General features: G+C 34.4%; 15 protein-coding genes and 1 long non-coding RNA gene across 20 annotated transcripts; 11 read left to right on the forward strand and 5 right to left on the reverse strand.

Moving 5' to 3' along the window:
* Window positions 1–3,250: 3,250 nt before the first annotated feature.
* Window positions 3,251–5,615, forward strand: LOC140752497 (uncharacterized). Its single transcript, XM_073086830.1, has 3 exons — window positions 3,251–3,283; window positions 3,801–3,988; window positions 5,298–5,615. Exons 2-3 carry the CDS (start codon window positions 3,808–3,810, stop codon window positions 5,513–5,515), a joined length of 399 nt encoding a protein of 132 aa, XP_072942931.1. The 5' UTR covers window positions 3,251–3,283; window positions 3,801–3,807; the 3' UTR covers window positions 5,516–5,615.
* A 3,850-nt stretch (window positions 5,616–9,465) lies between these two features.
* On the forward strand, window positions 9,466–11,879 carry LOC140752495 (uncharacterized). The gene is made up of 3 exons (XM_073086827.1): window positions 9,466–9,501; window positions 10,322–10,541; window positions 11,474–11,879. The coding sequence occupies exons 2-3, from the start codon at window positions 10,349–10,351 to the stop codon at window positions 11,707–11,709; spliced, it is 429 nt and encodes a 142-aa protein (XP_072942928.1). The 5' UTR covers window positions 9,466–9,501; window positions 10,322–10,348; the 3' UTR covers window positions 11,710–11,879.
* A 3,397-nt stretch (window positions 11,880–15,276) lies between these two features.
* On the forward strand, window positions 15,277–16,232 carry LOC140752499 (ejaculatory bulb-specific protein 3-like). Its single transcript, XM_073086832.1, has 2 exons — window positions 15,277–15,470; window positions 15,936–16,232. Exons 1-2 carry the CDS (start codon window positions 15,296–15,298, stop codon window positions 16,154–16,156), a joined length of 396 nt encoding a protein of 131 aa, XP_072942933.1. The 5' UTR covers window positions 15,277–15,295; the 3' UTR covers window positions 16,157–16,232.
* Window positions 16,233–21,355: 5,123 nt separating this feature from the next.
* LOC140752496 (ejaculatory bulb-specific protein 3-like) lies at window positions 21,356–23,842 on the forward strand. Of its 2 annotated transcripts, none has more exons than XM_073086828.1 (3): window positions 21,356–21,437; window positions 22,073–22,261; window positions 23,599–23,842. In XM_073086828.1, exons 1-3 carry the CDS (start codon window positions 21,383–21,385, stop codon window positions 23,781–23,783), a joined length of 429 nt encoding a protein of 142 aa, XP_072942929.1. In that variant the 5' UTR covers window positions 21,356–21,382; the 3' UTR covers window positions 23,784–23,842. The 2 variants fall into 2 exon arrangements, with proteins under 2 accessions (XP_072942929.1, XP_072942930.1); XM_073086829.1 differs by lacking the exon at window positions 21,356–21,437 and adding an exon at window positions 21,446–21,575.
* An 852-nt stretch (window positions 23,843–24,694) lies between these two features.
* LOC140752503 (ejaculatory bulb-specific protein 3-like) lies at window positions 24,695–27,939 on the forward strand. Of its 2 annotated transcripts, none has more exons than XM_073086835.1 (4): window positions 24,695–24,847; window positions 25,615–25,680; window positions 26,236–26,423; window positions 27,563–27,939. In XM_073086835.1, the coding sequence occupies exons 3-4, from the start codon at window positions 26,246–26,248 to the stop codon at window positions 27,745–27,747; spliced, it is 363 nt and encodes a 120-aa protein (XP_072942936.1). In that variant the 5' UTR covers window positions 24,695–24,847; window positions 25,615–25,680; window positions 26,236–26,245; the 3' UTR covers window positions 27,748–27,939. The 2 variants fall into 2 exon arrangements, with proteins under 2 accessions (XP_072942936.1, XP_072942937.1); XM_073086836.1 differs by having other exon boundaries at window positions 24,718–24,847; window positions 25,619–25,680.
* A 3,373-nt stretch (window positions 27,940–31,312) lies between these two features.
* LOC140752492 (ejaculatory bulb-specific protein 3-like) lies at window positions 31,313–43,350 on the forward strand. Its single transcript, XM_073086825.1, has 4 exons — window positions 31,313–31,426; window positions 34,758–34,948; window positions 40,344–40,544; window positions 42,959–43,350. Exons 2-4 carry the CDS (start codon window positions 34,795–34,797, stop codon window positions 43,141–43,143), a joined length of 540 nt encoding a protein of 179 aa, XP_072942926.1. The 5' UTR covers window positions 31,313–31,426; window positions 34,758–34,794; the 3' UTR covers window positions 43,144–43,350.
* A 3,489-nt stretch (window positions 43,351–46,839) lies between these two features.
* LOC140752373 (ejaculatory bulb-specific protein 3-like) lies at window positions 46,840–50,921 on the reverse strand. The gene is made up of 3 exons (XM_073086646.1): window positions 50,770–50,921; window positions 47,525–47,727; window positions 46,840–47,172 (listed from the first exon to the last, which is right to left on the reverse strand). The coding sequence occupies exons 2-3, from the start codon at window positions 47,703–47,705 to the stop codon at window positions 46,982–46,984; spliced, it is 372 nt and encodes a 123-aa protein (XP_072942747.1). The 5' UTR covers window positions 47,706–47,727; window positions 50,770–50,921; the 3' UTR covers window positions 46,840–46,981.
* A 5,938-nt stretch (window positions 50,922–56,859) lies between these two features.
* Window positions 56,860–60,570, reverse strand: LOC140752150 (ejaculatory bulb-specific protein 3-like). 3 transcript variants are annotated; one of them, XM_073086337.1, is made up of 3 exons: window positions 60,527–60,570; window positions 57,444–57,644; window positions 56,860–57,097 (listed from the first exon to the last, which is right to left on the reverse strand). In XM_073086337.1, exons 2-3 carry the CDS (start codon window positions 57,622–57,624, stop codon window positions 56,907–56,909), a joined length of 372 nt encoding a protein of 123 aa, XP_072942438.1. In that variant the 5' UTR covers window positions 57,625–57,644; window positions 60,527–60,570; the 3' UTR covers window positions 56,860–56,906. The 3 variants fall into 3 exon arrangements, with proteins under 3 accessions (XP_072942438.1, XP_072942436.1, XP_072942437.1); XM_073086335.1 differs by lacking the exon at window positions 60,527–60,570 and adding an exon at window positions 60,077–60,305; XM_073086336.1 differs by lacking the exon at window positions 60,527–60,570 and adding an exon at window positions 59,931–60,106.
* LOC140752153 (ejaculatory bulb-specific protein 3-like) lies at window positions 59,994–63,359 on the forward strand. Its single transcript, XM_073086340.1, has 3 exons — window positions 59,994–60,127; window positions 62,020–62,212; window positions 62,640–63,359. The coding sequence occupies exons 2-3, from the start codon at window positions 62,026–62,028 to the stop codon at window positions 62,825–62,827; spliced, it is 375 nt and encodes a 124-aa protein (XP_072942441.1). The 5' UTR covers window positions 59,994–60,127; window positions 62,020–62,025; the 3' UTR covers window positions 62,828–63,359.
* A 205-nt stretch (window positions 63,360–63,564) lies between these two features.
* LOC140752545 (uncharacterized) lies at window positions 63,565–72,847 on the forward strand. The gene is made up of 4 exons (XM_073086883.1): window positions 63,565–63,816; window positions 66,596–66,776; window positions 71,162–71,358; window positions 72,566–72,847. The coding sequence occupies exons 1-4, from the start codon at window positions 63,636–63,638 to the stop codon at window positions 72,751–72,753; spliced, it is 747 nt and encodes a 248-aa protein (XP_072942984.1). The 5' UTR covers window positions 63,565–63,635; the 3' UTR covers window positions 72,754–72,847.
* LOC140752515 (uncharacterized) lies at window positions 63,934–65,646 on the reverse strand. The gene is made up of 2 exons (XM_073086852.1): window positions 65,288–65,646; window positions 63,934–64,441 (listed from the first exon to the last, which is right to left on the reverse strand). Exons 1-2 carry the CDS (start codon window positions 65,644–65,646, stop codon window positions 64,060–64,062), a joined length of 741 nt encoding a protein of 246 aa, XP_072942953.1. The 3' UTR covers window positions 63,934–64,059.
* Window positions 72,848–73,574: 727 nt separating the features above from the next.
* LOC140752154 (allergen Tha p 1) lies at window positions 73,575–77,848 on the reverse strand. The gene is made up of 2 exons (XM_073086341.1): window positions 77,720–77,848; window positions 73,575–74,130 (listed from the first exon to the last, which is right to left on the reverse strand). The coding sequence occupies exon 2, from the start codon at window positions 74,121–74,123 to the stop codon at window positions 73,749–73,751; it is 375 nt and encodes a 124-aa protein (XP_072942442.1). The 5' UTR covers window positions 74,124–74,130; window positions 77,720–77,848; the 3' UTR covers window positions 73,575–73,748.
* Window positions 76,046–76,932, forward strand: LOC140752157 (uncharacterized). Its single transcript, XR_012103415.1, has 2 exons — window positions 76,046–76,585; window positions 76,671–76,932. It is a non-coding gene; the product is annotated as an uncharacterized LOC140752157 (long non-coding RNA).
* A 19,464-nt stretch (window positions 77,849–97,312) lies between the features above and the next one.
* On the forward strand, window positions 97,313–99,309 carry LOC140752151 (allergen Tha p 1-like). Its single transcript, XM_073086338.1, has 3 exons — window positions 97,313–97,404; window positions 97,525–97,708; window positions 98,856–99,309. Exons 1-3 carry the CDS (start codon window positions 97,402–97,404, stop codon window positions 99,050–99,052), a joined length of 384 nt encoding a protein of 127 aa, XP_072942439.1. The 5' UTR covers window positions 97,313–97,401; the 3' UTR covers window positions 99,053–99,309.
* A 2,123-nt stretch (window positions 99,310–101,432) lies between these two features.
* On the forward strand, window positions 101,433–102,405 carry LOC140752155 (ejaculatory bulb-specific protein 3-like). The gene is made up of 2 exons (XM_073086342.1): window positions 101,433–101,634; window positions 102,144–102,405. The coding sequence occupies exons 1-2, from the start codon at window positions 101,451–101,453 to the stop codon at window positions 102,329–102,331; spliced, it is 372 nt and encodes a 123-aa protein (XP_072942443.1). The 5' UTR covers window positions 101,433–101,450; the 3' UTR covers window positions 102,332–102,405.
* An 897-nt stretch (window positions 102,406–103,302) lies between these two features.
* Window positions 103,303–116,143, reverse strand: LOC140752546 (uncharacterized). The gene is made up of 7 exons (XM_073086884.1): window positions 115,987–116,143; window positions 114,288–114,496; window positions 111,607–111,795; window positions 110,976–111,092; window positions 109,378–109,561; window positions 105,775–105,965; window positions 103,303–103,493 (listed from the first exon to the last, which is right to left on the reverse strand). Exons 1-7 carry the CDS (start codon window positions 116,070–116,072, stop codon window positions 103,303–103,305), a joined length of 1,167 nt encoding a protein of 388 aa, XP_072942985.1. The 5' UTR covers window positions 116,073–116,143.
* Between the last annotated feature and the right edge of the window lie 2,017 nt (window positions 116,144–118,160).

A 118,160-nucleotide genomic window follows, 5' to 3' on the forward strand; every position in this document is an offset into this window, starting at 1 on the left:
GTTAATGTAGCTTCCGAATGGTAAAAGAATTTAAAATCGGTCCAGTAGTTTTTAAGCCTATTCATTACAACCAAACAAACAAAGTTTTCCTCTTTATAATATTAGTGTAGAAAAGTAATTTTCACTGACTCTACGTTATTTAACTTCTAGTTCACCATTACCACTATCGAAGCTTTATTGGTAACCACTGTCTAATTTGGAGTTACAATTAATTATTGTGGGTGGTTGTGCCCACTTAATGTAAAATACTTAATCATTTCCTATTATTTAAAAAAGTAGGTATTCTACGAAAGCGTTTAACTAAGTACTGAACTTTAAATTGAAAATCAGATCAAGTTATTAAAAATATTTTATTACTTAACTTCCTCGTAAGTAACTCTTAACATTTAGCAAAAGTTGTTTGTCGATCAGAATATTTGTTTTGAACAGAGGATTCCATTTAAGACAAAATAAGACGAAATGTTGTTTGTTGTTCTTAAAAATTAAAATGACGGTATTTTATATATACTCGGAATTCAATAAGATCTTTTAGTGTTGTGACTAAGCAAATAATATCATTACAATCGATAATCGTTTTATAAAGTGAAAATTGGATGGCAAAGCGTTTTGGCGTTTGAGAGCAATGCCGTTTTATTTTTATTTAGTTCGTGTGTGTTTGTCAATACTTGTACTACTTTTTGTGGTTATATATGTATTGACTGTAGTCATAGATTAGTAAAGATACCTCGCCGACTTGAAATTGAATGAAGCCACAAACGGCTTATTTTAGTAAGTTCTTTTTTTGAATTCTTGACAAATAAAAACATTTTGAAGAAGATTTACGAATAAATAACTAATACTGCGAAATTTAAGTAATAAATAAATAATTATTTCAAATATTTTAGGGACATTTCAGCACGGAGACGTGGCAAAACTTTTTTACGCAATTTAGGTTTTTTTACCTACTACCTTTAAAAGTAAATGGAATATGTTAATCGAACTACATTCTAGGTACTATCGTCGGATATTTTCGATTTTGAGGTTATGTTACAATTCGGTAAATAACTTCAGAACCCGGGTGCTGATCTAAAAAATAATTATTGGTGGTAGTAATTGGTTAATTATACATCGTCCACAGAAAGTTTCAATTTGATGCAACTCTGGACGGCGGTCCATAGTTTCATGGGCATTGTCCTTTATTAATATTCGAAATATGGAAATGTTATGTTACACATTAGTCCATAATATGGATTAAATATTCAGAAATAACAGCAGTTATTTCTGAATATTTAATCCATATTATGATAGCCTAGTGGTTAAGAAACTCGGCCTCTCGATCGAGGGGTCCGAGGTTCAAATCCCAGGCACCTCTGATTTTTCTAAGTTATGTGCATATTAGAAATTAATTATCACTTGCTAAACGGTGACGGAAAAACATCGTGAGGAAACCTGCTTACATGAGAGATTTATAAAAAAAATCTCAGATGTATGTGAAGTCTACCAATACGCACTTGACCAGCGCAGTGGACGATGGCCTAATCTTTCTCATTCTGAGAGGAGACCCGTGCCCAGCAGTGGGACAGTATAGGTTGATGATGATGATGATGATGATTCAGAAATACTTTCTACCAACATTTAACGCGGAGAAATCCTTATGAATGCCCTTCCACCCAGGGGAGCGAAAGAGGGTATGTATAAATACATTTTTTTAAAGTAACAGGAATAAATCGTTACCACTCGTAAAGAATTAAATTAACAAAAGCAGTCATTTTATCACAGAACAGTAGTTTCTGCAAAAATAAATATTTTTTTACATTAAACTAAAAGATAGATAAAGCTTTACGAAATTTTGCAATTTGCATACATACAAAAATACATATTACGAGTATTATTATACGATTTTGAATTCTATGGTAGATTTCGTCATGTTAGTGAATACGAACTACATGTCTAATGATAATTTACTTTAATACGGTATGTGAGCACACGATAATTATTTTGAATATTTTTCCAGATAATAATATCGTCCTATACAATTACAACTTATCCGAAAGTTATTTTATTGTGTGGACTATGTGCGTCACCAAAAGGAAAGCTTATTTTTTCTTCCAGAGGCTCTATCTATTTTTTTTGGTTGAAAGTGTATGATATCGTCTTACTTTTGTAATTAATCCAGCCCTACCTATTATATACGACGATTACGTGACAATGCAACTCTCAAAAACCGGGTTCAAAAATAAATAAAGCGATCTGGGTTTATTTTATTCGAAAATGCGTATTTTACCGCATAGTACCCATCCAAATATGGCATTGTAATAATATTTTTTACAAACATGCCTTTATGAAAACTTATGAAATGGAAGATGCTTTGTTATGTCCATTATTCGGATTATTATATTCGCTGAATAAGTATCATAATAATTTGTAGGTAAGTATGTACTCGTATCTATGTAGTTAAACATTTAGTTACAAGATTAATCGGATAGATTTGAAGAGCCAATTTCTTTGAAGATTGAAAAATATTCACGGTATAACAATAAAATTATCGGTGGTTGGGAGGTAGAGTATTTCGATATTTATTGATCTCATCCTTATTAATATTCGCTAATTTTTAGCGATTCCAAGATTTGATTTATGTGTTTTTCTACATCCGATTTTTGGCTAAATTTAATAAATTTATAATGACTAGATGGATTTTAACATAAACATTTTTGTAGCAGAAATTTTAGTATCTAATACTTGACAGTAATTTACAGTTACTTTTCCGCCCTTGAGGACTAAATTAGTACGTTTTAGTAAATTTACCTTATATGACAGTTAAAAACATGAACTGTAGGAAAAATCTATCATATGATTTTGCCGCTACAAGCGGAAATAATAAGGGACGTTTTTGGCCTGCAATAGCATTCGGAATTGACTATGTTGTGACTATAGCCGCGCAAAAACGGGAATACCTTATCATTTATTTCTATTTTTCGTCTCAATCTCACAGTCATTTGAATTCCTTGATTGGTTATCGAACCTGGATCTCTGTGTCAACCGTATAGTGACAATACAAGTCGGTTACGATCTAATTCTGCAAATCGTTTTCAGTTCCGGTTTCTTAATTACCTTTTATATTTGTTTACATAATTACTTGAAAACACTTTATGAAAATAATTAAAAATAATTACATAAATCGTAAACAAATAATAAGGTAAAAGTGATATTTTTTTGATTTAAGCCTTGAAGTTAGTATAAAAAGGCTTACTTATTTTAGTTTAGTAGTCACACTACATCTCAACTCAGTCAGTTCAGCTGCACTGTAAGTTCAAATTGTCTATAATTATCAAATTACTTGTTTAGTCTAATTAAATTATAAGTATATCTGCTTTTATCGAAATCATTTTCCTTTAATTGTATAATTAATAATTGTATATTTTATAATTTAGTACAAAATAACATACTTTTATTTATTAAACTGAAATATGTTTTTTTTTAAATTTAATACAATTTTAACAATTGTTAGGAAAAGGTATAAATAAAGTAAAGGGATCGTATCCTGACTGTGGCCAATATAAAAACATAGTCCTCCAAATATTTTTAGGATCCCGTACTCAAAGGGTAAAAACGGAATTGTTACTAAGCCTCCACTGTCTGTCCGTCTGTCACAGGGCTCTATCTCTGGAACCGACATAGATAGACAGTGTGATAGACAGAGTGACGGACTCACAGCAGACTTAATGATCCTATTTCTATCCTTTGGGTACGGAACCCTAAAAAAAAATATCACCTCTAACTTTTTAAGAATCAGAAACTTCTTAACATAAATCCTTTTGCAGATTCAAAATGAAGTTTGCCGTATTTGTCGCCTTAGTGGGATGCGCAGTGGCTAGTTCCTACTACTACCAGACTGAAAATGACTATATAGACATCGATGCGGTCATAGCTGACCTGCCAACTCTTCAGAGCTTCGCCGACTGCTTCCTGGAGAAGGGTCATTGTACCTCGCTAACAGAGAGTTACAGACGTAAGTAAAACTCATATAGATACAGTTAAAATCTATACATTTATCTAAATTACTATAAAAAAAATCAGAAACCTTATTATTAACTAACCTGATGTCACTCCCACAATTCAGTACCCTTATTAAGTAAGTTATTCCCAATCACTTCTGATACAGTCCGCTAGGGGCGCTGATTGGAATTATATGGGCGAATACGTAAACAAATATAGAAACAGTCATTTTTGTAAAAACTCATACTAAAGGTACATATGATCCAACGACACCTCATATGTGCATATTTATAACGCCGTTTGAGCGTTGATACCAACGGTCGAAAACATACATACCTACTTTTCCGAAGCGTATAGTCCTTAGGGATAATTATGCATATGTGACCGATCCCAGATAGGAATATCTAATCCTATCTGGGGTTAATGACAGATGTCCATGGGCGGTAGTAGCTACTTACCATCAGGTGGATAACATGCTCGCTGCTACTCCTATATTATAAAAAAAAATCCTCCGCAGTCAGTAAAATACTTGTCACAACTCACTAATGCTAGAAACATGACATTTAGTAAGTTCTTATGAGATATATAAAGGAACGAAAATTTTGTTTGGATCTTCAAACAAAACTTTTGATGCAAGCACTATGAATATTAGTAATTGGCTCTCTGGTTAGCGACATGTGTTTAATAGTATGAAAATGATTCTTAATTATTTTAAATTTAATCGGTCTTAATTATTCTTTATTTTAGCTTCATTAAAATGCGATAATTTAAAAGACCACGTTATAAAATTGTAATATCATACTGTCATTATGTCGTGTGGATTTTCGATTTCGACTTGATTTCCGCTCGTTGTAGCTGTCAACTGTCAAAAAAGTAATTTTAATACGCTCTGTGTTCTTTGTTTTGTAACGTCACTAAAATACAGTCAGCAACTAAAGTAAATGATACCTCCTTCCTTTTAACTAGTGTTCAAGCAATTTTAACATTAACCTAAAATGTTAATTCTTGTGCTATTTTTGTTAAGCGACATATATAATACGTTTCGGTCACAGGACTTTTAAAAATCTGGATATGTTACCTTCTTTTGATGCTGACTGTACCTATGAATGTTTACTTGAATATACAAACCTATGAATTTATTTAATTATTTATTTTTGTTTTTAACACGCTTTTATTAAAACAATATTTTATAGTCACGCAATACAGATACTAGATGATTATTTTTAGGTTACAAACAGACCTTTATATTACTTATTTTTGAAATATTTTAATATTATTTTTTTATATACCTTTATCATGTTATTGATTTGTATATTTCCCAGGAAATATCCAAGATTCCGTAATACGAGCATGTGACAGATGCAACTTGCCGCAGAAGGAGCGTTACGCTAAGTTCCTGAAGGGGCTACAGGCGAGGTTACCCCACGAGTACTTGGCCTTCAGGCAGAAGTACGACCCCCACGGCATTTACTTCCACGCCTTAGAAGCTGAACTTGCGAAGTTTTTGCCCCATGGAACCCCATACTATTATCATTACTAGAAAATAATTGTAAAATTTGTGTTTAAAAAAATTATTATTTTTGATACTACCTACAATTTACTATTCTGAAAATAAATCATAAACCCTTATATTAAACCAACTGACTTTTTTATTTATTCGTGATAACTAAACGTTATGTTCAATTATAAAAAAATAATACTAAACAAGAAAACATTATAATCACGTTCTCACTTACAATCTCTGTGTTGTGAGTACAATGACACACGAAAAGACAAGTATACGTATAGCTATATCATAAAATCATTATAAGGGTCCCACCCATACACTTGCATTCTATTATTTTATACGCATACTTGTCACGAAGCTACTGGATAGAGTTAATTAAACTCAAACTAAAGTTAAGTCAAAACACATATAGATATACAGTTAAAAGATATACAGTTAAAATATATAAGTTAAGTTAGTTTAAGTTAAGTTAAAACACATGTGACAGCTCGCGCTAACGACCATTCCCGACGGTGGCAAACTGTCGCCGACTGTTTGGCGACTAGCCGATACTTTTGGGCGTAATAGCTCGCAACTGGGATCGCTTAATTTAGTTCGCGACTCCCAAACGAACTAGTTCACTCTTTTAGTTCGTCTGCTACCAGTTGTATACCGAACAGTTGGGAACTGAAAAACAGATGAACTAAAAGAGCGAAAGATCTGCCGTTTTTTAATCAATTTGTAGATTTTAATTTTGTAGTATATGTGACAAGATTAAGGAATACATTGATTAAAATGTTTGAACACTAAAAACAGGATAAACTTATTGATTTATATAAAATATTCAAAAAAATTTTTCACTACTTCAGTTAAGGGCTAACGAGCCATGGAGCTGGAAATCTTGAATCTAGTTCGCGTAGGTCTTCGGAAGTAGTCAGTTTGCGAACTACACAAGACTAGCCGACCGTTGTGCGTCAGTAATGGTAGCCGCCACTCAGAAAGGTATACAAACATCTGTAATTTAAGAATACAAACAATTACTGAATATTGAAAGGCTTTCATTAATTATCCATATAATTGTGGTTGTAAAATTAATGGATGAAATGTTTATTGAACGTACTAATTGAAAATAAAATTAAATAAATACATTTTATGTTACCTTTAATTATTACCTGCTGTTTAATTTTAAGAAGTACCATTTCTTAAGTACACACTGTCATTATTGTAGAGAAATGGGTAGGTACCTTACACATACATTATACTAAATGACCCGGCAAACGTTATGTTGCCATGGTGAACAACCCTTATCACTTAGGTGTATGAAAAGTAGATAGTAGCCGATGCTCAGACCTACTGAATATGCATATAAAATTTGCTGAAAATCGGTAAAGCCGTTTCGGAGGAGTACGGTAACTAACATTGTGACATTGTGTAAAATGTTACATTACATGGACTTTTAAAATAATGATGTTACTTTAATGGTAAATAAAGTGTTTTTGTCGTTTTCGTTTTGGTTTTCGAAAATACTTGAATAATATGTGCATTTGGTTCTTAACCCTTGCAATTCTAGTATCAAGAGTTTTACTGATCGGCACTTAAATTACGGTAAAACTACAGCTCAAGATTAATGAAATTTATATTTTTACTTTGTTTAACTTCAGGAGGACAAACACTAACGAATTTTAGTCACTTACGTACCGGCACTTAAAGGGCAAGTAGGTACTTAAAGGAAACTATACAATTTAAAGAATACTTTCCTACTATGGTATAAATAGTACCAAGGAATATTCCACGAAAATTCATTTGACATTGAGCAAAACTGAACTCATTCATATTTTCCTTCAAGCGATATAACTGTTACATTTTCGACTTCATTGTGCGTATTACATATATAGCAATAAACATATTATAAAAAAAAACTAGTCTTTGTAACCTCTTTTACACATTTAGGCTTTAGGCTGAGACCGCACTGCGATTAAACGCGCGCGGTTAACCGCAAGACTGAAACCGCAAAAATATAAAACATATTGCTTTCTATACAAGTGCACGCACTAGTGACTCTTTCAGGCGACTGATTTATTGTTACATTTTGACCGCGGCTTGTTTAAAGCGCGTTTTTTTTGTCTCCCATAGTAATTGTATGGTGGCGCGTAGAACTACGAGTAGTTCGGTAGTAATTGAAATTATTGTCGCTTTCTGTCGAGCATTTGATATGAAATTTAGTACACACCCTTAATTTTCATTACAATATATAATTGCATTGAAAATTCAAGTAACCGCCGTAATAAATTGGCGGATTATTACATATTTTTTATAACTGCCTCACCATAAATATCAAATGAAAGGGCTTGTAACTAGTACAATATGATATAAACTCATGACTAGCACAACATAATTGCCGATTATATATTGATGTGAAACATCTATAGCCGCACGTAAAACCGATTTCTGGCGTGGCGCGTCGCCACGCTATACGATGGTATATATATACAGTCTATATGCAGTAGTGTGTACGGTGTGGCGACGCGTCGCCATGCGCAATCGAATTCAATAAATAGTCATCGTTATCTGGAAAAAAAACGTAATATTTTATTTTATCATTATGACATATTTAGTTCCTATCACAATATGTTCTTTTCTGCATATTACTTTTACAAAATAATGTTGATGTTTCACATCTGCCAGGCGTCCCGTGACGGCTCACATTTTTTTTTTAACACATCTATATGCATATGAAATAAAGGACTTTTCTAGTAAAATACAGCACACCATACCACCATTCTATATTAAGAATCAAAAAATTTGAAAATGCACTTTAATAAGAAATTTTAATGGTAAAAAATAACATATAACCTACTTATTAATAATCCAAATTACGTAGGTACTAAAAGTAAAAATAAATAGTTAGGTTGCGGGTGCCAGAATTCATTCATTAATCTAGCGAATTTATCAGATCAAAATAATATCGTGGGGCGATACATCCAAAGCATATGAGCGATTGACAGTATGTTTTTATGTACTCGTATGTACCTATGTGTGTCTCATACTTTTGCACGCTCTACACATATGTCATTGGCTCTACATTGCCTTTTTTTAGTTGGGAAACCCTTCATGGGTTCCTCTCAGCGGGGCAGCGGAGAGGATATGCCGAACTCCCACCTGCTAAAACCCCACGGTGTTCCACTGGACGCTTTTTATCGGGACCATGGGTACGCTAATAGCACTCGTCTGCGGTCTGACAGCAACGCCCTACAGCCTGAACGGCTAAACCATCTTAATATATTTATATTTATTTATAATATAAGAGTAGCAGACGAGCATGCAGTCCACCTGATGGTAAGTGGCTACTGCCGCCCATGGACATCTGTAATCAACCCCAGATAGGATTAGATATTCCTACCTGAGGTCGGCCACAGATGCGCCGCTACCCCTGAGAACTAAGCTGGAACGCCTCGGAAAAGTCTGTCTCCCTTACCACACCCTTCAAACCGGAGCACAGCAGCGCCTAACACTGCTGTTATTAGGTAGAAATAGGTGTGGCGGTGGTGCCGCCGGAGTCGAACCACAAAGGGTTCTACCACCTTCATCTAAATCATTTTATTTATTATTCATCTAAATCGTCGTAATGACCATATGTAAAATTTTGAATTCGGACTTTTGTTTCATAAAATTGGCAATAAACTTTTACTCCGCCCTAGCAGAGCCACGGGATTAATTACTTTATTGATATTAAAGTTATAATTGACACACTAATAAATTTCCGTTGATAAGCCATTAGGTCCTGTAATGCAATTAGCACTTAACACAAGACATTTTTTATGTTTAGCATAATTTAACATAATTAATAATAAATCAGAGAGCTTAGTATAATTAGTAATTCATGTTTACAATACTAAAATAAAGAAACAAATGAATCAGATCATTTGTAAAAAATAAGTAAAAGTAATACGATGTTTCTTATAACAAGAGCCTTGAAGTGGGTATATATACCCATTCTTATGGATATCATTTATCAGTCAATCTTAAGCCAGCTTCCCTGTGTAAGTTCATACATTAATCCAATTATTGTTTATCAAACATTAATTGAATATAATTATACTAAAAGTTTCTGAACGTTTTTCGGTATATAATATTGTGGGGTGCTTTTTCTTTAAATAAATAATTTAATAATTTACGATACTTCCTTTGTGGATTGTTTAATCCAGTCTAAACTCTACATAGAGATACTTACGGAATATAATAGAAACAATATAGGTCATTGAGGACATTTTAGTTATATGTTATGTATAGGGTACGCCTTATGTAGTTTGTAGAGTTTATGTATAGTAAAGTATATGTGGTCTATGGGAATAATGGAAACGAACTAGAGTTTATTCATTACGTTTCCGGAAGTTGCTTATTGAATAGGTGGGAGATTATTAAGTTGAGTTGAACCTGGGCTTCCAGGTGGAGTTTGTAACAGATGTTTATGGTCAGCAGTGATAACTTATCATCAAGTGGAGTGCTCATTTGTAACCTTAATCAAATACAATAACGAGCTTTTGCCCGCGACTTCGCTCGCGTTACGAAGTAATATTTTCATCCCCTATTTTATCCCCTTGGGGGTATAATTGATCAAAATCCTTTCTTAGCGGATGCCTACGTCATAGCATCTACCTGCATGCCAAATTTCAGCCCGATCCGTCCAGTGGTTTGGGCTGTGCGTTGATAGATCACTATGTCAGTCAGTCACCTTTGAGTTATATATATACACAATAATAGTATCCAATAACCTAAAAGTGTATAGTAGTAGTGAGAAAAGATCTTCTTGGCCCGAAAATGTAAGTAAAATACAAATTTCCTTAATAAATTTCTTCACAGGAGTCAAGTGTTGAAAATTTGGCAAAGATGAAGTTCCTGCTCTTATTGGTAGCTGTTGTTGGCTTGGCTTACGGCTTGGCAGACCCGGGCTTCTACTACAAGACAGAAAACGACTACGTGGACGTCGATGCGGTGATCGCTGATCTGCCCACGTTGCAGAGCTACGCTGACTGCTTCCTGGAGAGAGGACACTGCACTTCCCTTACCGAGAGTATTAGAGGTGAGTAAATAGTAATAACGACAGAAAAGACAGATAGTGATTGACGCTCGGACTCCCAATAGGGGGTCCTAGGGTCAAAATCCACGCATTACTATTTTTTAAATACGCACTTAATTAAAAAAAGTGCGTTTTCGTGTTTTGATAAGTATTAACGTAAGAAGACACCTAAGCCTGGACGATCTTTAAAAAAGTTCTCAAGGGCGGCTGAAATCTCTGAATATTCAAAGTGCTACGAAATATTACGGTAATATTTTTAAATAAAAAAGTTATTAGCTAAAAACAAATATTCAGAACATCAGTAATTTTTGGATTCACAAACTGCACTAGAGTCTTGCTGTTCCGCACAGGTAAAGCACATTATCTTAGTTAACATTTTAAACAGTGTTAACTAAGATAAAAGTTTTATACCATTTTGGATAGCTAGTGAAATAGGGCTATTATTTTAATATTTTGTACGATACATTCCATACATCCTTTTTATGCAAATTCTCTCTGAAGTGGAAATAAAAAGGGTTTTTTTATTGAACTCTAGCAAATTGACCTCCATAACGTTAAGTTTAAGAGTACTACTACAGCGTATTGTCATTTTAAGGAAGTGTTGCGATGTTAGGTATAAGATTATGCACAAAAATAGGATCAAAATAGGACATTCACTTAGGAGCATTTTATTTTTTGCCTGAAATCGGTATTTAGAGAAATAAAAACACAAAAACTTGAATACCTCAAAACAAATCACTATCGGCTAGGGTACTTAATGACAAAACCTATTGCAAATGAGCTCTACTTTTATCCCTCCAAGGGAATATATCGAATTTTCAGTAACCCTGTATATAATGAATCTTTAGAAAATGTGTGACCGTCGTTACTAAAAGGACTAAAAGAACGAAAATAAACACGTTACAATTGTGGATTTATCATAATCTTTGTTTCAGCCATCCTCCAAGATTCTGTTATAAGGGCGTGTGACAGATGCAACTTGCCGCAAAGGGAGCGCTACGCCAAGTTCCTGAAGGGCCTGCAGGCGCGCCTACCCCACGAGTACATTGCCTTCAGGCAGAAGTACGACCCCCACGGCATCTACTTCGACGCCCTAGAAGCTGTACTGCAGAACTATTTACCCCACGCTACTCCTAACTATGTGCCGTATTCAGCGCTGTATTACTTCTAATCACGTCATTTCTGAAAGTTAATTAAAATGTTACAATATTCTTCTGAAGTCCATCTCCTGTTAAATTGTGGTTATGATTGTACTTAACCATGTTACTATATTTCATTATGTAATACTACTTCAAAGCAGACAAACGGGTTTTTATTTTAAATAAAAGTCCTGTATATTTATTCCTGTTCTTTTAAAATACACACCTAAACTTGAAAAGCTCAAAGCTTTCAGCTTTCAAAAAACTGGAAGAACCAAATAGCTACTCGTATATCTATTTCTGACATCAGTAAGGCAGTGATAGCCTATTGTTACGAAACTCGACCGCTCGATCGAGGGGTCTGAAATTCAAATCTCAGACACGCAACTTGATTTTTCAAAGTTATGTGCGTATTAGAAATTAATTATTACTTGATAAATGGTGAAGAAAAACATCATGAGGAAACCTGCATATCTGTAAGATGTATAAAAAAAGTCTCAAAGGTTTGTGAAGTCTACCAATACACACATACTTGGCCAGCGCCGTGGACTATGACCTAATCCTTCTCATTATGAGAGGAGACTTGTGACCAGCAGTGGGACAGTAATGGGTTGATGATGATGATGATGATGATTTCTGACGTCTCCTACTAAATTGTCGTTACTTATGCGTGTAATTGTGGTTTATCATTAAATAAATATTATTTTAAGCAGACAAAAGAGTTGTTGTTGTGAATAAAAGATAATTAAGTATATTTCCTTCGCTGTTTTCTACTTAAACTTTATGAGGTTTGAAAGGTGTTTGAATCATATAGTTTTCAGCTGCTGAAAGTGACCATTGTCCTCAGGGAATAGACGTGGCTGTGATCGACTTCAGCTAGAAACCTTGTTATGTATGAATTAATTTACTTTATCTGATCTATACATATAAATAAAATAGGAGTGTCTGTTTTTAATATTGAAATAACCTTTTTACTATATGTATATGGATATACATACGGTACATACACTAAAATAACTCTTTTTTTATTTTTGTCTGTATGTCTGTTTGTTCTGGCTTATCTCTGAAATGGCTGGACCGATTTGGCAGGACTTTTATTGGCAGGTAGCTGATGTTATAAGGAGTAACTTAGGCTACTTACATTTTAGAACTAGCTGTGCCCCCGTTTCTTTTTAACGCGGGTGAAACCGCAGCTAGTAAAATAATAATAATACTGTCACTATAGCGTGACAGTTGATAATAACGGATTAAAAAAGAAAGCAAAAAAATAAGTATGTTCTGTTTTGGATGCGGAAGTTTGTTAATAAAATTTAAATACAATAGTAATATTTCAAGTATTGTTATACATATTTCAAGTATTGAAATATTTAATACGTTGGAAGATATTTTTTACTCGATGTGCAAATTTCAGACAGACTTAAAATCATGTGAACCAATGCAAATAAAACATTATTATGTATTAATTAATTACGAATATGTTAAGTGGAGAAGTCAAATAGTTTGCTAATTTCTTTTTTATTTTTAATTTTAATAACTACACTAGAAGATAAAATAGTACGTACAGAGCACGTTTTCAGATAATTAAAATAATACAAACAAATACCGCCCGTCTAAAAACAAATAATAAAATAGATCCCTATTTTTTGGTCCGGTTTTAGTTTGAAGCAATTTTATTGATATACGAATCATGGATATGCATAATAGAAACTTTACGATTGCGTTTTGTAGAAAGAGAGAATCTAGAAAGAGTCGTTACTTTGTGCTACTATAAGGTGGTGCAAAATTAATCATCCCATTTTGTTTTTTGAATAACTTTTGTTCTGGATAAAAAAGTGATTTTGAGTTATAAAAATCGTTACCTGGACCTGTAATTTTTTTTAACACGCTTTTATTAGTAGGTAAAGTCTATCAACCCGCACTTGGCAAGCGCAGTATACTATGGCCTAAGCCCCAAGATTCTGAGAGGAGATTCGTGCCCAGCAATGGTACAGTAGGTAAAAGTTTAACGACTCCATAAACCAACACTGACATAAACATCTGAAAGAAATTTAACTAAATACCGAACTAGAGACTATTTAGAGATCGTCACATCCTTAAAGCAAAATCTATACCAACCGTTATACTTGATATCTTACAAACCATTATAATTTTTTTAACAGACTTCAAAAAAGAAGGAGGTTTCTCAATTCGACCGCATGTGTTTTTTATGTTTGTTCGCGGATAACATCGTCGTTTATGAACCCGATTTTGATGATTTTTTTGATGGAAGGATTTCATTGTAAAGAAATCAGAGTTTGATGATGGCAGACAGATAAATCGAGGGGAAGTTTCAAAAATCGTAGAGGCGACTAGTGCGTTTGTAAGTTTTGTCATTAAGTATTTTAATTATATAAAAAGGGTGAAAAAACATTTTAAACAAAAAATACAACCAACTTCTATGTCACTACAAAGTAAAAAATAATTGAAAAATTAATGTTGGGTTAGTACATAGTTCTGAAGTCCTTTACATTTTATTTTTATTTTTCTTACAAAAAGAATAATTTTGTTTTTTGGTTCGTGTATTTGTGAGGGTCAAATCCGCAACTAAATTTGAAAATAGTTAACCGCAACTGTTTGTGCTAAAATCATAGATTAGTAAAGATTACACACTCCTAACAAGAAAATGTACCCAGTTTTGAGAATTGAAATAGTTGCGTAAAAATGTTTTGCCACGTCTCCGTGCTAAAATGTCCCTAAAATATTTGAAGTAATTATTTATTTCTTACACATTATTAGTTATTTATTCGTAAATTTTCTCTAAAAATGTTTTTATTTGTCAAGAATTCAAAAAAATAACTTACTAAAATAAGCCGTTTGTGGCTTCATTCAATTTCAAGGCGGCGAAGTATCTTTACTAATCTATGGCTAAAATATTGTAAACGCGTCTGACATGACAATGTATGATTAGCTTATAGTGACGTCATTCCTAATGCAATATGATGGACGCCCCAAGATGGAGGATCAATTAATTTTATGCACCCCCTTGATTTGGGTGTCAAATTAAATGGGCTCTGAAAATTTGAGAAAAATTCTACAAACAAATCTTGTTTCCTTTTTTTTAACATTTTCATAGCACAACAATTTCCCTCATTATTGCATATGAACGGCGTAACAGTTACATATTCTTAACATGAAATAATTGGACATTAATTACATATAATGCTATATCAGATCAATAAGAATTTTATCTAAATGGTGATAAACAATTTTTGGTCTAATTAACCTCGAAATTTTATATAAATAATGAAATAAATCTTGAGCACATATTATATTGACTTGGTACAACCGCACAGTTATTTTACAAGTAGTAAGTTTTTTATTTCAATATTTTATTTGTATTTTATTACGAATTGTTATTTAAAATCAATATTTTTTTCCATAAATATAAAAAAATAAATTTAATAAATTAAATTGTTAAAATAATCAGTAAAATATTTTATTTATTTATGATATTTTATTCATTGTTCTGTAAATTTTCTTTATTTTGCTACATTATATTTTTTGAATTCAATAATGATAGTATTATGTAACAAGGTTTTAATTTGGTTTCATAGGCTTTCTAGTTTCTGAAGTTGAAAAATGAAGTTCGTGATCTTATTCGCCATGGTGAGTCTGGCGGCCGCCCAGTTCTACGTGACGGAGGACGACTACGTGGACATCGACGCGGTGATAGCGGACCTGCCCAGCCTGCAGAGCTACTCCGACTGCTTCCTCGACAGGGGACCCTGCACCTCGCTGACACAGAGTTTTAAGGGTAATTTAACCTTTTATGTAACTTGACATGTTTTTTTATGTTAGTAAGACATGTTTTAAATCTTGCAAACCATTCTTTAACCAATTTCTGATATTCGGTTCAGCTGAAATTTTGTCTGACAATGTAGAGTTGCTATTTCTACTTCAAAAATATCGTTTGCTATATCTAACTACTTAACAAGAGATCAACAAATTCTAAGTTGTATTTACAAAACAAGAGTATTTAATTGAAAAGTTGATAAGTAATGTAGTAAAAAAGGGGTGTTTTAAGCACAGACTAATACATACATGCAAATTAATTTTTAACTATGTGTTACATCGCGCAACTCCGTGCTACTAAAAAAATAAATATAATTGTGTTCCCAAATGCCCCAAAAGAAGAACTACTTAAAAATTTGAAAATAACTTAAACGTGTCATGATTTTTGATGTTTGTTTTAAACGTATCATATTTTTTTATGTTTCAGATGTAATTCCAGACGCAGTAAGGCGAGCTTGTGACAGATGCAATGTGCCGCAGAAGCAGCGCTTCGGCAGGTTCCTGCAGGGGTTGCAGGCCAGGCTGCGCGAAGACTACGAGCTCTTCAGGCAGAAGTACGACCCCATGAACATTTACTTCGACGCCTTAGAAGCTGAACTGTCACAGTTTTGGGACTACGTAGTACCCGAGCAACGCCCCGAAGCCTGATTTCAAACAATATTGACAACAATGTGTATCATTTTGAAATAAAAAATATATTATGTTCTGACTACTTACCTTTATAATGCAGTAATAACTGGAGTTTTTTTTTTTTTTTTTTATAATATAGGAGTAGCAGACGAGCATGCAGTCCACCTGATGGTAAGTGGCTACTGCCGCCCAAGGACATTTGTAATCAACCCCAGATAGGATTAGATATTCCTATCTGAGGTCGGCCACAGATGCGCCGCTACCCCTGAGGACTAAGCTGGAACGCCTCCGAAAAGTCTGTCTCCCTTACCACACCCTTTAAACCGGAACACAGCAGCGCCTAACACTGCTGTTATTAGGTAGAAATAGGTGTGGCGGTGGTGCCGCCGGAGTCGAACCGTAAAGGGTTCTACCACCTTTACAACTTGGAGTTGTGGTGACTTCAGACTAGCTATTATTAGAGGTCTAACCTAATCATACTCTAACTACATTCTTCATACAATTGACTTTATTAATTTGTCTAATTTTCTTCATAAATTTTTAGGAGAAAGTTTAATAGACTCTTAAAAGATTAAAACTTAAAAACGCAACTAATTAGGTAAAATAAATAGTACTACAAAACACTAAGTAAATAGTATAAGTTTTGAAAACTTATCTACATCATGGAATCAACTCGATCTTTCTTTTAGGAATCTAAATATATATATATATATAACTCAAAGGACTGACTGACATAGTGATCTATCAACGCACAGCCCAAACCACTGGACGGATCGGGCTGAAATTTGGCATGCAGGTAGATGTTATGACGTAGGAATGCGCTAAGCAAGGATTTTGATCAATTCTACCTCCAAGGGGATAAAATAGGGGATAAAAATATTACTTCGTAACGCGAGCGAAGCCGCGGGCAAAAGCTGGTTTTAATATATAACGGGTACTCACGATACGCAGTTTTAATTCCTTTATTGTCGATATTTAGACCCTGTTGAAACTAGGTTTTATCAGATTTTCTATTTAAAGATGAGCAATAAGCTAAAATAAAACATGAATATTTCATATATAAATTAAGATTCTGCACGCTCGATCCCATAAATATGGAAATTGACGTATTTACTGCTTACTTGTGCAGAGAGTTAATTGTTTTTAGATGTGACTTTTGGAAAATTACCAAGTATCATACGAATTTCAATTATGTAGGTGAGTAAAGTGCCTGAGTAGGTCAAAATCAATCATTGTAAATAAAAAATGTGAGCCTTCACGGGACGCCTGGCAGATGTGAAACATCGACATTATTTTGTAAAAGTAATATGCAGAAAAGAACATATTGTGATAGGAACTAAATATGTCATAATGATAAAATAAAATATTACGTTTTTTTTCCAGATAACGATGACTATTTATTGAATAAACATTTATTTTCATTAAATACAAAAATTTACGAATTTATTTCATATCGTGACTACTTCATTCGTTTAATCAGTGACTTCGGTAATAGTTATTGCGCATGGCGACGCGTCGCCACACCGTACACACTACTGCATATAGACTGTATATATATACCATCGTATAGCGTGGCGACACGTCGCCACGGCATGCGTCGCCACGCCAGAAATCGGTTTTACGTGCAGCTATAGATGTTTCACATCAATAAGAAGTGAAATATCATACAGACATAGCAAGAGTTCCCACATTTTTTTAACAGTTGAAATAGTGTTGAATCCACTTGATGGTAAGTATTCACTTCCACCCATGAACAACTCTAGCCAATTCCTTAAAGACCACTCCTGATGATTTAGATTATCTTTTCATACGTAAGCCTGTCCTTCCAAGTATACGCAGAACTGCTTCACACTACAAAATTTATAGATGTGTATAAAGTAATAGTACCATTTGTGGTTCGACACCAGAGACACCACCGCCACACCTAACTCTGCCTAGTAACAGCAGTGTTACGCAGCTGTGTTTTGGGTTAAAAGGTATGGGAAGCGAGACATTCTAGCTTAGACCTCAGGGGTAGCGCACATCTGTGGCTGACCTCAGGTAGAAATCTAATCTTATCTGGGGTTGATTGCAGATGCCTATAGGCGGCGATAGCCATTTACCATTGATGCACTGCATGTTCATCTGACACTCCCATCTTTATATATATAAATTTCTTATGTGCGTGTGTATGTCACTGAACTCCTCCTAAACGACTGGACTGATTTTGATGATATTTGTTGTGTGTGTTCAAGGGGACTTGAGAATTTAGATTCACAATTTAGTCCGTGGGAAAAGGTTTTTTTAATTAATTTTTAATTCGTAAGTAGTTATAGAATCGGAAACTATGCATTTGATCAAGTGATGATCTTTAGCAAAGTTGTTGTCCAAGAGCCCACGAGGGTTTGGGAGTTGGTAAGACCAATTTTCGACAGATGGCGCCACTGTCATTCCAATGCAGGTACAAATTTTCTGTTTTATGTATGTCATATTATTTTTTTTAAATGCGGGTGAAACCGCGGGCACCACTAGTATTATATAAACATACAATATTACATTTTTTCCCAATAGACGAGATAATATTTTAACCTGATAGAAATTAAAATACAAAGCGCTGAATATTGTTGTGGTGTGAATTTTAATCAGGCGCTGACAGGTGGCGTGATGTGAAAATAATTCGTATTTATTCATGTACACACATCCGTGCGCAGGCGCAACTTAACCCGTGTGAATATGTTCCAAATTACGCAGAATTAAGTATAATTAAAATAAAAATAATATAATGATTAAAGTGGTAGAACCCTCTGAGGTTTCCGGCAGTACTACAGCCATGCCTATTTCTGTCTAATAACAGTAATGTTAAGCGCTGCTGTGTTCTGGTTCTAGAAGGGTGTGGTAAGGGAGATATATTTTTCCGAGGTATTCCAGCTTAGTTCTCAGGAGTGGTGCATCTGTAGCCGACCTCAGGTAGGAATCTCGGCAACACAGTCGTTGCTGCCTATGACGGGTTATAATAACCGGGTAATAATAAGGTTATAATAATCTATACAATGTTTTGTTTCATATCAATCGTTTTCAAAATTTAAATTTGTCAAAATTCGATCTCTGGTAGCAAAAATGGATAGATTGATTATTAATAACGGGCGTATAAGAGTATTGGTCCTAGATACATCTTGGTACATCCTAGATACATCCTAGATCCTAGATACAGATTGGTCTTACAATATATAATAATTTTAAAACAGTGATAATTATATGAAAAAGTACATTAAGTCCGGGTATATATTTATTTTGTTCTCATAAACGGAACGAAATAATTACATATTAGTATGAACCTACTTAGGTGCGTAAGTAAATTGTTGCTAAGTTACCTAAATTGTTCTAAATCATTCAAATTGATACAGTTGGCCACCATGGCCTCAATGCATTAAATGTAGCTATTACGATCAAATGTACCAACAAAGTATTCACCGCTTATTATTTAATATTTGATGTAATTTTTGATGTGAAACATTTATAGCCGCACGTAAAACCGATTTCTGGCGTGGCGACGCATGCCGTGGCGTCGCCACGCTATACGATGGTATATATATACAGTCTATATGCAGTAGTGTGTACGGTGTGGCGACGCGTCGCCATGCGCAATGCCAGGATTTGAAATAAATTCGTAAATTTTTCTATTTAATGAAAATAAATGTTTATTCAATAAATAGTCATCGTTATCTGGAAAAAAATCGTAATATTTTATTTTATCATTATGACATATTTAGTTCCTATCACAATATATTCTTTTCTGCATATTACTTTTACAAAATAATGTCGATGTTTCACATCTGCCAGGCGTCCCGTGACGGCTCACATTTTTTTTTTCACATAGGTATTTAACGTATATCTAACCCTTTTGTCATTCGAAGAGAAGATCTGCACGATAGATTTCATTGTTTAATACAGTAGAGAATATTGAGAATAATAATATAAACGATAAGATAAGTAAACGTCTGAACTGTTGATAAGAATATTGATAGTTTTTCTTATTTTTTTAATTTAGTTACTTATGAAAATCTTATAAATAAAATGAATTTAATTACATTTTCATTAATGATGCTTATAAATCATTTCATTAATTAATCTATTAATATCTTTAAAGAAATTAAAATTTGAAAATGAAAATGAAATTAATGAAATATATTTATAGTTACCATAGTAAAGAAAGAATACTTAGTTTGTACTTTGATTATTTATTTTTATTTAGGATTTATTTACTTTGTTCGGAACTCTTGCTAGAGTGACAGCGAGAATTTGTTGTTATCTTTGGTTTTATTAAATAGTAATTATTGAAAGAAGTATCTGGTTCCATGGCGGTGGCATCACCATCATACCTATTTTTTATACTGGCTGTGTTAAGCCCTCCTCTGTTCTAGTTTTAAGGGTGCAAGCAGTCCATCTGATGGTTAGTCGCGAGTGCGTTCCATGGAGCTCTATAATCAAAACGAAATAAGACTAGGGTCATGAGCTTGGACACAGATGCCTTGGCATCCCTGAGAACTAAGTTGAAACGCCCCGGATAAATATGTATAATTGATCTTACAATTTTTCTGTGCAATACAGCTGATAGAGCATGAAAATCAATTGCCCCTTTTTTAGGATGGCGGCCGAAGGATCAGAGTTACGATCCCACAAATTTGGATTCAGGCTATCAAGCCTAGTGGTTGAAACTTGGCCTCTCGACCGAGGTTCGAATTTTAGGCACGCACCTTTGATTTTTCAAAGTTTTGTGCATATTTCAAAATTAATTATCACTTCTTTAACGTTGTAAGAAAATATCATGAGGAAACCTGCATACTGATATAAAATAATCAATATGTATCCAAAGTCTACCAATACGCACTTGTTCAGCGTGGACTCTCATGCACTAATTCCTCTCATACTGAGAGGAGACCGTGCGCAGCAGTGGGACAGTAATGAGTTGTTGACGAACCTTGGATTTAGACCTCCTTGTCAATCAAAAAGTAAAATCCTCTGACTTTTGGAACTTTTGGAACTTTGGACTTCTGACGCTAAGGAACATAATCGTAATATTTCAAGGACTATCTATGTTATGCACCTATTCAACATGTTACATAATACACAAACTTAGCTATATTTAGTCTGCTCACTGACAGGATCTTATTAAAAACTTAGTCACGCTCGAAAATAAAAAGACTAGAGTTGTCTACGTAGGTAAGTTTTTTCCACAATATTATAAACAACCTTGTCTGTCCGGGAATGAGTATAAAAGGCAAAGTTCTGAACAGATTAAAACTTGTTTCTTCAAACTTATGTAAGTGAGCACATTGCATATTTTTCTCGTATAGGTATAGCGCAATCTTATATATAAAATTCTCGTGTCACAATGTTAGTTACCGTACTCCTCCGAAACGGCTTTACCGGTTTTCACCAAATTTTATATGCATATTCAGTAAGTCTGAGAATCGGCTACTATTTATTTTTCATACCCCTAAGTGATAAGGGTTGTTCAGCCTTAACATTTTTTTATTAATATGGCAAAACAACGTGTGCCTGGTCAGCTAGTAGTAAAATATGTAGTATTCTTGAATTACAAAGCTCTTTGCATAATTAAAAATTGTTAACCTAAGTGCAACACACATTTCTATACCGGTTTGCCGCGTTTGGTGATTTTAGATATATTAAGAGAGCTTATTGTCTTTCCACAAAAACAAGGACTTCAAATTTGGCAGTTAAATACATTTCTGTTGATAAATAACTTGCGTGCCGGGGTAGGGTTTGAATCTGCGACCTTCTGTTATTTATTGCTGCATTGTGTTGCTTACAGATGTCCATAAAATTTAATGGAAATAATATGCATGCGTTATTATTGGTATTTAACGCTGTCAAAATACATATTTTTAGATCAAAATGTTATAGATTTCTCTATACCTATCATATTTATTGCAGATAAATTCACAATGAAGAGTATCGTAGTACTTTTTGCGTTAGTGGCGTTTGCCGCAGCCGAAACCTACAGCACGAAGAACGATCATTTGGACGTGGAGAAGATAGTTTCAAACACGGAAACTTTGCAGAGCTTCCTCGACTGTTTTAATGATAAAAAGGACTGCAGTGACGTGCAAGCGGACTTTAAGAGTAAGTTTTATATAGAAACCTAACAGAACAATAAGCAGTGATAGCCTAGTGGTTAAGAAACTCGGCCTCTCGATCGAGGGGTCCGAGGTTCAAATCCCAGGCACGCACCTCTGATTTTTCAACGTTATGTGCGTATTAGAAATTAATTATCACTTGCTAAACGGTGAAAAAAAAAAAACATCGTGAGGCAACCTGCATACCAGAGAGATTTATAAAAAAAAAATTCTCAAAGGTATGTGAAGTCTACCAATACGCTCTTGGCCAGCGCGGTGGACTATGGCCTAATCCTTCTCATTATGAGAGGAGACCCGTGCCCAGCAGTGGGGCAGTAATGGGTTGTTAATGATGATGATGATGACCTAACAGTGGATAGTATAAATAACAGTAACAACAGTGATAATCGTAACAGTAGTCGTTCGATTTTTGTATAATATAAGTAGCAATGGAGCATGCAATCCACCCAGTAAGTGGCTAATGCCGCCCATCATCAACCCCAGATAAGATTAGTAGACCTAAGGTCGGTCCATCGGATGTTCAGTGGCTACTGCCGCCCATTTACATGTGTAATTAACCCCGGGTAAGATTAGTTGTCCTACCTGAAGTCGGCCACAGATGTGCCACTACCTCTAAGGACTAAGCTGGAATGCCTCGAAAAAGTATGTCTATCTTCATACCAGAACACAACAGTGCTTAACACTACTGTTATTAGGCAAAATAGGGTGTGACGGTGGTGCCGCTGGAGTCGAAACACAGAGGGTTCTGCTACTTTCAACAGCTATAGATACCTAACAGCGGATAGCATAATTATGTGTAATAGTGGTAGCGTATTGAGAGGCAGTGATAGCCTTATAAGCTTTCAGTCCATCTGGTTGCAAGTGGTTACTGCCGCCCATTTAGACATCTGTAACACACAAAACACATAGAACAGGCGATTTTCTGAAACCGATCACTCCTGCTGAAGACTGAGCTGAACACCTTATATGTTAATAGGCAGCATCCACACTCTTCCATCGTAACTCAAGAACTGTTTCACGCTAGATATAATATGTGTGTAATGACATGACTATGACATATGTGTAAGCTGATTATTTCTGAAGGACTATTTTATATAATAGAAGATTCAATAACAGCTCCATTCTTTATTTTCTCTGACAAACCACTCTACGAATATGATATTTTATTCTTTAATATATAATATTCGTCTTTCTATTTATATAGTTTTCCGATAGATTGCTACTCACCAGTAATTAAATAGACTTTTATTAACATAAAATAATTTAAAAACTATTGTAATGAAAATATACCCTTACATATTTTACTTTTTTTTTCATTTTCAGAGGACCTACCTGAGGTCTATGAACAGGCATGTGACAAATGCACCGACGCCCAAAAGCATTTGCTAAGAAGATTCCAAGAAGCAAGTAAAGAGAAGCTACCTGACGGTTACACAGAATTCAAGAAGAAATATGACCCTGAGGGAAAATATTCCGCGCTCCTCGAAAAAGTTATCGCTAATGCCTGAATATGCAAAAATCACTTTGATACATAGTTACTTTTGGTTGATAAAAATTTTAAGATGAATTTGTGTTTGTTTTTTCAATCTTATAGATGGGGTTATGTTTCTCGAGTGTATACATGTTTCAATTTTTGGCCCTGCAGCCTAAACGATTGTAACGTATTAAGTGTCATTAATTGATCAAAATTTTGGGAGAAAAAAGGTTTTTTAAGCAGTCTGATTTTTGTTTTAACTTTAATTAAAATCTAAATTAATCATCAAAAATATTGTATGAAAATTGATTGACAAAATTGACGATTCACTGATTATGTAATGAGTTTTTGACTTGCTTCTATATCGAAACGATAGTTTAGTTAAGGTTTTAAAACTTTGTTTTAATTATTTTACATCATACATTTATTTTAGTAGTAAATTTTTTACAATATTAACCTAATAGAAATACAAAAATTATTAATAAAACAGGATTTAAAATAGTTATGTATGAAAAATAAATTAAATATAATAAGCTTCATCCAAATTAATTGTTTTAATTATTTCGATATTGTATTCATGAAATCGTATGTTAATCGTATGTTCCTTAACCGAAATTATAAGATTTCCAGAAAACTTATTTGTTTTAACAATGTTTAGGCAAAAAGTTTTTAGAAGATTAGCAAAATTTAAAAAGTCAGAATTACTCAGCTACAAAACTTTAGCCCTATTATTTAATGTTGTTACCAATAACATATTTTATTAAATAAAAATATACCAGAAGAACGAAATGATTATACTCTTTACGTACTTTATACTCTAATTAATATTATGAGACATTGAGCAACCGAATATACAAAATATATTTTGATACCTCGCGTCCGAGTCCAATGACATCCACAGAGCCTGTTTTACATCTCGAAAAAGTACTTGTTTTTTCGACCGTTTTCTAGACATGCATACATATAAAGGTTGAGAATATAAGGTCGGCCTCCGACGAATTAAATTCATTTGTTTCTTAAATGTAAGTGAGTTCAGTGCAAAATCATAAACCGTGTCATTATATACAATAGTGTTAATTAGACTGAATTACATCATCGGTAATTATAATCTGTATTTACTGAGTATACAATAAGCAGTGGTAATTTTAAATTTGTGGTCTCAATTGAGGGGTCTGACGTTCGTATCCCAGACACACATCTCTGATTTTTCAAAGTTATGCATATCTCCTTCACCATTATATTATAATTATTTGTAATAAGTAACTATACTTATTACAAATTAGCGCCGGCTGACGTTGTCGGGTCGCGAATGTAATGCTAACGCTTCTCGCGACCCGGCATCGAGCGTTCAGAGGAACGCCGTGGAGTTTTACATATGTCAGTCGGTAAGAGTCCGACATATCCCTTTCGCTCCCCCGGGCGGAAGGGAATCCATGAGGATTTCTCCGCGTAAAAAAATAACTTATTACAATTTATCACTTGCTTAGTGGTGAAGGAAAATATCGTGAAATACCTGCAGCTTATATATATATATTTTCATATGTATGTGAAGTTTATCAATCCGCACTTGGGGTTGCGGATTGTTACGTAAACCCTTCTCACACTAGAGGTTTGTGCCCAGCAGTGGGACTAATGGCTTGACGGCAACGACCTCTGTACTGTTATCTGTGCTAAGTACAAACATATAAATAAATTATGTGATAAAAGTGAATGTATCTTGCATTTTGTAAACAATTTGATTAAAGGTTAAGTAAACGACCACGCTTTGTATAAACATTGTATATTGTTATTACAAAGTTATTATCAGTTTAAAAGTATTGTCGTTAAACAGCTCAGGTCTTGTTGACGTGTCTAACTTGTTCCAGAAAGGCAGTGCTGAGTTAAGGAGCCATCCAAACAATTGTTAGAGAAAGAGCCGTGACTATCCTTAGGTAAGGTTTTTAAATGATTAATTAAGTCAAGATCATCGGCATCATAGAACTTTACAACAATTGAATAGAACAATAATTCTGCCTCAAATCACGTATGCATCTACTTTTATACATACTTTAATATTGAAGTTTCATCTTAAAATTATGCCCATCTTACAATTGTGCCTAATTGCATAACATTTTTATTATTATTGACAAGCCACTCACATTAGTATGAGTATATTTGAGTCAAGATAACACAATTTGTTTATAAAATAAGTTTCTTTATATAATTAAATCAGTTACCAGATTAATAATTGGCGCTCATGGAAATCTACAACCGTCTTGCCTAAAGTTATTGAAGATTTATCTTATATTTTCACTTTACGTGGGCGAGGTTTGGGGTCTCAAAATCGGTAATAATTATAGTCATGTTCAGGGGTGGAGTTTCATATATTAAAACTCTTTTTGAATTAATTAAGATTTTTTGGAAGTCTGTTTGCTTCTTTCTTAGTCATTTTGCACTTAACTAGCTTGTAAGGGTAGATGCATTATAAAGTGTTTGTCACATTGCAGCAATCAAAACATGAAGTGTGTGGTCCTTCTTTGCGGGTTCCTGGCGCTGGTGGCAGCGGACACTTACACCACTGAGAACGATGACCTGGATATAGAAGCAGTGTTGGCTGACAAGGCGAAACACCAAGCCTTCTTGGACTGCTTTTTGGACAAACAACCTTGTGACGAAGTACAAGCTGACTTTAAAAGTAAGTAATGTTTACTTGAACTTGTTTTAATGCTTGAACAAGGTAACTTTTGGTAGCTATATAAGTAACAGTTGTCTTTAGATGTTTGGTTTAAAAGTTGGATAGATTGATTTTGAATAACGAGCGTTAGTAGCATTTATAATATGTACAGACGCGTGATAGAGATAGATTTTTTCAAACATTATTATGTGTTGCTTATAAAAATAAAAGTATACATATAAATAATATTGTAATTGCGTAAACATTTAATATCTAAGTACGATGAGTGTAAACGTAATTATGATAATTTAAATGGTTTCACAGACCTCGGATAAAGACAAAAGATCAACTTTATTTTTATAATTAATACTTGCTTTATTGCTTTGCCAAACATGTTTGGATTAAAAATAGAATGTTGCAGATTAAAAAAGTGAAATGTGATTTTATATTAAAAGTTGTTTTGAAAATAAAAAAGATCCTTTTTAATCCCAAAGGGTAAAAACGGAACACTATTACTAAAAAATCGCTGTCTGTCCGTCCGGAACCGTAATAGATAGACACATGAAATTTTTACAGAGGATGCATAACGGTGGCCGCTAAAACTACAAATACTAAAAATAAAATAAAGTTGAATATTAAAATGGTACTTCATACGACAAACGGTTATTTAAATTTTATTATACGTTGTTTACGTATCATTCATCATCACCCCAACGCCATCTATTTTTGTATCATATAACTAAGTATTGTTGAAAATTTACATATCATTCATCATCATCCCGACGCTATCTATTGTTGTCCGATATAATTAAATATTGTTGAAAAAAAATGAATAAAAATAAGTAAAAAATAATTAACATTTGGTGGTAGGGAAGCCTCCATGTGCGAGTTCGACTCGTACTTGCCGAATTATTCAATTTAAATTAATCATAGCCTAGTCCGGATTTTCATCCATTGAATAGTTTTCATCCATTGAATGGGCCATCCCCAATTTGAATTTTAGATCATAAATAAACTAATATTTATAAAGTTTCGAATTTATAATTTTAATGAAAGACGTCAAGTTTATAAAAAGACAACTATTTGTAGACGTTTATTTTCCTCTTCCTTCATACTATTCTAGTCTTTTTATGCTCACAAAAATCTTAATTTGATTTCAGAGGACCTCCCCGAGGCAGTTGCACAAGCTTGCGCCAAATGCACAGATGCGCAGATGCATATATTCAACAGGTTCCTTACAGTGAGTAAGCAGAACCTTCTTGAGGGATACAACGCCTTGAAGGCCAAGTACGATGCCGATGGAAAACACTTCGGCCCACTCGAAGCAGCTATTGCAAAGGCCTAATAAATACTGAGATATTACGTCACGTCATTCACACAGATATAAAAGGAAGTACTGAATATAACTAGCACTGCAGAACACTGTCGAATAGTATAGTTTGTAAGAAATAACGTAAAAATATCATGATGAAGATTATGATGAATGTTTGAGATAAGTAATGATTTTTTTGTATAAAAAAAGATTTTATAAATAAAATGTTTTCGTATTCTTTTTAAAAATCCTTTAATTTCATACTTAGTTAGTTCACCTTATGCTGAGTGGTTACTGGCGCCCATGGACATTAATCCCGGATAGGATTAAAAGTATTCTTACCTGAGGTCGGCCACAAATGCGCCGCTACCCCTGAGAACTACGAGTGCTGCTCGGAAAAGTATATCTCTCTCACCACATCCTTCCAAACACAACACGGAACACGGAACACGGCGGCGCTAAACACGGCAGTTATTCTTATTAGGTGCCGCGGGAGCTGAACCACAAAGGTGGTTGACACTTTCATTCTGTTCAAAATCCATAGCACGCGTTGAATTACTGCGAATTTAATTGTTATTTTACTTTAATAGCACCTAAGACATCAACTTTGACTTTTTATGTACTGTTTTTTGAGTTAGATACATACAGAATATATACGAGTAATTATATCGCACAAAAAACAAATGCACGTGGAAAATATCTCGTCTCGTCTTTGTAAGGCGATTGCCCGTAACTTTATACCGTTCTTATTATTACTAGCTGACCCGGCAAACTTTGGGTTGCCATATAAATAAAAAAATGTTAAGGGTGAACAAACCTTATCACTTAGGGGTATGAAAAATAGATAGTAGCCGATTCTCAGACCTACTAAATATGCATATTTGGTGAAAATCGGTAAAGCCGTTTCGGAGGAGTACGGTAACTAACATTGTGACACGAGAATTTTATATATAAGATATTTTATAGATAAGATTCGACACTAATATGTCTCTTTCGTATCCACAAAAACAAGGGCTTTTGTATAAGGTACCTAAGCAAGTAATAAACCTTTTGTAAGGCATTGATACAAAAACTTATAAACATACATTATCGTTATTTTTAATGTCGCGATGAATATAATTGGCGTGTTATTTTATGGCATATGTCTTACATTTTGCCAACGTATTTTTTTTAATAAACAGGAGTAAAAAGAAAATGTTGTAACCACTTACCAATAGGCAGGCTATATTATTATTTGTGACCGGCTACCGCCTATGAATATCTGTACTACATATTACATAGGATTCATTTTCTACAGAAATCCTTAAAATATCAACGATAGCCCCACTAGTGTCCCTGAATCACGCTATCGAAGTTTCTTCAATATCTTCCATCTATAATAACATACAGAAGCACTGAAATGACAGTATCAGAGCACAGCCGTTCCCCGGGCATATTCACCTGCTTTGGACTCTTTGGCAAACTCCTCATAAATACGTTAGAACACCGTACGTTTTCACAGTTGTTAAACAAGAACACAGCAGTAGTTACTGCTATTATAGGACAGGAATAGGTAAGGAGGCCTTCGAATCGAATTATTATAATTGTAATATATCAATTATCAATATTAGTTTTATTTTTATGTTTCGTGAGAGTCTACAATTAGGATATGTTACACTTATATGAAAAGATGCACATAATGAACAACTTGCTATTTATAGCCATATTCATTCTCGATTTTACGAGCGTGTCAAGGTAAAAACGACTTGAGTTATTCATCAAAAGATTGAACAATAAATTATCAAGATGCATTAAAGTAAACAACTGAAGCTCCCTTGACTTTTAAGACGATAAATTAAAATTAAATAACACAACGTATAGTAATTTTGTAATTTCAACGACAAGTTACTAAGCTCTGCTTCGCTCGCATGCTGAAAAATTATAAGGTTTAGATTTTCGGCATAAATTGTAGCTATTTAAGCACAGCAGACTTCATGAAAAATTTTCTATTTTTCACAGTATTTCTTTTTTTTATATAATATAGCAGTAGCAGACGAGCATGCAGTCCACCTGATGGTAAGTGGCTACTGCCGCCCATGCACATCAACCCCAGATAGGATTAGATATTCCTACCTGAGGTCGGCCACAGATGCGCCGCTATCGAACGCCTCGAAAAAGCATATCTCCCTTACCACACCCTTCAAAGCGGAACACAGCAGCGCCTAACACTGCTGTTATTAGGGAGAAATAGGTGTGGCGGTGGTGCCGCCGGAGTCGAACCACAAAGGTTTCTACCATCTTCAAAACTCAAACTCAACTCCACTCTACACTATTTATATTTCTAGAGGCACGGCTGTGCGTCCACCAAATTCAGAAAATGCACGTAAATCCAGCAATACATTCTACTGCACAGTCTCAACGGTCAGGATAAAATGTAGCTTGATTCCATGTTTACAATTTTTTCATTTTCAGATAAGTTTTGTTCAAAATGTTCTCGTTCATCTTAATAGGTTCGAATACTTTGTTTTATTAGCCACAACAGACAGACAAATAGTAAAAATTCCGTTATTAAGTCAGCTTGGAATTGCCCAAGTAAGCATTGAACTTTTCAAAATGGAAGCTATTTTTAAATCACAAACATTCTAGCTTTATTATTGTGTAAATAATAAATAATGATATGTAAAATAGTATAGTGAGATCCTCACTATACTATTTTACATATGCAAGCCTATTTAGCGCTGTTTATTAAATATTAGAATCAGTTCCATCATTTCCGCGATAACCTCTTATGATCAGTGTACACGGCATTGTACTGCACGTTTTTTTGCAGGACAAACATTGGGGACAAAATAATCATATCGAATAAACAGTGGCACCGTTCATGCGATGTTTGGTACTGCAAAAAAAGCATGCACTGCTAAATGATAAAAAACGTGCAGTGCAAAACCGTGTTCATCCAGTCTAATCTCAAACTAATAGCAGATTTTAAATCGAAGACGACAAAAAACCGAGCAATACAATTCCTTATTTCCCCAATCTAACCTAAACCTAGGAGCAAATTTGAAAATCGTTTATGACAAAAAAATATGCCATGTGTACCATGTGTCACTGCACGTTTTAAATCGGATACGTCAAAAACGTGCAAAAAAAAGTGTATAGTCTGACATAACAGTACAAACAAAGGACCTGTTGTCGATTAGTGTGATGATTACATTTTTTAATTGCACGGATATGTACACAGTGACTAAATGAAGATTGAGGTTCTCGAATAAACAGGCTTCGCAGTTTTAAAGTTTTTGTGAGCCTCCTTCCTCCGTTTTTGTTTGAAGGTTAAGAGTAAACCGTTCTACGTTTTAAATAGGAGGAATTTATAATCCTTAAGTCATTTGAGTGGTTCATCTTAGATAAAATCGGTCCTATAAAATAAATAATACGTGACAAGACTTTAGATTCACTTAATTCGCGTAAATTTTAAATACTGCCTTATAAAAAACTGATCTTTAACCTTAGCACTGACAGGAAAATTATTAAGCATTAAATAATATTACAATGAAACATATTGTTTTTATACTTGCGTATGTTATAGTTGTGGTGTCCCAGGAGAAGTATTATGATCGTAAATACGACTATTACGACGTTGACTACTTTCTCACGAACCCTAGGCTGTTGAAGAAGTACTTGGAATGTTTTCTAGACAAGGGTCCGTGCCCGCCAATAGGAAGAGTTTTTAAAGGTAAGTACCTTTTTTAAGTAAAAGAGAAGCAGACGAGCATGCGGTCCAACTGATGGTAAGTGGCTACTGCCGCCCATAAACATCTGTAAACAACCCCAGATAGAATTAGATATTCCTACCTGAGGTCGGTCATAGATGCGCCGCTACCCCTGTGGACTAAGCTGGAACGCTTCAGGAATGTGTGTCTCCCTAACCACACCACCACCTTTAACAAGTTCTAAAATTAATTTATTATTATAACCTATTTCTAATGAGAAACAGATACTACCATTCTACCACCCACTCACAGGTCTGCTGGAAGATTTTTTTTACATAATTAAGCAGCATCTTTGTACATACTATTTTTTATGTTTGTAATATAATAACATAATAAAATAAATAATAAAGCAGTTATTTGTGTTCTGTTCTGGATTTTACATGTCAATGTTAGTTCTCATAAGTAGCAACGCATGTGTGATCGGCTTTTACCACTTTAGCCTATTGGTAAAGCCTATAATCATAGATATTAGATGTGCGCAAAATATATCATTAAAGTGAAAAGAGAGAGATATATCTTTTGAACTCAGTGATATATGTCACTCTTTTAGCTCAGTAGCTCACTTTAGCTCAGTAGCTCTGTAACGATATAAGCAACATTTCATATCAGTATTTCAGAGAATCAGATCAAAATGTTTTGACAACATTTTTGATTCCTATAATTAATACAATTACACTGGCAAGAAATTATATATGAATTTCACAGCCAACACTATTTGTATATCCCTGTTTTCATGTTCTTAGCAAAGAAAAGAGATTTTAATTTAGTGTTTAACTGTTGAGTTGAAGGAGATCTTATATCCGAAATCGTATGGATCTATGAACTCAATCATGTGACGCGGATATAAAAATATAATTCAAAATCGTCGGAGTTGATGAGTGATTAGCTCTTTGGTGAAGATATCACTTATATCACTCACTCGCGAGCTACTCAATTCTAATAGATATACTACGTCTTTATTAGTGGTATATCTATGCCTATAATATAGAAAGTATTTGGAGTTGGATATACAGACATTAATATTTACAATTCTTGCTTACCATCAAATGCTACAGCTTTTTATTTACCACAAAAAACTCAAAAGTTTAGGTGAATAGGTCTTTACTTCTATGGTCGTAGATGAAAGCATAATCAAAATATAGTGAATGCTTAAACTTTGACGACCCGCGTGGCGGAGCGGCGACCATACCGGTCTGACGCGCAAAGGGTCCCGGGTTCGATCCCCGGCCAGACTGATATCTAAATGATGAATTTAGATTTCTGTTTCTGGGTCTGGGTGTTTGTGTATTTGTCTATGTGTGTGTCCATGGCACCCACGACACAGGGAATCCTAGTGTGGGGCTGTGAGTGTTGTAGAAAGCGTTTATTTATTTATTTTTTAAACTTGATATAATAATTCCTTTGACTTTTATATCAAGAGTAAGTTATATCGATATAGTTACGCTGACATCACCGATAATAGAATCCTAGATAATTACGACGTATTCAATCTTTATTGCGGTACACGTCAGTATTGTTGTGGTTTTCGCTACGATTGACATTTGATTACTACGATTACTCCTATTATGTATTACGATTTACTTAAATGCAACACAGAAGGTGGTAGAGCCCCTTTATTTTGACTCCAGCGCCACCACAGCCACACTTATTTCTGCCTAAAAACAGCAGCAGCAGCGCTGTGTTCTGGTTTGAAGGGCCACACCCTTCAAGGGAGACATACTTTTCTAAGACATTCCAGCTTAGTCTTCAGGGGTGGCAGGGCATCTGTGGCCGACCTCAGGTAGGAATCTACTCTTATCTTTGATTGATTACAGATACCCATGGGCGGCAGTATCCACTTACCATTAGGGAGTCTGCATACTTGTCTGCTGTTCGTATATTATAAAAAACAATACTCCTAGGCATCGGTAGAGACTAATAGTTTGGGTATTGGCGGACTATTAAGTTTAGCAATATTTTCCTTGTAATCAAGATAATGTGATTTTTGCTCCTTCAAATCTCGATTATATACCTACTTTGACTGTAGTCTACCCAGTTTTTTATAACCCGTAAAAATTAAAATGTAAACAATGATTACACCGCATGTTTATGTGCAAAAAATTAATAATTATGCAATCAAAGGCGCAAAAACTTCTTATCTCTAACACTTCAGAAATTTAAATATTAAAAGGGATAATATTTTTCTTTTTAATACTCGTTCGAAAGCCTTATTACCTACCTTAAATTGAATATTCAGGTACCTTATATTAAGTAACCTTATAAGGACCGTCCTTAGCTTAATTAGGATTAGGTTGGGCCCTTTGGTCGTCACTAAAGGCCACGTGATACTCACACCTGAGAGAAATCTAAGATATATTGATACGAGTACAAACAAACATACGTAGAGCCTGACTCGAATGTCTTGAAACTGCCCTTAAAGCGACCGACAAGGTTCGGTGAGTGTCATCCAATGATACCCACTGAAACACGAACTGCTTAAATAATGATTTTTAAAGCTCATCTTTGTTACACAATTTTATACATTCGAGGATGGTATCCGTTATGTATATCAAGCTCATCAAATAACATTATGGTTTATTGTATGATTTTAGACTAATATTATCGAGCAATTGAGATGTTTTTAATATATCACGACATATTCACATTCTCTCAAAGGGTCCTTTATATTGAGTTATTAATTGGTCCTATGTCTCCACGCAGCAAGAAAGTCTTCCAAAGTATAATGTTCTCTAACATTAAAGTACCATTTAACCTAAGGAATTGCCTTAGCTTAATGAGGATTAGGTTGGGCACTTTAGTAGTCCCTAAAGGGCACATGACACTCACAACTGAGGGAAACCTAAGACATATAGATACAAACAAACATACATACAGGCTGACTCCAATGTCTTGAAACTGCCCTTAAAGCGACCGACAAGGTTGGATGAGTGTTATCCAATGATACCCACTGAAACATGAACTGCTTTAAATAATAATTTTCGGAGCTCTTCTTCGGTTACACAATTTTATACATTCGAGGATGGTATCCGTCATGTATATCAAGCCCATCAAATAACATAATGGTTCATTCTATGATTTTAGACTAATATTATCGAGCAATTGAGATGTTTTTAATATATCACGACATATATTCACATTCTCCTTTATATGAAGTAATTAATTGTACCTGTGTCTCCACGCAAATCTTCAAAAATATCATGTTCTCTAAAATTTAAAAGTTAGGATCATAATAATAATTTTATTAAAAATCTTAGAGTTTCCAGTTAATAACATCTTTAATTAAATGTTTTCCAGTGATTCTACCAGAAGTGGTGATAACGGCGTGCGCGAAATGCTCACCATCTCAGAAGAGATTTGCTCGCAGAATATTCGCAGCCTTCCAGAGGTACCACCCAGAAGATTATGTCCAGTTGATGAAGAAACTCGATCCGCAGAACAAATATTTCAGCGCATTAGAAAGAGTTATATCCAGAGCTTAGGAATTGGTAAGTGTATGTTTAAAAAAAACCTCAAAGGTATGTGAAGTCTACCAATACGCACTTGTCTAGCCCGGTGAACTATGGTATAATCTTCCTCAATAATGAGTTGATGATGATGATGATGAACGATGAAGTGTATGCTCGTCAACCCATCCCACTATCCATCCATACTATCGCACTGCTTGGAAGGACCTCCTCTCAGACTGAGAAGGGTTTAAGCCATTTTCCGCCATGCTGCCCGATTGCCAATTGGTAGACACAGCTTTGAAAACATTTTTAAAGAATATTCACGTGTGTAGTTTTCATCATTTGAAAGAATCAACTTGTATCCACAAATTAATTCATTCTCGAAAAGTTATTTATACCTTCAAAGTTATTTTTGATGCTGTCGGATTTTCGGTTTCAAATTAAGTATGTTTTCTTAGCAGTAATTATATGATAATATCTAATTATTCATTTTTTGGCCAATTTTTAAAGTCATATCTGCCTTTGAGTCAACCTAGGTACAGTTTTTATGTATCTATGTAGAATAACTAATTGCTGGAGCATCGTCAACAATATCTATCTACGTTGTTTATTACAAGTAACAATTTATAAAAACAAACTATAAAAATAAAAATGTAAAGACCGCATTCTGAATATGTAGCGGTAATTTGATTTAAAGTGACTACTTCTACCACTACCACCCATTACAAATATTTATCGAATTATATCAATCTTTTGTAGTAGACAAATTTCGACATTACCTTTCTTAAATATTCAAATTATAATACTGGTCCTGGTATGCAGCAGAAATATTTCTGCAATTAAGTATACTAATTTGTTTATACGTTTATAACGCCATTGCTCCAATCTTTCTTACGAGTATCAAAGCAACGTACTTAATACAGCGGCGAATTAAGCGAAGATCTTATGAAAAACTTTCGGCAACATCATATGACTCTAAGAAACTCATAATGAATTGCACGACCAGACCAATCCAAAGGGCTCTTCTTTATTGGGACGACATAATAATAAGCGCCGACAGCACAACACCGAGAGCAATTTTGTTACTTTTGATCCGCAATAACTCAAAACCCTTCATTATTTAACATAATTATTGAGTGAAGGATGTTATTTATATCCTCATGCATTGTTCTTACATATGTACACAATACATATGTAAGAACTATGCATGAGAACCATGCATCTGAAGGTGGTAGAACCCTTTGTGGTTCGACTCCGGCGGCACCACCGCCACACCTATTTCTGCCTAATAACCGCAGTGTTAGGCATTGCTGTGTTCCGTTTTGAAGGGTGTGGTAAGGGAGACATACTTTTCCGAGGCGTTCCAGCTTAGTCCTCAGGGGTAGCGGCGCATCTGTGGCCGACCTCAGGTAGGAATATCTAATCCTATTTGGGGTTGATTACAGATGTCCATAGGCGGCAGTAGCCACTTACCATCAGGTGGACTGCATGCTCGTCTGCTACTTCTATGTTATATGAAAAAAAAACATATATGAAAATTCCAATACGACACCGACTTGGCGTTCTGCCGTCGATGATAGTAGGCGTCCGTAGAGGACCGTGTCGTTGTCGTCTTAATGAAAAAAAGCCCAATGAGTAGAAATACGACAGATCTACAATTTACAGTGCGCAGTGGCTCCAATTGCGTTATGAATCTATTGCCAAAACAACTTCATCGTCATCATCGACCCATTACAGTCCCACTGCTGGGTGCTTCCTCTCAGAATGAGAAGCCATAGTCCACCGCGCTGGCCAAATGCAATTTGCTAGACTTCATATACGTTTGAAAGCGTTTTTTTAAGATTTCTCAGATATGCAGGTTTCCTCATGATGTTTTCCTTCACCGTTTAAGCAAGTCATCATTAACTTCTAACACATAACATAACATAACACGCACATAACTTTGAAAAATCAGAAGTGCGTACCTAGGATTTGAATCTCGGACCAAGAGGCCGAGTTTAACCACTAGGCTATCAGGTCCAAAACAACTTAATGATACCAAAATATTTAGTAACTTTATTTGTGGATAATTTTAGCACTAAAGGACTATAGATTTCTAGGAAACCATACAAATACCTATGAACACAAATATTGTTCGTTCAATACGTGATAATTCTTCTACGACTTCGCACATACGTATAGGGATTTTTAGCCTTGATAGTACTATCTAATTTGTATACGATCAAAGCGTAGTTCTTAGTTACATAATTATACATATAAATAAAATTGGTCCAAGGCTTATGGTATCGGTATGGTACTCACTAATAGAGGTCAGTCTTATCTAAATATATATAACTCAAAAGTAACTGACTGACATACGAGTAGTGATCTATCAACGCACAGCCCAAACCACTGGACGGATCGGGCTGAAATTTGGCATGCAGGTAGATGTTATGACGTAGGCATCCGCTAAGAAAGGATTTTGATCAATTCTACCCCCAAGGGGATAAAATAGGGGATGAAAATACTACTTCGTAACGCGAGCGAAGCCGCGGGCAAAAGCTCGTAGTTTATATAAGTAGTTCGCCTAGTGGTCTCAACTTGACCATACTCGTTACCATAAAAATTACTTGACGAACAAAAGAGGACACTGTACATAGAACGGTTTTTCTGTGCCTATTTTTTACATAAAAGTTGGAGAGAATGACACACATAATACAAACGCACAGCCGAAATGGAGTTGTTCGAGGTAAAACATGAAATTTTGTACATAGGAAAGAAGATTAAATAAGCAATGCGAGCACTAAGCAAAATGTTTTGGAAATTTCACCTCCGATAGGATAAAATAGGGATTAAAACTTTGTAATCAAATCCCTCAGCAATAAGCAACATACAATTTTAGATCTAGGCTTTTGATTACAAATAAAAATTAACATGTTTAATTTTTTGGCAATTCCACAGTTGAAATAAAGTTAGAATAAATTATGTTATAGTTTACAGGTACGAAGCCACGGACAAGACCTAGTTCTGCATATGATTGAATATTTTGAAATAATGTTATTACAGAAATCCGTGACGTCAATATACCGGTTCCCCGTTTCTCGGTGGTCCGCTAACCTGAATAATTGAAATCTGAAAATCCGTGTCGATTACAAACTAGTGTATCGTGATTAACAAAACGCATGTTCTTGTTTTGATAATTTTTGTAACGTTTTTATGCAATAGAAGCGGCAAATGAACAGTATCCTTAGTATGGGTTTTTACGTTTTTACAAATATGACTGTTTTGGTATTTGTTTACGTATTTTCCCATACATTTCCAATCAGCGCCCCTAGCGGATTGTATCAGAACTGATTGGAAATATATAAGGGTACAGTTAACTTGACACGTACAGAAAATATGACATAACATTTTACCTAATTTTTATGAACTGGAAGTAGAAAATGAAAAGTAGTCAATCTTTATTTTCAATTATAGTAAAGAGTTCTGATGGCGGTAGAACCTTTGGTGGTTCGACTCCGATGGCATCACCGCCACCTATTTTTGGCAAATAATTGCAGTACTGACAGGTATGGTGCTACCACCAGAGTTGAACCACTAAATATTCTACTAACTACTTATAAATAATTACTGTCTTGGATAGACAGTCGTGGCTAACTGAAAATGCAATTTAGATGAAGGTGCTCAATCTCCAATCGATCGATCATTCAACGTTGGTCATTAATTGTTACCACACAATCCTCATTTAAATACTTTTGAATAGACTACGACGAAATTTAATTATCGATCGCACCTGGATCCGTAGGCAACGATCGATCAAAGCATCGATCAACGAACGTTCGATTTGTGTGCACTCTTACAGATGCAAAACTGCAAAACTTGAAACGCCTGATATAAGTAAATCTACATATCTTTCCGGACACTTTGAACATAATACAATCATTATGATTATCAACCCATTACTGTTCCACTGCTGGGCACGGGTCTCCTCTCAGAATGAGAAGGATAAGGCCATAGTCCACCGCGCTGGCCAAGTACGTATTGGTAGACTTCACATACCTTTGAGATTCTTTTTTTTTTATAAATCTCTCAGGTATGCAGGTTTCCTCATGATGTTTTCCATCACCGTTTAGCAAGTGATAATTAATTTCGAATACACACATAACTTGGAAAAATCAGAGGTGCGTGCCTGGGATTTGAACCTCGGACCCCTCGGGCTAGAGGCTGAGTTTCTTAACCACTAGGCTATCACTGGTTGAACATAATACAAAACTATGATTAAATCTTGAATCTCTTGCAAGATACGTAATTGCTCATATTTTGATATATATCGTTAATGCCAAAGTAATTCTAGATAGACCTACTAAACTACTACATAAAAGTAATAAAAACAAGAAGAAAGGTATGTTTTACCAATAAGTATAATTTATTTATCCTCCTACTGTCCTAACAATTGTCACTTATAACGTTCATAACTTTGGTAACAATTTTTGTTTTGTGTAATCGTTACATAAGCGTGTCATATCACTATCTAGGTTAATTAAATAAAGATAAAGCTTCAAGTCTTAAATCCTAACCTTCCTCGTGTACAGCTGTCGGGGATTTCATATTGCCCAATGGGTTTCCTGGTAATTCAGTGGTAATATCGTATATGCAAGATAGATTTACTGTTTCTTACAAGAGTGCAAAGGTCTGAACAATTTCTAAGATTCGCTTCCATCACTCATAAGTGTGTTGGCGAAAGGTTTATATTTGATCGTCTCTTTGTTATTGTTTGGACTGCGAGGCGTCGAAGGTAGTGGGTTTATCGACGTTGATATAAAAGCACTGTCGCTTTCGGCAGCAGCTAGTTCTTTAGGACCTCTATAGAGAGTAAAAGGTGGGTGAATGAACCGCAACCGCAATCAGTGTCAACCGTTGTGATTTGTGCTACGTAACAGTGGACCAGATATAACTTAATCCAGTGACATATTTTTGTTAGGAAATAGGTATTTCCTAAGAAAAATAGATAGATATTTTCCACAAATTCCTCCAGTGAAAGATTTTTAAATTCAAAACATTTGAACGACTTATTTTTCTTCATTTTGTATTTTACTTCTGTCTCTTTCAAAACAAGGATTTTCGTCTCTGTTTATATTTTCAAGATCTTAAAAGTCTGATATTTAAAAGATAATCTCTAGATTCAAGCACGACTTTGATTGTAGAGTTTCATTGATATTTCACCCATATAACGACAGTAATAATTATTCAAATGAATAAATGAATGAAGGAATAAATCGCCGTGTCCTTTGATTTCCATCTCAGCCTAATCTTAATTCATAACATGATCGCTTGCCAGTGGAGGTAGCTACCTACTATGTTTCAACGTTTTAATTCGGGACAAGGCATACTTCTTATTCACTTCTCATTATTCACCTCTATTTGATCGCAACTAACAATCTAATCTTGTTTCCAGAACTGTCTAAACCAATCAAAATGAAGGCGTTTCTGGTTCTTGCTTGCCTGGTCTTGTCGGTGTACGCCGCGGATAAGTACAATGCGAAGTATGATAACTTCGACGTGGAAACCCTGGTCACCAACGACAGGCTCCTGAAGTCGTACATCAACTGCTTCCTCGATAAAGGACGCTGCACCGCCGAGGGGACGGATTTCAAAAGTAAGTTCTTTTTATTATCTAAGAAGTATGTTGTCTATTTTTTTCTTTCGTTAAATGTAATGTTAAGTGTTAAGAGTTTTACCGGAAAGTTCAGAATATGATGTACTTACTATCAAATTGATTCAGTAGTTTTTTAAAATATCGCGGTCATAGGTACAAACTTACATACATAGCGGTCGAATACAGAACCTTCTTTTTGTAGTCGGTTAAAGATATTAATCTTTAGAAATAAGGCAATCTTTGAAAATAGTCGTCAACCACACGATTGTGATAACTGGTTTCCTTTTTAGTTCACAAATTTCACCTGATTATGTTAGTTTTGAGGATAGAAAAATCCCTAACATAAATGGATGAAATAATTTGTATAAATTTTCAATACTTAAAACTTAAAATGAAAACCTTTGGAAAGGAATGGACTACACAGACATAATGTCCATAAAGATTCCACTAGAATATATTATATCATTTGTATAAATGTGTGTACAAATATGATATCCAATAACAGATATCCTTCTAGGATATCAATATTTGGACACGACAAACGTTGAACAATGTGGCAAGCAAAGATTAATCATCATTGACAAAGAGAATTGATATTCAAACATTCTCACTTTATGGTCATCGGACTAACCACAACGTTATTTCGCTAACATACTTGTCTCACTATAAGGAATAAAACGACATTATCCATCGTCATAAAATAAACCCTGTATATTTCAAATTTAACTGATATATTCTCTATAGCTACCTACCTACCACACAATTTCGACAAGTAAGTGAGAATTGATACGAATCCTGATGATACGAGCCTGATAATGCTAGTTGTAATCCATAATGATCCCTAAATGGTATAGTTCACTCATAACTTATTATAGTCTTCTAACCTCTTGTAGTTGTGTATGCTATAATTATAAAATTTAGTAGATGTTTGATTTTCCATCCTTTAGTTGTAGTTATTTCTCAATCTATTGGCCGTCGAAAAAAGGACGCTTGGGAGCTTAAAGACCCTTTAGCAAATCCCAAAATTGTAAATTTGTAACATTTGTTACGATTCGATTATAACGAACGAGTTGATGAGTCTATTTATTATGACAATTAAATAGGATACATTTTTCACTGATAAAATTGTCTTGCTGGCATTGTATTAGTGGTACAACCCGTATGCTTCAACCAGGGAGGTACCAGATGGATCCCATATTAAGTTAGTTAATGTCCATGGGCAGCATTGACCGCTTGCCACCAATCTTCAATCTTATGAAAAATATCGTTGGTTCTGAGACAGTCAGACAGAGGCTTACTCACTTGTATGCAAAGTGCATAAACGTTAAGTGCATATTTATTCTGCCTTTAGCAGTCTCAGGATAATTGACTTCATTTATAGGATTGGAGGCCAAGGCTCAGAGGATACTTTTACATGATTTAGCTCTGGGTTTTACCCATTTACCCATATGTGATTCGAATAGATGATTAACTTTGATAAAATCTAAATAATTCGGTACCAATTACACTTTATTGCATTATGTCATGGAATTATTTATGTTCAGGTTACATCAACATCATAATAATATGTAATCTACATAATATCATAAGAATGTAAGCTTCGCGTGTCTGTACATCGAATATATTTGTAATAAAAGTAGTTACGAAAACTGAGAATTAGTAATATTACCAATTTCTATCATTTAGATTTTTTTGCCTGTCTGTTGGTTTGTGTGATTGAAAACTACTGAATTTAATTAAGTGGATTAATTATTAATAATATATGCACAGTATATACTGTGAATTAACATTTAGGTTTTATTTCAATCATGAAATCAAATGACAGTTATTAGAAGTTATAATGAATACATTTTTCTAGCACTGTATGCATATACGGAGCAGGGAATTTCAGTTTACCGATATGCTCTGTGAGCTTGATAGATGGCGCTATGTTATTGAAGTTATATTCTAAATTCACACGAACAAAGTCGCGGTCTCAGCTTGTGTATTAAATAATATACGTTTCAAAAACGACCCTGAACTTAGCACAGTCAATGTTTGTCACGTTACATAATTAATATAATTACGAGTACGTATGTGAGTTCGCAATGATGTTAAACTGACTAGACTAGTAATTAATGTTCGTGGAATCGTAGGAAATAAGTTTATTTATAAAAAAGTATTGTATTCTTAAGTATTGCTAGCTTTATGTTTAGCCTTCCGCAGCTTTCCGTCAAATTCTCACATAGTGTGATTTTGGGAACAAAATACTTCGAAAACATTCAAGTCCAAGTTTTTAAAATGTTCAATTTTATAGAGTTTCTATTTTGGAAATCAATGATGAAACAAACGAAATTATATGCTCAAGTAAAGCTTTAAATGTAACCGTAGCAATGAAACTTGAAAATGATATTAAACATGTTTTAACTTTACAGAAACCCTTCCGGAGGCCGTAGAAACCACCTGCGCCAAATGCACTGAAAAGCAAAAGGTGAATATCCGTAAAGTTATCAAAGCTATCCAACAAAAACACCCTAAGCAATGGGAGGAGCTTGTGAAGAAGAATGACCCTACAGGCAAGCACCGTGCCAACTTCGACAAGTTCATCCAGGGCAGCTAAACTAGTTCTAAGTTATTTATCATTTAGGTGTAATCTTAGTTAAGGTTTAAACTGATTTGAGATTAGAAAGGGTGGTGTAAAATTTAGGCCAAGAAACCAATGGACCAATTCAAGTTGTTACAGTTCAATGACTTGACGAAAAGGTAGCATAGTATTTAGTATTGCAAGATCCCAACTCATTTAATATGAAGTGTAGTGATAATGTCATTGACCTTAGGTTACCAGTTTTAAAATTCAAACTGATAAATTTTGTTGACTGGATGGATACAATTCAATTAAAACCCACTATAAATAGTGCTAAGATTTTAAAGCGCTCAATGTTATAAAAATGGATGGTCATAATTAGCCCTTTTACATAAGAGTGCTATAAAATCAAGATAAAATGACTACCAGTTTTTCAGGTTTATTAATTCAGTTCTTGACCTATAGCATAATTAAATGGCCTTATAAAACCCTTGTTGAGAAACGTGAAGGTGGTTTCCTAAAAGAAACGTAAGGATATACATCAGTAAGAACATTCTCGTGTCTTCTGAACATTGCGGTGTTTTGCAGTAAGGACTATTAAATCTCTATTTAGCTTATGATTGTCTCAAAACATATCAGATACGTCCTTATTTGAGGTCACCTTAAATTGATTTCTCGATATTATCGATATATCGTGGGTATTTTAATTGTAATGTTATTACATTCGATGTTGGTAAAGAGATTGTTATTCCAAATATTTGTCACCAAGGTGATCACACGGTCCAAATGTTGTAGATGTTTATTTATTAAAATTATAATTAGTTAATAAAGATAATAATTAATTATGTCTTTGTATTTAATTTATTTCTCCATTCTTATGAACATCCTCGTAACTTCTTTTATAACCCGACTGCCAAGGAAGGGTTATGTTTTTCGCGCGTATCTTGTATGTTTGTCTTTTTTATTTGGTTTATATTCATCTCAATGATATATATTTATATATTGTATGTGTAACTAAGGGAAACCGCTGAAAGGTTTTTTATATGAAATGATTGTAATGAAAGACCTATTTTACCGTTTTTGGAAATTCTACTTCAGCCTTTTAGTGCAGTCGGGTCTTTGAATTTTTAATTAAATGACTTGTTTATTACAGATAAACATGAATTATTCTCTTCTGTTTAATATTATATTCGATGGGACAGCAGTAGACTCTTAAAGGCACTGAATACAAGCGCTTTATACTTTGTTTTCGTTACAACTCATACCAACCAACTATATCCTAAAATGTCTCATATAAAGCATAGGACTCCAGTCTTATTTAAGATAGTCATCACGATGGGATTTGAAGAAATACGCGATACCGCTAAACATTTAGTTTATGACTATCAACAACAGTATTAGTCATTATTAAACTTTTTTTTCGTAAATTTTAAACCATTGAACGTACTAATCATTAAACAAAGTTAAATGCACAAATCCTAGTAATAACGGATGATGTTTGCGTTCCTATAAGTTCCTAAAATCGTTAACCAATACCCTAATCACATTACCGTGAATGTATCTTCCTCTACTACAGAGCAGGTAGACTGCAGTTGCAAATTATAGACTCGAACTGGGTGAGCAATCGGCATTTAGTGTTGGGCAAGTATTGCATGTAGCATGTATGTTTGTGTGCCGCGAGGCCGAGTTGCGCACTGCACTCTGACGTAAGCCGTTGTATAATGATTTCGTATAAACTGCGACACTGCGCAATGTTCCGGATCGATACGTCATATTGCTATGGGATTTGAGCAATAATTCATGTTTGACTAATTTTATGTGTCTATTGTGTCCGCATAGTCTTGTTTTTTGATAATTTCGTATCGTCTGTGTGTTTCACTGTTTGTATGTATGTATGGCATATACATTAAAATCGGAAGTTGCTGAACGATAATGAACTATATATGAACTCAGACCACAACATATAAATAAAAGTAAGAAAAAATGTGACACTTTTATTATAATTCTTTATAAGTGTCATCATTTTAAAATTGTAATCAGAACTTGTTTTCATTTATGTTACCCGTTATTTGGTCGTTTACTGTGGATAACGGTAACTCGATTAAGGATTTATCTCGAAGTCAGCGGGCAGTGAAGCGGCAGTGGTGACAGCGCGACAGCGGCTTAGCACCAGACCTGTTTTTGAGGGCTGGTTTACATCAAAGCGGAGTAGAACGAAGATATGCGAAGACGAATGACATAGCGGGTGAAGTTTTACGACCAATGCGAAGGTTTGAGCTGGTTACAGCGTAGCGGAGCTAGTTTAGCGCAAGCTTTTGATGGCCAGCGTTGTGGGGCGAGCGGGTAGTGCGCACACGGCTCACCTCTCCGCTGAATGATATCCACCGAAGAAAGGGTATCTTCTTTGCTCTGGTCGTCTCCACTTTGATAGAGACCGGTCCTGAAGGCAGCGGCCGGATTGCTAGGTATTGCAGTGTTATGTCGTCACGCACACTGTCTTTGAGAACACGAGAAACGTGAAGCTCCTGTCGTCTTACTTCTCCGCTGCCCGCTGGCTTCGAGGTTGAGGTCTAGTAACGGTACCAGCTACCGTACCAATCTTTAAGGTTATAATCTTGCGAGCTGAATCCGCGGAAAACAAACTACTTTTTTATATCTAACCCAAAGATACAACGGGCTATTTTGTTGAGTGAACTATAATTTCGTTTTCGTGTTGTATTACAAAATACCTTTAACTATAGTACTCACGGGTTGGATGATTAAATCTAAATATAATGTTTTTTAATAATCTGATTTGTCATACGCGGAACATCGCGTGATCAATTATAAGTCATCGTCATTGTAAGCCTGATACTTATCCAGACATTGTCCGTGTAAGGTACAAGGTACAATTGACCATTGTGTCCGTTTTTCCTTGTAACAAGGAAGTCGTATGACAACATTGAATAAAATGTGCCAGAAATTACAAATGTTATTCTATGAATAATTTCTTATTTTAAACATTTGAAGACTAATTTGCGGCTTCAACTATAATGACCATACTTATAGACAAGATCTTCATTTAAAGTAAATTTATATAATTGTATATTTTTTTATAATGTAGAAGTAGCAAAGGAGCATGTAATCCACCTAGTGGTAAGTGGCTACTGTCGCTCATGGATATGTATAATCAAGTCCAGGAGGCCTACCACCATCTTTTAAAAACCATCATAGTTTAGGAAAGTATTATTTCCTCTTTAAAACAGTAAAAAATTCCGTCATACACAGTTGAACAAACTTAAACCCTTATTAATTTTTCGCTTATTCATTGTATAAAACCAACTGAAATTGTCATATTTACCTTAAAAAGAAAAATTTCCTGCAAAAAAAAGTATGATTAAAATAATATTGTGTTAAGAGATGGTTGTAACCCCCCAGATAAGTTTTAAAACCTTGCGTTGCTAACCCTGAGGACTAAACAGGAACGCCTCGGAAAAGTATGTTTACCCTCACCCTCCAATCAGGGATATATTGCTGCTATTACTTGCTTGCTTTTAGACAGGAATAGGTGTGGCGGTTGTGCCTCTGAAGTCGAACCACAAAGGCATCTATCACTTTCATATCTTATTAATTCCAAACCTACACTTTTTTATTTGAATTAAGGTTGTATCTTGTTTTAACGATAAGTAAAGCACATTATAATTTTCCTTTTCATACAGGATATTTGCACACAGAGAAAAATGAAACACTATGTCGGGACATGCAATTTATTTAAAAATAAATATTAAGTAAGTATACTCCACATAGTTCATACAACTAAGATCCAAAAACATAGCCAATATCTTAAAAATAATTTGGTGTTACAGTCAACATGATCGAAAACAGTCATGATTCTTTAGTCATCTTTGGCAAGCAAGAAGGCTGAGAACTTAGGTTCGTATTCGCCTGTGGGATCATATTTTTGGTGGAATGCAATCGCCTTATTCGGTTTCTGTTCATATAGGGCGTTAACTAATTTCCTTACTTTGCCCTTCTGTTCAGTTGTGCATTTGCCACAGGCCTCTGATATTATTTCTGGGATTATTTCTAGAAAAGAGAAAAAATTAAATTATTTCAACATCAATATTTGCAAATATTTTTAAGCTCATTTCACTATCGTATTCGAATTAAATGTACTTATATCGGTATATTGAGCTATATGGAGCAATAAAAGAGCTTTTATACTAACTAACACACGCTGTATAAGACAAACTTGGAAAAAAAATATTACAGAAACTGAGTTGTACAAATGCTCTTGCTTCATGCTTATTTCTTTCCTAATATTTTTTTCTATCGATTTATGACTCGATAGGTGTCACAGAAAGGTATATGAGAAGTGTTTCAACAAAAAAAATATTTGCATTTTTAATACTTATAAATTGTTATTATGTGCACTTACTTTTAAATTCAACAGCAAGTTCTGCCTTACAAGGACCCTTGTCGAGGAAGCACTCGACATACTCGGTGAAGAGCGCATCGTCTGCCAGTATCTTGTCGATGTCAATTTTGTCAAACATCTCGTCGTAACCCGCCGCCAGGGGCGCTGCGAGCGCTATAATGGCCAGGCCAAGGACAAACATTCTTGAGCTGAAAGGACTCTACCTAAAATAAAATTTTCAATTTATTAAAGATGGTCTTACTAATGATAGACTTATGATGGATGATCTTAGTAGTGATGGATCTGAAATTTTTTTTAAATATACATTTTTCAAAAATTTTATCGTTTAGGTATAATCTGTATTTACATTTATAATTTACATATATTGCGACTTAAAAATAATGTAAATAAATATGTAGGATGGTGAAAAGGTCGAAAATCTTTGAGTGTAACTCTACAAGCGTACTTAGACAATAGAGATCATGTCACATTTAAAGATGCAGTACGTAAATTATAATTAATTTTATTCAGAATTATTTTAATGTATTTTCAAGATTAACTGAAGCATAAACGCTGTACATGTTTAAAATAAAGTTGGACAGAAATTTCTAATAATAATCTAACAGGAACAATTACTATACGTTGTTCACTTTCAAAAAAGGTAATTTTCAATAAATTTCGAAGAATGCCAACTAAATATGAATTTTCGATAAGTACCTGTGCGTTTTTGTTATATGTTCCGGTCCAAACTATACATAATGAACTTGTTCTACATATTTATAGTAACCCACACCGGATACCGGAACTCATTTTTGGCATAAAACATTGTTTAGTAATCAAAAATCCATCATTTCAAAACTATATCAAAGCAATTTCAAATTTAGAACATGTTTCGGAAAATGTAACTTCATATCATCATCAGAAGGGTTACTATCGATGGTCTAACAAAATCTCTCTAAAATCTATTTGTAATTTATATGGTACTTACAGGATATTCATAGAGCGATTAAATATTATATTACTTTTAATAAGTTCAGTCGATTCAGTCGATTCTTCATAAAATTATTGTGGACAATTACATAGGTCCATGACCATGAGGACCGACGCAATAACAATTTTATTTTTAAGTCAAGCACAACATGTTTTCTTCATAAGAGTAAATTTTAATGAGTAAGTATATACTTACTTATTTGTTTCTATAACTATAGGTAAAAAAAAAAGTAAATTTGGACTGCATCTGAATGATAGAAGAGAAAAAATTAATAAAGCACTTAGCATTAAAAATCGTGAATAATAAAAGAGGTAGGTAGGTAGACAGCAAATAATAGCAATTAGCGTAGGTATATTTTGAATTTTTAACGTTAAGCAGTTCTTGGGTTTTATTGTAAAGGGTATGGATGCCGGTTGACTCAGGTACATATGAATACCTTCTTAGTCCTCAGAAGCTACAACGCATCTACGACTGGTTTCAGGTAGAACCCATATTATACTAGTTTTTGCCCGCGGCTTCGCCCGCGTTTAAAAGAAATAATATAACATGCTAACATACATGAAACTGAAAATTCGTACCTTCAACTTTGCTAAAGATCATCACTTGATCAAATGCATAGTTTAAGATTCAAACCTTACTAATATCGATTAAAATAATCGATGTTTTGGGTCCAAAAGATCGATTCTCCGATTAATCGATCTTAGATCGCTATCCCTAATTCCCGTGGGATTTCCGGGATAAAAACTATCATATGTCCTTTCTCGGGTCTCAGGCTATTTTTGTACAAAATTTCATTAAAATCAGTTCAGTGGTTTGGGCGTGAAGAAGAGACAACCAGACAGACAAACAGACAGACAGAGTTACTTTCGGATTTATAATATTAGTAAGGATAATGAGAAATTGGTTACAGATGTTTATAAGCAGTGACCTCTTACATTGCAATTTCAATGTAATCAGAATATAATGAGAATTACAGCACATAATGTAAGTTAATACAAATAAATACAACTTAATAAATGGTAAATAAATAATATAAACTCAATATGAAGTCACTCGTGACTATTTCGACCTCCATGGCTATTAGCGTCATTCCAACCGTATCATTTTATAATATATTTTTATTCTGGAATCTAATATTTCTAGTTTATACTACATTGTTATTGTTTTATCAAGATCAAGGTTTTTATAATAGTTCATTGAGGAATTTATTGATTTTTTAACCTAATGTTGTACTTTATTATCATATCTACTGCAATGATCTAATAAACTATATAAATAGTTTTTTATATCTCACGAGCTTATGCCCGCGGCTTCGCTCGCGTTAAGAAGTAATATTTTTATCCCCTATTTTATCCCCTTGGGGGTAGAATTGATCAAAATCCTTTCTTAGCCGATGCCTACGTCATAACATCTACCTGCAGGCCAAGTATCAGCCCGATCCGTCCAGTGGTTTGGGCTGTGCGTTGATAGATCACTATGTCAGTCAGTCACCTTTGAGTTATATATATTTAGATTGATCTAGTGCTGCTGATCTTATTGCCATGTAGCATTGCTTATGTAGCATTTATTGGCAAAATACACAAAAGTCTTAATTATGTGCATTATTATGTTTCTAACCCGTAGACATTTTAGAAGATTGGAGACATAGGTAACGAAAATTTTATTATTTATATGTAAATACGAAGATTTAATATAGCACAGATATAAATATAAATATTGGCACGACTATTCGACTTTATTGTTCCATTTCCAAATGATTTTATTCAACATGATGGTACCTATATATTCTAATAGATCTTTCGTATAATCCCATAGATTAGTAAAGATTACTCACTCCTAACGAGAAAATGTAATCAGTTTTGAAAATTGAAATTGTCACTGTCATCTATTTTCGAGTTTGAAAAATATTTAAAAAGAAAATTATTTTTTAGATCATTTACGAATGAAACGATATTTCTCCGCACTTTATCTTTGATTTCGTGATTCCGCGTAAATTACACCATGACAGCCATTAAACAGCTGTCAATTTTGTCAGCCTTTTAATGGCTTCCTTGAATTACAAGGCGGTGAGATATCTATACTTATCTATGTATAATTCTTTCACTCTCGGAGCTAAAAAAACTCTAGATTGTGCAGAAATCTTCATAAACTTAATGAATAGTGACAGCCAGAGGCTCAAGTAAAAAAACCTTAATGTTGAACTGAAGATGATACTATGTACCTATTTATAGATGATATGATAAATATGATCAAAATTAATAAACAAAACACGTACCCTGATAACACAAAGACGGAAAACACTCCACCAGCCGATGTCCAGTGCTTATATATAAGACAATAAGCCTGAAATGAGCAGATTACTTTAGAGCAAGGATAATATCACAATTTTTTAACAATGACCGGCATCATTGTTGTTCCTTGTAGATCATGACAGGAAAAACGTGGGAAAACAGTTATTATCTGTAATTGCTTAAGTCTATGTTCTAGAATTACTTATTTAAATGCAAGTACCGAAGAAATTACACCATCGGTTACTCATCTCAATAACTCAATTATAGATTATCTGAATGCCAATTACCATACTGGTCTACTATCTATATACTATACTATAGGTTCTAGGTTTGATCCCGAGCAGGTTTTCAATTGACAAATTTGGGTTTATGCCCTGGGTCAGGGCTGGGTGTTTTTATATTCATGCTTGTGTGTCATCATATTATTATGTTTATGATACACAAGATAAGGAATCTTCATGAGAGGTAAAAACAGTATAAAGCAACTTTTTTTATCTTTTACCCTTTTGCTAAAATGGTGCTGAGTTTCACTTTGAAGTAATATTTATATTTTTTCAAATTTTATTTCAAACTGGCAAAAATAATATTAATAACGCCTGCGTAATTTGCCATTGCACACTGTTGTTGACTTTTTAATTGCTATAGAGCTGAAACTATCACAAATATGATCACATCACAAATATGACATCATCTTAATATGATTTATTTTGCGTTTTTATTTATACTTTCTATTGGAACTAACATAAATAACACATGTAATACTAGCACTTAAATATATATAGTTATCTTTATATGTAATACAAGAATAGTTACTTATTTACTCCTGTGTGTTATGTGTCAGCAATATTTTGAGTCAGGAAATTACACAATTCAGTTTGTTACGGCGTTCGAATGATAGTAGAGTCAGAGCAATATTATTATTTACGAGATTTTGTACCGAATGACTTAATATTCTAAATAGAACTAGATTTTGAAGGCACTTTTTTATTTTACTTACTTCTATGCGTTTACCACAGGATTATATAAATAAATAAACTTTCAAACAAAAAATAATCTCAGATAATAACTTATTTCTCACATAAAACACTGACCTTTTCTTTTTATGAAGTATTTTGAAAAAAAAAAGAATTTAAAAAGAAAATAAAATTTTAAATTGAGGAGAAATAAAGTGCTTAATACATAATTTGCGACATATTTTCTCTTTGTTCTCAAACAATTAACAATAGCTCTTTGAATAGGCATATTTTACGATCAAAGTAGGCCTATTGTTCTAACTTCATTAATAAGTAACAGTCATAAGTGAAATAGTCGTGTAGTATTTGCAAATTCGGTCAAAATGTTCAATGTTTTATATTTTTATATTATCCTCACGGTGAACCTAAGTAGCATTTTGTGCAAGAAAAATAATTACGAAAAATTCGATATAAACACCATATTGTCGAACGAAACTCGTGCACAATTATTTTATGACTGCATTTTAGATGAAAATAATTGCGTTACTTCAAAAGATAAGGAGATTAAAAGTAAGTTTTTAAAACCAGAAGCTAGCTTTGAAGGTGATAGAACATTTTATAATTCGACAACAGAGATATCACCCCCACGTCTATTTCTGCCTGATAACAGCAGTGTTGAGCGCTGTTGTACCTATTCTAGTTTAAAGGTTGGGTGACATCCTTTTCCGAGGCATTTCAACTTAGCCCTCAGGGACAGTAACGCATCTGTAGATAACCACAGGTAGGAATCTAATCTGGAATATCTGGGGATTTTACAAATGTCCATGGCACCATGGGTAGCCAGCAGGCACTTACCATCAGGTGCACTGTTGTGCATCTAATTGTTTGCCTTGTCATTACGAAGATGTCCTATAAATTTAAAGCAGTGTAAAACTGGTGTGTATGTATGTAGGTATATCATTCAGTACAGCTATGAAAACTAATGTGTCAGTACTCAAGAATCTCAAAATCTCAACTAGACTTTCTACCATCTGCCTGCAGCGAGTCCTTTAGTATTTTGGCCATATTGCCCGGAAGAGTAGCGACAATCTCCAGAAGATAGTCATCACCGGCAAAGTCCAGGGAAAGAGACTACGCGGACGTAGTTCGATGCGCTGGTCGGATCAAATCCGCACCACTCTTAATAGCAAGATGCATGAAGCCATCCACGTTGCTGAGAACCGGCAACGTTGGCGCAATATTGTCCGGGATATGGTGATCCGTGGAGGGGGTCTCGACCCTCAGCATTAAGGACATCGACGCAAGGAGGAGGATGTATACCATTAATTTCTAGCACTTGTTTTTGAAGTAATTGCATGTTTAATATTTCAGATGACGTCATAGAAATGCTGAGTACATCTTGCAGTAACTGCACTCCAAAAGAAAAACTGAAGTATCAAGATACGTTACAAATTCTGAGTCGACGGTACATGCCGTTGCAACAACTTTTCAATTTTGCTAAAACAAAACAATTCTACAACAAAAAGCAACGGTAAAATTTGTATTTCGATTTTATTAATATAAATTTCGTACTTTTTGCTGTGTTTTTATGTATTAAGAAGTTTGGTGTACAAAACAAGTAGATACTTAGATATTAATTTATTTATTTACATGCCAACAGCAACACACACAATACATAATATAGTACTTAGTAGTGCACTATAGAATTATTCATAATAATAAGACTCGTATGAGTGCCAATTATAGGCATGAACAACGTTTATATATTAGTTTTTATTTTCAATTTGTATGGAACAAATCGAACCATACGCAATTATAATGCTGACTGAGCATGGTAATACTGAAACAACCGCGACTGTTACCTACGAGTATACGTAGAGATACGTAGGTACTTATTATGTTTGTAGGACTCCGGTTGTGTTCCGTCGGAGATCCCGGAGTTCTCCAAAAAGCGCCGAGGACGGCCACGGGGGGGTTTTAGTGCGGTAAAAATCCCACATAACCTGGCGTCGCTCCCACGTCGTCGGGTACCTTTTGAAGGTTTGAAGGTTTTTGAAAGAAAAAAAAAACAAGGTACTTATTATGTAGTTATACTTTTCTATTCTATGTAACAAAGAGGAATTGAAAATGTGGTCACGAATTACTCATAGGTGCATCGAGAACAAATTTACCGTTTTTGGCGAGCAAAACTTATTTATTTACCTAGATTACCTAGTTACATTGAAAGCAAGAGCTGTAACGTTTGACTTTTATCCCCTTTTAACTTGAGTAATGGCAGCCACACACGCTACAGTATACTTGCGCAAGATTGGACTTGCGCAAGTATACTATATCGTGTGTTGGAAGATAATTGCGCAAGTTGTTCACTTGCACAAGTTCTTTAAAAAGTTCCAAATTTCAATTCTCAACTTGTGCAAATTTGGGTTTGCGCAAGTTTACATGAACGTGTGTGGGCAAGTTTCAGTACTGTTCTGGACCTGTCCACCTACACGTACGCACGTCGTTTTTGCGCCAAAATGAACGAGACTTCCGAGTGACATGGAGTTCGCGATATTATGGAAGAATTTATAAATATTTACAGAAATGAGCCATGTCTTTGGCCATGTCTTTGTTCGATTTCTCTTGTGAGTTTTCAGTTTTTTTTGTAGCTAAAATAAAGCCAACTATTGCCACTGCATCATCCATAGCACAAAACAACACAACCAGGTAGCTCACTTTCAAAAAATGATATTGTTTTAAATGGAGCAGGTACGCACGCTTGTACGAATATCAGTGAAATGATATTTGTGCAAGCATGCTTGAGCCGTTTGTGGTCGCCTCCGAAATACGTGAATTTGTACAAGTCCAAGCTTGCGCAAGTATACTGTATCGTGTGTGGCTGCCATTACTGTTACTATTTACTTTTAGGGTTCCGTACCAAAAGGGTAAAAACGGAACCCTATTACTAAGACTTCGCTGTATTTCCATCTGTCAGTTAGTCACAGGGCTATATCTCCGGAACCGTAATAGAAAGAGACATGATTTTTACAAAAGAAGCATAACGGTGGCCGCTATAACAACAAATACTAAAAATAAAATAAAGTTGAATATTAAAGGGACCCCATACAACAAACCGGATTTTTTCGATATAACTGTTAAACCGTACTAGAAAGACGGTTGAAATTTTTACAATCCGTTTATTTCTATAACTGGTATTATAATAAATACAAATAAGAATCATAAAACATATTTTAAAACAGTTATTTTAATTTTATAATACGTTATTTACGTATCATTCATCATCGCCCCAACGCCATCTATTTTGGTGTCATATAACTAAGTATTGTTGAAAATAATAAAATGAATAAAAATAATAAATATTTGGTGATACGGAAGCCTCCATGTGCGAGTTCGACTCGTACTTGGCGAATTATTATAAGTTTATAAAACATGGCTTAACAATTCTTAACGGCACCATCGCCTCATCTTTTACTGACGAATAGCGGTATAAATCTGATCTAATTTCAAAGATGCGATAACAGATTTTAAATATGAAGCTTTCTAATATATAATCAGTTATAACAGTCTGCATCCTATATTTTGATCTAAAACATGCAATAGATAGATTGACTAGAGGACTGTTAGAGGTGGTTGAACGCTTTGTGATTTGACTTCAATGACACTACCGCCATAGGTACGTACTGTGTAATAATAGCAGTTTTAAGTGCTGCTGTGTTCCAAGGTGTGGTAAGTGGTAATAGAGACATACTTATTCGAGGCGTAATAACTTAGTCCACATGGGTAATAATGCAAATGTAGCTGATCTTAACTAGAACTCTAATCCTATTTGAGGTTAATTACAGATGTCCATGGGCAGCACTAGCCACTCACCATGGTGGACTTTATGCTCGTTCGTCACTTCTCTATTATTTAAACAGAATTAATTTGCTTTGAGCATTTTTGCTTGCGACTCTCAGTTAGATGTTCCATTTCGATCTCAGAGATAGAACCACAATGATAAACAACTTTATAGCCAGTAGATCTAACCGCAAATAAATTAATCCCTTGCTTGTTGTAAACAAACCAAACTAGTTGTTAAAACACCATGAATCTAGTTTTTATTTGTAACCGCATATCGTCATTTGTCATAACTATTCAAGAAATAATTCCATTCGATTATCATTTAATTACTTATAAATAGTTCGGAATTATTACATAGAGTTAAGTTCCAGTTAACTAACCATAAACCTAAGCTATAGGTTAAAAGTTCATAAGTTAATTACACACAACTGTATTAAAGTTTATTGAAAACAAAGAACAAATAAAAAAGAACAACCCCAACTGCTCTTTGGAATTATAGTTATAATGCATATCATAGATAAGTGTAGATATCTTGTAATTGAAGGAAGGCATTAAATGGCTCAAATGGCTGACATAATTGTCAGCCATTTGATGGCTGTCATGGTGTAATTTAGGTGGAACAATGCCGACATGCGCAGTTAAGTGGTGCAAAAACTCGAAATCGAAAAAGTGTGGAGAAATATCGATTCATTCATTAATGATCTAAAAACTACATTTCGAAAATAGATGACGGTGACAATTTCAATTGTTAAAACTGGTTACATGTTCTTGTTAGGAGTGAGTAATCTTTACTAATCTATGATGCATATAAACTCTTTCTAAATTGACTTCTTAGGAATCATCGCCACAGTCGTCACTGCCTTCATCTTTCTGCCGTTGTTTTGTGCTCACTATGCTACTAAAAGTTTCAACCGACTAGGCTATCATTGCTGGATCTTAAATGTGGTATTTTAACTCATGCAATTTATTAAAAGAAAATGAAATTGAATTGAAATTGAAAGAAATGTATTTGTCCATAGTTTTTACTTCGATTTTATTAGCTTGACCTGTTTGTATGTATCGGAATCTTTGAACTAAATTTTTACCCATTTTGAACGGTCCAATTATTTTAAAATTTTGAACACTTCTCAAAAACCGATTAAATTACACGATTTTAATAATTTTGTCCCATTCATCAGGATAGCCAGGATTAACGATTTTCCTCGTGCGATTTTAGCGTGGTTTTCAGTTTTCTAACCATAATTTTATTACTATTAAAGTCCAAAAGTAGATCATACAAGAAATATTTCGTGTCACAGTCAAATGATCGATAACGCAGTCATGTTTCCTTAGTCATCTTTGGCGTGGAGAAAAGCTAAGAACTTGGGTTCATGTTCTCCTGTCGGGTCGTGTTTCAGATGAAGTGCAATTGCCTTATGAGGTATCCGTTTATACATCGCGTTTATAAATTTTCTTACGTTACTCTTCTGTACAGTTGTGCATTTTTCACAAGCCTCTTTTATTATTTCTGGAATAATTTCTAGAAAAGAGAAAATATTAATTAAGGAATAATATTTTTCTAAATAATATTGTTAAATCAACCATAACCATACAACCATATAAACACACACACACATATACACCCGCGCGCACACACGCTCGTACGCATGCATGTATGTACGCATTCACAAAATATAAGACATATCATAATTACAGTAGAAACAGTAGAAGGATAATACTTAATTTTCTAAAAAATATATTCCAGCCTACCTGTAACTGAATAAACGTTTTGGAAAGGTAGATTGAATTGGATTTTTTTCCAAATGTTGAACAAAAAATACTACAGTTACTAAGAGTCGAAAGACAAGACTTCTTATTGCACTTACTTTTAAATTCAACAGCAAGTTCTGCCTTACAAGGACCCTTGTCGACGAAGCATTCGACATACTCGGTGAAGAGCGCATCGTTGGCCAATATCTTGTCGATGTCCATTTTGTCAAACATCTCGTCGTAACCCGCCGCTAGGGGCGCTGCGATCGCTATTATGACTACACCGAAGATAGACATGCTTAGATTGTCTAGTCTACCTGAAGTAAATAACATAAATTGTTAAAGGACTTTGTAGTTAGACTGCGACAAATTTTTATTTCGTAGAATCTACTGTCGCATATGTAGGTACATCAGTACCCTTACCAGGAGATTTTACGTTTCGACAAATATGACTGTTTTGGTATTTGTATACGTATTGGCCCATACGACTTCCTAGTTCTGACACAATCCGCTAGGGGCCCTGATCAGGTAAAAACTCCTAATAAGGGTACTGTAATCGACCCAAGGTCAAAAGCTCGGCCACTGATGCGTTGCTACCCTGAAGGATTAGTTGGAACACCTTAGATGAGTATGTCTCTCTTACCACACAGCAGCACTTAATAATTTTGTTATGGGGCCTGGTGTAGTGTGTAACCTGGTGTAGCGGTGGTACCATCGAGGTTGAACTATACAGAAATCTGTAGGATTATATCTAAACTACGCCATATGAACTCTTTGTGTACATTTATACTAAATTATACCGGAAGTAGACATTTTAATAAAAAATATTAAATTTGTTCAGTAATCAAAAATATATCACTGAAAATAATAACAAACTAATTTCAAACTCGATCAATGTAAATGGAAAATTAAGTATTATAGTTATACAAAGGATTACTATCAATATAGTCGATTAAAAATAATCTACTGCAATTTCGTGATGATCTACATTCAGAAAATATTCATGCAGCGTTATCATTTTATGTGATAGTATAAATAAGTATTGTCAGTTCTTCGTAAAATGATTATGTACATAATCATCATCAACCTATTACTGTTCCATTGCTGGGCACGGGTCTCCTCTCATAATGAGAAGAATTAAGCCATAGCCCACCGCACTGGCCAAGTCTATATTGGTAGTTAGGTACTTCACATAGCTTTGAAAACCTTTCTTTTTTTTAAGGTGATAATGCAGATCACAAAAAGAAAAGTCTATTTTCCGAGTTCCATAGTGGTTAAGAAACTAGGCCTTTTGATCGGGGGGACCTAGGATCAAATTCCAGACACGCACGATTTATTAAAGTTAGAAATTAATTATCATTAGCTTAAACTGTGAAGGAGAACATCGCGAGGGTGTACATAATATACCTAGCTATATAAAGACATTATAATAATTACTAGCAGTAAGGCCGCTCACCATTTAGCTACTATTGCGTGATCTATAGTAGCATCTACTATTAAAGATGATAGAACTCTAAATGGTTTGTCTCCGGCGGCACCACCGCCACACCTATTTCTGCCTCATAACAGCAGTGTTAAACGCTGCTGTTTTGGGGTTTGAAGGGTGTGATGACATACGGTTTCGATGCATTTCAGTTAAGCCCTTAGGGGTAGCGACGTATTTGTGATCTACCTCTGGTAGGAATTTTGCCTTATTTGGGGTTAATTACAGATGTTCATGGGCGGCAGTAACCACTTACCATCTAGTGGACTGCTTATCGACGCTACTGAGCACTTAAAGCGTTGCCGCTCTAGTTAGTCCCTGGCTAGGACGCATCTTATTTTTTGTAATGAAGGTTAGTGTAAAGTTGAATTAAAGTCTACAAACTTTAATTCAACTTTACACTTACAACTCTTGGGCCTCGGCCGCCATCATGATAAAGGGGGCGCAAATATTATTCACGTTCTATTAGGAATATTATACGTTGTATAGATTTTTTAAGGACAATTATGATCTTATGGCGTTGGTTGTAAGAGTTAAACTCTCAAATTCTTCGAGGATTAAACATTTAGGTCAAAACCCTTACAAAACAAGTGAGAGCATTGCCACCATATCCGAATTAAAAAACTGTAAATGCAGTAAGCCCACAAAAACATGTACTCATTTCACTCAACCCAGATTGGATTTAATACGACGAGTTTTACTAACTCCCTCACACACAAAAGTATCGAAAATATTTTTTAAAATTCTTTTGACAAAAAATGTCATCCCATTACGTTTTTTACGACACTATAATACCGTATAGGGTTTCGTAACTAAGGGAAAAAACGGGACCCTATCACTAAGCCTCCGCCGTCTCTCACAGAGTTCTATCTTTGGGACCATAATATAGTCTTTACATTTTCACAATACCTACTTCTATAGCTGCTAAGATAACTAATACTATTTAGATAAAATATATAGTTTTAAATATTTTATAATGCTACGGAACCAAACCTCCATATGGATAGCTTAGTAATATCTAATAGTAAAGTAAGTAATAGTAACCCAAATCTTAACCAGGACATAGTCAACATTCGAGTAAAATTAAGAAACCAGTTGTAAAGATACAAGCAATTTTGACCATAATTGACTCCAAACAAATGAACCGAAAGGTGCGTTGTTTGATTCGGCCAATAAACACGGATCGCTTTCTTTTATTCCGGGCGTTTGTATGCGGCCCGTTACATCGACCTCACGACTGGTTTTAGAAATGTACACCCCACTCACCGAGATGCTCCCATACCGACATTGACCGTCGTACCTGAAGGACACTTTCAAGTAAGTACAATCACTATTTATTTGCCGACTTAGAAAGTGACGTGCAAGTAACCGTGAAAGTATCGATCTATTGTACGTACGTAACTATTTGGTTTCTTTCGTTTTGTTTGTTGTAAGTGAAATTTGGAGGTAACTTATTGTATAAAATGTTTAAAATGATAATAATGTGTTGCATCTTTCCTGTTTTTATTCAATGTCAGACGTAAACAAGACGTTTCAAAGAATTTCGACTCGAATGTGTTTTTCCAAATGTACCTTTATTGTTTGTTATTAAGTTAGATTACAAAAAAGTTAATTGCTTTATGATTTGGGTAAAAACGATTTAGATTTCCTAAGTTACATTCTGCGGATCACAATAAATTAATGTAAAAATATTTAATTGGAAGTCTTAGGTCTTACCAATTTGTATGTTGTTAATTCGAAGTAGGGTGGGGTAGGTACTGGTGACTACAACACAGGTCTAACCTAGCTTAGGCACTAGTTGCAACACTTAATTTACTTGCACTTAGTTTTAATTAAGTTTTTGTATTACAAAGTTTTGTAAGTGAAATTTGTTATGAATAAAGTTATTCTATTCTTATTCTTAGGTCGTACTGGACAATATTAGAAATTTCTTCGGTTTAGAAAAGGTTAAATAAAAGTACTGAATTTAAATTGCATTGCAGTAAAGTTATAGAGTGCATGGCAGTTCTTTCATGGTTTCAATATTTTACAGATTTAGGTAAAAGATTTTTCTCTTAACTTTATTCAATTTTATCGTCATTAGTGAGAGACTATCGGGAAAAGATTGCATTTCTTTTTTATTACTTTTTTGATACATCCTTTAGATCATTAATTATTTTATAATATATCTTACATGTTTGCGGCTGCGTTTGCGAATAACGGAAAACTGTATATTTTAAGATGGGTGATACTTATTTAAAAAAAACGAGGTTTTTGGGCCACTAAGTAATCTTAACGCGGCCATTGTCCTGATTATATCATGCAAATAAATTAAGTGTACCTTATAAAAATAACCGATATCCTTATAGACGTTACTCAAGAGGATCAAAGAATGACATATTGTCATTATACGAGTACCAGCTTCCTTTGATGACAAACAAAGAGTGGAGGAAATAATTTAATTTCCTGACGGTTAACCGGTATATAACACTTTATGTGATACCGAGATTAACTACATAAACATTGAGATAAATATAAATTATGTTCTTATGTATACTTACTTCACTTTTATATTTTCCTTGGTCTTATTTCTGAGGTCCAACTATGGAAGATATTATACTACTTAACATCATATGTAATTATTCTGTAAAATGATTATTTTTTGTGATTTTCCATATGGTAAAGTTTTAATTTTTATAAAAAGTTCAAGTAGGTTTAACATAAGGATTAACATGATAATGCTTGAAGTAGACGCAAACTAAAACCTTTATCTTGAATTTATTTACGATGTCAAAAACGCCGCGTGACGGAGCGGCCACCATACAGGTCTGACGCGCAAAGGGTCCCGGGTTCGATCCCCGGCCAGATAGATATCTAAATGATGAATTAAGATTTCTGTTTCTGGGTCTGGGTGTTTGTGTATTTGTCTATGTGTGTGTCCATGGCACCCACGACACAGGGAATCCTTATGTGGGGCTGTGAGTGTAGAAAGCTTTTAAAAAAATAAATAAACATTTATTTATTTAAAAACAATAATTATTTAATCCCAGATTTCGCGAAATATACATACGACAATAATTATCACTTGCTTCAACTTTTAAAAAGAACATCGTAAGAAAAGCCTTAAAGGAGAAAGCCTTCTAAGGAGAAAGGAGGTCCCAGTCATATGACAGTACTGTGATGATGGTAATGATGAATATTTTACTGAAGATCAACTTATATGTTTTCAGATAAACATGCGTTCTTGGTTGATATGTGTATGCGCTCTGGCGGTGATCGTGGTGTCCTCAGCTCAGCAGTTCCACAACCGATATGACAACTTCAACGCTGACTCCATCATTCAGAATGAGAGGATCTTGCTCGCGTACTACAAGTGCGTGATGGAGAAGGGTCCTTGTACGAAGGATGGCAAGAATTTTAAGCGTAAGTATCCTAAAAGCTATACTTAATATAGTGTTTTTTGGTTGCTACGGACACTTAGGAGATAAAACCTGAAACTTCTTAAATATTTAGGTCGGTAGAATACATCGTTGTGACGTAGTAGATTTCCCAAAAGTTATATACTTTTGTAATGAATCAACGTAAATTTAAAAAAAAAGTTATACTTAAGTTAAAACCAGGCAGCGAGGTGAAGGTGGACACCATTACATGTCTGTAATACAAAATGAGGGATAGATTTTTTTTAAATATCATAGGGAACGGAACCCGTTCTAAGCGGGATGTTAAACAAAGAAACCTTTTTATATTAACAGAGATATGATAAAATAAAGACCACAATCACGTCTATTATAGCATAATGAATCGCTGAATTGTTTTGCTTGGTAGTAACAAAGGTATTTTTACATTCCAGGCGTATTACCGGAGACCATACAAACCGCGTGTGGAAGGTGTTCACCGAAGCAGAAGGTGGTTGTCCGCAAGATGTTACTGGGCATCCGAGCGAAGAGCGAGCCCCGCTTCATGGAACTCCTCGACAAATACGACCCCACTCAGCTAAACCGTGATGCACTCTATAACTTCCTAGTAACAGGCAATTAGAATAGGAAATAGTTTACTAAGAAAAATAAAGACCGCCTTAGCCATTTATTACATAATGTTTATTTATATTAAAGTTAAAGTCGATTTGTGATTTGAATAACTGAGTGTTTACGTCTGAACTCTTAAAGAATTTTAAATGACTCAAACAGAAGATTGTATGGCCACAAAGTTTTGAAAAATAAAAACAAAATGCATCATTAAACACTGCTGAACAAGATAACAGCAGTGTTAGGCGCCGCTGTGTTCCGTTTTGAAGGGTGTGGTAAGGGAGACAGACTTTTCCGAGGCGTTCCAACTTAGTCCTCAGGGGTAGCGGCGCATCTGTGGCCGACCTCAGGTAGGAATATCTAATCCTATCTGGGGTTGATTACAGATGTCCATGGGCGGCAGTAGCCACTTACCATCAGGTGGACTGCATGCTCGTCTGCTACTCATAGGAGTAGCAATATAGATTATAAAAAAATACATTGATAAGCCTTAATTATATAAGAAACGTGCATTTATAATTTATTAAATAAAACGTGAAACATTATATTTGTGGTATTATTCATGCAACCAATTACAACCGCCCTATAATTTACTTGAGATTTTTCTTAGATCTAATTCAGTTGATTGAGCTGATTACGCGTCCAATACATAATGCACCGATAGGTATAGCAAGGACAATGTTTACTGGACAATTATCACATGTTTTGCCTTCCTTTCCGAGAATCTACATAAATTCTCGTTTTGTTTCCTATATAAACGTGTGTAACGTTTCTAGTTCAGATTGTACTGTTTTGTTCTGCTCTAAGAACGCATCTACACCATGAAGATTGCACTTATTGTCCTCTGCGTTGCCGTTGCGGCATTCGCTGATGAGAAGTACGATTCTTCCAACGACGACTTCAACTTAGCAGAAGTTTTGGAAAATGAAAGACTATTGAATTCTTACGCGAAGTGCCTGCTTAACAAGGGGCCCTGCCCTCCTGAAGCCAAGAAATTGAAAGGTAATTTTTATTTTTATTTTTGCCCTTCGATAGCTAGAAATGTTTCCAACCGATATAAAATATATAAAGCACTTTCTAGGTTTCTGTAATCAGGGTTAGTTCAATAAGAATAGAATATCTTAAAGAACATAATTTATTTACTCAATCAAAGAACATAGTATTATTCTTAAATAAAAACTCCTTTACTTAAACAATCCATTTTTGCATTCTTATATTAGAATATTCTTAAATTATTAAAATAAATCACTTGGATTCTATCGGTCTTGCCTTATTTTTATCTAAAATATGTTTGTTTTTATATTGTTTCAAAGCTCTTCGAAAAGTTTCATAGCAAACTAGCCCTTTTGGGTGATACTTTTTAGCGTCCTTCCATACAGTACCAAACGTATCCTCATTCATATCCCTTTCAATAGTCTTGAATATCCTTTTTATCTCATCTGGTTCTCTTTGAGCATACATATCGCGATGACTTATCCCGTATAACGTGAAGACACTTGGACAAAGACAAGCCTTTGCGTCAGATTCATGAGGTAGATAATATCTATCTGCCTTGCAACAACCATCAGGCGTAATTGGAAAATCTTTATCAAAATATCTTCCGGAAGGAGTACCAGCTCTATCAGTCCTATTAATAATTTGTGACGGTTTTACCATATCCATATATGTTGTACTAAAATCACTACACTCCGGGGGAATATCCCATACCTTTGGGAGCCATGGTAAAGGCTCCCTAAAATTAATAATATTAATAAATGTTTTATATTCTATACTTGATTCATTGATTGCTTCCCACAGGACTAAAAGTGGTTCAATTAAAGTTGGATTAAATCTTATGTACTTACTAGTACATAAATTGTAAATAGTATCTTTTGATAACCAACCACACATACCATTGTCTAAATATTTTAATTGTAAGTAGAATTTCAGAAAAAAGGATCCGTCAAATCTTTTTGATAAACATTTTCGAAGTGTATTTAAGTGGGCTAAGCATTTTTTAAATAACTCCCTTTTGGGATTCAATTCACAAGTCGTAAAACATCCCACAATGTTGTCTTTTGGTTCCACTTTACCAAATACGTGACCTTTTGGTACATGGTTTATATTTTCATTCGGTTCTAAACATGTTCCGAGCCCCGCTTGGTTTTTAATTTGGAAATTACTTTGTGCTGTAATAATTGGTTTTCGTAAAGATGTTCCCATTATTACCCTGTTATCAGTCAGGCAACATTTTATGAACTTGCCATTATTGTCAGAATTTGTTTTTGTACCGTAAGTGTAATTTGGATTATATGAATTTTTACAATAACTGCGGTCCAATTGACGCCCTGGAAGATCTGAGGATAAATGTTCATTCGGAACTATGTCTTTAGGCATAATAACATCATATAAGTCATCAAGTCGTACAGTCTTTTTTCCAAATGTTGTATTTTTTATATCTAAATTTGGTGGTAAATAGGATGCTTGATCAGGCCCCTTTCCAACTGCCTTATTCCAATATGATTTGTAAACAGTACTCTTTAAATCTTCAACCAACCCTTGAAACTTCGTCTTATCTGGTGGGCTTATTAAGTCAGAACCTTCATTGAAGGGACCCGCATTCCGCATATCTTTCTCCCTTAAAGATCTTGCAGGTTTTAATTTCGGTAATTCTGTAGTTTTGTGTTTGAACTTATTGACAACATCTTGGACTACATAATCTTTCAAACAATCCACTACTCGTATCTCAGGTTGTAAGCTTCTGATACCTGCAGCATATATGCTTGGAAATCTATCTATATATTTTCCTGCGTTACCTTTACCCCTTACATCTTGCACTAGTATTTGCGCCATATTATATTGAATAATATATGCATTACATTTCAGATCCAATTTCATTCAACCTCAGTCTTATACTGAAGTCAATGTCAACGTCAATATTAATTAAAATGTCCCAGATTGTATATTTTTAATTATGACAAAATAATATTATCACCACGAATCGATCTCATAAATAAAACATAAGCAAAATATTTTGTTTTCATTATTAATACTGGTCTAAGATCCGAAGCTAAATCGAACTGGACCGAGCTGATAATAGAATGAAACTCATTTTATAATGAAATTAGTACATTGGGTAATACATTAAAAATGGGTTTGCTAAAAAAATTCTGGACAGGATAATTTTAATTATTTTTTGAAAAATTAAAATTTAATTAAAAATTAAATTTTGCAACATCAAGATAATAAGAAAATTCTATTCTGAGTGAATGTTAAAAACATACAGAATGTGCAGGCTTTGGGTTGCCTATTATTTACGTAGACGAACTACTGGGTTGTCAGGTATAAACAGGTATTTCGCTGGCAACTACTTTCACTCATGATGATAATAGATAAAATTTTATACCAGTAGAAGCGCTGTTTTATTGTGAACACGTTGATATAGGGTTGTCTGCAAAATGAAAATTAATTTAAAAAAAAAAAAAAAAAAAATCCTGTCCAGGATTTTTTTAGCAAACCCATTTTTAATGTATTACCCAATGTACTAATTTCGTTATAAAATGAGTTTCATTCTATTATCAGCTCGGTGCAGTTCGACTTAGCTTCGGATCTTCTACTATACGATAAATTACATTTCTATCAAAAACATATTTCAAAAATTGCGTTAAATCAGTGAATAAACTCACCTTCGTTTATTTCAACAAAATAACCAATGCGAAACACCAAGTATATTTAATTAATATGAAATAAATAACAGATAAATGTGCTATTTCTTGTAATGTCAACCTTTTTGTTGTTTTAGATAATTTACCGGAAGCTTTAGAGACACGTTGTGCGAAGTGTACGGATAAACAAAAGCAAATGGGTAAACAGGTATCTAAGGAATTGAAGAGCAAACATCCCGAAATTTGGAACGAACTTGTGGCCCTATACGATCCTAATGGCAAATACCAAGAAGCCTTCAACGATTTCTTGAAAGATTAAGATTCAGAACTCAGTGCTCATCTCATGCTAAAAACAAAATTACATTTAATCATTTTTGGTAACACGTAATAAAAGCATAATAAAATTATTTCTGTGTTGTTATTATAAACTTATGGATTTTTATTTCTAATGAATGTATTATGGTTATCTAATAATAATAATCTACATAATATGATTCATTTATTTTCATTCGCATCGTTACTTGATTTAAGAGCCCGACGAAAAGTTTCATAGCAAACCCAACCTTGTGAGTGATGTTTTCTGGCTTTTTCCCAAACAGCATCAAATTTTTCATCACTCAATTTTATTCCAGCTGCCTCAAATACCCTTCTCACTACCTGTGGCTCACGTTTAGCATACATATCTCTATGATTAACATGGAACAGTGTTAAGATACTTGGGTTCAAACAAGATTTCATATCAGATTCATGGGGAAGACACGTTCTGTCAGCCTTGCAGCATTTTTCAGGTGTAACTGGATAATCTAAATCGAAATATCTTCCTGAAGGAAGTCCAGCCATTCGGCTTGTGCCTGGCACTTGATCAGGCTTCGTCATATCACTATAGGTGGTGTTAAAGTCTAGACAAGATTCTGGGACATCCAGTATTTTTGGTATCTCCGGCGATGGTTCTCTATAATTAATTACGTGGACAAATGTTTTGTATTCAATTCTCGACCCATCAAATGCTTGCCACATCGATAGTAGAGGTTCTATAAACTGAGGATCGAATCTTATAAAATTGTGTGCACACATTTTGTATACTGTAGTATTCGGTAGCCAGCCAGATTTATCTTCATCGACATATTTAAGATTTAAATAAAAATTGCGAAAGAAAGACGGCAAGAATCGAGTCGATAAACACTTGCGTAGTGTGTTTAGATTCTTTAAACATTTTCTAATTAAATCCCTGTATGGATTCAACTCACAAAAAGTGAGACACTCTGGTAAATTATCTGGTGGTTTCAGCTTACCAAATGAATAACCATCGGGTACATTTAAGATATTATTATTTGGAGCCAGGACAGCACCTATTCTTGGTTGATTCACATCAATAAAATTGGATTGTATTGTATTGACAATACATCTACCTCCAGTACCTATAACAATTCTATCGTCGGTTAAGCAACATTTGGCATACGTACCTCGTTTATCAACAAAAGTTCTGTGACCAAAAGTTAAATCTGGATTAAAAGCAGGCGTGCAGTAGTTTCGCTCTAATTGTTTTCCAGCTTGTTTGTCAGCAGCTGTTTTATCAATAGGAGGATCCTTTGGCATAACAATGTCATATAATCGTCCATGGAATGGTGTCTTCCTGCCAAAAGTAGTGCCTGCTGCATCAAATCCTTCAGGCAACATAGGTACGGGATCTTTAACTTTACCAAGGGGTTTTGTCCAATAGGAAGAATATGAAGTTTCCTTAAGATCGGCAACTAGAGTTTGAAACTTGGTTTTTATTGGTGGATTAATTATCTGAGCAACATCTCCGAAGGGACCACCGAATCGTTTATCTAGTGGTAATGGATGACGCAGGGGTGGAAGAGGTCTGGGCTTAGGTGGAGGTATAATAGCGTCACTCATGAGAGCATCCACTTCGTCTTTCAGTAGATAGTGTTGAAGACTATCTCCAACACGGTCATCCGGCTGGGCGCTAGGTAATCCTGCAGCACATATTTTCGGAGATCTCTCTATAAACATTCCTAGATTTCCCTTCCCTCCAGATGTAGAACGCTGGCAGTCGACCGGCATTTTTGATTTTATATACACGTAAATTAAGATACAAATATATTTTTACCAAAAATAAATATCTAAATAACTGACTTTATTCAAAGAGTACACTTTGACTGATATGACATTTTTTATTTGTAAAAATGTTTAATGGCCAGTATTTTGATACGGAGAGTAAAATTATTAAAACACATAAAAAGATATGGTCACATAAAAATGTTTTTAAGAAATAATTAAAATCGAAAATGATTATGGGGACCCCGAATTATCTGATATTTAATGCAAAATATCTACTTTTATTAAAACACGAGTGAAACAAATATTAATAAAATCTTAAATATTATTTTTTATAATGTTTTATTTCAAACAGAAAATGGTTAATCTCTTTACCTAACAGTTAGTATAGACAACATAATTTGTGATATGCGTATGGCGTTTATGGGAAATAATACATCATACTATGGTATACAAGTTGCAGTAGAAGAATGAATTAGGTTAATACTTAATAGTTTTGATTTGTAAGAGCAAAAGTGTGTGTGTATCAGCTACGACGCACGATTGGAGTTTACTCCTTACAAACGATAATTATGATATATATCGAATAGAAAATAGTTAATGACGTTTTAATGTTTTATATATTGCTAATTATTTTTATTGTAATAATTACTTTCATATGGGATTTGAACTTACTGTATTTTAAATTAATAAAAGCACTCTTGATTCATATTTTGGTTAAAAACGCTACTTCCTTTTTGAGAGGATATGATGATTGTAATAAAAAGGAGGGATTGTAATGGATCATTATTACACTTGATTTTACTCCTCATAAAATTTCCGTACCGGGCCTTATAACTCAAATCGTTTCTTAAGGAGTAAACTCCAATAAACTCCAAAAAATTTTAACATGCAGCGAACTTTACTTAAATAGATGTTCCTATAAGCTTTTAATAGTTCTTCTACGCTCAATAACTCTTAGTCTTTTTGAAAATAGCGGAACTCTTGAAGATACGACGACGACTTGACGAAGATAACGCCAACAATTTACCACCACTCAGGTAGGATTCCAATCCTTTCTAGGGTTGATTAGAGACCCATGGTTCTTCTGAAAAAAACGTTATTTTAAGCGAATTTTAAATAACTAAGCGGTCTAAGGAAATATACATTCAATTAACTTATATCCGAACAGAAACTCCGAACTATCTGTAGGTTACTACCTATTGTGGATAGTGGTAGGTATAGTTCGCGCCAAACTGCTAGTCCGCTCTGAAGTTATTGCGAGCAGCTGTAGTCATACAAATTACTATGGCGACGCGATTCATTTCTATATTCAGAGCGGGCTAGCAGTTTTATGCGGAGTATACCTATTGTTTATATTTTATTTTAGACAAATCTTCTTTCAACTGATTTTCTGCCTCAACTCACACATTTTCATGAACGGGGATATTACATACGGCTTTAAGACTGTAATTGTGGGTTGTATGTTCTTCCATGTATGTAATGATAGAGGACTCTCTTTATAAGTACGAGAGTTGTCAAGTTCTTGGTATTTACACAGTACTGTATTAATAGGCTTTCAGGTATGTTTTGTAGAATTTTCTACTTTAAGTGTTTGAGTACCCCGTGATTTGGGGCACAGTTATTTATCGGAAATTATGTATCACATTCTGATTGCAATACGTATGTTAGTATTTCTATTGAAGGCCTTATTTGCGGCTTTACTATCCGTTCCTTCCCTCACCATAGCCACAGTATAAGTATGTATAGATCCTTATACTGTGCCAATGCGTATTGGATAAAGTGGCGGAAGATGCTCCAAGTATCCTCTAGTCGAGGCAAGAGCTGAGCCCACTAGTGGGCCATGAAAGGGTCATTTCATATGTGGTGTAGTTCTTTAAGACTAGATACGACACACGTTCCATTAAGTCATCAGGGGTAGACTAGTAACGCATCTATAACAAATATCAGTGGATACTACTAAGTACACAATTTAACCAAGTGATTTGTTATATTTGTGTCCATGTTATTAACCTGTGCTGGTTCCACGCTATAAAATATATTTTATTTATTGCAAATCAACCTTACGTAATATATCGATAAGAAATTCATATTTTGCTCAGTGTGATTTTAGACTAGCCAGTTATATCGAATAACATTTAGTTGTTAGAAATGGCTAAAATCTGCCATAGAATATTTTGAAAACTTTTTAGTGCAAAACTTTAACAATGTGCAATAGTGATATTTTTATTTTGACTCGTGATGCAAACACACTGTGTAGATATTGTCTAATTGTACACATTTTATGAGGTGGTGTTCATTTATCGAACAGAAAACCATTTAAATAGTAAAAACATTAGTTTTGTAATTTTGGCTCTACATCAGTATAACAATATTTTCTAAATATAATCAATATACAATACTGATCCATAACTTGACCACAGTGCTACCTAGCTAACTATCATGATCATAATATTCTTAGAAAATAAAAAAATACATACCGATTAATTGACACAAATAGTGCTCATAGATAATATGTCTAATAGATAGAGTTACTAACGATTTCATATTTATAAATTAAATAGTTTGTTTGATGTCATGTTTGTTATTGTGGTTGTATAAAATAATCATACATACATATACTTACATATTTTTGTTTATAGTAAAACCAAGGGAGCTATGTTTACACTCTGTGTCATCTTTGGGACTCTCCTAACAGTGGCTTCAGCAGATTTCTATAGTTCTCGCTACGATGACTTCGACATACAGCCTTTGCTTGAAAATGACAGAATCTTACAAGGCTACACCAAATGTTTTCTAGACCAAGGCCCTTGTACACCAGACGCAAAGGATTTTAAAAGTAAGTATACTAGCCTATTAAAGCAGTATATTATGTGGTAACACGTCTCTTCAATAAAATAAGATTTAAATATATACATAAATTAAAATAAATATAAATTAAATATAGGCTACATTGTATAAGAAAAAAAATGTAAATTAACTTTCTGTATAACATCAGTCAAATAAATCTTATATGGCTGAGTACCACAAGTAGTATGTATGTACCCCAGTAACTTATGGGTGTTTATAAGTTTCATTTTTATTAATTAAAAAATAAAAAGGTAAAGACCACTTTTGTAAAACTCAAAACGGGATATTCAAGGATCTGATACGTAAGACGTTGATTAAATACAGCTACATGCCGTTGTAATATCTATAAGGAATCTTACTCGTATTCGATATGCCGAAGGAAACGGAAGATTTTTAATTAATATATAACGCATAAAGTGTTCATTTTATAATTAGTCAGTAACAATGATATCGTAATGAAACCTTGAACATTGTTTTCAAATGAATTTAATAGCATTGTAATAATTTGTTACGGCCGTTAGGTATACCTAAACATAATTATGTTTGTTGATATACCTATATTGTAATGTCCAATAAAATAAGTTTATTAGTAAAAAAACTAAAAACCACATTATAGTTAGTCAAGTAATAATTGTTGCAATCTATCGAGCAGTAACATTGCCATAAACATTCTTTAAGGCGTTTAAACAGCGCTTCGAAAATCATGAATCCGGATGATCCTGATAAGGACAATAGGACAAAATTATTAAAATCGTGCATTGTCATCGGTTCTTGATAATTTTAAGAATTGTGAGTTAAACTAACCGAGTAAAGTGGGTAACAATCGAGTTCACAGATTCCGTTACATATATAAAAACATGTGTAAATACAGGTCAAGCTGATAAAAGCGTGGTAAAAAGAGCAACAGTAACGCATCTGTGATGACACCTATTTCTACCTAATAACAGCAGTATTAGGCGCTGCTGTATTCCGGTTTGAAGGGTGTGGTAAGGGAGACAGACTTTTCCGAGGCGTTCCAGCGTAGTCCTCAGGGGTAGCGGCGCATCTGTGGCCGACCTCAGGTAGGAATACCTAATCCTATCTAGGGTTGATTACACATGTCCATGGGCGGCAGTAGCCACTTACCATCAGGTGGACTGCATGCTCGTTCTCTAATTCCATATTAATATAAAATAAAAATGATTTTCATATTTTAGAAGCAATACCAGAAGCTTTAGAGACGTCCTGTGGCAAATGTACCCCGAAACAGAAGCAATTGATAAGACAAGTGATAAGGGCTGTGATGGAGAAGCACCGAGGATCCTGGGACCAGCTGGTAGAGAAGTACGACCCGGAGACAAAATATAGAGACAACTTCAACAAATTCATAGAGGAGAAAGATTAGATTGTTAATATGTGAATAAATTCATAAGCTGTAATGATTTAACGAGTACCTTTTATAAAAGTATTATGAAAATAAATTAAATTTATACAATTATTTTTGGTAACTTTTTTTAACGAAAAAAGTAAAGCATTTTTTTTATTAAATATTAATAATAAAATACATTTTAATAGGTAATTAAAATTAATTTTGTCAGCCATCAAATCTTTTATGTGCAGTATCCAATTGTGCTACTATGAATCAAAAGTAGACCTTAATAATCCGGCCTTATAGCAATTAAGTGTAAAACACCGCTGTTTTGGTTTGAAGGATTTGGCAAGGGAGTATGGACAGATTTGGTAACCTTTGGAATCGAAGCAATCCTCTTTATAACTAAATACCTAAATCCATGACCGGTATGAACTACGTATTATTAGGTGTACCGCATGTGCACGCATGCTCATTTGCTACTTGTATAAAAAAATCTTATAAATGTATGTATGTAACGTTGCTTTGAACAACGACGAAATGATTAATTTTCATGAGTAAATAATACATGCTTAGAAGTTTTATATTTCAATTGCTAATTACATTCAAGTATAAAACTTGTCAATTATTATAAATCAGTTCCGCTCGCGTTGCCGCGCGCGTGTTTTGTGTTTTAATCCGTATTAGGTTCATGATAATAGTTCTTGTTGATGTGTATCGTTAATCCTTGTAGAATGTAAATAGATCTATATGTAAGGAAATAATTGTTCCGTAGCAATTAAAAATCTAGTACCTACGGTAAGGCGCATAGTAATACAATATTGCAGAGGTAACAGAAAAACGTATAAACATCAATGTGATAATGAGTTAAAACATTGTTTTTAATCAATTTTTATTACAATGTTTTATGTTTAAGTACATCCAATAAATTAATAATTAAAAAGAGATTTTTGGTACCGATAAGTAAAGGATCTGCTTGTTATTTGCAGTTGTGTGCCTTGAGACTCCTTCCACTCCACTTCTAAACTAGTTTAGTTCTTCACAGCCTCGATCTTGTCCTTGTATCTTTGCTGGTAGATGTTGTTGGGGTCATACTTGGTTGACAGTTCCTTCCACAGCTCAGGGCGTTTGTTCACGAGATGCCTAACGACTTTGTCTGCTCCGGTCTTCTGTTTCTCGGTACATTTGGAGCATTCGTGTTCGAGCGCATCGGGTAGAGTTTCCTTCAACGCCTTGCCGTCGGCAGTGCACCTGCCTTTGTCCATGAGGCAGTCGACATACCCTCGAAGCAAGCGCTGCGACTCCAAGATCTCGTCAACGTTGATGTTGTCCCACTTGTCGGAGTAGGTGGCGGCATATGCCACCCCCATGACACATGATAGAGCAATAACGAAGAATAACTTCATGATGGATCTGTAAAAGGAAAAGCAATAGTTATTGCCTCTTCTATACTCAAATATTTTCTTTAATTCAGGAAGGTTATCTATCTTAGTATCTACTATAGATACTAAGACAGGCTCGATAGACTTAACAGACAACCCTGGAAACTTTTAAATTGACTGTAAAAGTGACAAATAAGATTTTTAGAACTCTCAGGTTTCCTTGCATTTATTTCCTTAGCTGGTTAAGCAAGTAATAAAATATTTTCTAGTACGTTTATAATTTTGATAAATCAGTGGTCGGTGCTTGGGGTTTGAACTACGGACCCCCCAAATGAGAGGCCGACTTTCAAATCACTACGCTATGACAGCTTATCTGTTAGGCTAATACATATTAAAAAAAATTTAGTAAATATGAAAGTTTATAACTACCGCTTTCACCCTTCTACTATTTTCAGAAAAAAACTCATATAAAATTTCATAGGGATAGCATTCTGTAAACTTTAAATCCAAAATTTCCCACATGTTTGAATAATCATATAACTTACAAGAACCATACAATAGATAAACCAGGTACTTGCATAAGCGCAAAGAAGCTATAATTGCTGTGATTAGCTATTGTCTTACTTTGAATAATGACGCTATTGTCATGTAGAAGGGTCGCGGTGTTATTGTATATAAACATTACAATATAAGTAATACGTAGTATGATAATGAACCTTACATACAATCAATATTTTATCAACAGCTTTAAGAAGCTGGGAGAATACGTCCCTTCCACCACACCTTTTTCTGCTATATAACAGCATTGAAAGTAGTACCTTTTGTGGTTGGATTCCAACGGCACCGCCGCCACACCTATTCCTACCTCATAGCAGCAGTCTTAAGCGCTGCTATGTTCTGATCTGATATGAGTGGTAAGATAGACATGCTTATACAAGGGGTTCCAACTTAGTCCTCCAGGAAAGCAACGCGTTTGTGACTGACCTATAGAGGTAGAATTCTAATCCTATCTGGGATTGATTACAGATGCGTATGGGCGGCAGTTGCTACTTACTATCACGTAGGCTGCATCGACGTTTCCCTATCGTATAAAAAAGCTATGGGTTTTGTACTCTCTGCTATATTTGGTCCTGCTAGTAACTCGCATGAAATGCCAAAATTCTTTCACAAAGTCAATAATCGCTGTTTCAATAAAATTGCATTTTTTTTTAATTCGGTTAACTTCCGTCAATTGAAGTTAAATTATTCATATGCTATTTAAGTAATATTAATCTTATTTTTTTTTAATTTAGGAGTAGCAGACGAGCATGCAGTCCACCTGATGGTAAGTGGCTACTGCCGCCCATGGACATCTGTAATCAACCCCAGATAGGATTAGATATTCCTACCTGAGGTTGGCCACAGATGCGCCGCTACCCCTGAGGACTAAGCTGGAATGCCTCAGAAAAGTCTGTCTCCATTTCCACACCCTTTAAAACGGAACACAGCGGCGCCTAACACTGCTGTTATTACGTAGAAATAGGTGTGGCGGTGGTGCCGCCGGAGTCGAACCAAAGAGAACCCTCTTTGGTTCCACCACCATTACCACCTTCAAAATTTATCTCACATCAGTAATCGATTTATCATTATTATATTTTCTGATAACCTAAAGTGGCCACTCAAAAGGAGCCCTACTTAGTACTTGAAATGAGGGCTCACTTGGGGGTTTCTTCTTTATGAAAAATGGATTTTATTAGTGTTTTTACTTTAATCTTAAAAGAAGTTTATTAAAATATATAGCAGTATATCTATATAGCTAGGTATAGCTTTTGAACACAAAAGTTTAATATCTTATTAATACAGTAACTTTATTATTATTATACTCAAACAAACAAACGAATAGACTCGTTTTATATATCGACAAGTTAAATAAGAAATAACTATTTCATAATAGAATTAGATAGATAACATAGGTCAACAATTTTTTAATTTTTTTTTGTGCATGAGTTTTACTTAATATATTCTGATTATATAAGCAAATATATATAAAAAAATGAAATTACAAATCGATAATATTTGCTTTTATAGAAATTAGAGCAATTTAACATTTTTTTATTTTCGAGTCCAATAAAGTCGGTCTTGGCACACTAACGTTGTCAAAAGAGTGGCAAGGGGGCGGAGTGTAGTGTTTCTTGCATCGCTCCTTGTGTACGAAAGTAAGTGATTGCTTATTTCAGTGGAATAACGTAATTCATTTTTTTTTTTCGTTGTATCAGTCTGTACAAAATGACTTCGAGATGTTGTAAACGAGACGCCGACATATTTTATTATATTTGCGGCGGATTTATGACAATATGAGAGAAAAAGGACGATTTATGTACAAATTTAAAGATTTCCGAGGCATACCAACTTACTTCCATCTGTATACTGTACACCTGTTAAAAATCAAGATAAAAAATGGGCCTCACATATTGTGTCAGGTAACACTTGCAGAAATATTCTGGACGGTGAGTTTATATTCATTTTTTTTTATTTTAATAGCTATTTTATAATAACTTTAATTAGGTTATAATATAGTACGTTTTATTGTAGGTTGGTACCGAGGTGAAAAAAGAGCAATGAAGTTTGCAGTGCCAAGATTTTGGAGGATACTCAGTAATCATCGCATAGATTGTTATTTTTGTATTGTGAATCCACACAAAGATAAAAAATCAAAGAAAACATATTATCCGGATCTACCAACGACTGTTTAGTGTTGATTAATAAGTACTTGCATTCTATTTTAAAATTTCTGTTATAAGAATGTATCATTAATTGATGTTTGTGTATCTTTTAATAAATCAACTGTGTCCATTTTTCATGTATTATTGAGCGTTTCCTATCTTTAAAATTATATAAAACAAATTGTGTGTGATATATTATCGATCTTTTTTATTCGTTTGAAGGACTTATTGCTGCCATTATGTGTAGAATATAACATTGTTCAAATGTCCGCACGGCTTTTATGGTTATGGTCTGCAAAAGGCAGAGTTCTTATGGGCGACGGGAAATCGACTGTCTCAGATTCTAGTGCACACTCTCACGGACAGCGGCGATGTTTTCGGCAGATCTTCCGTTTCGTTGATATACGAATGTTAGTCAATCATTTAATGACCCAGTAGACTTTAATTTATCCACCAGATTGCGAATAGTCCTCTCGGTAGGACGATTGTAGCACGCGTTGCCCGAACAGAATAGCTTTTTGATACAATAATTTTATTATTTGTTCGTGTTGTTGAATGCTATAAACGTCCATGGTAATTTGGCAAAACAAACTGAATAAATTAAAACTAATTTGACAGATGTTGCTTCAGTAAGATGACCGTTATCAACTTTCAAAGTTCGGAAGTCCTTGTTAGAAGACCCTATATTTTCATTGATTTGAATTTTCCAATTTGTACACATAAAAGTAAATTCAGAACTATTTTCTGTTCTTTTTCTTATTTCTAGGTATAAAAGGAATAATAATAACGTATGTATAACCCATGCTCAAAAATTCTGTAGACCGGTGTAATAGATATCTATAGTATTCACTTATAACACCTATACTCAGACATAAAAATAAGAAAATCAGTCGCAATAAGACTTGTTTAAAAACTTACTTATAAGCACTATGATAGCACTGAATCTAGCTCGTCCCTTGAATGAACTATGAGAATGGGCTGCAACCGGTGACATTTATACCTAAGTCGGAGGCATTGACCAATGGTGTGACGTGATCATGTTTAAATGATTCACTATGATGGGATAACAATGGCAGGTCATGCGGAAGGTGAGAGATTTATTGATAACACTCTATCATTGCCTTAGATACTGCAATCATGTAGTGCTTCCATTTGGTGTGATTAAACCTTGGTCAGTGGCAAGGTCAGAAATAGTAGGATTAACAAATAAAAATAAGATTTTGAATGCAACATGCAATAACGCATGTAGTCCACTTGCAGGAGTTACGGACGCCTATATATTTGAAAGAATTCCCAAATATTGGACGCTTTCTGACACGATCGGCGATGGATGCCACACTCTTCAAACCTATTTCTGCCTTATAAAATTGTTATGAGAAGTCATGTTTTTATAATATAGCAATAGCAGATGAGCATGAAACCTGATGTGAGTGAGCGCTGCTACCCAGGGAAATCTGTAATGAACCCAAAATAAGATTAATAGCTTTTTTTATTTGAGATTGATCACAGATGTTACTAACGCCTCGTATAAGTATGTCTCCCTTTAAAGCAGAACACAGCAGCTCTTAACACTATTATAAGGTAGAAACAGGTGTGTCCCTGTAGTTCCGGGACCAGAATAGGGCTACAGGCAGGGGGCCTGTCGTAAGAGGCGACTAAAAGGGGGCTTCCGGGGTTGCGGGCGGCAAGAGTGGGAGCTCGAACCGCCCGGCCAGCAACCCCGGGATGGACGGTGGTATGTGTGGTCGCATACCGTCGTGAACACCAGATGGTGTGGTGAGTTTCAAGCTCACCTGGGCGGAGCCCGACGGGGCAACGAGCCAAGTGGACTCCGGTTGCGTTCCGTTGGAGACCCCGGAGTCCTCTACGCAGCGCCGAGGACGGCCACCGGGGGGGTTTTAGTGCTGTAAGAATCCCACATAACCCCGTGCCGCTCCCACGGCATAGGGTACCTTTTGAAGGTTTCTTCCTCATCAACAAAAAGAAAAAAAAAAGGTAGAAACAGGTGTGCAAGATGTAGTGTGCCGGGGAAATTTATAAAAAAATCTTGTAGAGTCTCCTAATCTGTTCTTTGCGTTAGACATTTCCCTAAGCCGTCCTTCTGAAACGGGTTTTCCATGTCAAGCAAATTAGTCATCATTTGACGGTAGCTACTCATTTTAAAATAAACAGCTAATTAACAAGTATTGACACATCTCACGAGGACACGCTAAATATAATTAACTCTTTCATCAGATATAATAATTACATTGTTAACTATCGTGCCGTGTTCCTTTAAATAGTTATTTTGCATAATTGTATTTTTCCACAATTTGTAATCTAAATAATTTCTGCATGATAACTAAATTATGACTATTCTCCACTGCATCAATGCGTTTTGTTGGAAGGATTACATCATCATCATCAACTCATTAACGTCCCACTGCTGAGCACGGGTCAACGAGAACGATTAGGCCATAGTACACCGCGCTGGCCAAGTGCGTATTGGTAGACTTCACATACCTTTGAGTTATTTTTTCTTTTTTTAAATCTCTCAGGTATGCAGGTTTCCTCACGATGTTTTCCTTCACCGTTTAGCAAGTGATAATTAATTTCTAATACGCGCATAACTTACCTTGGAAGGATTACATTAAGGTCCAATCTATGTTGATTTATCAAATCTCCCAAATGAGATTTAACCACTTCTGCCCTATGAAAATAATAATCGGAACCTACGACATCTTAATATTCCCTCCGAAGCATGAAAATCATCCTCATCGTCATCAAGTAGCATCACTTATTATCCTTCTACTGGGCTCGAACCTCCTTACAAATCAGTGTCAGAGTTATAGTTAGTTACAAAGATGAAATTCAAATTTAATGAACATATAATTTATCAAGTATATTCTGTGCAATTTATGCTGTGTATTTGTAAATTTAATATCTTAAACATCGTATATTTAATGGTAAATCCGTTACTCAATTTATAAAAGTGCCTGCCAAGTTATTAATGGCTATTTTACTAAAGGTAAAATTTACGTGCCGCAATGGTAACCTGTTTGTCTACTATATACGAGTAGAAGTAGGGTTCGATTGTAAACATCAGTTATTTTGTTAATTTACGATCCAGTATTATTTCACATCTCAAAATATTTCCAGAATTAATACCATTTAAACGAATTCTAGCTAAATCAGGTGCCGGCCCTGTGGTAGAGCGAAGGCACTAGGCGCCAAGTGGTACATTTGAGGCGCTTAGAGGCAGAAGAAATGCTATAAACAATTTTCGTCTAAATTTCAATAGGTTATTTGACAAAATCTTGAATTTTGAAACTATTATTTATTTAATATAAAGCCGAAATATAAGCCAAAATTTACATGAAGTGAAATCGTTGACCAAAAGCAATAGTCCTACCGTAAATTCATCAAAAGCTAGACCGCAACTTTTTAGAAAATTACTTTCTATAAGAGTAAACAAATGAACATAAGCAGTATATTTATGTCGTATTGAAAACGTAAATAATGAATAAAATCATTATATAAACAATGTACAATGTGTTGCAAAGTACACCCCTTTGCTAAATGGAATAAAAAATGTTGCCGCCATTTAATTAATGATCAACACTGTCCAAGATTCTTTACAGTTATTAAACTTAACCACAGAACGTCAATCTTCAAAAAACTGGTATTTAAAAATATAAAATATAATCTAACTGAAGCTCTAAAAACACTAAACGTCATACTTGGTATTACACAGTACATTTCCTTTGAAAACAAATGAGAGCAAGTGACGCACGAAGATAAATAACTGATAAATCAAAGCTGGTCTGGCAAGCTTCAAGATTCGAATTGTGGAAAAAGCCCCAAGTTGGCAACGATTGTAAAGGCGGGAACATACTATCGAAACGCCACGCTGAAACGCCACGCTTTTCAACGCTTGTGAGAGCTAAAATTGCGTGAAGCCGGTTTCGCATATTGATTATCTAAAATGAAAACAACTTATTTACCAACTGAAAAATTACGCGAACTCACTTAAGTTTAAGAAATTTACCGTTTTCTTTTAAGAATATACATTATATAGACTTTTCAGAATATGACGACAAAAGGGTCAATTTTCGTCTTCTTTTTTGAATAACATCGAGATTTTTTTATCGTAGAACTAAGAATAACCAAAATATATTTGATATCCCTACAATAAACCCTTTTATTTGATATATCACATTTATTTGAAACACATTCCATTTATTGTTATTTTCGCATGGAACCTTAAAAATTAAATCTATATACATATTTTCTATGACCAGAATCACATTATGAATATTCGACGTGACGCGATAATGGTGTGATTATATCATAGACTAGCTGACCCGGCAAACTTTGTACCGCCTCAAAATCTATTTATCAAATATATTTCATAGCCTATGTTACTCGTGGATAATGTAGCTTTCGAATGGTGAAAAAATTTTTAAAATCGGTCCAGTAGTTTTAGAGCCTATTCATTACAATCAAACAAACAAACAAAGTTTTCCTCTTTATAATATTAGTATAGAAAACATAAAAAAAAATATTTAATTCAACACGCGTCCATGCGTCGGATGGTTGGCGTTTCAATAGTATGTTCTCGCCTTAAGCCAACCCATTCAAGTTGGAGTCAGTACCTAGAATCAATTATTTATATGCATTGTAAAAACATGTCTTTTATTCAGTTGACAGTTACGAGAAATCGATGTGTTTGTTTATTCATTGAATCTTTATTAATTAATAAGTTCGACTTACTTGTTTAATACTACATAATTATTATTTGAGAACGTTAAAACTCAAGGATTTGTGATATTATTAATAGAACTAAGCCAGCAAATTAACTAAGTTAATAATTACTTACTTCATTTCTTTTTCCCAGATTATTTTTACTGTTATTTCCTTTTTATGCTAATATATTTTGTTCCAGTGGTTTTCATATATTATCTGTATAATAATCTAAGGTATACTTATGTACTAACAGATTATATAATAATAGCTTAATTAATCATCTTACAATACTGCAAATTTTACGTTCTTTAAATTATGTATTTATTAACAAATAATTTGAATACTTTATAACAATTTAATATTATTAAAATTAATAAACTGACAATATAATATTTAAGTATTAATATAACTTTTATATTTCTAATCGTCATATAACGCGATCGAATCACGAAAAAAAAGTTTTTTTTTATAATTGTATACTTGAAAAGTATAGTTTATTAATCTGTGCATCATGTTTCGCGCACGATTCGCACTTGACCGGTTTTTATCCGTTGTATTATCTCTCACATTGTCTTCATTCACAAGGCAATTTACTCATTAATTTTTTACACCCAAGTTTTGTGGCTACATTGTTAAATATGGATGAATTAATGAATATCAAACTCCATGGGCATTACTGATAAAATCACACAGCCCTCGAAATAATATTTCTTCATTGTTTATATTTCTTGTGTAAAAATATTATGTGTAGTTAAGCCCTTTTGAATTTTGATAGGCCCTAATAGCGGTCAATAAAAATGTAGTATAAGTAATATATATATATATATATATATATATATATATATATATATATATATATATATATATATATATATATATATATATATATATATATATATATATATATATATATATATATATATATATATATATACTTATGTGCGTGTGTATGTCACTGAACTCCTCCTAAACGACTGGACTGATTTCGATGAAATTTGTATGTGTTCAAGGGGACTTGAGAATAGTTTAGATTCACAATTTAGTTCGTGGGAAAAGGTTTTTTTAATTAATTTTTGATTCGTAAGTAGTTATAGAATCGGAAACTATGCATTTGATCAAGTGATGATCTTTAGCAAAAATTGTTGTCCAAGAGCCCACGAGGGTTTGGGAGTTCGTAACACCAATTTTCGACAGATGGCACCGCTGTCATTCCAATGCAGGTACAAATTTTCCGTTTTATGTATGTCATATTATTTCTTTAAAATGCGGGCGAAGCCGCGGGCACCACTAGTAAATGTATAGATTTCGGGGGTGTAAATAAAGTGAATAATGTGGCCCTGTGTTTAAAATTTTCTGAAATATTTATATATTTTTGAGGAAATAACATAAATCTGATTATTAAAAGATAATGTAACTCTAAGAAATCAACACACAAAAAATACCGAAAGAAAAATAGATAAAAAACATACAATAAGGCTATCATAAAAATATTAGCATACCTACGGAAGATAAAAATTTTGATTTCAAATCAAACAACAAAAATTGAAATAAGTACTTATGCTAGATATTTCTTGAGAATATGGAGTTATTTCCATAAAATCAAAGCATAAAAAACACGTCTGTTTTTTGTATGTTTGTGAGTCAATTAACGTTTTTAAGCTGGAGTTGGATAAGCATTTACGCACTCAAATTCATACACGTAAACATGGAGCAGCGTGATGGAAGGCTTCCCCAAGTTAGTCACTAGAAAAAATGGTAGCATAGACCGTCGAACAAGCGACACTAGGAAAGACGACGGTCGTGTGACTGCCAACAGTTGTAAACGCAGTCAAAACCCACAAACGGTGCGACTTAAGGACTTCGGTAGCGTTCCATTAGAGGTCTTGGGGAGGTCTTCTTAATAATGCGGTTATCCAGAATCCTACATAAACCGGTGTCTCTCCTTAGATCCCGTTGTGCCTTTTAAAGGTTCCTCCCGTCGAGTTACACGAAAGTCCTCAAGACGTGGAGAAAGATCCGTGCCCACAGCGGGGATATTAAAAAGATTGCAGAGATTATTATTAGGTATATAGACGTCTAGTTACTTACATTACGTCATGCAGTCTTATTTATGAACTAAAGTTTTTACATTCAGGAAGAACTATAGAATGCACATAACATTACATAAATATCTTATATAATCAAATCAGGTTCTACAGTTTAACATGTTTAGCATTTAAAATTCATGTAAAGAAGCATTGATGTAGAGAAATACATTAATCTGTGAATAATGAGTAGTTTACTACAAGTAATTCCCCTGAAGTTATTATATTCCATACGGAAACAGATTTTTCTAAGGTTTTTTTTTGTTTTATGAACTTGACATAGCAAACATATGCAGGCACGTAAAGGTAAGTTGCTACTGCCGCCTAAGGCCTTCTGTAATCAACCCTAGATAAGTTCATATCAGTATCCTTATCAGGAGTTTTTACGTTTCGACAAATATGACTGTTTTGGTATTTGTTTACGTATTTGCCCATACAAATTCCAATCAGCGCCCCTAGCGGATCGTGTCAGAACTAGGAAATCGTATGGGCCAATACGTAAACAAATACCAAAACAGTAATATTTGTCGAAACGTAAAAACTCCTGATAAGGGTACTAACGTCGGCCACATGTGCGCCGCTACGCCTGAATCTAAATCTAAAACGGAATGCTTCGGAAAAAACAGACATGTGTTCCTTGCCACACCCTTCAAACCCGTAGTTTTGAAGGTGGTAGAACCCTTTGTGGTTCGACTCACGCGGCACCACCGCCACGCCTATTACTACCTAATAACAGCAGTGTTAGGCGCTGCTGTGTTCCGATTTGAAGGGTATGGTAAGGGAGACAGACTTTTCCGAGGTGTTCCAGCTTAGTCCTCAGGGGTAGCGGCGCATCTGTGGCCGACCTCAGGTAGGAATATCCATCCTATCTGGGGTTGATTAGAGATGTCGGCATGGGCGGCAGTACCCACTTACCATCAGGTGGACCGCAGGCTCGTCCGTAGCGTCTTATATTATAAAAAAAAGGAATCCCGAATACAGAAGCGCGTAACATTGTTAGAATGCAGAACTAGCTCTTTAGTAAAACCACAGACGATTCTACCGCCTTACAACTTATAGCGTCGAATAAACTAACGTTTCCACTGAGAATTTGTGAGGATAAAATACTCGTAATTGTAAGTTTAGATGTCAATGTTAGCAAGTAGCATTTATTATACAAATAAGTATAATGAGAATGAGAAGTAGATGTAGGTATCTGTATATGCTTTAAAGGATTTAGAAAATAAGTATACTCAAAATATATTTCTTCAAAATGTGTTGTTACTGGTGGCTCTAGCTTTTCCAGCTTCACCGGGTTTTGGTGGAGAGGCTCAGCCGGGACAAGAAGACTATGTTCTGGAAGGGATAGTTTTAGTCACCGTTGCCGGTTTCCTAGACTACCTTCTAGAGGAAGGAAAGGTTCTAGACCCAGCTACTGCCGGAGTCCTATCCATCCTCTTGTTATACAGGCATTGCTTACTAGACCCAAGGGCTTACCCAATGTCTGCTGTAAAGGATTTAGATAACTGTAGATACTGTCTATAACATCCAACGTCATTCATTTACATATTACGAAGTAAATATATGTAATTTTGGTTTTTACGCGTACAGTTTTTGTATTTCACCAAAACAAGTTTAATTGTAATTAGTCTCTGAAACTTGTGTTAACGTAACAAGTGAGTTACAGCCAAGGTTTTATTCCAACAAAAAGAACTTAGGTATCTACTCAATGGTAAAAAATGTATGACGTTGATTCAAAATTAAACAGATTTTAAGAGCATAAACACGAATTATTTTGATGTGTGTTGTAATGTGAAGGTTTTCGTTGCAATATTTAAAAATGGTAGAACAATGGTTTGGCAGCGATGATACCAGCCTTGTTTGTATGTTTAATCAAACAAAGTACTTAGAACAAAAGTTTTTATAAGAGTAGCATACGAGCAAGCCACCTTAAGGTCTGGTAAATCCTGAGGATTAACATGGTCCCCGTAATGTAAGTCGGTCTGCATCCACGCCCTTCCACCGTAACGCAGAACAGTACCCTTGCCATGAGTTTTTACCCATACTATTTCCAAGTTCCGCTAGGGGCGCTGATTGGAAACTGTATGGGCAAATACGTAAACAAATACCAAAACCGTCCATATTTGTCAAAACGTAAAAACTCATGGTAAGGGTTCAGAAACCTTCCCGGTTGAACCATATTGGTTATACCACCTTTCAAGTACTACTAAACTCATGCCCACTATTCCGTATTTTGTAGGACATCTAACATCTGTATATCTGTATATACTTACATCTGTATATCTGTGTATCTGTGCATCTGTATATCTGTGTATCTGTATATCTGTTCTGTATTTTGTAGCACACAATTTCCGTAATTACGTCCGAAGTTTCGTGCACTTACAGATATTGTTGTCGAAAAGGGTTAACTATAAAGAATACCCAATTTAAAACGTTGGCAGCTACCTCCTATCTTACTTCGTCTAACTGTTATAGTCGTATCTAATATTTTTGATTAAACGGTATGATATTGTTCACGCCAATAAATAACTTAATTAGTTCCTATCTTTAAAGAAATATGTGTTCAACAAATTCATATTACATTTATTCAAACAAGTCACACTTTAATTAAAATAAATAAGCGTAAATAATGAATTAATTAGAACAATAAATAATTTGGTCATTAAATAAAATGTGATGTCCTAAAGAAGGTCAGTAACAATTAAATATTTTATAGAATACGCTAAAAGAAACAAAAAAAAATAGAGTCATTGTAAAAATGAGACAACATACAAATACAGGACAATTTTGGACAAAACACATTTTATTTAAAGTTATAAAAATAACATCAACATAATTATTATAACTCATAATAATTTAATTGTTTTAATGTAGGTAACTGGCCGCTGAGACATCCTAAATAAATTATAAAATAAAAAAAAAAAACAAATTTAAGTACATAGTTATTAGTGTTTATAATAAATGTCAACAGATTAAAAAAAAGATTTAGTATCACGAGGCCACGAATTAAAAAAGATATTGTTATATTTTACAATAGAAATGAAATAAATGCGGACATAGAATAAAATGCATATTTTTTAGTCATAATTAGTTTCCTGTTCTTGATACAATGAGGATAAGTAGTTGTTGCAATCAAATGTTAAGACGTGGCTGTTATATGCATAAAGTGGGAAAATTTAGTACAAGGGCGGCAGACCAGTTATTCGCATGGCCGATGCTATGACTAAGCATGGTATTTGACACTATTAATTAACAAAGTAAGATTGAACAGTGATCGCTTAGTGATAGAAAATCTGCCCTATTGAAGGTCTCACTTTCAAATCTGTTCCCAGTTACAAATTTCCGGCATGCACCTCCCATGCATTTTTTAAAAGTAATATTATTAGAATTAAATTGTTACTTGCTTGAAGAAAAATCTCGAGAGGAAACCTACGAGTAGGTATATACATACATTGATTTTCATGTTCTGTAATCACTTAAAACTCTAAATTGACCCGAAACTAGATAAATAATACTTAAGACTAAATGCTAATAAAAACACAATCACACAAAAAGTCTATAAGATGTGGTAGAAATACATAAGTAGGTATGCTATTTGGCAAGTACCTAACCTATGATGCAAATTCCTAAATTTTGAAAACGTTGCAGTCGCTCTAATTTTCAAATAATAACAAATACAGTCAACAAACAAAATCTTATTACGATCTGTAAGATGATGGAACATGGTCACCGGTATGACACGCAGAGGGTCCCGGGTTCGATCCCCGGCCAGACGGATATCTAAATGATGAATTTAGATTTCTGTTTCTGGGTCTGGGTGTTTGTGTATTTGTCTATGTGTGTGTCCATGGCACCCACGATAAAGGGAATCCTAGCCACACTAGGAGGCTGTGAGTGTAGAAAGCGTTTGTTTGTTTGTTTTGTTTATGGTAGAGTCAGAATAATTCCGTCGACAAGGTAATAACACTTCATAGTTGTACATGTATATATACATGTACAGTGGACCGTATTATCACAAAATAATAACGAATTTTGTGGTATTATTCCTAAGAAGTGGCAACGCGTTTGGGATTGGCTGCAGAGCTCCTCTATGTTGAGTTGGATACTGAAGCCCATGGGTGGTAATGACCATTTACCAACAAGTAGTACCGAAAAGTGTAGTTATCACGCATAGATTAGTAAAGATACTTCGCCGCCTTGAAATTGAATGAAGCCACAAACGGCTTATTTTAGTAAGTTCTTTTTTTGAATCCTTGACAAATAAAAACATTTTTAGAGAAAATTTACGAATAAATAACTAATTTACGTAATAATTACGTAATTTAGGTAATAAATAAATAATTATTTCAGGGACAATTTAGCACGGAGACGTGGCAAAACTTTTTTACGCAACTATTTCAATTCTCAAAACATTTTCTTGTTAGGAGTGAGTAATCTTTACTAATCTATGTTATCACGTAACGCAAAATTACCACGTACTCAATGACAAAGATCGAATAACAATCAAACATACTTATAGTCTGATTCATAATTAGGTGTCCAAAATGTAAACAAAGAAATGTCATTGTCAAAATTTGATTACAGGTATTGCAAACCTTAACAAATTAAGAAGAAACGAAAATTTTCACAAAATTCAACATAAAACAAAAACTTAATAACTGCACACAATTAAAAAAAAACGCGCTAATAAAACTAGAAAAATATCGAGTTCGATCACGATCACAAAAATGAATTATGTCAACTACGAAACTTAAAAATGGCGGCACATAAAATGTGTTGGATGCCAATTGTGTGACCATTATTACAATTTAATTTTCTCTCATAAATCTTGTTTTTTTATTATTATTACTGTAAGAAATGAAATTGAGTTAATATAAATATTGGAAAATGTGAATTGATTTTAATTTATGTATTTAGATTATTATTTTATTATCGATGTATTAATTTAATATTGTCAAAAATAAGAAACTGCCATTTGACACATATTTTCTTGATAGGTCAACACCTTTGTTTACATTTTGGACACCTAATTATGAATCGGACTATAGTATGAAATCTACAATTCGTGGGAAATGCCGGTAATTCTTAAATAGAATCTAAAACAATGATAACATTTACATAGTTTCATATCGATCGTCATTAGTTTCACAAGCGCACTTTGCTTAGATTATGCTTACGATACGCTGGTTATAACAATAATTTAGTTATAATTACCTACTGCTAATCAACATGTAGTTTTAGTAGTTTATTTATTTTGGTGTAATAATAATGTTCATTTTACAGATTAAACTTTAACCCAATGCAAGAAGTGGCGACGCAAAACATGACTTTTGGTTGAATATATCTAGTTATATCAGTAGAATTTATATAAGTTATACATGCCTCTGTGTTTTTATAGCGGCAGTGTGTAGCATTTTTTACTTAAGTGTTCTCATTCTTTGGCACACCCTACAGCCTTAACGGCTTGTGTTAAAGGCAAGACGAGTCATTGGATTCGTCTAAACTCCGGGAGTAACCATAGACTAATTTTAGTTAGGGTTTTTGTTTTTATAATAATTCATAGTTTATCTTATAAGAGGATTCAACTGCCGCTCATGGAAATCTATAATTAACCCCTGTGTTTAGAATTAGGTCTAGTCTTTGGTTTGTCTTTGACTTATTATTGTTATTGACTTATTAAAAATAATATTATTGATTTTTGTCTTGTTTTATATTCTACCAAATAAAATGGACACAGCGACAGTCTTAACATTTTGATTTATATTATATTTTTATAAAAGTGTACAAGTGGTCCCAACATCTTCCTAAGATTATGATGATGAGATAAGATTAAACGCCTAGTATATATTATAACACCTTTCAAATAATGATACAGTAACGCGAGTCTTATACTCTTGTCATCAAGTAGAATATGGTATGGCGGAAGCGACTAGGCATTCTTATGTGTCCCTGTTGTTCCGGCAGTAGAATAGGATTACGGTATCTCCTGCCTGTCATAAGAGGCGACTAAAAAGGGGCTTCCGGGGTTGCGAGTGGCAAGAGTGGGAGCTCGAACCGCCCGTCAGCGACCCTGCGCTCTCACGGCATGGGGTACCTTTTGAAGGCTTCCCCCTCAAAAAAAAGGCATTCTTATGTAGGGTTCTACCACTTTTACTATATACTTACGAGTAAGTGTAACGAATGAACGTAATCCTCAGGAAACTGCCTTTTCTTTTTATTCATATCATTCACAATGAGCCTGAGGTTGGACTTCCATCATTTTTTGGGGTCAAATATAAGATGTCAAACATAATATCAAACATAATAGATAGTACCTAAGTACTAAAATACATGCGTATAATATTCTGTCTGTTTCCGTGACCATTGTATCCGACATTTTTCCGAGCTCGATTATCATAAACATCCACTTTATTCGTAAAAAAATGTTATCCATAAATCCATAAAAAGTAGTTTTTGTAACTGTTTTTCTGCTGTGTTAATTACATTAGTAAAGAATCTGATTTAACACTAATTGAACCGGTATGACTTAGAAGCAGTAATTACGATGAATCACATCACAATATCACTTTATATTATAAGAATCAGGTTATAACGAGTCAATTAGAAGTAGGTCAGGTTCAGATATTACTCAGAAATGGCCTTGTCCAAGTCTGTAATGTAACAATTTATCGTCACAACTCGTTATTGTCCCACTGATGGGCACGGGCATAATATTCAAATGAGGCTAACGTCCACACACTTGTAATGCAGAAAGGTAGACTTCATACATTAATTAAAACTTTATTCTTTTCTAACTTTAAATATTTCGCCGCTAAAGCCAAATGTGTTAGTTAATATACACACAATCAAATATTGACGGAACAACGAAATAAAATAAATTACTGTAACACCACATTATAGGTAATACGTACATAATTCTAATTCTCTAAATTTTACTTTGATATTTTTAACATGAAAATTTTGTGGTTATATAATTGCGCATTTATGACCAAGTATGTAGGTATTTTTTTATATGTATAAATGAAGGCGTACCACACAAGGCGTGGCGTGGTGAAGATTTCAACCACGTTTAAAGCAAAATTTATCAAATTACACGCAAATTGCGCGCTTAATTGTTAATCTATTAAAACATAATTGTCAATGCTGCATGTTGATAAAAACTCTCCGTTTCGATAGGACAGGAACACGCAACTTGTGTAAGCTTAAAGGGTATTTTCATTACCAGCACACTATGATAACAGTTACCGTATCGATAAATAACTTATCAAATATTTTGTCTGTGTGTTTATATCACCAACACCGGTGTTGAATCCTGCGGATAAATGTATGTATTAAAGGAAATTCCAAAAAAATGTTTTTGTTTTTTTTTGTTTGTTCTTTTTTTCATTTGCCGTGAATACATTATTTTTCTATTCTATTTTATTCTTCTATTATATTCAAACTACTTTTTTTTTTTTTTTTTTATAATATAGGAGTAGCAAACGAGCATACAGTCCACCTGATGGTAAGTGGCTACTGCCGCCCATGGACATCTGTAATCAACCCCAGAAAGGATTAGATATTCCCACCTGAGGTCGGCCACAGATGCGCCGCTACTCCTGAGGACCAAGCTGGAACGCCTCGGAAAAGTATGTCTCCCTTACCACACCCTTCAAACCAGAACACAGCAGCGCTTAACACTGTTGTCATTAGGTAGAAATAGGTGTGGCGGTGGTGCCACCGGAGTCGAACCACAAAGGGTTCTACCGCCTTCAAATACTTTCAACTTTCAACTTTCAGGGATAACTTTATTTTATTTTTAGTATTTGTTGTTATAGTGGCCACCGTTATGCATTCTCTGTAAAATCACGTGTCTATCTAATACGGTTCTAGAAATAGAGCCCTGTGACAGACGGACAGACAGCAAAGTCTTAGTAATAGGGTCCGTTTTTAATCTGTGAGCATGTGATTCAAGTTCTGCACTTCTAATATACTCGTAGATATAGAGACCGATATTCATACTACTAAACTATAAGCCGTTATAGTCCGCGCCAAACTGGTAGTCCGCTCTGAAGTTGTTGCGAGCAGGTGTAATCATGCAATTTGCTATGGCGACGCGATTCATTTATATTTTCAGAGCGGACTAGGAGTTTTACTCGGAGTATACCACTGATATAACCAATGTCATATGACACAAAGTGTTATAAGATTACTTACAGCATCCTTCAAATAGGTTCGTCTGCTAATTACTCCTAACTTTATAACCAAACTCTGAATATGACTAATTTCGAAAACACTTCATATCCTGAATACAACAAAAAATCTGATAAGTGCGGATCCGACTCGAAAGTGAAGTGTTCCGTATTAACGTTCGATTTTGTGTGTCATAAATAATATCGAGCAAAAACAGTATGCGATCCCCAATCTCCCTTTATTAATTTTTTTTTTTTTTTAAAAAAACTCGAAATGTTTTAAATATAGTACGGTTCGAAAGACAACCCGAACAAAACGCCGAATATGTTGATTTCTTATATGGAAACTCTGTACTTTTCAACTTTTTTCATTGGTTTCCAATACCTATTACTCTCGAAGATGGTTGGACAGACAGTAAATAAGTAGGGTTTTGTTGGCAGCGTTTGTGTATGGAACCCAGAAAAAAAAGGTATGATGGCCACCTTTGTTCTTGAAAATTACTTGACGTAAAATACCATTCTTATATTTTGCACGAATCGTTAAAATTTAATGAGCTTTGACTTTTGAACTCATCATCGTAAATTACAGGAAATACAATATTTTGGGTATAAGTAAGTGTAGAGAAGTGATTGTGTGACTTATGCTTCAATGTAGGTCCGGGGTTCAAATCTTGTTATCATCATCAACCCATTATTGTCCCACTGCTGGGTGCAGGTCTCCTCTCAGAATGATTAGGCCATAGTCCACCGCGCTGGCCAAGTGCGTATTGGTAGACTTCACATAACTTTGAGATTTTTTTTATATAGATCTCTCAAGTATGCAGGTCTCCTCACGATGTTTTCCATCACCGTTTTAAGCAAGTGATGACTAATTTCTAATATGCACATAACTTTAAAAAATCAGAGGTTTGAATCCTAGGATTTGAACCTCGTGCCCCTGGTTGGAGAGGCCGAGTTTCTAAACCGTTAGGCTGTCACTACTTTTTAGAATAATGTTATATGTATATCTAAAAAGCATATGGATGCAGAAGTGCAACCATATGCTTTTTATTTCCATATTATATCCATGTAATAAGTTGCATTTATTTAGATTCGTTTGATAAAATGATTCATTTAATGAAGTTAATAAACAAACAATAAATAGACAAGGTAAATTAGGCTTCAGGCCGCAGGCCTCAGGAATCTCTTATCTGGACTTGATTACACATGTCCATTAGCGGCAGAAGCTACTCTCCATCAGGTAGACTACCATCCGCTACTCCTATATTTTTTATAATACATGCTTCAATCGGCACTTAACTCTGTTATTGGGCAGAAATAGGGTTGCTGATGCCGCCGGAGTCAAACTACAGAGTCTACCTTCAACGCATAAGCTTATCTGCTATGGTCGTCAATAAACATCGCAAATAATCAAATCACCGTGCGCATTTGTCAAAGGCCGATAATAACATGCTCTGTAACTTGTCACATAGCTCGTACCTACGTCACCGTAAGTGTGTGCGGTTTAGCTGAAACGGCCACTTAAGGGGAAAACCTGCAAGAATTAATACAATTAATATGATAATAGATTTTATTACCAGTAACTCAAAAGAGGCATTGTTTATTCCTTTGTATAATAAGATAGTTGTTCTGTGTAGAATTGGATGGCGTGGATAGCGTATTAGTTGTAGCGATAATTTCAGAAAAACATGATATAGGTAGTGTTAATAACAATAATACCGATATAATAATAGCAATCATTGGTAGATGGTGAATAAAATAAGTAAATGCTGAAAGTCTTAGCGAGCAAGAACCAAGATATTTTTATGGAATTGAAACAGCTATGTGCATGATGATAAGTAGCTACTGTCACCCATTAATTATTATGAAAAGCAAAATGGTCAAGTAAAGTTTAGTAGTTATGTACGAAAATACAGTAATGAGAACATACTAAGACTGATATGTAGAACATAAATAAATAGTTTAATCTGAAAACTATGTTTTATTTTTACACTAATCTATAAATCTTTAATAAAATTGACGCTCTACCTGGATTCAGATGCGTTGCCCAAAAGACTATGTAGAAATTCCTGGTTCAGGTATATTAAAGGTGGTAGAACCCTCTGTGGTTCGACTCTGGCCGTATCACCGCCACGCCTATTTGTGCCTAATAACAGCAGTGGTAAGCGCTGTGCCCTGTTTTGAAAGGTGTGGTAAGAGAGACATACTTTTCCGAGGCATTCCAGCTTAGTCCATGCAGGTAGCGGCGCATCTGTGGCCGATCTCAGGTAGAAATATCTGATCCTACCTGGGGTTGATTACAGATGTCGATGGACGGCACAAACCACTTACCTTCAGGTGGACCGCATGCTCGTCTGCTACTCCTAAATTATAAAAAAAGCCGCACATAAAAATGGCGCTCTCCCAATCTGGAGTTAGTCCCAGATGCGGCTATGGGGTATAACTATATTGAAGTACCTAAATGTTCTGGTTTAAATGTCTCCCTGACACACCTTTCATCTCGGAATAGACAGAAATAAATGTGTTAATGCTACCAGATTGAAATTACAAAGGGTAACCAGTGGTAATTAACATCAATCTACACGAAACCTAGAATAATTTATAGTGACCAGTACAATTGTCCATGTTAAGGATATTTCGTGACATACAAAAAGATTAAATACGTAAGGTTTTAGATTTGAATACAAAAACTTTCATTCCGCGTCAAGCTGCCACTATTTTGAATTTATTGACGTTTGACATATTATACCGATTTAGGAAGTACTTTTGATGTGAAACATCTATAGCCGCACGTAAAACCGATTTCTGGCGTGGCGACGCCACGCTATACGATGGTATATATATACAGTCTATATGCAGTAGTGTGTACGGTGTGGCGACGCGTCGCCATGCGCAATCGACCACTGATTAAACGAATTAAGTAGTCACGATTTAAAATTAATTCGTAAATTTTTGTATTTAATGAAAATAAATGTTTATTCAATAAATAGTCATCGTTATCTGGAAAAACATCGTAATATTTTATTTTATCATTATGACATATTTAGTTCCTATCACAATATGTTCTTTTCTGCATATTACTTTTACAAAATAATGTCGATGTTTCACATCTGCCAGGCGTCCCGTGACGGCTCACATTTTTTACCCATTGGTAGTAACGTAGATGACACTTTTCTTCACTCTTCTAAAATCGATCATGTTTTCTACGCACATTATGATTCCTTAATTAGTTATAAATTATACCTTACAAAGTGAATTTATTAAGTACCACTGGGGTTATTTCAAGTTTTCTTGAGGACTTGTAACTCAAATAAATAGTCTACAAAGTTTGTAATTTACCGTACCGTTCTTATAATAGCAGGTTATGGTAACGATAATAGGAAGATGTAGAACCAATGTTTAACCGGGGAAGAACCCGGTACTTCTATAGTGACTCCTGTCGCCTTTCGTGATTTGTTGAAACGGGTTTGGATGCAGACTGACAGATATATGGTGTGAACAGCTTCGACCGCAATAATGATAATGCATCTATGACCGGCTTGAAATAGAATCCCCTATTATATAATTAAGGAGCTGGTTACAGATATCTATGGGCGGCAGTGACCACTTCCCTTATTCTGTCTTAAAAATATCTGACAGGAGATTTTTAATTGAAAGATAATAATAGTTTTGATTGTACAAAATATTAAACTGATTGTCTATGCCTACTTTATCCAAAATTCTAAAAATGTATGAATGCCTCATTACAAAATTCTTGATTTAATTAGACAATACTAAGGTTAATCTGATTTTGTTGTCTTCATAAAAACGATTCATTATTATCATGCTTAAAATCTATCTAGATACAAAAAATGTTAAATGTTTTTTTTGCCTTAGTAACATAATTCATTTTTTTTAACCAACTGTGGTGTGTAAGGTTTTTTGAGCGTATATATACACTTATATATTTCCATGTATATAGCCCAAATGGCTTCGTATATAAGGTATTGTTGAATTCGTCTAAATTGTGAATGAATAGCCTATTTTTAAGCAGTAAGGTTTTATTTAAAAAATAATTCCTAGTTATTTATTTAAGACGAATCTTATGGTGTATGTAAAAATCAAAAATGTCTTACTTTAACATTTAGTTACGAATTCTTTTTATATATGAAATTAATTTATATACTTCATATTTTTTACCTACTAACATTTTTTATCCTAAATGAAGGCGTATGTTTATTAGAAGTTACTTCTTAAAATTAATTTCGATGTAGGTTCGAGGAATAATACAATAAAACATTCAAAACAAAAAGCATAATTTAATTGCATACAAATTCAAGGAGGTAGGTAGTCAAATGGTCTTGGAAGAACGGAAGAATACAAAAGTCGTGTTTCCCCTTAATATATTTTTCATATACAGCATGTTCGAAAATCCAAATGCAATTTTAAATTTTATATGTTCGTTCTGTGTATGAAGTAAGAACACAAAAATTCCAATATTTGAACTAAACACACTAGGTAGGTACACACTTGTCCCTGTAGTTCCGGGACCAGAATAGGGCTACGGTATCCCCTGCCTGTCGTAAGAGCCGACTAAAAGGGGCTTCCGGGGTTGCGGGCGGCAAGAGTGGGAGCTGAAACCGTCCAGCAAGCGACCCCGAGAAGGACAGCGGTTTGTGTGGTCGCATATCGCTGTAATCACCAGGGGATGTGAGAGGAGCGTAAATCCCCTCCCCCAGGGCAGAGCCCGATAGAAGGGCATCGCGTTAGGAGGACTCCGGTTGTGTTCCCTAGGAGATCAAGGAGTTCTCCACCAAACGCTGTCACCGACGGCCACCGGGGGGTTTTAATGCGGTAAAAATCCCACATAACCCGGCGTCACTCCCATGGCGTCGGGTACCTTTTGAAGGTTTCCCCCTTGTTAACAAAAAAAAGGTACACACTAGGTAGGAGTACATTTATGTTATGTGATCACTGAAGAACACAGAAATGCTGAACACAAAACTATTTTTAAATAATAAGAAATAGGAAAGAATCGGCAAAATTTCAGAAATTGGACCTAAGCCACTCATTCCATTTTTTTCATAGACTTTTCATTTCGGAGACTTCATATCTACATACTTACTTCTTATTGGAAATCCTTTTTGTGTCAAATTCTTTGTAGCCTATCTTTACCGGAATCAAGACCTCAAAATGAACCGTCGCTGTCTGTAATCGCCACTTCCAATCTTGTCTATTGCTATATGCTTGAATTATAAATTTTATTGCATATGGCTTGCGCTACTTGCGGATTTCTAAAAATCATTAAATAATACTGTGAATGCTATTAAGACGTCAAAATATAAAAAATAAAGATTAAAAGTACACAAAATTTCTTTCTTTCTTTCTTTTCCTTCAAATTATACCACCCAACATCTACGTAGGCAAATTTAAACTTTAAATCACCGACAAAATTTAAACTCAAATTTAAAATCACCCTGTAGACGTACGCGTTTTTATGCATCAGGTACAAAGTCATAATGGAGACTAGGGGCAAATTAGACAGTGCGGACAGAAGGCAAGATCGTATAAATACAGGTAACAACCGAGTACATCATAAGTCACACTTAGTTGCTTGAACCATATACGCATATCTGAAACCATGGTTAGTTATAAAATCAGAAATTTATTAGATTTTGTGTCAAATTAATTATACAGTGTTTTTAGCAAGTCTTCAGTTTTTGATTGCGTTTTTTAATAGTTGTATTGAATCGTGTGGTTTCAGATGGCTACCAAAGTCTTGGTACTGTGCTGCGTGCTAGCTGGAGTGCTGGCTGGGGAGAAGTATACCTCCAAGTACGATAACATCGATCTTGACGAGTTGATGCAAAATGAGAGGTTGTTCAACGCTCACGTGAACTGCCTGCTGGACATGGGGAAATGTACTCCTGAAGCTAAGGAATTGAAAGGTAAAACTTTAGATCATTCGATTGATGATAGGAACGAGTACCCACATATGTTTCTCTTGTGCTCCAAATTTCAATTAGTTTTAGTAAAGTTAGTTTCTTAGTTGATGACAGTCTGTATCTCTACAAGGATTTCCATAGTTTACCCATTGGAGGGTAATGTTTTCAATCCTATTGGCGGTTGATTACATATGTAACAGTTCATATGTTGTACATATAAATAAAATAGGAGTGTCCGTTTTATAATATCGAAATAACCGCTTTTTACTACATGGATATGAGTATACATAAGGTACATACACCAAAATAACATTTTTTACAATTTTTGTCTGTCTGTCTGTCTGTTTGTTCTGGCTAATCTCTGAAATGTCTGGACCGATTTTGACGGGACTTTTATTGGCTGATGTAATAAGGAGTAACTTAGGCTACTTATATTTTAGAACTAGCTTGGCCCTTGTTTTTTTATTAAAGTGGGTGAAACCACAGGGCACAGCTAGTATTTAATAACAGCAGTGTTAAGCGCTGCAGTATTCCGATGTGAAGGGCATGGTAAGAGAGATATACTTATCCCAGGCTTTCCAACTTCATTTTGAGGGGAAGCAAAGCATCTGCCGACCTCAGGAATGAATGTAGTCTTATTTGGGGTTGACTACAGAATATAATAAGATGGGAGTAGCCGCTTACCATCAGATAGATTGGATATTAGTTTGTTATTCTAATGTTATACAATTTACCCATGTGTGTACAACGGTGCGATTTAAAACATATGATGATGATAATGTGATGCAGGAGTGTTACAAGCTCGTCAAGAAATATTACTCCAAGCTTCATTTTCGCTATATTTACTTTTATAACTGCTTCTTGTTTATTTTTTATATTCATACTCCTACTTACTATATAGTCTTCAAAGGGTTACTGTTATAGATTTTTAACGGATTTACTCTATACAAATATGCACGATGACAGATGATAAAGAGAACTAAGTTTAAACGCCTCAGATAACTATGTTTCTTTACCCTCTTAACACTTTTATTATTAGACAGAATTAGGTCGCTCCTCTAGTCCAATCACAAAGGATCACTGCCCACAAAACCTTTAGGAGTATACACAAGTGTAGTTTAAAAAATAAAAATCGACTTTTATCCAACAGATCATCTACAAGACGCCCTCGAGACTGGCTGCAGCAAGTGTACTGAGGCCCAAGAGAAGGGTGCCGCCAAAATGATTAACCATTTGGTCAATGAGAAGAAGGAAATCTGGGAAAAGCTTTGCGCGAAATACGACCCTACTGGCAAATGGCGCAAACATTACGAAGAGCGCGCCAAGAAAGAAGGAATCAAACTGTAGTGGAATTTACAGAAAAAAACTGTTAATCTTCCTTATATTTCTTCAGTATAATTCCTCTTAAATGTGCGTACCACTAGAATAACAAGATTCCGTCTAAAAGGCTCTTCTACCAATGCCTTAAAACCCAAATTGTGTTGTAAATTTCAAATTTGACAGTTGTTCCGATGTTAATGATTTTGGTTTAACATTTGCACGCATTTCTTATATTTATTCGCTATTGTTTTTGTATTTTATTTAAATAAATATTTGTGTTATAACTTTTTTTTTTATTTACTCAAAACTTATATTACATTTACATTTAATTAATCATTAATCCCAGTTTATCTTGTATACAAAAATCTCGTGTCACAATGTTAGTTACCGTACTCCTCCGAAATGGCTTTACAGATTTTCACCAAATTTTATATGCATATTCAGTAGGTCTGAGAATCGGCTTCTATCTATTTTTCATACCCCTAAGTGATAAGGGTTGTTCACCCTTAACATTTTTTTATTTATATGGCAACACGTTTGCCGGGTCAGCTAGTAACGATATAATAATGTGGAGCGATTTATTTCGTAATAACATTGTACCTAATTCTCAACTGAAAATGCTTGACCTTGTCAATTTTTTTACAATAATATAATTACAATATTACAAAAATATATTAACATAAGTTTATCTCGTGATCTCCCAGTTAAGGTTTTTGTGGAAACACGTGAATTTTAATTATTTTATTTATGATTTTATTAATTCTACATTATTCGAATTATAATATGTTTATCAGAAATAGAATAACATTAACATGCCATCTAAACATAAAAATACATTAATATAATCATACAAGTAAATATGCGATCTAAAACTCTGTTACTGAAATACGGACAAATAATAAAAAAAAACTAAATAAGGTATGTAAAATAAGTAGATAAGATTAGATTCCTACTTGAGAGCGGCCACAGATACGCTACCAAATATTTCTACATACGCTTTGATGCTTTGGCATCTCTGGTTGCAAATGACCGTGTTTACTTTTTATCAGGTAGCCTGTTTGCTTTAAGGATAGCTTAATTTTTTTTTAATATAGGAGTAGCAGACGAGCATGCAGTCCACCTGATGGTAAGTGGCTACTGCGCCCATGGACATCTGTCATCAACCCCAGATAGGATTAGATATTCCTACCTGAGGTCAGCCACAGATGCGCCACTACCCCTGAGGACTAAGCTGGAACGCCGCGGAAAAGTATGTCTCCCTTACACACCCTTCAAAACGGAACACAGCAGCGCTTAACACTGCTATTATTAGGCAGAAATAGGTGTGGCGGTGGTGCCGCCAGAGTCGAACCCCAAAGGGTTCTACCATCTTCAAAAATACTGTACTTCTATAATAGTACCTACGATTAAGTCATCCCGAATGTTGCGAATATCAAGAGTGAAGTGCATAAAACAGATAAGTTTTATTTGAAAGCATCAAACACAGAAATAAGAACTGAAGGAAATATTGCGTATATTGAAACGATGCCGCATTCTGAGAGTCTTAAAAAATCTTTTAAATCAACTTCGGTGGTTAATGTCATCAGAACAATATATCAAACAACCAATTAAATCTGACGTAAACCGCACTCAGTGCGCATATAGTGACCATTTTTTCTTTAAAATGGCAATCTTCGTTGGCAATCTTCAGTGAAATTTCTTATCAGGAAGCATTTTATAAATAATTATCGACGAAAAAAGGTTCGTGAAGACTAAATAGTAACTGAAATGTGACTGGCGAAAAAGGGTCCTCTTATTTATAATTTTGCTGATTAATCGTCTTTGTTTTATATTCTTTAAAACTTGACTTTTTCGTGCCCTCGAGCTGTTCTGGACACCAATACAAAGTCAAGAGAAGCGAGACAGTCTCGTTCTAAACGTATGGTGAATGGTTACGTTAAGTATGCAGTAAGTACGACAATACGATTATTGTACGTACGACGCAAACTCGTAGATATCCAAAATGCGTTCGACTTTAAACCGGTTTATACTGCTTTTTAGTAAACTTTTGGCAATCACTCACACAAGAACACTTTTTTACTCGTAGACTATAACGTCAGGTTTTTTTTGTTTATGCTCGTCTTAAACCATTCTATAATTATTTATGGACGCCTCACTGCATCCTTGCAAATATAGACATAAAAAGCCAAGACGGAACTTTCCGTCCCTTCAATGATTTATTTATTAGATCGAAATCATTTATAGTTACAAACACAATGGACAATAACAGTAGATTATTAATTAATGGGTACTTGCGTAACAAATGAGACAATGAGTACAAGCAATCGAATTGAGATTCATCTTACTATAAAAGCCTGTAGTGGAGTTAATTCTAAGTAATCAGTGTCACTTGTTCTAGCTTTATCTATCCTAATACGTAGTAAAAATGAGAAAATTTGTGATATGTTTAGTTCTAACAGTAGTTACACTGTGTACAGCAGAACAATATACGGATAGATACGACAATATTAATATAGACGAAATATTGGAGAACCGAAGACTTCTGACTCCGTATGTAAAATGCATTCTGGATCAAGGCCGCTGCACTCCTGAAGGAAAGGAACTTAAACGTGAGTTTTCGTATTTATTTTATTCATTTTTTTAATTAATGTAGCTTTCGTGCATGTAGTCCTGATTATCTGCAATCAACCCCAGATAAGCCTGAAGTCCTGTCACAGATGCGTTGCTACCCCTAAGGACTACATTGGAAAACCTCGAATAAGTATGTTCCTCTAACCACACCCTTCAACCCGGAACATAGTTGTAGTAACATGAACATTGATGCCAGCGCCCCTAGCGGATTATATCAGAACTTGAAAATTGTATGGGCCAATACGTAAACAAATACCAAAACAGTCATATTTGTCAAAACGTAAAAACTCATGGTAAGGGTACTGATTCGAACCACAAATAACTCTCCCGCCTTAGAATGTTTAATTCATGTATTAGAATACCACGTTCATCCAATTCTCTACAATGTTTTAGATGGCAAAAGTGAATACACTAGTGTCACCAGAGTCGAAACACAAAGATTCTACCTTTCAATCAACTTTTGCACTTAAATGTTTGACTTTTACAGTACACATAATGGATGCCATGCAGACTGCTTGCAAGAAATGCACCGAAACACAGCGGAAGTCCGCAAGGAAAGTGGTAAAGCATATTCGAGAGAATGAGGTTGCGTACTGGGAGGAGATCAAGCAGAAATATGACCCTAAGGACGAGTACAAAGAAATCTACGAAGGTTTCCTTGCAGCGGACGACTAAAATCGTGTCGTTGTTAATAAATCTGCCAGTAATAGTGCTAATGTAGTTATATAGTCATATTATCGTTTCAACTTTAATTTCACTAAAACAACACGCTTCTTATCACAGCCAATATTATGTTACACACACATCACAATTTAGTATAAAAACTTTTTAGCATTGCATCACAAATCTGTAAATAATATAAACAATAAATAAATGTAATAAACTGAATGTGTTTCTCTCATTTAATCTGTATGTCACATAATTCGCTGAATTTAGCTGGAATTTTCCTATACTATTTTATAGGAAAATTTCAAAAGATTTTTTAGGAGGACCTCCATACATTGTCCTCATAAAAATCAAGTGTCTCACAAAGAAAGATTTGATTTTGGTTTAAGATAATGAGACAAGTTAGTGTCGCGCTGTCACAGATTAATAAGTAGTTACAACGTAAGCGCTGTCAGCGCCCCGCATACACACATATTAGTATGACGGATTATATAATAATTGCTAAATATGGCTTTGTCTTACTGCAAAAGAAACATAGGTTTATTTACTACAGATTTTATATTATTAATTGTTTTGGTTATAAATAAAAAATAATATTTAAATGTACTTTTAGATATTTATTATCACCATATCACAAGATACGAATGAGAGCTGTACATACACGTATTAAATTAAGTGTTTGATATTACACATACAAAAGATGAAACACATTAAATATCATTGCAAAATTAAAAATAATATAAATAAATAAAGGCCTACGTACAACGCAGGGATGACGCAATTGCTTTGTTACCATGTTTTAAAAGCGAGAGTCAATGTAATTTTTGCAACACAATTCGATGAGGCATGTTCTTGTGTGTGATAGACTTAAGCATAGACACTATAATCTGGATCTTCTATTTGTTCTGGAAAGTTTTATTTAACATTATCTTGTCTTCACGCCCATTCATATGATCGAACAATTTGTATTATTAGTTATTTTATGCCTTTGCTTTCTTAAGTTCCGACTCATATTTCTTGGTGTATTTCTTATCACCGTCGTACTTGGCTGAGAGCTGGTTCCAGTAATTGGGTTCGTTGTTGATGAGGTGGGCGATGACCTTACGGGTACCCGAACGTTGGGTTTCTGTGCACTTGCCGCAGAAGTTCTCCAGGGCCTCTCTGATGTGCGCTGTAGTGACAAATAAATAAATAAATAAACACTTTCTACACTCACAGCCCCACATTAGGATTCCCTGTGTCGTGGGTGCCATGGACACACACATAGACAAATAGACAAACACCCAGACCCAGAAACAGAAATCTAAATTCATAATTTAGATATGTGTCTGGCCGGGGATCGAACCCGGGACCCTCTGCGCGTCAGACCGGTATGGTGACCGCTCCGCCACGCGGGTCGTTAAGGAAGAAAAAATAAAGTTATGTACAAAACTTTAGATAGGTACTTATGTCTTTTATAGATGTAACAGGCATGAGGGATGTTAAAGTGTATTAAGAAACTTCTTTTTAAGTACAATTACAAGGCACGGGACTGTACCCACAACTTAGGAGGGCACAGGGGCAGAACTAGACATTTTTCATGCAAATTATTGGAAGAAGTCCATACTCTAAACACGTATAACCGAAATAGTGAAATTTGTGCAACGCGCATCATTGAGACTCATGGTTAATTCAATAAAATAACAAATTACAAATTAATGTTATAAAGTAAAATATTTAATTTAATCAATAAACTTACGCAACATCTATATTTTTAAACACATTAGTAATAATTTAAGAACATATTAGTGCTTAAGCTCTACTTTATTAAATTCAAACACTTACAATGTCTGGTGGATATTGCAAAAAACAAAACTTAACATATTATTTATCATGTCGATTTTTTGTGACTGTATTAATCCGATGTTTTGAACTGTCCGGCTCTCGGTGAATTTCCTATGACGTCATAACGTCAGTTAATTCTGGTAACAGCTTAGGGTTATTAAACTTTGCATAATAAACAGTTTTTTGTTGTAAATAGAGCATAAACTATGTTAATTAAGTATTATATTATTTATAGTATAGGAGTAACAGACGAGCATGCAGTCCACCTGATGGTAAGTGGTTACTGCCGCCCATGGACATCTGAAATCAACCCCAGATCGGATTAGATATTCCTCCTTTAGGTCGGCCACAGATGCGCCGCTACCCCTAAGGACTAAGCTGGAACGCCTCGGAAAAGTATGTCTCCCTTACCGCACCCTTCAAAACGGAACACAGCAAGTATAAGTAGTTTTGTGAATAAAATTTAGTAGAGACCCGATAAGGGAGATAAATGTGTAACCAACACCATTGGGTGACTGTTACGGTAATAAAGAACACTGATTTTTTACACATATACAAAACAATATAATAAAAAAAAAATAGTTAAAATTATTTATATTTTTAGCATGTTTTTTAGTCTTTTATAACCAGAATTTATTATGTATTTTATCATGATCGGAACGAAAGTTTTATCTATGCTAGTACTTATATTTGTATTATAAAAAATAACTACAAAATTATTATAACAGTTGAAGGCTATTACTGAAGTTAATTTTGAATGATCGTCAACTGACGTATTGTTTTTGAAAAGTTCAAAACCAGAATAAAACCTTTCGCTTCTTGTGTCTCGAGCATGCAGCATAATTGTTTACCAAATATAGTAATAAAACCATTTATTACGATCGAAACATTTCCTGTAAGTAAACTGAATCGCAAGGACAATGTTGTTTTATCTTTTTTACCCAAATGCGGAGGGGAATGTTCTCGAGCGTATATCTTATTAATTGGCACGCTCTGTAGCCCAAACGGCTTGACACATTTTAACACACTGAAGTGTCGGTGGATTCGTCTAAATTGTGGGAGTTTTTTTTCTATAATATAGGAGTAGCAGACGATCATGCAGTCCAGCTGATGGTAAGTTTATCTGTAATCAACCCCAGATAGGATTAGATATTCCTACCTGAGGTCGGCCACAGATTCGCCGCTACCCCTGAGGACTGCGCTGGAATGCCTCGGAAAAGTCTGTCTCCCTTACCACACCCTTCAAAACGGAACACAACAGCGCTTCACTCTGCTGTTATTAGGTAGAAATAGGTGTGGCGGAGGTACCGCCGGAGTCGAGCCACAAAGGGTGCTACCACCTTCAAAGTGACATAGGTTATAGTTTTAAGCTGCAAGGATATTGTTTTTTTTCTTTTCTTTAATACCCTTATTAGACTAACTTGTTATACGAAATCTTGTTATGTTTTCAAATGATAAAAATACCAATTCGCACAGTGCATCTTTTGTAAAATCAAAAGTACTTGTCTTAGATTCGAACTCTGAGCCCCCCGATTGAGCGGTCGAGCTTTCAGTCACATGGCGAAAACAGGCAATGTTACTTCCGCTACATACCATCTACAACCTTACTAAACAAAAGATTCACTCACATTTGAGTTCCTTGCCCTCAGGAGTGCACTTGCCCTGATCGAGCAGGCACTTGACGTAGGGCTCCAACAACCTCTTGTTCATGATAATCTCATCCACGTTGACAGAGTCGTACCTGTCGGTATACGTTCCCGCGGGCTTCGCGCTCACTAACGCAGCCAGGACCAAACAGAAGAAGATAATGAAGTTCATTCTGAGGAAAGTTAAAAAGAATTAGAAGAAACGTGGTAGTATTCCTTATTCCGGCAGCAATCTATTTCTGCCTAATAACAGCAGTGTTAAGCGCTACTGTGTTCTGGTTTGAAGGGGTTAGAGAACGAGTAAGGTTTGCATTTATCTTTAGCTACTGACTAATTTCTAATAGCAATGTACTACCGACAAAACTGGGTGGTAAAAATTGTATTGTTTCAAAAGTTTTCATGAGGCGTTTTTAGTCTCATAATTATTTTACATATTCTTTTCCCTTCATGTTTACTTATACCTATCTATCTATCTTACCTACTTGTCTTAAACTAAGTTTTGTAAGAAATTTTCAAATATTCTGCTTTTATCTCTTTGAAAATGCGACGCGTTTTGAAGACGCCACTAAACTCAATAGCAATGTCTTAGTTAAGCAAAACTACTTTTCAGAGAATCTAACAATGCCTGCAACTACATGTTAGCAAAACTAAACACTACATTTTGCGTTATGTATCCTTTTGTTAATATAACAAGTCTCCACTTAATCCACCACCTCCTCCATCCTCCACCACACTTGTTGAATTATAAGTAAATAGTGATATTGAGTCAAAAAATCTTACGTTATATTGTTGGCAGCTACGGATGTATAATAAACGAAGGAATTGTCACACTGCAATGAAAACGCAGTATGCCCCTGGTTTTATATAGTAACTAGATCATCGACTCCATACTGCCGGTAAGGCCGAAACGGGTTTACCTATCGTATCCTTAAAGGCATCGACCCACAACACTGTAGACGTCATAGCCGACCGTATGGAAAATTCTTGAATGCGACAGTAGGTAATTGTTTCTGAGAATATACGATTCCTTGGTCGCCGTTGGTGTTGTAAACAAAAATATAGGAAGATTTTTGTGTTATTACTGGATTACGATAAGGAGGCATTACGGTAAGGTTCGATTAAGTTTATTCTGAAATTTTATACGGATACCATTTTATCTTATAAGCCATTTTTGCTACAGGAAGAATAGAAAAGGCCGTAGTGGCCACGTGGCCAATTGTGGGTTATTATAAATTTATATGCATTTAAAAACATCGTGCTGATCTATCAGGTATTAAGCCTTTATACGATTGTATAGTATTCAATTTCAATATTACCAAATTTAAAGTGACAACCAATTTCCAATCCAGAAGTCTTGGATAAAGAACCGTAACAAAAGCCTGGACGATTCCAACAAAATTTTTCGAAAAAAAATCGCAATGGAACGGAAAAAATAACCTTTAAAATCAATAAATTCAAAGATAAATTAACAATTTTGTGAACTTAAATGTTTAAATAAAATAAGCGTTGTCCGCGAGATTTCCTCTATAAAAGTTTCAGTAAAATGTGCGGTTACCGTGAGTAACCGTTTAAGTAAAGCTTCTTAACTTTTTGTTTTTCGTCATTTTGCCGTACGACCGAGCATTCTGCGTCAGACTTTTAATCAGATCGGAAAATTTTTCGACTTTATATTCTATATCGAGTATTTTTTTTTTATATAAAAATATAGTGGTTAACGCACCCGCACATTTTTTTAAGATTGCAAAAAGTTGTTAGTGTGTAAAAAAGAAAGGTTATCGACTGTATATAATATATGTAATATGTAAACAAGATGTTCACGCTCTAATGCCCATTATTAATAATCAATCTATTCAATGTTTTACATATCAAATATTGTCATTTGTCAATTTCTACCTACTATAAATTGTCTCACTTAGATCTTTGGTAGGCATAATTCGGAATGATAACGGACGTAAAAAGATATAGTGTTCAGAAAAGAAAGGAATATCATAGAAGAACACCTGTGGCCGAACCATAGACTTAGATTTTTTTTAATTTTTTTATGTGTCTGGGCAAACTGTAACCTCCTGAGCGTGGCGCCCCTGGCTGCCCCTCGTGGAGTCAGCCCCTAGTTATTGTACTGTCTCAGAGCTCTCCCTGGTTTTTCAGAAATATTTAAATAATTACCTCAGACCTGTAGGTACAATACAGGTCCGAGATACAACATTGGTTCTTTATATGTTTACAATAACTCTTATATTATTGTATAATTGGTGACTTGGTTGGTTTTGTTATTTATGTTTATTCTGTGTTTGAGTGCGAATTCACATAAACTTACACCACACCGCAGTGCTAATTCTCACATAATGCATTTACGTAAGAAGCTAACTTTTAGGAAATTAAATAAATGTACATTAACACTATAAAGAGTACTAAATTGAAACGTCTTAATAAGTAATCTTCGAAACGTATTGTTTGAGTATCTTATCTTTAAAACCAAATTCGCGAAAAAATAAATTATTTTTTATCTCGTTCCGGTAATTTTCTAAGTAATGTATTCAAATATCACTTGATTATAAAACTCATCATCTTTCGAAATAAAAAATGCTTTTTGCTATTACCACATTATTAATCGATGACTAATAGTGCTTTCAAGTGTTAAAATAAAAATAAATGAAAATTTGGTGGTACGGAACCCTCCATGAGCGTGTTCGACACGCACTTGGCCAATTGTTTGTAGAATTGTGGTGGGAATAATGCACATAGCTTTGAGGTTTTCGTTATTTTTAGTCCGAAAGCTTCCTATATGATGACATCATTTTAAAAATATGTCCTTTATAGTAAACGGCGGCAAAATATTTGTTTAATTGCAAGCATACAAATGAGTCAACTTTTAAAATAGGTTTCAAACTTAATTTGATAAGGAAGTTACTTATTAATATTTATATACTAGTGACATGCTTACCACAAGAGTTACTTTGAAATAATTTTGTGAAATACTTGAAATAATAGAAAAGTAATATGTGAAAGCTTTCAGGAAATATTTTTTCTGCTTAGAAAAAATAAATAGGGTAATTAACACTAGAAAGACGGCAAAATTTAACTACCTACTAAGACGGCGGGCGGTCAAATGACTGCAAGTACTCATATTCAGAAAATGCTTTATTTGTATAAAAAATGCTACTATGAACTTTAATGATTGTAATATAATGCTCATAATTTATACTATTTAACATATCTAATTGCAATGTTTACATTAAAAAGTTTTAATTTCATTACAAGAACCACAAAGTGGCTTTTTACAAGAATAACATACTTTATTAGTTTTATTTTTACATTTACTAATATAACATTCTCGCCCTTTTCGGTTCTCTTGGATAATCGGTAACGAAGATTGAGAAGTTGAAGGCATAGGTTCTACATATAAAGGATCAGAACCGGAAAGTACTGTTTCAATTTCATTATTTCCACACTCGCCAAATCCAAAATAAATTTTCTCCGTTTTATTTTTATTACTGTAAATTTCTTATATATAATGTAAGAATTGATTCCTACTAGATCTAAAATGTTAAAAAATTGTTGTACAGCCCTCCATGCGTCGGCTACATTTCATTTGAAATTCCTTCTTGCAAATGATGTAGGTCCTGCTTGCTCAGTAATAATATTCTGTCGAGCCCGACGACCAGTTGGAGTTGATACCGTCTGAAGTGCCCATGTGGTCCCGTCTGTAGCCGTGTAATGGCGATCCTGCTCGTGAGCAGTACAGGCAAGCAAACGGTGACCCCTACCCCTGCCACGAACACGTTTATTGTTATTAACGTAACGTAAATTCGAAAGGGGTACCTGATCTTCTGGGTCAGAGTCTGCACTATCAGAGTTCGAACTAACAGCAGGTAACACAATGTCATCATCGCTGTCAAGTACTGCAATTTCAGATTCACATTCCGACTGATCGTTTGGTAGGTTTTGCAATAAATGAAGTATTTCGTTATTATCTAGTCTTCGAGACATTTTTATACTAATTTATTCACAATATTCTAAATAATACGTACTATATGAAGGCAGTTACTCTAGCGACTGACTAATAAAACATAACCATTCAAATGTTTACAAAAACACCCTCATATTACAATTATAATCAATACTTAAGTTACAGCAGTCAAATGACTGTCGCCGTCTTTGTCGGTATATCAGCACTTTAAAAGGTAAATAAAGACCCTGAGAATCTTTTGGTCATGAATTTTTAGGATTCTTTTCATAATAATAAAAGTCACAAATTATCAGTAAACTTAGTCAAAAAGTTTTGGAATAAACAAACTTTTAAATTGAAAATCCGGTCAAATGACTGCTCCCGTCTTTCTAGTGTTAAATGACCTAATAGCATCATGCAATTACTTGATAATATACTCCTCGATGATTATTGGCTGTAAGGTTTGCCGCTTTCATACATCTCATATCATTTCATAAACACACCAAAATATACAATAATTCGCCAAGTACGAGTCAAACTGGCATATAGAGGCTTTCGTACCACCAGATGTTCATTATATTTTACTTAAATATAACCATATTAAAATATGTTTTATTGTTCTTATTTGTATTTATTTATTATAATAGCAGTTATAGTAGTAAACGTATTGTAAAATTTCCACTGTCTTTCTAGTTCGGTTTAATAGTTAAATCGAAAGAATCCGAAAAATACTGGCTTGCTGCATGGAGATCACCTTTAATATTTAACTTTATTTTATTTTTCATATTTGTTGTTATAGCAGCCACCATTATGCATCCTCTGTCAATTTTCTATTCATTTATCAATCATTTGTTGTATTGTCATTCAAGTGTCTATCTATTACGGTTCCAGAGATAGAGCCCTGTGACAGACGAACAGACGGCCAGACGGACAAACGGACAGATAGCGAAGTCTTAGTACTAGGGTTCCGTTTTTACTCTTTACTTTTTACCCTAAAAAGTACTTTTCTTGCACTTTTGTATTTTTTATGTGTACAACACAAGAGAAATAACTGAGTAATAATTGTTGTGATACCTGTGTTGATATACCTCTACTGTTAATAATAATTTTGAAAAAATAAATAAAATAGTGGCATGGCCAAAATATTTAATTTATTACAACGAAATCACATTACAATAATAAAGAAGAAATACTTCGAACTACTCTATATTGCCCCAGGTTCTTAGGCCTTAACTTCCTTGAGCTTCCTTCTCGTACTTGGAGACGTATTTCTTGGTAGGGTCGAACTTGGCGGTGAGCTGGTTCCAGTACTCCGCCTCGTGGTTGATGATGTAAGGATTTGGCCGATAATCTGACGTTATACGCCGTCTTTTACTTTTGGTTTGTTTTTAGGCACACATATATGATGTCCAAACGCTTAACTATGTTTTAGTAACAGAAATAAAAAGAGTTATGTGGCCAAAATATATAATTTATTACAACAAAATCACATTACAATAATAAGGAAGAAATACTTCGAACTACTCTATATTGCCCCAGGTTCTTAGGCCTTAACTTCCTTGAGCTCCTTCTCGTACTTGGCGACGTATTTCTTGGTAGGGTCGAACTTGGCTGTGAGCTGGTTCCAGTACTCCGCCTCGTGGTTGATGATGTAAGGATTTGGCCGATAATCTGACGTTATACGCCGTCTTTTACTTTTGGTTTGTTTTTAGGCACACATATATGATGTCCAAACGCTTAACTATGTTTTAGTAACAGAAATAAAAAGAGTTATATGGCCAAAATATATAATTTATTACAACAAAATCACATTACAATAATAAGGAAGAAATACTTCGAACTACTCTATATTGCCCCAGGTTCTTAGGCCTTAACTTCCTTGAGCTCCTTCTCGTACTTGGCGACGTATTTCTTGGTCGGGTCGAACTTGGCGGTGAGCTGGTTCCAGTACTCCGCCTCGTGGTTGATGATGTGGCCGATGACACGACGGGTTCCAGACTTCTGCGTTTCTGTGCACTTCTCGCAGTCAGTCTCCAGAGCTTCTTGAATGTGAGCTGAGAAAAAACATAAAACATTTAGTAATAAGTTTTTTTTTATATAATATAGGAGTGTTAAACGAATATACAGTCCACCTGATGGTACGTAGCTACTACTACTCATGGTCTGCAATTAACCACAGATAAGATAAGATTTCTACCTGAGATCGGCCACAGATGCGCCGCTACCCCAGAGGACTAAGCGGTCTCAGATAAGTATGTATAGTTGTATATAAATTCAATAAAGTAACCAATAAATTACCTCCCAAAAGAGATAAATTATGAATGAGCTCAAGAAAATTAACAGGTAATAACGGTCCACCCCTATATAAAATAAATTGCCTGCATCAATCACGTAAAAACTTATATTAGTATCTTATATTAGGTACAAGAACCAATTTTAAATTTTAATTTGTGAAATTGATAAAACGCGGCCCTAAAACCCTGTGTACTACCCTATTTTACTTAAAATAACTTTAATTTAAACATAATAACTACCGAAAATATTGAAATGAGGTTTAGTAATCGAAGTTTAAGTGATCGTGACAATAGCAAAAAGTTAATTTTAACACAAAAAATACAAGACTGAAGTTTTAAATTCCGTATTTGTTTTATTGTTTAATTATTTCGTAATTTGTACGTAAAAATATTTAAGATTTATGTAGGCTACAGTTATATCTGTCGTTGAATGTTATTTTTATTTAAAGGCAAATAAAATAAACTTATTAATATTGTCTGTAAAGTAACTGCAACTCACAAACTTTACAAAATGGGAATTTACCAAATCAATTATAATAATAAAAATGGAATCGGTAGCTTAATAATATTCACTGGATAATTACGGAGGGTAATGTGTTGGAATCCAAATCCAAGCCTCTCATAATGTATAATATTCAAGTAGGTTGTATATGATAAAGCTGGCAGCTGAAAAATATTTATTTTACTTCTTCTGATTTGTCATTCTTGTCAATGATTCGATATAATAAAAAGTATATTTTTGGAGTGAATTTTATTTTATTATATTTCATAGTTTGTTTTCTCGTTCTCCTGTGGCCATTTTCAAAATTAAAAAATTTAGTGTTGGGTCATATTTTGGAAATAACAGTTTTTCTAATAAACTTCTATATGCTCGACATAATATTATCATTATAAAATATTGTTTTTATTATTTTGTCTGTCTCTTAGTACGGCTTTTATTAATTTTTCAATCGTAAAAGACTTTCACACTAAAGTAACCCAAATAAGGATTGTGCCTACTAATATGTGCATAAAAATAAACGTATCAATTCCACTCACTAATTATATTACAGTATTATTACAGTGACTACGTACCAGATGAATGTATACTCAGAATACCTACTCTACTTAATCACTTTGACACTAATAATGATGTATAACACTAATTTATAGCACCTTTGATCTGAACTCGTGTAGAATGTTTTATATAATATAGTAGACAATGAGGATGCAGTCTACATAATGGTAAGTGACCACTGTCGCCCATGGACATCTGTAATCAACCCCAAGTGAGATTGGAGTCCTGACTGAAGCCCTCGGCCCTTTGAGTCTCCTCGTATAGGTGGTTCTGCCTTATCATACCCTTCAAAACAAAATCACAACCTACACTGCATTGTTATAAGGGAGAAATAGGTGTGGCTGTGGTACCACTAACGTCTAATCATGAAAGCTTGCATTTCTACCTTTAAAATAATTCCCGAAATAGATAAAATATTCCCGAAAGTAATTAGATTTTGTATACTAATCGAAAAATAGTGCAGTGCCGCCATAATAAATCTACTAATATAGTTCAAATATCTGTATACAAGTTCATTTCATTGAGATTTCTACTCAAAGTTATATGTAAACATTCAATACAATCCAATATGTTAAGTGCGCTTAGTATTATTTATTTTATAACTTGACAAATATTGTTTTGTATTTTCTCAGCAATAGCTTATGTCAAGGTTCTCGTTGACGCATGCAATACTGCGCACGAGTTTGTGACCCTAGGTTAAATCATAAAGGTAAGAAAAGATAAAAATACTCACATAAAGACAACTCTTCCTTGGCAGTATAAATAAAATGATAAATAAATATTTTTCTATAACAAAAAAATTTTGGATCCTTAAGAAAGATTTTACTTTTTGAAACACTGACTGCGTTACGAATAAGAGGTTTTGCAATTGATGCTAAGTTGACATATTATATAACTCCAAATGAAAGGAAAGTTCTGCCTTATCAACTAATAATTCTATTCGACCGTTAAGTTGCATCTTTCATCTTTCCCCACGGTGCATTTGGTGGTGGGAATTAAGAATCGCTTGTTGCTGAGAACCTCATCTAAATTAGTATAGTCTCAGCACAATAAAGAGTATAATGCATTTAAATGTTCACACATTTCACATAATTTCCCTCTTGCGAACATTTTCTTTCTACTAAGTTCCTAAGAATCTCGTCATACTTGATAACATCACACCACCATAAATAACTATCTCTTTAAATGTACTCACATTTAAGCTCCTTTCCCTCAGGCGAGCACTTCCCCTCGTCCAAGATGCACTTGATGTGGGGTATCAGGAGGCGCTTGTTGCTGAGGATCTCGTCCAAGTTGATGTTGTCCCACTTGTCGGTGTAATGCTCTCCAGGCCTCGCGAAGGCCACAGCCACGAGGGCGAAAAAGCAGAATACGATGAAGCTCTTCATTTTGAGAATGGTTTTGCTGGAAGAATATGTTTATCTGCTTAAATAGTTAATATGCGCTTATTTTAAATGTATGTATAAAATATATAGTATTTGAGTAATTGACTGTGCTTCCAAAATAATGTTTACTTTTATGTTTTTGTGGATTTTTGAATGATAGGAATTGTTCACTTATTATTTTATAAAATATGTTGACACGTTTATAATTATACTAAATTTATACAGTTTGAAATTATATATCATTTATAAATTCGAAAAGATACTTATACATGTTCGCAATGTATTGTGATTTGAGCTAGACAAATAAAAGCCACGGGATTCACGGGTATAAGAGAAAAGATTAACTGCTAATTTACTGCTATTTAAACATAACTGCACTTCACAAAATTATTTATATTATCACATAGATTACTTTTATTAAGAAACAAATCAAAATGCTGCATTAAATATTATCTCCCCTCTATTTAATCTACACTAACTAATTAATAAAACTTTTCTAAACTAAGCATCAAATAAAAAATATAGAGCTATGTAACAGTGCCCTATTTTATTTATATTTTTTTGCGTACACTTATAATAATGTAGAGGTTTCGAAACTTAAATAGAATACGAAAATCGTTTTATACGCAAGTTCAGAAAATGTTCACTTTTAAGGATGTTCCTTTTAATAAACACTTTCTTTTATTAATTTAATTTTTCGAAGTTTAAATAAAATAAAAATAACCGTTCCATATCTACGTTAAGAATTAGGATTAGCCTTATGTATCCCTAGGTATTATATATATTTATGAACACTTCTATGAAAGTAGAATTTTAACTATTATTAAAACAAAAATAGCCGTTTACTGCTCTAAGGAAAGAGTCCGAACTTAAATATTATTTTTGTATTATTAATGTACACTAACATATAATTAAGTTAAATTTTAAAATAAATAGACAGTCCGTACTAACATTCAGCAAAGACGCGGTTAAAGTGCGTATTTTCAAAAATAACCGTCGACTACTATTAAGAAAAGAGTCCACCTTTAAGTATTACTTTTATATTTTTAATAAACACTAACAAAATTAAATTAAATTGTAAAAACAAATAGAAACAGTCCGTATTAAAGTTAAGTAAAGGCGCGGTTTAGAGCGTGTATTATCAAAAATAACTGTTTACTACTGTTAAGAAAAGAGCCCGACTTTAAGTATTACTTTTATATTTTTAATGAACACTAAGTAATAAATTCAAATAAATTTTAAAATTAATAGACAGCGTCCGTACTAACGTTAAGTAAAGACGCGGTTAAGCGCGTATTTTCAAAAATAACCGGTTAAGAAAAGAGACCGACTTTAAGTATTTCTTTAATATTTTTAAGCACACTAATAAAATTCAATTAAATTTTAATATAATAAAAATTATCCGTACTAACGATAAGTAAACGAAGTTAAGGGAGCGTATTTTAAAAACACTTCTAAAACGCGGGCTTATGCTCACAACTTATCAATTGCAATGAATATTACAATTACCTGTACAGTGACTTGCTTAGACCCTGATTAGATATTCTCAACTGATCACTGCCTCTGTGGTTATGAGTGGTTTTATATGAGAACATGACGTGTGACAAAAACTACTTATTATAATTAACCATTAACTAGAAGCGTTTGTGATCGACGGCTCAATATTATTTCATTGTCTACAGGTCATGGAAACAACCTTTTCCGAGAAGAATTTCTTCTTAGATCTATACCTATTCTACGTAATACGTAAATACCTAATACATAAAAGATTAGTGTTTACTGGTTTACGCAATTATTCCTGTGATTAAGAACAAATTATTTCAAGGGGATTTTTTAACTGAGTGAATTAATTTATTAACGTTCATTACGCTTTGACATTTAATATGTGTATGTTGCAATTTTGATTATTTATTCTGGTCGATGCAGCGGGTATATTTGAGAGATAGTTGCTTAGTTAGTTATAATGACATTCGGCTAATCAAATAAGTGTGAAAGTTTAAATATTGTTTGGTATTTTCAGCTCTTTGATTTTAACAGTAATTTGGGTACTAATGGGCTTACGACCTAATTAGTAATTGCTGTTCAAGATTGAGAAACTCAAAATGAGGGAGTTTGACATAAGGCGTTTCAACTTATTCTCAGGAGCCGAAATTTTCAACTTCAACACGTTTCCAAATGAATTCTGAGAGGTAGTGACTATTTAAAATCAGGTGAAATATCCGTTAAATACGAAAAAAATATATAAGAGCCACCTTTATTAGACACAGAAAAATTAATAACAAACATACAAATAAATTTAAATACGTAATTTCTGAAGCCCATCCACTCTACCCAAATACATTTAGAATTAGATATCTGAATACGTATCATGAACTTACTTGTAGATTTTTTTCTTTTTATATTATAGGAGTAGCAGACGAGCATACAGTCTACCTGTCCAGAATTCTACCACCTTTAAAATGTTGTATACTGCCCGACACTTATTTATTAAACAAATCTAAAATGTTCATCAACAATGTAATTTTCATCATTTTTGACACTTTTTGCTACTGATTGAAATAAGTTTGTTTTTCATTTTTAACTGTTCACCAGCAAACAAAATTTTGTATACATTTTGGTTTTCTTAATACCTAGATATTGCCAACACAATATGAATTCATTAATAATAATTATCATACATTATACCATGGGTTTACATTTTGAAATAAAAAGTTTACCTAAAGTTATTTTGTATTTAGGTAATAGTAACTAATTAATACTTATTTCTACTTACTTAGTTCTTATTTCATGTAAAAGATCTCTTTAATGCTATCTCCACAGAATTTAACTATAGACTGTTGTCTTGACTAATATGGATAGGACCCTAAACTATACTAATATTATAAAGAGGAAAACTTTGTTTGTTTGTTTGATTGTAATGAATAGGCTCAAAAACTACTTTACCGATTTTAAAAATTATTTCACCATTCAAAAGCTACATTATCCACGAGTAACATAGGCTATATTTTATATGAAATACATTTGATAAATAGATTTTGAGGCGGTACAAAGTTTGCCGGGTCAGCTAGTGGACCATAAAGTGGTTATTTTAAGGAATCGTAGAAAGACTCCGAAAGTACTACCGCTGCAGTTATTTCTGCAAATAACAAAAGTGTTATTCATTTTAAAACAGATGTTTAGTAAACACTTTTTGAATCGTTGCAACTAAATCCTATTAGGATATCATCATCATCAACCCATTATCCTCCCACTGCTGGGCACGAGTCTCCTCTCATAATGAGAAGGATTAGGCCATAGTCCACCGCGCTGGCCAAGTGCGTATTGGTAAACTTCACATACCCTTAAGATTTTTTTTAATCTGTCAGGTATGCACGTTTCCTCACAATGTTTTTTTTTAGCAAATTCGATGTCAAATACACACATAATATCAAAAATCAGAGGTGAATGCCTGGGATTGAACCTCGGATCCCTCGATCGAGAGGCCAAGTTTCTTACCACTAGGCTATCACTGCCTTTTTATTAGGATATAGCCCTTTAGGATAGTAACGCATCTGGGACCGCCACCAAGTTAGAATCCAAAGCTGATATCATAAAAAAATAATTAGCCAGCTGCAAGTCGAAGCCGCTCACAGTGGGTTTCGTACCATCAAATTTTCACTTCTTTTTTACTTTTATTATTTCTT

Source organism: Epargyreus clarus, unplaced genomic scaffold (assembly GCF_041222505.1).
Source record: "Epargyreus clarus isolate Ecla_fem2 unplaced genomic scaffold, WU_Ecla_fem_2.2 ptg000024l, whole genome shotgun sequence".
Lineage (NCBI taxonomy): Eukaryota > Metazoa > Arthropoda > Insecta > Lepidoptera > Hesperiidae > Epargyreus > Epargyreus clarus.

Bases quoted from the DNA above. Each gene is read 5' to 3' on its own strand.
- LOC140752545 (XM_073086883.1), top strand. From the start codon at position 63,636: ATGAAGATTGCACTTATTGTCCTCTGCGTTGCCGTTGCGGCATTCGCT. The intron at 63,817-66,595 runs GTAATTTTTATT...TTGTTGTTTTAG, and splicing joins TGAAGCCAAGAAATTGAAAG to ATAATTTACCGGAAGCTTTA. The intron at 71,359-72,565 runs GTAAGTATACTA...TTCATATTTTAG, and splicing joins AGACGCAAAGGATTTTAAAA to AAGCAATACCAGAAGCTTTA.
- LOC140752503 (XM_073086835.1), top strand. From the start codon at position 26,246: ATGAAGTGTGTGGTCCTTCTTTGCGGGTTCCTGGCGCTGGTGGCAGCG. The intron at 26,424-27,562 runs GTAAGTAATGTT...ATTTGATTTCAG, and splicing joins AGTACAAGCTGACTTTAAAA to AGGACCTCCCCGAGGCAGTT.
- LOC140752515 (XM_073086852.1), bottom strand. From the start codon at position 65,646: ATGGCGCAAATACTAGTGCAAGATGTAAGGGGTAAAGGTAACGCAGGA. The intron at 64,442-65,287 runs GCCTGATCAAGC...AATTATTAATAG, and splicing joins AATAAGGCAGTTGGAAAGGG to GACTGATAGAGCTGGTACTC.
- LOC140752492 (XM_073086825.1), top strand. From the start codon at position 34,795: ATGCTCACCATCTCAGAAGAGATTTGCTCGCAGAATATTCGCAGCCTT. The intron at 34,949-40,343 runs GTAAGTGTATGT...TCTTGTTTCCAG, and splicing joins TATCCAGAGCTTAGGAATTG to AACTGTCTAAACCAATCAAA. The intron at 40,545-42,958 runs GTAAGTTCTTTT...TTAACTTTACAG, and splicing joins CGAGGGGACGGATTTCAAAA to AAACCCTTCCGGAGGCCGTA.
- LOC140752497 (XM_073086830.1), top strand. From the start codon at position 3,808: ATGAAGTTTGCCGTATTTGTCGCCTTAGTGGGATGCGCAGTGGCTAGT. The intron at 3,989-5,297 runs GTAAGTAAAACT...TATATTTCCCAG, and splicing joins GCTAACAGAGAGTTACAGAC to GAAATATCCAAGATTCCGTA.
- LOC140752373 (XM_073086646.1), bottom strand. From the start codon at position 47,705: ATGTTTGTCCTTGGCCTGGCCATTATAGCGCTCGCAGCGCCCCTGGCG. The intron at 47,173-47,524 runs GTAAGTGCACAT...TCTCTTTTCTAG, and splicing joins ACTTGCTGTTGAATTTAAAA to AAATAATCCCAGAAATAATA.
- LOC140752151 (XM_073086338.1), top strand. The intron at 97,709-98,855 runs GTAAAACTTTAG...TTTATCCAACAG, and splicing joins TGAAGCTAAGGAATTGAAAG to ATCATCTACAAGACGCCCTC.
- LOC140752546 (XM_073086884.1), bottom strand. From the start codon at position 116,072: ATGTTCTCATATAAAACCACTCATAACCACAGAGGCAGTGATCAGTTG. The intron at 111,796-114,287 runs GTGAGTACATTT...GTTTTTTCTCAG, and splicing joins TGAGGGAAAGGAGCTTAAAT to CTCACATTCAAGAAGCTCTG. The intron at 103,494-105,774 runs GTGAGTGAATCT...TTGTCACTACAG, and splicing joins TGAGGGCAAGGAACTCAAAT to CGCACATCAGAGAGGCCCTG.
- LOC140752496 (XM_073086828.1), top strand. From the start codon at position 21,383: ATGAGTATAAAAGGCAAAGTTCTGAACAGATTAAAACTTGTTTCTTCA. The intron at 21,438-22,072 runs GTAAGTGAGCAC...TATTTATTGCAG, and splicing joins ACTTGTTTCTTCAAACTTAT to ATAAATTCACAATGAAGAGT. The intron at 22,262-23,598 runs GTAAGTTTTATA...TTTCATTTTCAG, and splicing joins CGTGCAAGCGGACTTTAAGA to AGGACCTACCTGAGGTCTAT.
- LOC140752155 (XM_073086342.1), top strand. From the start codon at position 101,451: ATGAGAAAATTTGTGATATGTTTAGTTCTAACAGTAGTTACACTGTGT. The intron at 101,635-102,143 runs GTGAGTTTTCGT...TGACTTTTACAG, and splicing joins TGAAGGAAAGGAACTTAAAC to TACACATAATGGATGCCATG.
- LOC140752495 (XM_073086827.1), top strand. From the start codon at position 10,349: ATGAAGTTCCTGCTCTTATTGGTAGCTGTTGTTGGCTTGGCTTACGGC. The intron at 10,542-11,473 runs GTGAGTAAATAG...TCTTTGTTTCAG, and splicing joins CCTTACCGAGAGTATTAGAG to CCATCCTCCAAGATTCTGTT.
- LOC140752154 (XM_073086341.1), bottom strand. From the start codon at position 74,123: ATGAAGTTATTCTTCGTTATTGCTCTATCATGTGTCATGGGGGTGGCA.
- LOC140752499 (XM_073086832.1), top strand. From the start codon at position 15,296: ATGAAGTTCGTGATCTTATTCGCCATGGTGAGTCTGGCGGCCGCCCAG. The intron at 15,471-15,935 runs GTAATTTAACCT...TTTATGTTTCAG, and splicing joins GCTGACACAGAGTTTTAAGG to ATGTAATTCCAGACGCAGTA.
- LOC140752153 (XM_073086340.1), top strand. From the start codon at position 62,026: ATGCGTTCTTGGTTGATATGTGTATGCGCTCTGGCGGTGATCGTGGTG. The intron at 62,213-62,639 runs GTAAGTATCCTA...TTTACATTCCAG, and splicing joins GGATGGCAAGAATTTTAAGC to GCGTATTACCGGAGACCATA.
- LOC140752150 (XM_073086335.1), bottom strand. From the start codon at position 60,098: ATGTCGGTATGGGAGCATCTCG. The intron at 57,645-60,076 runs GTGAGTGGGGTG...TATTTACTTCAG, and splicing joins GTCGGTATGGGAGCATCTCG to GTAGACTAGACAATCTAAGC. The intron at 57,098-57,443 runs GTAAGTGCAATA...TCTCTTTTCTAG, and splicing joins ACTTGCTGTTGAATTTAAAA to AAATTATTCCAGAAATAATA.